The following is a 144179-nucleotide window of genomic DNA, read 5'->3' on the forward strand; positions in this document are numbered from 1 at the left end:
ATACTTTTTAATTATCTTATTTTTTATTAATGTAAGACTTAATTTTTTTTCTCAATAAAATGAATTAAAAATTACGCTCTTATAAATATATTTTTAATAACTATTATTTATTAACCATTAATATTTTTATTAGATAATCAAATAGAGACAATTAGTTTATTATCATTAAATAATTATTACTAATAGTAAAATTTATTTTAGTGTAAATATATTCTTAGTGATTATTATTTATTAGTCATTAATATTTTTATTATATAATAAAATATAGTTAATTAATTTATTATTATTAAATAGTTATCGTTAATAGTAAATTTTGATATAATAATTTTAATATTAAAAGAGAAGACAATATAATACTTTTATTTCTTGGAATAGGGTAACCTAATTTGCTCAAAAATTTAATGGACAAAAATATACCATTATATAAAAAATATTTTTAAAAACTATTAAAATAAATTTTAAAAAATGAGAACAATAGGGACTAGGGAGATGCCATTTTAACTTACGTTAGTTACGTTCGACGCATATGTTGCCATGTATATCCCAACCTACATTTTTTCTGTCTGAAGTCTGAGCCAACGTCGTTGGTGAGTAACTATTATAGAGGCTTTGCTGGGGAGTGATAACTAGGTCAAGGATGAGGCGTAGGGGTGTTCATGGATCGGTTTTTTCAAAAAATCGATCCAAACCGAACCGAACCGTTTTATAAAAGTGGATCGGTTAACCGATCCATTTTTTATAAAGTGGATCGGTTTGGTTTTTTTAAAATATGGATCGGTTTTTTTGAAATTGGATCGGTTCGGTGCGGTGCAGTTATCCACTTTTTTACTCATATATGGATCAGTTTTTTTAGAAAACCAAACCGAACCGAACCGATCCACTTTGTAAAAATGGATCGGATAACTGAACCGGTTTTATAAAGTGGTTCGGTTCGGATTTTTTTTCAAAATAGATCGGATTTTTCAATATGGATCGGATCGGTTATGGATCGGTTCGGATCAATTTGAATTTTTTGCACACACTACAAAAAAATCAAGTTTTAGCGACCACCAAAATCGGTCGCTATTTAGGTAAATTCAGTCGCTATTTCATTCAGCGACCGAAATAGCGACCGAAAAAATCCGTCGCTAAAACCCTAGTCGCTATTTCAAATAGCGACCGAAATTTTTTCCGTCGCAATTTAGCGACCGAAAAATCAGTCGCTAGCCAATAAAAATCCGTCGCTAACATTTTTGTCTCCTAACTTTTGGAGACCAATTTTGCGACCGAATTTTTTGGTAGCAATTTCCGTCGCTAGTTTTTGTATTTATTTAATAAAAAACATTTTATAAATCAGTCGCTAAATCGGTCGCTAAAAAACTGAAATAGCTACGGATAAAATCGGTCGCTATTTCAGTCGCTAAAAAACTGAAATAGGTACGGATAAAATCGGTCGCTATTTCGGTCGCTAAAAAACTAAAATAGGTACGGATAAAATCGGTCACTATTTCGGTCGCTAAAAATTTGAAATAGCTACCAATTATTTTGGTCACTATTTCGGTCGCTAATAACTTGAATTAGCTACAAATAATTTCAGTCGCTATTTCGGTCGCTAAAATATACCAGTATTTTTTAATTTTTTTTATTATAAATTTATACCTGTTAACGAATATGAAATTAATAATATATTTATTACACAATTTATAATAATAAACTAGAACATACTAAAAGACAAAATCTTATCAAAGAAAATTTATATTATAGTGAAAACTAAATAAAATATAAGTATGTCAATATAGTATGCTAAAAACACAATAATATCATAAAACGTTTAAACTTGAACAAAGTAATAGTCAAATACAATAAAATATCCTGAAACAAGTAAAATAAAGAAGCTTAATTAAGGGTCTTCTGCTATGTCATCAAGAGCATCATCAACAGAATGGTCAGGATCCTGAAATTCAAGTATGAAAAGTGAATATAAAAGATCCAATGAAGAATATAAAAGCACATTTCAAATATACATTAAAATTTAAAATAATTAACTGAATAAAATAGGAACTGAATATGCATAGGAACTGAATAAAATAAAAAAAAATAATCATTTTTTCTTAAGATCATAAATTTTTCCACAATTGAAGATCCAATTAGCTGAAAAGAATAAGAACAATTAATGTTTTGTATCTTTCTAATCTAATCACATGGTGTGTTAGTGGGGATGGGGGCACTGAACCTGATAATCATGGCAGGTCAGCGAAGCACAACATATTGTTTAGATATTTTAACATTTGTTTTCATGAAATTAATGGGAATAGACATTGACTTTAATTAGAATTTAAAGATGATAATGTAATGCTAGCTGCTCTAAAACCACAGAACTAGCTATTTGATTTTGTTTTTGCATGGAAACTGTTTGAATATGGAATGGTGACTAAATATTGTTATTTGTTACCGTGATGTAAATTTTGACAGAGAAAATCAACAAATCAAATCAATAAATCATGTAGCTTTGCAAGCAATGCTGTAAAAGAGATACCAAAACATGAACCACCTTAAAAATAAATAATATATTTAGTAAAAAAACTCTAAAAAATATTTCTAAATTGATTCTTATTATGAGTAAAATAGGAGAGAAAATTTTACATATGTTATTACTAATACCTAACTATTTTTTTAATCATTACTTTAGCTCTAAATTTCTTATCCTATACATCTTTTTATTTAAAAAATAAACAGTTATTTAATATTCACTAGTGTAACACAAGTATTTCATATTAAAAAAAAATTATTCAATATTATTATTTGATATGAAGTTTTAAACATATTTATGTTTGAATCTGATAAATTATAAACAGTAAAATTCCTTCTCAAAATATGACATGTAACTCAACTTCGTAATTAAGACTTGGAGTGGATGTTACTACTTTAGTTGGAATCGTTGTGACGTGATTCAAGTGGTTGTCTCTCTCTAAATACCTATGGGATTCCCTTTCTCTAAATATATGAATCTTCTCACACCCCTTAACTCAATTAAACCCTCCAAAACACACATTTTTCCTTATCCAGCGGGCTGGTGCTCCCATGTTGTTCCAACCAAATCACCAATACTATAAACAACAACATTAAAACCTACAAATTAAAGTACAACGCATGAAACCTCAAAACATGGCATCTCCACGCGACACCTCCAAAACCATAAAGCTGGTGCGTTACAACAGCAGAGGGAACACCACCAAGCCCCTAAACGCACCCTCCAACCTCATCCTCTTCCTCTTCCTAGATTAACACTATCTTATCAACAAAAGAAATTACAAGGCAGATTAACACTACAACTTGAAAACATTAAGTATAACAAGCTTCTCTTCCCTCCAAAGCCCAAAGTATACAAAGTGCATTTCTACAAGTTCAAAGAAGCATTCAAATTTATGTATTAAACTGGGCACAACAGACTGAATCAGCCTTCCAAGATTAAACTGTAAACAAGTTCAATTCAATTACTCATATTTTTGTTTAAAAAAACTTAAAATATGTATTAAAATAGAAAATTAACCTCACAGTTTCTGAATAAGTATTTTCATTAAAAGTAAAAAGGTCAGAATTACAATGGGTGGAACTAAATATCATGCCTCGGGGAATCTCATTATCGCCTGGTTAGCACTATCAGGATCAAGAGGAAGAATTTTGTAAGGGACTAAGATCTCTGTTTTCTCAGCAACTTTATCTTGGGTCTCCAAAATCTATAACAATGGCAATGGCAAATCAATCATGTGTGTAATGTAAAAGCATGTAAAACCTGGCAAGTTGTACAAATGTGCATAAACAATAAAGGTTCACATAGCAGGGGAACCCAATTGGAGGATGACGTCTTAGGAGCCATTGAAAATAACCTCACGATCAACTTCCATAGATTGTGTCATGTTAACAGCCTTCAAAACCTCAAAAAGAACATTAGCTGTTTGATATGCCTAGGTAAATTGTGCCCTGAAAGAAGAGACAAACTATTAGTCACACAATAGCTGGACAACATATCAAAAAGAAAATTATCTGGAGAATCTACCGGTCAGCTTTATCAGCAGCATTTTGTAAAGCTTGGATGTACTTTTTGTAGTAATGCTGATAAAAACTCTGCATCTCACGAGCATCACTTTTCTTTACCCTTCCCTTCAGAGTTGGATCATTTTCCTAACGACCATGGAACAAATTGACCCAAAAAAATCAGAGACATAGCATAAAATAATTTAAATTAACACACAGGACTGTCAAATTTCAATAGACAGCAAAGAACACACAACACAACTGAAGTGTACCACATGCATTTTTCAAATCATCAATGTATAAACTCGGTTTCATCAAAAGACATCACAGTAAGCTATATATGAACCAGATCGAGTGAAAAATGTATACGGCAGAAGCATAAAGAAATGAAGTAAGAGAATGGTTACTCTTTCAAGACGTTGAAGAAGAGCGGTTTTGAATTGGCGAACACCACGACCACTTGAATTGGGATCCAACCTATGCGCTTTCTCAAAGGCGTAAAAACGGCCTACAAGATCAACAAACACTGTCATAAGAAATTCGGATAACAAAAAAGGAAAGAAAGAAATAGAAAGAGAAGAAAGAAACATACAGAGATAAGCAACCCTGGGATGAATCTCGATGAGAGACGAAGGCACGACCTCACTGTCAATGAAAGACTCTCCCAAATTCCCCGCAGTCTGTGTCCGCATGATCCGCCTGAGCTGCGGCGCCTCCGAAGATGGTCCCGCGCCTCCCCTCGACCGATTTAATAAAAAAATTTAGCGACCGATTTTAATTCGGTCGCTAAGTTTGTTTGTATTGTTTAGCTACCGAAATTTAATCGGTCGCTAAAAATTTCAAAAGTTTAGTATTAGCGACCGAATTAAATTCGGTCGCAATTTTTTGATAATTTTTTCAAAATTGGTCGCTAATTCCGTCGCAAACTACGTTCCCATGAAACAAAATTAAACAGCGACTGATTTAGCGACCGATTTTATTGCTACCGATAAAATCCGTCGCTAATTCCGTCGCAAAACAGCGACTGATCAAATTCGGTCGCTAAATTCGTCGCTAAATTATTCAGTCGCTAATTCGGTCGCAACATAGCGACCGAACCGAACCGTTTTATAAAAGTGGATCGGTTAACCGATCCATTTTTTATAAAGTGGATCGGTTTGGTTTTTTTAAAATATGGATCGGTTTTTTTGAAATTGGATCGGTTCGGTGCGGTGCAGTTATCCACTTTTTTACTCATATATGGATCAGTTTTTTTAGAAAACCAAACCGAACCGAACCGATCCACTTTGTAAAAATGGATCGGATAACTGAACCGGTTTTATAAAGTGGTTCGGTTCGGATTTTTTTTCAAAATAGATCGGATTTTTCAATATGGATCGGATCGGTTATGGATCGGTTCGGATCAATTTGAATTTTTTGCACATCCCTAATGAGGCGAGCTATTGAATTTTCATTTAACTTCGACAAAAACAAATGATCCTATCACGTCTGATCGATCAAGCCTAGCTATTCGATCTAAATTCATAGAATAAAAATGAGTGAACCATATGATTTTATTCTATAATATCTGCTATAAACATACAGTAAAAATAGGTCATATGCTACATAATAATAGACACAAATGTTATGACATGAACTCGACAAGCAAATTAATTGGGATGACTTCTACATATTCTTTTTGCATTCATCATAGTAAGGTGATTTTGTCAGAAGGAAGAAAAGTGATTAGTGTTATGTTTTTTTTTTTTTTTTAAGGTTTGTGTTTTTTTAAATGAAGGTTTGTGTTTTTATATTTAAAAAATTATTTAATTTTTGAAAATTAAAGGGAAATCAGAAGCATAAATTTTGTCACTCTTTATACAGAATTTCAAGAACATAAACCGAATGAAAATACTGTAATTTCTTAAAGTGTTAACGAAAATAATTTTAAAAAACTAAAATTTCATCTCAAAGCCGAATAATTATTTAATTTCATAGTTATAGATTTTATCACTAAAAAAGGTCATATGATAACGTTTAAAAATCAAGTTTATCTCTATTAGTGTAACATTTATTAAACAAAATTTAAACCACTAGTATAAACAGTATAATGTTTACTAATAGTATAAAACATTACTAACCAACAATTCTGATAACGTAGAAAATTAATATATTATCACCTTTTTTAAGATAATTAGATTATGATTTTTAGCAAGAAAGGTATGAAATATGATTGAGAATTATTAAAAAATATTTTTAATTTAATCTAATTATACGGTTTACAAATTATTATTATTTTTATTATAATTAAGTGTTATCACAAGTAAATAAGAACATTTCCTGTGTAATATGGAATATTGGAAAGAAAGACATGTGTTCTTGGGGTTACGTGGCCTGTGATGTGTTGATTACAGCTAATATGAATCCAGAAGGCCTGGGGTCACATTCTCCGGAAAACGATGGTTACAATTTGACTCTGATAACGTTAAAAGTAAATGCCAAGTTAAATATGAAGCGCACAACGTACAAACAAACTTCAATTGTGATGAAAAGTAAAGATTTGATTTTCTTGGGTAATATTAATTAATTCACGCTACGTTGTATAATTTGCAATGCAAGATAGAAAGAGAGAAATAGAGAAACACGTAAGAAAATTTATTAGATGATATGAAGAAGGGACACGTAGCAGAAGAGATAAGAGAGGCCGGCGCCAAATTCAATTGACTTAACCTTTTTCTTACCCTGCTTCTCCTTAATTGCTATTTATAGTACGTACGTCCCAGAGTCTCATACAAATTAATCATAACCACATTTCTCTCCCTTTCTTTATTTTCTCACGTATCCACGCTAACTAGCATGGGGAGATCACCTTGTTGTGACAAAAATGGCCTCAAGAAAGGACCCTGGACACCAGAGGAAGACCATAAACTCATCGATTACATTCAGAAACATGGCTACGGCAATTGGAGAATACTCCCAAAGAATGCTGGTATGACGTCATAAATTTAATCATCTTCATTTTAGCACAAAAAATTAACATCAATGGTAGTGAGAGTTGAGGTAGCTAGCATGCACACAAAGTTAAATCTTGGAATAATAACTTTTGTTGTTGCTTGTATTTGAACTAAAATGAATGGCTAGCTTTTGCTTCCTTTTTGATTGAGTAGGGTTGCAAAGGTGTGGAAAGAGTTGCAGACTTCGTTGGACAAACTATCTCCGACCAGACATAAAGCGAGGTCGGTTCAGTTTTGAAGAGGAGGAGGCTATAATACAGCTACATAGCATTCTTGGGAACAAGTAAGCCTCTTTGTTGCTTTTGGTCAAAACTTCATGAGTCAAATATTATTATTGTTTATGAAAGTGGGTTTTGAAGCTTAATAGTTAATTGATATTATTAATGGATTGTGTAGGTGGTCAGCTATTGCTTCTCGCTTGCCCGGAAGAACAGACAATGAAATCAAGAATTACTGGAATACACACATTAGAAAAAGGCTTCTAAGGATGGGAGTTGATCCTGTGACACATAGGCCAAGGCTTGATCTATTGGACCTCTCTTCCATCCTAAGTTCATCCTTCTATGGTTCAAGTTCCACACAAATGAACATGCAAAGACTATTTGGCACACACACACTGGTGAACCCCCAGCTTCTAAAGTTGGCCTCGTCACTCTTTTCCTCTCACCAAGGTGAACACCTCAACATGTGTGCACAAAACGGTGAAGAGAATCAGCTTTGTGATCCACAAACTCAGAACCAAATCCCACACTTGGTACAGAATCAGGACTTGACTCAAGAAGCATGTGAAACAGCTTGCAGCACGATGAATATTCCCCCTTGTGTTTCGTTGCCTTTCACTCAATCACAGTTGGCTGAACTTGAATCCAATATGAACCCATACCATTCAATTTTCCATGACTCTGGCTTTCAACAACAGTCTCAGATAAGTGATTGGCATTGCAATGGAATTGATTTAAGTAGTGTGACAAAGACAGAGAGTTATGTTCCTCAATTACCAAGCTACAATTACCCCGCCTCTGATTATAATGCAAATCTTATGGACCCTCCAATGTCATTCCCTTCGGTTCTCTCAACGCCTTCGTCGAGTCCCACACCGTTGAACTCGAACTCGACTTATGCGAATGGGTGCAGTGGCACTGAGGACGAGACAGAAAGCTATGTCAGCAGCAATTTGTTGAGATTTGAAATCCCAGATATGTTAGGTGTGAATGAGTTCATATAATTATTAATTAATGTATTCACATCATCAAACAATCGTATTGAACAAAATTGGATCAACCAAATGCATCGACTGTGTTGATACTTGTAACATTTTCTAAATTTTTATTAGTATTGGTAGTTGACTTTCTTCATCGAGGCTTTCCATGTGTTAGGAAGCAAGTAAAAAGGGCTTATCCCTTTTGTAATTATTTATTGTTTAAAGTTTCTATTATTGCTATGTTACTGTGGGTGTCTGTTTTCTTCCTAATATTAACAATCTATTATAACATATATTAATCGGATTACATAAACAAAGCCCTCATCCAAAACAATTACGTACGTAAGTCACTTCAACACAAGCAATGAGTCTTATGCTCGACAAAAGATCAACATATATATAAAGTTGAAATGCCAAATCGATTTATTATTTAATTATGTAAATAATGCATTTTCCTAATAATTAAACAAAAATACATAGAGAGCGCAATTTTAATAAACTATCGATTAATTAAAAATAATCTCAAATATAGTTTTTTAAAACAATTTTATAAAAATAAAAGATGTAAGCATTCATAACTATCCATGACTGAGTGACAGGAGGATAAACAATTTTCATACTACATGTTTTTAATTAATATTACATTATATACACACAATTAGAAGTTTTAAAAATACACGTTGTTATGTCGGCTGAATGCTTCTCAAGATCACTTTTTTTTTCTTTTTTTTATAGTTATTTTATTTGTATAGTTGGATTTGGAGTATCTTGAATTAGAAAGATTTGGCAAATTAAAATAGAAAAGATGAGAAGAGAAAATTTAGGAGTGTACGTAGTAGGGGACACAGAGAGGAAGTGTGCATTTTAGAAACAATGACGATTGAGGAGAGAGGCAAGAGTTGTGGTTTGAGATATTCCGACAGTGAGTCCAAAATGCCGGCGAGGTGGCCGGAGATAAACGCCGGAGCACGTGAAATGGACACGTGTCGACGACACCTGTTGTCTTTTAACGCAGTGACAACGAATAAAGTACTATAAAATATGATTTTGAATGGCGGGTTTTGACCAAAACACTAGGGTACGTACGTGGCCGTGCGCCAGCGGCGTCACTGCTATTTGTAGGGCCCACCACACAAGCAACGATTGCTTTTTCATTGAAAATCATGGCATGCATCTTGTGCTGTTTTTATTTTTATTTTTATTTTTTTCTGGAAGGTTAGATTGTATGGGATAATATTAATTGCGTCAGCAGTGGGGACACGTGGGCTCAATAATACAGGGAGGAACAATTTCGGTTAACCTGTTGGCTAGGCTAACGGGACAGTCTTATTCACTTCAAGGTAAATATATTTTAGAATTATATAAAAATTCTTGTTAAGTTGGTTAACGCAATTAATTAGATATTAATATGTTAGATTGGTTGACACAAATAATTACATATTTGGTTCGATGTGAGTTCAATACTCCATAAGACTGTTAAGTTTTTGTACCATCCTGGATACAGGGCTGAGATAATGATAATATCGCGGTTACTGTAAAGAGTAATGATGGCCACCTTGGAATGAGGAACCTTGTCCACCTCAGCACCTCGGTATAAGGTACCTTGCCCACCTCGGCATAAGGGGATCATCAGACACGTTGGTATGTGAATAACTTAACCACAATTAACTTACCACGGATAACGACACAGCAGTTACATGAGGTAACCATACAGCACAGGTAATAAGAGAGAGATGAATGAAGGTAGAACACAGACTAACTTGATCGTCAGAGTCCTTTTTGCAGATACATCCGAGGAACGCGAAGACAGAAGATCAGATGTTATAAGGAAGACGACTTACGTGAAGAGACGAGTTGAGATCGGTAAGAACATTTGGCGACTTACGTGAAGAGACGAGTTGAGATCGGTAAGAACATTGGGCCTTGAGTGGTCCTCGGCTTTCATATCTAATGTCATACTCAGACAATTTAATTGACCAAGCTGTCATTCGACTAGCTAGATCAAGCTTCCTGAGTATTTGCTTGATGGGATAGTCAGTCTTGACCACAATTGGGTGACTCTGGAAATAAGGACAAAGTCGGCGAGCCGAGGTCACCAATGCCAACGCCAGCTTCTCAATTGTTTGATATCTTTTCTCGGTATCCTGCAAAACACGACTGATGAAATAAATGGGAATTTGTTTTTTACCATCCTCTTGTACAAGCGCTGCGCTAAGAGCATTATCAGCTACAGTAAGGTATAATAAAAGTTGAGCTTGGTTGCGTGGCTTAGACAAGATGGGTGGAGCAGACAAGAACTCCTTGAAATCGGCAAAGGCTCGTTCACATCGGTCGTCCCACTGGAAATCTTTTGGCTTTTTGAGTAGAGAGAAAATAGGTTTGGCTTTCTCTGCCATTTTGGGAATAAACCGAGATAACGAGGCAAGTCGACCTGCCAACCTTTGCACCTCCTTGTGATTTTGTGGACTGCGCATATTAATCAGAGTTTGACATTTATTGGATTCGCCTCGATTCCCCTGCAAGTTATCATAAATCCCAAGAATTTTCCACCTTGGACGCCGAAAACACACTTCTCGGAATTTAATCTCATATTGTGGCGCCAGACTTGTTGAAAAATCTCCGCTATGTCTTGAACATGATCAGCAGGTGACTTGGTTTTAATTACCATATCATCAACATAGACCTCAAGGTTACATCCAATTTGCTTGGCGAACACCTTGTCCATTAATCATTGGTAAGTTGCTCCTGCATTCTTGAGTCCAAAAGGCATAACTCGATAACACTAATTGGCACGCTCAGTGATAAACGCTGTATGGTCCTCATCTGGGGGATACATTAGAATTTGGTTGTAACCTGAATATGCATCAAGAAAGCTGAGCATGTCATATCCTGAGGCTCCATCAACTAACCTGTCAATGCTGGGGAGTGGGTATGAATCTTTGGGGCAAGCTTTATTCAAATCTGTATAATCAACGCACATATGCCATTTGCCATTAGATTTCTTAACCATAACAACATTGGCCAACCAAGTAGTATACTTAATTTGGAATAATCCCCCTTCTTTTGAACTTCCACTCAATGAAACCCACCCAAAAGGTGGTTCTCCTAATTTCACTTGATAAAAATGCATAAATTTAGCTAAACTTATCTCTATTCCCAACACCGAACACAACACCTGAAAAGCACGAAGAAACCCCCAACTATTTAGATGTAATTGACTCGGTGTTATGTTGACCTTCTTTAAAAATTCGCACTCAAATGTTGTAAAAGGCATCAGCACCCCTAAGTCCTTGAATACACAGTTATACATATACACGCTAGGCGTCACCATTGACCCCTCAAAGAACACACGTTCTTTGGCTAAACAAGCCTCTATTAAGACATGCCCTAACATGGGAGGCACACAAAATCTCAAATTACATTCTAACATCCCTACCCCTGTCGCATCCTCAAATTTGCTACAGTATTGACCAACATCACCTCTAACCCATTCATACCAGTTACTAGTATCTTTGGGTGAGAGTCTTTACGGTTGTTTCCTCCCCGTTTTCGAACCGTGATTTCTTCCGCCTCAGTCACCTTATCTTTACCTTTAGCACTCCTCACACTACTTTTACCCATTGCAAAACACAACACACAAAAAAGAAGACTCAAAGCAAAAGATCTTGGTAAATACCTGGAATGGCGTAAACACCCACAAACATTGTAACTTCACACCTCACTTCAATAAGGGGCGTAAACTCGAGGCAACAAGTAATGTTTCAATAGAGCCTCTTTCTTTAAATAATTATTATTACGACGCTTGGGCACCCAAAACTCTCCTTTATTTTCTATACCGCTTCTCGAGGGAGCTGTCGTTTCATATGCGTCATGGCCATTAATGACACGCTCTCATATCTACTGTAATATGTCCTTGAAACGACACCCCTTTATTATTAGTTTACAGCTGTTAGAACTCAAACGTTTCGCGCCTCCTTATTATTAATTTACAGCTGTAAAACTCAAACGTTTCACTTACTTTTACTTCTGCAACCTTAGGTTTACTGTTAATCTCTTGCACTCTTACATCGTTTAGAGCTTGGGGGGCTTGTGTACCATCCTGGATACAGGGCCGAGATAATGATAATATCGCGGTCACTATAAAGAGTAATGATGGCCACCTCGGCATGAGGAACCTTGTCCACCTCAGCACCTCGGTATAAGGTACCTTCCCCACCTCGACTTAAGGGGATCATCAGACACGTTGGTATGTGAATAACTTAACCGCAATTAACTTATCACGGATGACGACACAGCAGTTACATGAGGTAACCGTACATCACAGGTAATAAGAGAGAGATGAATGAAGGTAGAACACAGACTAACTTGATCGTCGGAGTCCTTTTTGCAGGTACATCCGAGGAACGCGTAGACAGAAGATCAGACGTTATAAGGAAGATGACTTACGTGAAGAGACGAGTTGAGATCGGTAAGAACATTTTGCGACTTACGTGAAGAGACGAGTTGAGATCGGTAATAACAGTTTTTATGCACCCAAACAAATATTAATACACATATTTTATGCAATTAAATAATTTAAATTAATTTTAGTTATAAATTTATACCAAAATATATAGAGAATTTAATAAAGGTATATTCTCATTATACAATTGAAATTTTACATTTAACTTCTATAAATAAAAAAAAAAGAATAAATTATATTTACATTTTTTGTATTTTTTTGAGATTGCACTCGATATCTCTCTCTCATTTGACCTTTTTTATTTAATCTATTTTGAAGAAACTCTATTAAGTGATAGATAATATGTTTTTATGATTATTCGTCAATTTAAATTAATAAAATGAAGTATCAAATGATTTTCAAAATTTTTTAAAAATTTACAAATTTGATCTATGCATTAAGAACTGTAAATTTAACAATTAGATCGTTAAGATTTGATATAAAACACGAGTTATTGAATGAAGTATGTCTACCTCCTAATATATATATATATATATATATATATATATATATATATATATATATATATATATATATATATATATATAGATAGATATCTTAACATTCAAATTACAAGCAACTTTCCCCACATAGTGAGGGATTGTCGCTTCTCATGATCTCTATTGCAAGCTGTTAACTTTACCCAAACACGTTTCTATGATATTTTAGATAACTATACTTGGATTAAGAATGACATTCAAAACTTTAACTCACATGTGTTTTGTGTCGTTATTTGGTGGGCATGGAGATCTTGTAATGGCAAAGTTTTAGCTAGCAACCATCCCGTCCTTTTTAACGAACAACAACAAATATAGATAGAATTAATCATCCATACATTACTAGTGTAAAGTTTTTTACACTGACAACCAATCATATCTTTTAAATTATTTTATTTTATTTTATTTTATTAAATAAGCAAATAACATGACACTATTAAAATATATGATCGGTTGTCAATGTAAAAATACTTTATACTAACAGTGTATATGTGATTAACTCATATAAATAATGGTTGGAAACATCTTTCTTTGTTTTTATACAACTACATCAAACAATCACCCCCAATAAATTCAATACACCGAGTTCATTGGCATCCTGGTTATGACAATGTCATGGTATATACTAAATGTAGTTGGAAGTGGCTTAGGAAACCTTGGGAGAACTGATTTTAGAGGCCTCATGAGGGATGAAGATGTTGCCTAGAGTTTTGAATTCATAGGCTACTTGGGCACTTCTACTAGGGCCTCGTCATTGGCCTGGGATTTAGGACACACATAAATGTACGTTGACTCTATGCAAGCAATCCACATTATCAAACAAGAAGTTCCGATCCTCTTACTCATATCTATGTCATTATTTGTTTGAATGTCTAATAAAGTAATAATTGTTGAATCGTGATTGGAACTTTCAAATCACCCATAATTACGAGATGGTAACCATTGCTAGATATCCTTGCTAAGATAGGTTCCTCCATGATGAAGCTATATATAATGATAATGGAAAATGTACCATCTACAATGTCCTTGGCTCTCCATGCAGACATTATAGGAACTAGTTTTATTCGTTTGTCTTTTTTTTTTCCCCTGCTTCTTTTTTTTACCATTCATTTAGCAAAAGAAAATGTACACGCAGTTATTTTCAATGAAATAATAATACTTAGATTTAAGTTTCTATAATACATAACAAGGTCTGTCGACAATAATTAGCATGTTTTCATCTAAAATTAAAAAATAATAAATTTTTTAGGTTATTTTTCATTTTATAAGAAAAATATGTAATTCTTTAAAACAGGTTATAACCTGTGATGATCAATAAGGTCAACTTTCATTTAGCTAGGGACGGATCTATTTATTGGAGTGTGGAGACAATTGCCTTCACTAACGTTTTGAATTTATTTATAATAATATATGATATAATTATAAATTATTTTTATAATTTGAAATACTGTAAAAAAATTGTAATGAGAATATTGGCTTCACAAATTCATTTGGTCTTATTCTTTTCTCTTTTTTAATTACACATCAAATACTTCTTTTATTTATATTTTATATTATTAATAAAGGAGATTTTTGTATTGGTAATTATGTTTCATTCTCTCATTTTATTGAACCATTATTTACCCTTAATAGTAATACAAATATGGTATTTAAGTCTTTTCTCTTCTCCACTTTTTTTGGTATATTTATTATTTTCTTCTTGTATTTTTAAAATAAATATATATAGGGAAAAATAAAGTATTTTTTCTAGTTGTTTTATAATTGTAGCTCACGTACTATTCCTATGTTAAGTTAAAAAATTTATCTTAATTTTTCACTACAAACTATATTTTTTTATTTATCTTTATATATAAACTTGAATTTTTTTAATCGCATATCCAAATACCGCTTTCTTTTATCGCTAATTTTCAATAATAATTTAAATTATCAATAATAAAAATAATTTTACATTACAATTCAAATTATTCAATATAAATTCAAAATTTGATTCATATGTATTTAAATATAATTATTTATTATGTATTTTAATAATACTATGATTTTTGTATTAATTTTATTATATGAAATAAAATATGTATTATATAATAGAAAAACTAATATATATAACCCCACTATTTAAAATCTCTCTATCGGCCACTGCTTTCATTGTGAGATAAAGGTTATACTTTCCCGTTCTAGAATGACCCTTAAATGATCTATTCAAAAGCACGTTTAAGCATTTGTTTATCTGTTTAGCATGTGCTGCATGCATACATTTCTTCAATAGTTATCATTATCATAGATGACAAACAGCATTTCTAAAGCAAACAAGAAGTAGTGGCAACATGTTTATGGTCGGTCTGCGTGTTCTACCAGATCGCTTCATCTCTAAATTTGCAACATTTTTTCATGTCCTTTTGTGTATATATATGCAACTTGGAACACGTCTCTCTGTGATACACCCACAATTGGCTGCGCACGTTTCTAAATTCTAACTTCTTACCACATTCACTCAAAATATCCGAACCCCAAAAAGTGTGCAATATTAATATACGACAAACTTAACTTTTTTTTGTTCGTGTACTTTCCATTTTTTTTATCTCACTGATTACAATTATTAAAACAATAAACAAATAATATTAATATTATAACTTTATTATATATAATTTTTCCTTGGTCAAATTCTCTTTTTTATTTATTTTTTCTTTATCATGGAAATTGTCACTATAAAAAATGTTATACGTAATGACATATAAAAAGTGTCATTATAGGTACAATATATGTAAGTATATGTTTATTTGACATATAGTTACACACAACTTTAGTGTTAATTTTGAATGAGATTTAACAACATATTTTGTGTGTCATTATAATTTATACTTACATTTTTTAATAATATATCAAACATATATTATAATTATTATGTGGGTAAAAGTAAATTTTAATGACATATATAGTGTCATTATAGGGTGTGTGTCACTGTATGACAATTTTGTTATAGTATATTGTAAAAAAAGTATTACTAAAATGATAACAAATTAATAACAGTAAGTTTTAAGTTTTTGGTCATCGTCTTTTAGACACAAAGTAGTTACCAATTTTATATTTGAATCTAATTCTACTTGGATTACTCATGCTGGTATAATAAGTTTCAAGTTTGACTATAATAAAATAAAAAATTAATTTAATAAAAAATGAATCGGTACAATTGATACACTCTCGTTTTGACAATAGGCATAAATTAATTTTTTTTTCTAGGCAAAAGTTCATAATATTAATAAAAATAAGTACTATACAAAGGATACTTCAACCCATACAAAACTAAAACATAATAGAGTACATTGATAATATATCACCAATTCACTAAACACAAACAACTAAAACAAACTATATCCTTGTATGAAAATTTAAGCTAGTTACAAAGAAATTCACTAAAACTCCAAAAGCTAATAACTAACATTTGATTTCAATAATGGTGACACACGAAAACTAGATGTAGCAGACCTATAGCACATGGACGTGGAGATAATGGCAATTAAAAAGACACTAGCCAAATACTTATGATGCCAAAACAAGGAACGAGAGTTTGCAAATTATAACCAAAACAACAGGCACCCTTTCACGAAACAACAAACACAATAGGTAGCAAACTCAACTTAAAAAAAATTAAGACATGCACATGTTTGTGTTGACCAAGAAAAGAATTGATAATAAAAGTTATGATCTTTAGCCTTCAACCATTTTTAGGAGCGTAGTTTTATCAATTCAAGCATATCTGTTGTAGAGTAAATGTTGTCGGAAAAAACAATTGCATTCCTTGCTAGCCATAAGCTCTAGAGGACAATCAACCATATCACAGACCACTTATATCTCATGCATGTTTGGATTACAATTGGGCAACCCCAAAAATTGTGCAAAATGAGCAGTGTATATATTTGGCAAAACAGAAGAAAAATCACACCATTCCAAACAAAGCATCCATACATTGTAAGCAAAAGAACACTCAAACATAATATGTGAAGCAGTTTCCAACTGATGTGTACACCACACCAAACAGCAGAATTTAGGATAACATTCCTTTTAGCAAGATTTACTTTTGAAGGTATTCTATCAAACATCACCCTCCAAGCAAAACAAGGGACCTTAGAGGGAACTAGTCTGCACCAAATTAAACCTATGCAAAAAATTTCTAACCATCAAAGATAAAAATTTTAATATAATAAAAATTTTATTTATTAAATATTTCCTACTATTTTTTAATCATCAAAGATAACTTTTTTCTTAATGAAATTACAAATATCTTTTATGAGAGACAATCTTATTTAAACTGAGTACAATTAAAATAACAAAAAAGAAATCTTCTAAATTAATATTGTTGCATACTGAAAATTCGAAATGAAATAATCGATTTAGCTAAAAGCAACCCGCCAATTAATTGTTAAATGACATTTTTTTTACATTGTTTTTGGTATATAATGATGTTTATTAACATTGTGATCAGTATATTCGTATTTAACTATATTGATAATTAAATATTCTCTTAAAAAACTATATTTATAAATTTGTGAGATTCTAAACAATTTTGATTTGCATGTATCTACATCAATATATAAAAGAGATATCTCTCTTCCTTTTCACTTTTATTAAGCTTTTTATAACTTTCTATTATATTTCATTATTTTTCTACTAGTGTATTTCTTAGAGATTAAACAGGAGTGCACCAAAAAAAGAGAGAAAAACAGGAAGAAAAAAAAGTGTATACTGAAAAGGTAATTATCCATTACATACTTTTTTTAACAGCCTAGTATGAGTAAAATAAATTCCTCCTGAACGTATTTTTGCCTAAAACTTAAGACATTAAATACACTTTAAATATCTATAATATTCCTCGACTGTTTAATACTAGTAGTAGGTTCAATAAATGCGAAGCTGCTTTTTTTTTTTTTTTTTTTTAGATCAATTAAACTTCTCAATCATTAACTGGCCGAGAACATGCAACAACATGAATCATGAACGTACGGTTTCTCACAGTTTCAGTGATCCTTGCGGTAGCCAAGTTAGGTGCGACATATGTGTTTGGTCAAACATACATGTTCAACCACCTATAACCATATATGGTTGGCATTAAATCCCCATATATGATTCGAAGATTCCCCAATTACCCAATTTTGGGTTACCGATTCAGCAGGTCACCAATCCCCTTCTCTTGTGCATGTAAGCTGTTCGTCATTTTTGCGTCGACAAAGTTTATGTACGTCCTATTCATCATTGAAACTTGAAAGATGAGATTTGTATTTTTCAACTTGTCCTAAAAGCAAAGGACATTATTCATTTCCGCATATTAGAAAAATTATTCTACATTAATACCCGAGACATGGATGGTTCATTAATTTTTTTTATTTTATTTTTGAAATTAAAAACAATAAAAATTTATCTAAATTATAAATATAGTACAATTTTAGATGTAAGAATACGGCATTGCTTGTGTTGACTAGCAGCCGACCACATCAGAAATGATGAATCAGAGAGACAATAACGTTTGTGTAATTCTACGATCCTCTCGCTCGCTCGCTTTCTTTCTCGACCGTCCAAAGAAAAACCTGCTTCACAGCTTTTTAAGGTAAAAAAAGTGGGTTTGTGTCTTTATTTCAGTTTCTCTCTTTATTACTTCCTTCTCTTATAATAATATCTGCCCATGTTTTCTTTATCTGTTCCTTTTTCTTTTTTTAAGTTAACCAAAGATATTTTTTTTATCACGAGTTAATAATAAAGACTAATTATTTAAAATATTGAAATTTATTTAAGAGACTAATTTAGTAATTATGTGATATATATCTTGATTCTTTGTCTGTTCTTTTGTCTTCTTTGTGATCAAGTGGTACGTGGAGAAAAGTGTGCAATGCGTAGAGAAAATTTTGGATTGGTCGGAAACTTTCTCTTGCGGCATTAGGGCCTTAATTATTGTGTGCGTCTCTCTCTATATATTTATTTATTGCAACTCTGAAACGAATAAAGGTTGCTATCCAGCTTTCACATACAAAAAAAAGTGAATTACCTTTGTCCTTTGTTTTTTGTCGCTAATGTAGAAGCAAAAGTTTTGCTTGGTGTTATGGGGTTGGGTAAGGCAACTACCCAATGTTTTAAGAACTTCAAATTATTAATGTATACTACTATCATCATAGCTTGATCAGAGTTTGATAACAGTCCATTAGAACTTTAACATATGTGTAAAATCCAAAACCTAAGCTTTTGGAGTCAATACACCTTTTTACGGATTTGAATTTGTGTCTCAATTATTATTATTATTTTTTTTTTTCTATTTTCGAGTGCGTTTGTGGAAAGTCAGAAATGGGGTAATTCATCCGCGGGAAAGCTTGATTCTTTGCTTTTCAATTATTTCGAATGTCGTCTTATAATTTTTTTTCAAACAATGACATTGCAGGTATTACTTTTCATTAAAATAAAATAGTTTATTTTACTAAAATCGTTGACAGACTCTCACTATATATGCACTAACAAGAAAGTTTCAACAATATATATACTTTTGAGCTCTAACTTAATTTGCAATGAGATCCAAAGTCCAAAATAAAAGGCTTATTGCGGCTAAGATATTCGGTATTAATTCTCGCAATTTATATGATTTAACAAGTGTGTTTGATGTCTTCAATTGACATAATACAATGCCCCACTACACATCATCGAGAAAAATTCAACAATATTTACTTTTAAATTCTAACTCAATTTGCATAGATCCAAAGTCCGAAATGAAAGACTTCTAGCGGTTTATATAAGATTTAACCCACCCCCTAAGTTGAAACCAACTCAAAATAGATCAAACACCTAACTAGAATTGTCAAAGGTTTCCACGAATACAAAGTGCACCTAATACGCACTAAAACGTGCTCTCTGTGGATAAGATGACATCATTAGTACAAAAGTCAGATTATACAAAGAAAGAAGGGTACATGTATAATTAAGTGAACGAGTGTTGTTTAGTGGGAAACTGTTGAATTACTTCAGACAAATCTGCAAGCTAGTATGGGCACATTGGAGCTCCTCCGTGGTCAATGAATCCCACTATAGTAATTGGAAGTTTAATGAGATCTATGTCACATGGGTGTATAAATCGCCACTCAACAAAAACTCGCCAAACAACTAAATAAGATGCATAGGTGGTGTATATAAATATATAGAGATCCATTCATGTCTATTTTTAAGATATGACGATGATTGAAAGTGCCCTATATTCAAATATCAAAGTTTTACTCTAATTTTCAATCCACCACAAACGAGTGACTGTTCCAGAAAAAAACACAAACTTTCGGCGGGGTTAGATCATGAAATTGAAATTGGTTTCAGGAACGACTCTTGTCGTAATCCTGCAGTGATGAGAAAAGCCACGTTATTAAGTTCGATCAGTCCAATAATTAGTTTAATGATGTGATTGACCGATAAACTTGTTTTGATTAGTTAAAGATTGCGTGGAACTAAAATTGTAGTTTTAGCCAAAGTGCACCTGTTACCTACACTCTGTAGCACCAATCCTTTCCTTATCATATATCATATATCATATATTAGGATATGCACCAAACAAAAATGATGTACAACGAGCAGAAGTCAAAATTATTATTTGGACAACGAACTCGGTCACTACTAGGGATGTTACCCAAGATTTATTATTTATTTCTTTTTTCTTTTTTTACTATGACAGAAATATTTATATAGTTTATTGAAAATTAGTTTTATTCAAAACTTTCATTACATTAAAATTATCTCTTTTAATATTATTTATTTTATTAAATTTAAGATTTTGAAGTTTGATAATCAATCGCAATAGCAACATACATCAGTACAATCTCATCAATTTAACTGTAACTATGGGTTAAATTTACGTTCCTTGTAGTCCAAGAATTTGTCGTAAGCAATTAAACATTAAAAACGCATATTTAATTACATATTTATTAAACTATGCCCATTTTATGTTGACAAAGTTATGGGTTCATTCCAACTCTAATTTAAAGATAAGCAATATGGTAAAGGGTAAACTTTTTATGAAGTGAAAACACAAGGATTTGTATAGCGAAATTACTTAACTACTTCATCTGTTTCTGAAAAATGTTACTTTAATAGTTTTAATTTATTATAAATTATTTGTCACTTTAAAATATATTAATTACAATTTTCATTTTATCTTCTTTTTCTTTAAATAATTATACTCATAGGATAATTTATATAATAATTTGTACAAGTATCATTTGTATACATCAAATAATTATTAAAATTTTAATTTATCTTTTCATTTATTTTTATTTTTGGGTCCACACACAATCCGATTTTCCAAGTATAAATTATTAGATTCAGGCCTTAATAAGCCCACCCAACTAGCGAGTTGATATGGGCCTTAGGGGTTTGGGGAGTTTGACTAGGTTCCTTAACACTTTAAATACAGTGGGGCCTGAGCTTGGGGCCTTGGGCTTATTTCTACAGCTCCTTCTTAAACTTATATGAGATTTTTTTTTTCATTCTCTCTTTTCTCATACTCTCCCTACAATTTTTAATATATATATATATATATATATATATATATATATATATATAAAGACAAACAAAAAGGAACACATTCTATTATGTAAGACATAAATGATATTAGTTAACAAAAAAGAAACAAGTTGAGAGAAGTTATTCGTCTAAACTCGAAGAGATTAATTGCATCTAACACTATGTTTTGTCAACACAAATTAACTTCTTTAAAGATAGCAATTTAGTTTAAAGTACAATATTGAGTCATCTTTATAACCAAGTAATATGAATAAAAAATATTATCATTATATATATATATATATATATATATATATATATATATATATATATAAGTTTTATTTACTTTTAACCTCTCTGGATCATCAAAATCCTTTTTGTCTAAAAAAAATAAACTAATATTTTTTTTTCTTAAATTTTTATCTCACAAATGTTAATTTTAAAACTATTTAAGGAGGTCCTTAACACTAGAGGTAAAATTCTTCTAAAAGAGATCTACTAACTCTTATTTAATCAAGTAAAATTTTGGATTAAACGATATATTATTGTATTTTGACTAATTACAAAAATGAATAATGGTATTTTGTTTGAAAATTTTCATCATATCATTGGTTTCGTGTCCAGTAATCACGGGAGTGTCATTTCATATATACCATTTTGTAAATGTCTATCATCAATTTAAGTGTGTATTTGAATTCAATTATTTTTAGAGACAACTTTAATAATCAACTATATATATATTGTTAGTTTATTTTAATACAATAATTAATTAAATTAATAATAATTTAAAAGAATTAAATTATCATTTCTTTATAAATTATTATTTATAATAATTTTTTTTACCTCTATAATAATTATATTGAAAATAACTTTTAATTAATTAATGATATAAATATGTTTCCACTAATAATAAAAGAATTAAATTCAAAATTTTAATCATAAAATGTAAATTGTTACTTTTTTTTTTATGTACAAAAAAAATCCTTTTCATTGTAATAAAAATAATTTTAAGATTATGATCTTAAAGGATATTACTGTCAATTCAAACAACTTTTTTTCGAAAGTATCGGTCCTTTTACAATATTTTTTTTGTTGTTACAATATTTTTTTTTTAAAGAATCTATTGATCCTCGTTCAGTATATTTTTACTTGTGAAGTAAATATTAACTATTATTTTCCTCAAAATTGAATATTATTTATATTCTTAAGACATTAAATATACACACATGAAACAGTAACACGTTTGGTTTACCGTTACGAATTCCAATATCGTTTTTTTGGATTAGGAAGGAAACTCAACACATTGCGTACACAATTTTATACCAAATCAAATTAAAATGGGAAACGAAATAGTAGAATCAATCAATAAATATCTCAAATAGCTCTTCAATTTTTGGGTCGTCATCGATTAGGGTTCGTGCTTGTTATTGCCGCCTCAGTGATAACAATCGCGCCAACTCTTGAACGATCCAATTCATCTTCACCTTCTCCTCGCTCACTTTCAGATCCTTCCAATTACGCTTTCTCACTTTGACTGCCGCCACCAAACTAGCATGTTCTTCAGTGCTTTCCTTACAGGTTCCAATTTTGTTGCATTTTCTTGCTACACACTGCGCATATTCCATAATTAGTAACGGATCACGCGTTTCCTTCGTTAAGGAGGAATTTTTTATTGCTTTCTGGAACCATGGAGACTTGGGGTCTTTGATGGGAATATATGCCTTTGGAATTTTATTTTTCTCTTTTTCGTTTTGTCATTTTCAGAGTATGAATCGTTGAATTTTCTATGCTTGTTTATTTATTTTATTTTTAATTTTGGGGTACACAGAAAAGAAAGGGGGTACACAGAAAAGAAAGGAGTATAGAACAGATGGGGTAGTGGGGGATTCAATTTCCAAGCAATTTGCAATGTAGGATGGATTTGGCTTTGTTGAATGCTTTGAGTGATGGAATTTTCTCAATGAATTTTTATACATGTTTGCCTTTTTAATTATCTTACGGAGGTTATGATCTATTGTCTCCACTTAGAGTTCTCCCCACTCTCCATTCTCAACTTAAAGCTTTCCATTTCGTAGCTTCAAGGATGCTACACTTGCTGGTTTTCATTCCTTCACTTGTTATTGACTTCTGCTTTTGATTCTTTCCATTATCCCCTTTAAGTGCTAGTTTTAACTACTTAACTTCCCTGGCTCACTTAGTGCTTACAGTAACGTACAGAATAAAAAATAAAGCTTCTTAACTTCCTGCCCCTTCAGTTAATTTGTGTGTCTCTTTTAGGCCCATAAACTATAATTGTTTTTGGGCTTGTGTGCATGGCACTGATGATGGTGATTCCAGCATGACTTGCTAGTTGCTACAAATGAAAGGCAATAGACACAACAATTTTATTACCTTCTATGGGATATATATAAGCAAATCAAGTTCCCTGTAATGCTTAGTATCCACTTTAGGATAGTCAATGTAGGACTGTTTATATTTATTCATTTATTTATTATTTAAAGCTTTAAGTATATTGATATCCTTCAAGAAGAATGTAGTAATACATAAATGTATATATACTGGCTGATCAAAAACCCATTGATTTCTCTTATGATTTCATAATTTGTTTCCTTTTTTTTTTTTTCCTATCACAGCATTACTCTTTGTATATCTACGTCTACAAATTGCCTTAGATTTATCACTTGTAAATTTTCAGAAAAAGGAAAATATTATAATTGTAAAATTTGAATTGGCCACCAATTCAGCAAGGAGACCAGTTTGCTGGGTAACTGATTTGAGTTTCAGGCAGATAATTGGCCCAAAATAATATGAATTTGAAACTGAAGCTTAAACCACTCCACAAAGTGAGTAGTGGAGGGCACTTATTTTCTGTATCGAATTTTGAATGATTTCATGGTTATGAAGGAATTGACATATAGCATACTAGTATAAAGTTAAATGTTAAATGCATGTCAACTTATACATCTTTTGTCTATCGAAGAATATAAAAGAAACTGTTTGCTTATCTGTGTTCTAATTGACATAACATTTGGTTTGCAGATATTTGATGCTTGGACGCGTAGGGAAAGCTGCTCAATCTATTCTTAGAACTCACAGAAGCAAATATTTTGAAGCAAGTACAAATGAGGCTTTTACCTCAGTGGGACCGAATATCAAGCAATGCAGGATGTACTTGCAATATAAGTTTCCTAGTGCAGGACGTAATTCATTCTTGTGGCACTGGACAAGAGGAAACTTTCACAAAGGCTGTTCTTTTAGGAACTTCTCTGTAATTTCAGTACGTAATGTTGCAGCATATAATTCTCGAATAGCTTTGAAGTTTCTGTATAAAAAATACTCTTCCAGTGATCATAAGAGATTTACCTCCATAAATATGATTGCTCAAGCAATGAGCCTGGCTTTGGCTCGTTCGTATTTGCTGGTTCCTGGTTTTTTGACATTTGCATGTGGAAAGCTAGCATTGGCTCAACAAAATGGGGCAGAGACAGAATTTTACCCATCACAGAATGCTTTGTATATGCATGCACAAGATGGGTACGGTTACATGTTTGCATTTGTATTCATTGTAGTAGAAGGCTTTGTCTTGTTAGCAAGAGCTATCTACCTGGCCATATTATTCTCTCCAAGCATGCTGATGGCACCACTTGTAGATTATTTTGGACCAGAATTCAGAAAAATGTGGTTACGGGTTGTTCATCGCACACTAGAAAAAGCAGGTCCAGCGTTCATAAAATGGGGTCAGTGGGCTGCTACCCGGCCTGATCTGTTTCCTCAAGATCTATGTACCAAGCTTTCTGAACTTCATACCAAAGCACCTCAGCATAGTTTTAGCTACACAAAGAAAACTATAGAGAGAGCATTTGGTCGAAAGATTTCTGAAATTTTTGAGAATTTTGAAGAACTGCCTGTTGCATCTGGAAGTATTGCCCAAGTGCATCGTGCTTCTTTAAAATATCGTTACCCTGGTCAGCAAGCAAAGCCCCTGGTGGTTGCAGTAAAGGTTAGGCATCCTGGTGTGGGAGAATCTATCAGAAGGGATTTTGCTATTATCAATTTGGTGGCAAAATCATCAAAGTTCATCCATGCACTTAATTGGTTAAGGTTGGATGAAAGTGTTCAGCAGTTTGCAGTTTTTATGATGTCTCAAGTTGACCTTGCTAGGGAAGCTGCTCATTTGAGCCGCTTCATTTACAATTTCCGTCAATGGAGGGACGTCTCTTTTCCTAAACCTGTCTATCCACTTGTGCATCCTGCAGTTTTGGTGGAAACTTATGAAAATGGTGAAAGTGTCTCACATTATGTTGATGAGCTTCAAGGACATGAAAGGATTAAAAGTGCTCTTGCTCATATTGGTACTAATGCACTTTTGAAGATGCTTCTGGTAACATATCTTTCATTTACAATTTCTTATTATGGTGTTTATATATCTTGTGTTTGATGCTAGACTCATTTTAAGGCTTATTTTTAGCATTGGTTTGTTATGTGTCATGAAAGAATCAGGATTGATTACTGATATTTCCTGAAATGTGAGTATGTGTGAGAGATTAGGAGACCAAAGACTTAGTGGGTGCAGCAAATATTCATTTTCATTTTTTTTTTGCTTTAACCAAGTGTGTTTATCAAACTGAAATATTTTTGTAATGTTAACCAAAGTTTAGGTTGAGTTTAACTGTGGTTAATGAGCCTAAAATCGTAGCTAAATTGATCAAAATTAACATTTTTCACTGTAACTCAGACATCAGGGATTTAGTATATGTTTGGATGCCAGTTTAAAATTACATTCAACAGAAAATTGTGTTCCAATGCAAAAAGAAAGCACTTATGGGTGTAGTTTAGTTTTTTTTTTTTTTATCAACCCCAGTTGAGTTTAACTCAACTATTCTCAAACACACCCTAAAGTGATACAAATAGTTTTGAGAGGATAACCTGAGAAAATGTTAAGTTATGAGGAATAAAGTGTAATTTAACCTTAATATGTTTACATCCTAAATTTTAGTATGAATGCGAAGAAGCCTTGGCTCTTTCAGTAGTTTTGAAGTTTTACTTTACCTTCTAAAACATGAGATGTCTTTTTTCAGGTGGACAACTTCATTCATGCAGACATGCATCCCGGAAATATCCTAGTACGGAGCAAGCCTCAGAGACGGCTCTTCAAATCAAAGCCGCATGTAATTTTCCTTGACGTAGGCATGACTGCTGAACTCTCTGGTAGTGATAGGGTAAATTTAGTCGAATTTTTCAAAGCTGTTGCCCGCCGAGATGGTCGGAGGGCTGCAGAGTGCACACTCAAGTTATCAAAGCAACAGAACTGTCCAAATCCAGAGGCATTTATTGAGGTAATTGTTTTAACTTGCAACTTTCTTTTTTGGTAAGAACTATTTGATTATTGATTTCTGTTGAGCATTACACTAGGATACAAAAATAATTTGTCATGTTGAAGACACACTCACACACTTTCAATTTATTTGTTTTGTTGAATTCAGAAGACTGGTTTGTTTTGCGGTATCTATTCATGGTTGATTGACATATGCAACAACATTTCATTTTATGACAATTTTGCGGTGCAGACTTTTGATAGACTGCTTGATTTACCATAGATATATGTATTTTGTTTTTCTTATTTAAGTTCATTCACAGAAATTCTTGGTCATGATTCTGTGCCATTTTTGACATTTGGTTTGCTCTTTGTTTTCTAACAGGAATTGGAAGATTCATTCACTTTTTGGGGCACTCCAGAAGGTGACCTGGTCCATCCTGCCGAGTGCATGGAGCAATTGCTCGAGAAAGTTAGGCGTCATAAAGTTAACATTGATGGCAATGTTTGTACTGTCTTGGTGACCACCTTGGTTCTTGAGGTGTGGTATACCACTGTAGAAGTTTTTGGAAAACACCGATGAGAACTGAAAGCATAACAGTTTTTTAGACGCAAGTTTAGGAGTATTTTTTGAGTTTCTCTACCGAAAAAAAAATCTTTATTTTTAATAGAGAAACTTTTAAAGGCACTTCTAGTTTTTATTCAATCAGACTCTAAATTATATTTAGAACATTTCCTTTTCTAATAGCTGATGTGATTTGCATGATATTTTAATATGGTTAAATATGTGATTTTGTAGGGTTGGCAGCGCAAGCTTGATCCTGGGTATGATGTGATGAATACGCTGCAGACATTGCTGCTTAGAGCTGACTGGGCAAAGTCTCTTTCGTACACAATTGATGGGCTCATGGCCCCTTGAAGAGGAGGTTTCTTTGTTTGTTTAGACTCTTAAAATTTTTTTGACCAAAACCTGAAACAGGATACGTACTAACGGGCACTCTCAAATTTGCCCATTATTTTTTCATTGTCTTTTTGGGAAGCTTATTCCATGTATTTTTGTTGAATTCCAGCAGTTATTACTGTGTGCCTGAGCATCACAGTTTACGAGAAAAGCTTAATAAAGCGGTCAAATTTTGTTCCCATTATACTGTTGTACTCGCAGAAGCTTGATAATATTTTGGAACACTCTTGATAATATATGGTTTACTGACACATACCAAGGTAGTCGCAATTAATAACCCTTGTGACGACACTTGCTGGTAGGATAAAGTATATAAAAAATGTGAGGATCTTCAAAGGGCTTAGAGCATTTCCATCTCAGCAAAAAAAAAAATTAATAACTTTTACACACTATACATGGCTCAGATTATTTCCTACTTCACTTAATACTTTACTTTTTTGAAGTTAAGTAATTCATTCCAATCCGGTAGCTTTAAAAATCTTATTACGGAAAATGATAAACCTTGCGAATTTAATCGCCCAAAAGATATTATAGTGATTTCTGTCAAATTCTTTAATTTTATTTACTTTTTAACTCAAGTTTATCCAATAAAAAATAGAAAAGTCAAATTTGTGAATTCTTACAAAATAATTTCAATAGCAATACTGTTTTGCTAAACAAGTGTCATAAAAAAAATCCCTACATTTCATACATTTTTTTTTTACATAAACGTTTGTTTTATATTATTTGAATTTTTTTTTAAATGGTGCATATTTAAGCACCTTGTACTTAAAAGGTGTTAAATAAGCATCAACTCTGGTGTTTAACAAGAAAAGGTTGATAACCTCCCGTTCGGACACCTCAAATTCTTATTTAGCTTTTCTTGTTAAGCACTAGTATTTAAGATTTTTCCATTGGGGAATTGTTGTCCCACTTATATGTATTTATATGAAATAAAGATATAATGTAATGATATGGGATTATTTGTGGGATTCATTCATTCAATAAAAGTTTGAGTTACTGATTGGAGAGATGAATTGTTTAAATTATAAAAAGTATTTGAGCAATAAGTAATTGTGAGACCATTTAAGAACATTGATAAAAAGAAAATAGCATTGATAAAAAAAAAAGTGAAAAAAATGGAGTGCTGGAGTACTGATGGCCTTATAATTCTAAGGGGCAGAGTGTTGATCTTGTATTTTCGTAAAGAATAAAAAATTTAAAAATGTCTATATATCGTAATTGCTAAACACTCATTTTACTCTTTAAATTTGGATTGTTATTAGTTTCTGAAACTAAAAAATCGCCAGAGAAATTCCTGAAAATGTAAATTCACGGTTAAAACTAAAATAATGTGTGACTAAAATATATATATATATATATATATATATATATATATATATATATATATATATATATATATATATATATATATATATACACATTCAGAGATTAAAATAACAGTACATAATTAAATTTTAAAACTTATTTGACAATTAATTTCAAAGGTTAATATAAGTAACGCTTTTCAAATCTAAAGATAAAAGTCAATGCTTACTCAAGGTAATTAACTAAATCTCAAGAAATCTTATTCAATTATATTTTAAACAAGAACTTTTATTTTCTTTCCTCTTATTTATTTTATTTTATTTTCAATTGCTTTAAAAATGCTTTCTTGGAAAAAAGATTTGCTTTCACTTGTTCTGTACTTACAAAATGAGACGCAAATGATCGAAAATTTGACGGCAACTTATCTTTCTCTGGTTTACTAACATTATAAATATAATGATAATAAATTATAATTACATCACTAATTTTTCTGTTCTTTGTTTCTACACGAGAAACTGTGATATTGATTTTTAAACTTGTCTTAACCGTTTCATTCTTGCCCACTAAACCCAGCCCGTATGTAAGCCTCCCAATATCAGTGCTAAATGATTGATCATAGAAAAATCTTAATTATGAATGGAATCAGTTTCGTTAGAAATGTAAATATACCCTAATCATCAGCATCCAATATCAAACTCATTTACAGAGGAAGTGAAAGTGTGTCCATTGTCCAGTAGCACACTGATGCAATCAATTCTGGGGGCAATCAAATGGACAGCTTTACAGTGAGTTATGAGCTTTAAGAGATTATGTTCATGATTCAACTTCAATACAACATTCGAGTGTTAACAATTGATAAAGATCGCACGTACTTGACCGTTTCAAAACATGATATCAGTTGTGACGAATGGGTGAAAAATATGTCGACAGCCTAGTGTGGTACTTCCAAAATTTGAGCTAGGACCAACAAATTGAACCTTTTCAGATTCTTCTCGCTTATGCTGATTTACCCATCTGGGAACCTGATTTTGGAACCGGTTTCAAATGCTTTACCCTACTTTGATATGATCATATGTGTTAATCACGCTTTATGGATGATGGAAAACATCATCTACAGTTTAGATGATAGAGCAAACGAATATCACCGAGCTTAGCACTTCCAAATGCTAATGAACATGGAAGAGGGATGAACCATGCAAAGTAACCCGCTTTGGCAACCAAGGTTAGCACACTCTGGGCCTCAGCCTGACAGATAAGGCTGCGGATTGTTAGATTTATAATTATATAATTGGTGTCATTCCAGCTGTAGTCCCAAAAACAAAACTGTAGCTCAAAACAATCTACCAGGGTTGAAGAATCAAACTTTAAGCATTTTCAAACTCACAATACTCATCGATCTACCCGCGTGATTATTGAGCATACTGGAGAACTACATTTATTTCAATTGATATCAACCTATTCCCTTGCATTTAAAATTAATGGAAAGAAATTAAATTTTCATTTTTCTCACTCTAAATAAACAACTCAAGAAATATACACAAACCATAAAATTTATTTCAAATTCAGGGCATAAACATCACAGCATGAAAAAAAGAAGGACAAAGACGGAAATCAATCAATTTAATAAGTACCTTACTAGATATTAATGTGTCTGAGCATTATTATATACAAGAATGAAGATGTGGAAGTGAGGTTGAGACATGAGATCTCTAGAGCCTCAGAGGCATGTAAGTATATTTTAAGCTGGTGCGATCATGTTTTGCTTGTAAGGTGACGTACTTCTTTAATTGCTGTATTCATGCTATGAAGCGCCATTTTCTTTACCTGTTTTTATGTATGCCAAAAAAAGAGGAAGGCTAGTCAATTCTGTGCAACTAAAAGGAGAAGGCAGGAACTGGTAAATAATTCAATACAAGTTCTACCTCCAGCACGTCTGCTTTCGCTTTATGGTTTTCAGGCAATAGTCGAACCTCATCAATCAACTGGATACCCTCGGTAACATTTTCAGGGGACACAAATTCCAATACCGCATGAACACAAGACTGGATCAAGGAACAAATGCTTGTCGTTCAATCATACAATTCAGAGTATATAACAGGGCTATACAAAGACTAAAATTGAGATAATGAAATCCTTCATGAGCAATTATACGGAAAGTAAGACCATTAATATTATTATTGTGTAATCATCCTTTTGCTTTCCTTCTACATTTCATATAAAATGCAAGTGTTGATGGCTAAAAACATCCATACATTCTTGAGAAATCATTTGCTAAAAGGTATAGCTTAACATACATTGAAATTACTTGAAAATTTTCAAATTATAAAAATGTCCAAAAGCATGGATATCCAGTTCAATAACAAATAAAATGCAATAACGTTTCTGTTTTTCAAGCTAGCCAGAGAAAAAATTTATGCTAATGCACAAAACCTTAGAATTTCTGATCTGATATGCACATCCGGCAGGAATGATGACAGCTTGTCCAACGTGTTGCTGAAAACTCCATGGTTCAATCTCTGCAATAGTGACAGGCATGTGTCAAACGAAGTTATCTAGGACTGTAATGGATGATCAAACAGATACAAGCATATTTACTTACTAAATTCCTCCTTTAGTCTCATTTTGTGAGTACTGTCAAGGAAGATGCTCTGATCTAGAATTGGATGAACCATCTGCTGCAGACAAGAGAAAATGAATAATCATCAACTCAATCAAAATCCTTCCTCGGAATTGTCTTATTTTGTACTTACTTTCTTGTAATAGTCATTGGTATAAGAAAATTCATCATAGTGCCTTTGAAGGTACTCTATGAGTTTTGGTACATCTTGTCTACGAAAGACATCCCACTGGGCACCAGATTGCTCAGTAAACTTATTTTTATTTCTTTGTGATCTTTCAAAGGGATATCTAGGATTGTCGTGATTAGACAATGCAGTAGTTTGAACTGTCCCATGGAGAAGTAAGGCAGGTCCAGAATCAGAATCAGAAACATCACATTCTCCATTCTGGGAAATATTGCTGTTTTTGCTCTGACTAGAAACGTTTTTTGCTTCAGTTGAGATGCAAGATGTTCTATTGACTCTCCTGAAAAAGTTTGATCCTTCATCAACCATACTCTGCAAGTCTTTTTGCTCCATTTTTTCAGCATCCAATAATGTCATTCCATTCACTTTCTGTTCCTGTATCTCCACAGTAGCAATAGTCTCCATTTGACAGAGAGTTTTGTGCTTTTTCAGTAACTTTCTTATTTTTGTAAGCTGTTCTGTAGAGAGGGGGACATCCGTGGCATGTGTCATAATATTAACCTGGAATTACAAATCAGACACAGAAAACAGCATGGATATCAAACAAAATATTCCTTTTACAAACTAAGTGCAAGCAACTGCTATTTGAGAGTGAGAAGGAATCAGTTGCAACTTTTAATTTCTATGAAAGCTAGAACAGGTCCTAATAAATTGATTATGAATGACTAAGGATTTGACCAAGTTTTATTTCTGGTATGGTATCTATTTTTCAGCATGATTGAGTACTGGTATTCAGCGTAGAAATGAACATCAAGGCTGTTATAGTCCAAAATGTAATTGTAGGATTTCGAAATTACATGAACATAGGATGCACTACTACTTTTATTGAGAAAACATTTCATATTTTCACTTCCAGACCAAAAACAAGCATATATACAGGGGACAGGATTTTCATTGCAAATAGTATAAAATTTGCAAGGGAAAAACAATCTTTATGAAAAGCAAACATGCTGAGAGGATGCTTCAAAAGATGAGATCCACTTTAAGTTGTCATCAAAGGATATATACACATACATTTTTTACAAAAGGAAAAATAAAAAAGAAGCTTAGTTCATAATATTTGAAATCACTTGAACATTATATTGTTCAAAACCAGTAATTAATGACTGAAAAGTGCAGGATAATATCACTCAAGATATATTTAAGAATAAATGAAGCATAACATAACAAGGAAGGACACCTACCACATCATACGAGTCATAGCAGAGTTTTGTAACAGAATCAGTTTCTTTGTCAGCAGAGTCATAAGATATATAGACATATGGGCCAATATCATGTTTTGCACTCCCATGTGGCAAATTTGCCACTAAATTCAGAGGACCAGACAACGGGTGCATGTATTCTTGAACTGGTAGGGCATCAATTACCTCAGCAAAATGAGCTGGAAACTGCTCTTTGAATATTTGGGAAGACAGCCACCCATTTAGTTTCAGCATCTCATGCCAGGTGTTTCTCTGAGGACGACGTTTCACAGACCCAGTAAAAAACTGCCTAATGTTAATATCCACCTGCCAATAATAGTGCACTTTTAACAATGGCAGCAAAATCATTACTATGAACAAGGTTTACAGGCTACACATATACAATAACTATACACTAAATTTCAGACCATAATTAAAAATGCATTAAATTGAATAAATAATATTTTAAGGTAGTTTAACACTTTCTGGTCAAATAACGACATCAATTTAAAAGAATTGTGACACATAAAATATGCAATTAGATGGTATACTGACCTCCCACCAGTCCAAACAAGATGCAAGTAAATCTTTATTATTCTCATATCTTGTAATGCTCTGCTCAAGATAAGTACAGAACATTATTACTGGATCCCAATTGAGGTTTGATGTATTTTGGAGCACATCTTGGACAACTATAGGATGGCCTTTTCCCCAGTGTTTCTGAAAGTGCTCAAAGTTATCACCACTAATGTCCAACACCGTGGGACAAAACAAGTAATTATCATTGGAATCTTCTCTTAGAGCTGCTTCATGTAACTGTTTGTATCTGTTAGTGCTGTGATCAGTGTCAAAACACAATGAGCAGCTAGAACTTTTATCTGAAGTTTCAGGGAAGTCATAGCTGCAAACAATTTCTTCCGCCTTTACTTCCATCTCTTTGATCCAACTAGAGGTGAAAACAGATCTCAAATCAAGGTGACAATTACCACAACCACCAAGCTCTGTAGGAGGGCATGATAAACTATCAATGTCATTACAATTTGTCCACTCAGGCAATATTGAAGTATCAGTTAAATTGCCACTAGATATGGCTTTGTCACCCAAAGTATGGCTCTCACTAGCATCACAAGCTTTCATTTTATCAGGTTGCTTGAACATAGATGAGTTAATTTCTCCAGAAGTTTTTCCTTTACTTAACTCCTGACAACAACTTAAGCATAGCTTATATGAACAACCAGGACAGCTTCTATGGAGATCCAAAATGGGTGTTTTGCAGTGATTGCTGGGACAAATGTAACATTAGTTAACAAGCAGCGCCAGAAAATCATGTCACTTTTCTCAATAGCACCTGGAGAAGAGAACTTACCAACAACTATTCTCATTGCAGCCAAATTCAACCTGCTTGATTTGAATATCAGAAATATTTTTCCCTGCCACACACAAAGGAATCTAAAACAAATGTGTTCCAATAAAAGAAAATTGCTTCAGAAAACATTAATGTTTGAAGAACAAAAATAACTACCTTTAATTTTTGCTTCTGTTTCTAGCTCAATATTCTGATCTTCACTTATTTGCTTTAGTACTGGAAGAAGCATGCAGATCAAATAATGAAAATGCAGTATTCTATCAACTCTGCTTTTTCCAGTCAAATATTCCTGAAAAACAACAGGCCATAAATTGAAGCATCAGTATATGCTACAAATGAAACAGTTCAAGCAGAAGAGCGTCCATGTTTGATGTCAGACCTTACTTTCACTGTCTTTACATTGACTTGCTGAGCAGACCTTACAAGTGCAAGTTCCGCGACAAACTGGACATGCCTTCTTAACTTCATTTTGAGTGTCACAATACCTAAATTTGTTCCGAAAAATATTGACAAATGTCTCATGATATGAATAAAATGTGATTCTCAATTCAAAAGGAACAACAGGCAACAGAAATTATATTGGTAAACATCTTAGCACTAATCATTATTGATCCATCTGCTATTATTATTTCTAAAAACTAGTAAAAATAGATAATATGCTTGAAATGTGGAAATCATTTTTTCTTTTTAAAATTTTAATTATTCTTATTAAACACTGTTGATAACAATAAACATTTCACACATCTCTATTAACCACATCAAAAGGGGCATCCTTACTAGCGTGTTTGGACACATGTCTAATACACACAGATAATCGCACCAATTTTCTTGAAATGTAGAGGAAGCTGTATTTGTCACTTCTGGGCTATGCGCATATAACATTCAAGATTGACACGGAAACAAACACCCTATTCATCTAAGCAGAAGGTGTGGCTTATGAGAAGAGGTGTTCAATTAACCAAACCATGCCTTTTAAATTCAAGCTTCTGCATTGCCCCAAAAAATTAACCCCAGGAACAGCCTTAAAGAATCAAAATCAATATTTCTTCAATCGTGAACAAATACTCTATAATGCACATAAAAAAACACCTCACAGATAACATCAAACTATGAAACAAGAGCAAACAGACACAGATAACATCACAAAGGTTTATCATTCTCATGCTCAAAATTGGGAAAGCGAACTGAATTCAACAATAACAAACCGCTCTTTAATGCAGTTCATGCAGAAAAACTCCCTCTGACAGCTCGAACACTGGATGAGGTTACCAGACTCACTTCTCTGACACCAATGGCACTTCTTCCTCTTACCCTGACCCTTGGTCAAATTTGACCCGTACGGCACAATCTAAACAAAAGCAGAGTTAAAGAATTAAAACCTCACAAATACAAAAAGATATGTCACAATCTAATGCTGTGCTGAACTCACCTGCAACTTCCCCACAGGGACCCTATCAACATTCTTGGACCTAAAGTAACGAGGAGTAACAGTTCTGCAATCAACACCCACTTTAACATCACAATGAGAACCCACATTGTTGTAATCACGATTCGGCGAAGCCGGAGAGATTTCCATTACACCATTGGGCAATTCCCTCCTCAGCTCTCCTTCACCGTAGCACAATTCCTCTTCCTCTTCCTTTTTCTTCTTCTTAACCTTCTTCTTCTTCTTCTTCTTGCTCTTGCTTTTGTTCTTCTTCTCAGCTTCTCTCTTGAGAACCATCCTCAAAAGCTCCAACTGCACATCGCCTTGCTTCAACTCCTTCTTCTTCCTGGCGGCGGAGGAAGCGGCAACGACCAACGCGTCGGAACCCTCGGAAAGCTTGCGCTTCTTCTTCACGATTCTCGAGGTTCTCCGTACCCTAGATTCGGCATTGTCGAGAGCGTTAGGCTCCTCGCTCGGTTTTCTCTTCCGGTGAAGCTTCAGGGACTCGGGAACCTTCTCCTTGAACTGGCGATGGCGACCTTGGAGGTAGTGAATCTCGCAGAGCTTCAGACTGTCCTTCACTCGCCGCCGGCACCGCCATTGGCGCCCGTCGGTGCGGCCGCAGCGGAGATGGTCCGGCAGAGGCTCCTCCGCTTCCTCCTCCTTGGGTCTCTTCGCCATTGAATTTTGATTTTCCGAGAGAATTGGGATTTTTTTTTTAACCTAGGCGCGCAGAGAACCCGTGTTTTGTTCTCTGCAGCGAGCGAGCGCAGAGGAGAAGGGGGAAAAAAAAGGGTTTTTCTGTTTTCCAGGCCCAAAGAGTGTTATTTATTGGGAAGAAAAAAACAGTGAGAATGAATGGCATTGGCATTGGCAATGGCATATTCCCGTAATTATTGGCAACTGCAGAGTCCTGTTTGGTCTCTTAATCTTCAACGTTGGGATCATTGATTGTATCAGCGGAGATCGAGACTAATCGAAATCTTCTGATCTTATCATAGATATCCAAAGTATTTCTGTCAAATGCTGCAGGGTATTCAAAAAAAAAATAATTATTATCTCATTTTTATCTTATTTTTTCTTCTTGGTTTTTTTGTAACCAGTTTTTGCTTCCAAATTATGTAACTGATCTTTGGGGTATTGGAATTGGGATTTTTTTGGGCATATTTGCATGTTTTTGAGTTACTTGGGCTGAAATCAACCGCATTTGTATTAATGATAGTGTCATGATGTGTTGCATTTGGCTTTTGATCAAGCAATTTGGATGTATGTTGTGTGCATGAATTCATGACTGAGCAATGCTGTCACCAATGTCATTTGTTTGGCTTGTAGCAGCCTTTGATGTTTGCCTTTGTTCTGTAGTGTCTTTCATATGCTAATCCTGTCCAATCTCCTCCAGGGTATTTAGTTTTTTACTACATAAGATCAGTTTAGAAGTATGCTTTATTGTTTTACGTTAATTTGTGTTATACTTGTCAGTTGAAAATCACTTCTTTAAAAAAGAGACAGAAAAAAATCAGCAACAATTTTCCATTCAACCTTTTCCTTTTAATATTTTAGTTTTGAGTGACAAGAATTTAGAAATCATAAATATTCCAGCAATCCATCAACTAGAACCTTTATTTTTTCCAAAATTAACCTATGGTCTTGTGATATAGTTATCTTACTATAGAGCACAAAAATCAACTTATAAAAGATTATTATAACTTAACACGTGAATTAAGTGATAAAAGATTGTTTCAATTTAATAAGAAATTAAAAGATTGTTTCAATTTAACAAGAAGTTATTATAATGATAATATAAAGTTATAATCTAAAACTTTTGTTTATATCATTCTAACTTTTTACTATTAAGATTATTTCTATTCGATTCAAGCCATATTTTATCGGTTGAAATAATCTTATTTGATTTAAGCATGCTTGTTTCAATATACGTAATTCACACCAAAAAAAAAATCAGAAAAACGATTAGGCTTTACATTTTTTTCCTCATGCAGTAGATTAGCTTACTTTGTTGTAGTTTAGTGGTGTAATTAGAGCACTAAGAAAGAGTACTTCTTTTGGGCTGCAAATTAATTAACTGTTAGTTTGATAAAGGTATAAAGCCCAGTTATCTTGTATCTACATTGAATTAAAGTATTGGTCACACAGTTGAATGCAGATAGAGTACTATCACGCTGCTGCACATATCTGATGTAAAGAGAATCTTTCACGATGGAATATTGACACATACCAATTTGAGTTGTTTGTTTGTCAATTGTTGTTAAGCTTTTGATTCCATATAAATCAAAGAGTATGAACAACATGCAAACTAATAATATTTGCATTGCAGTTGTATTCCAAAAAAGTTTAATTGCTTCAAATATTTATTAGGCTATACAATTTATACTATATGAAAACTTCTTAAAAAGTTTTTGGAAAAGCAACGAAAGTCATGTTGCATTGTTGCCTCAATATGGAATATGACATAAATACTTCTGCAATTGCCACTGCATTAAATTTAAAGGCGGTAACTTTTTTTTTATTAAAAATAATAACCTCCTTTGAGTACAGCTACCATATCAGAAAGCTTTTTCAAGTACCCGAGTTCTTTTCAGTAAGTCTTAACCATGGCTAGGTCAGAGGTTAGAAAATAGTGTGGGACTACCATGGCACTTGGTCACAGGTTGGATCATGCAAAGGACTTGCAACAATGTTGAGAGTTGCCCAAACAAAAACTATGGAACCTTTGGCACTAATATCACATTAAATATTAAATACTTGGGTCCATGCCAATTGAAATATAAGTTTGTTGTTATTATTAACTTTGATGTTGAATAAGAGAACTTTAGGCTATGTTTTTATTGTAAGCTCGACACACTTGGAGTTGGGTCAAATAAGTATTTTGAATAGAATTTGATTCCTAAACAATGTTTTATTTTTATTAGGAGGTACAAAAATCACATTACTTATTTATATAAAATTTAAGTAGTTTGTATAAAATTTTAGTAAGATCAACTTGTTCAATTCATTTTTTTTCAAAAAAGATTGAAAGTGTTATTAACTAATTAGTCTATTTGAACCCATACTATTTTAACCTATCAACAAACATGCTCGTAGTATAAGATAGCCTATGTGACTTACAATTTTTCTTTAGTATGGTAAAAATATGTAGAATTTCAAATTTATGTTTCATTTTTGTATGAAAACGATGAATGTTTAGGACTCGTCATTTTAAGTTAGAAAATTATTTTCTTTAATGTTTTTTACTTTTTATATTTTTTTCTTATTTTTAAACTTTTGGCATATCAACCTATTAGTCCACTGAGTTCATCTATAAACGGAACACACTAGTTCATTTTTCCATCCCTATTTCTAAGTTTATTTTCTTATAGCTATATTGTTCAAAAAATGCAAAATTTATATAATTTATTTTTACACTTACAAAGGAATTAGGTGTCTCTGTGTGTTACGGTCAAGTGAACAATTAATACAGAAAAGTAGATGAACTTGTTGGTGAACCTCATTGACATTAAACAAGCATACAAAAATTCAAGAGAGAAATTTAAAAAAAAAATTGGTTTTACATTTCATGATCTTGAGACTCTCAACTGCAATTCACTGAAAAAGTGCACTTTTGGCAACAAATTGGATGACCCGTTAACCATTTATTTTTGTCTGCACTGCTGGATGGCATAATGTTTTTGATAAATCATGGGATACCATCAACTTTGGATTTCTCATCTCTTTTCTTCAGAGTTCATCCTATATTATGTGTGCTGGGAAACAAAAGAACAGAAATTGTTCCTCTATTCTGATCATAAGAAATCTACAATCCAATTCAAGAGACAGTGTCAATAAATTGTCATCGACATGACATGATGATTCATTCCTGAATTTTTGCAATTACAATACCTGAGAATAATGGAAAATGTTAATCATGCACTCTATTTTTGAGCTGTAAGAAAGGTGACAATAAGGCCTTAGTTCCTGAAATAAAAATGGCTAAAATTTTGTGAAAATAGGAAAAAGAAATAGATAAATGGATGCCAAATTTGATATGTGCCCGATAACTAAAAATCCTAAAAATCAAGAAAAGGATGAAAGTAATATAAAGAAGCACAACCTGTCTTGCTTATTTGGATGCTTTTCACTTCTCTCAATCCCATATTGCCAGAAAAACATGATTGAGTGCAGCATTGATGACACTAACACCATGAAACATCTTCCTGAGAGACACAAGTGAGAGAGAATCTTCATCAACGCTGCACTCAATGATGTTTCTCTAATATGGGGAGTTTCCAAAACTATAGGAGATCCATTTCAAGTATTACAAATTCCTTTGTCATTGCATTTGTATCTATATATATTATGATATGAATATCGTTGGTAATTAAAACTTTCATAGAGAATGTTCAATGTAGTACACCAACCATTCGTTCGTACTTCCATTTGATTACTAATTGACTAGTAGTTAACCATTAATTGCTCTTTTATCTATCATTATCTGCTAAATATTTGCCAATTTAGCCATCATTGGAAATTATTGTACTGGTCAATTGTACTACAATGAAATCTTGTACTGCATGACATTATTTAGTATATCTTCTATTAATTCTATTTTGGTTAATAGTTATATATTATTTTTCAATTCTCATTCCCCACATCTTGTTGCAAGTCTGCGTATTAATGAGTTCAAGGTAATAGAGCATTGCACGTTTAAAAATTAAAAAACAAGAGACCCTTGACTATCATTTTCTTGATATGTATGAATAGAAAAATCAAAGGATTATAATTGTGGTTTTTTTTTTAATATTAACAATAATTTGTAGTTCTTTATGGCATTTTTTGACAATTCCAAATTTATCGCGAAGTATGGCTGGTTGATCAATGATCAGTGTAGAAATTTCGTATGCATGTGAAAAATGTCATCCAGCAACCTAGAAAGGAGATAACGAGCCTTTCATAATGAAATACAATTATGCAGACAAAAAAAAAACTGAAATATATTTCCACTATAGATTGTTTATGGTCTTTTCTAAATTTCAAAGATTAAGATTTTTAAAAAAAATAATTTTAGAGTCTAAAACAATAAATGATTATACTTTAATTTATGTATATCATAAATTATATTAATATAATTTTATTTTTTAATATATTTTATGAACTTATTTTTACAAAAATATCAATTAAATAACAATATTATTAATATATATGTATAAAAGGAATATTAACAGTGTTGAATGCTATATTAATTAGTATTTTTCAAGTCTAATTTACTAATATATATATATATATATATATATATATATATATATATATATATTAGTATCATTTTCTATATATTATATTAATATACATTTAATTTTTTTTAAACATAATTTGTAAATTATTTTTTATAAAATATAAATTAAATAATAAATTGTGTCATCCTAATAAGAAAACAATTATTTATTAATATATTTGTATAAGGCATTAAATGCTACATTAATGAAATATTTATACAAATATTTCAAAGAAGTAGATTTTTTTTTATAACGTATAATACAATTTTTTGTAAATTAATTAATGTTTTGAAAATTTTATTTACAAAAATATTATAAGTATGTTATTAACTTCAAAGGTATAAATAGAAAAATAGAAAATGACTTTATAATTTTCAATTTCATAAAATTTAGAGAGATAAATAAGACAAAATAATTATAGAAGTTCAAGATTAAACATTTACTTCTGATCATCCCACAAGTTTGGGATCCTTTCCCGAGTTAGAGATTGAAGTCTAAGTAGTTGAAAGAAGATTATGTGAGTTTGAGTTTCAGATCATAAAGATTGAAGCTAAGAAAGTTGATAAATATCAAATATATATATATATATATATATATATATATATGTGTGTGTGTGTGTGTGTGAGGAGGGTTCAAACGACACCGATGTAATTTTTACTAAGTGTTACACTACTCAATAATTTTATATTAAATGTGAATTTTAAAAATTCAATCGTTAGATTGAAAGTTCATATCTCTTAGATCATTTATATCAAATTTTATATTAATCTAAGATGATTTGATACTTCATTCTCATAAAACAAAATTGACGTAATATATACATTTCAAAATATACTAAAATATGAACACTTTGATTACCTTCAAGTTGTTCAATTTTAACAAAATTTGACATATATGATCTAAGAGATATGAACTTTCAATCTAACAGTTGGATTTACAAAATTCACAATTAATATAAAGTTATTGAGCGGTGTAACACTTAGTAAAAGTTACACCGGTGTCGTTTGAACCTTCCTCTATATATATTATTTAATTTAGTCAAATATTAATATATATTATACTTCTAAATCTTGTTTTTAATCACAAAATACTTAGTCAAGACATAATTTCAATATTTAATTTAGTTGTTTAAATATTAGGTATTCGATTCTCACATTTCTCTTTTCTCTCCATGTCCTAAGCTGGGTTGTGGTTAATGGAAACCTCTCATATTTGTGTAATTTGCACCTAATTTTTTTACCTTCCTAGTTTGCAAATAACTATTTTGTCAAAATGAAACAACAAAGCTACATGCATATGTTGGCTTACAAGTTCCACATGTTTGTGTGAGATGTAACAGTCGGGACACACTAGAATCAGAGGAATTAAAAGATTTGTACAAGTGTGAGATTATACGGTAGATAATAATTTTAAAAAAATTAATTTGTACTATCTATGCCAAAAAAAATTATTTATTTTTAGGTACTCATCACTTAAGAACTTCACAGTGTGTTTCTCTCTGAGAAATTTATGAATGAGTAACCTTCTAGGAAGTTTTCCAAAAAAGTGTGAGTGAAGATAAAACACATTGAAAAGTTTTGTGTTGATTTATGGGGTCATTCATTTATTCTAAAGGTGGATGAATATCCCAAAAAGAGCTACCCACAAAGGGTTCTAATCAGTGAAGGGTTTTGACCAATAAAGAGTTGTGGAGTGTCACTATGTGAAGTACCATGGAATGAAACCACTGAGATGTTAAATTTGATGAATGTTTCAAATGGTATCAAGGAAGTCCTCTCTCTCTCTCTCTCTCTCTCTGAGTACGATGTGGTTCAAAAACGAACCTGGCAAAAGCTAGTAGGCTCGTAACAATTGTGACACAGTATAATGAAAGAGATTCAAAGATTTGTACAAGTGCGAGATTGTACATTTGAAAATGACTTAAAGAAATTAATTTGTATTATCTATATCAATAAGATGTATCTACTTTTCAGTAATTTATCACTTAAGAACCCTATAATTAAGCATATTTAGCTTGGAGTAATATAAGGATGAATGATCTTTTGAAAAGTTTTTCAAAAAGTATTTAAATGAGAACAAAAGACGCTAAAAAATCTTATGTTAATTTGTGAGATTAATTATTAATCCTAAAGGTGGATAGATATCGAGAAAGAGTTATTCAAAAAAGTTTTGACCAATAAAAAGTTGTGTGAAGTATGATGAACATACGAGAGTTTTGTCTCTTTACTTGCTCTTAGCCTAGGGTGTTTACTTTTTTTTTTTCCACACGTCTGTTAAAGCTTATTAAAGAAATATTTTATATTGAGTATTTGGATCAAATACAAACCAATCCTAAACATTGTTTTATGTTACCGTTAGCTTTTTCACGTATATGTTTAATTGAACAATGTTTTCTTATAAGTAATTATAAGTTTATTCTCTATAAATAAATAATGTTTATTTGGGCCAACAAACATGGGCTTTGAAAATAATAAGTTGTGCTCTCACATGATTTTGGGCGTATAGGCATGTGTTTTGGACTAATATCTATATCTATATTAACAATAAAAGATTTTTTTTTATTTGGAGTTCACTTTTGATTTTCCTATTTTATTTTTAATAAATATATATAACCTCTAATAATTATATAAATTTATTATTTTTTTAACGGAGACATTTAGTGCTTTTTTTTTTCTCACTGGTTTGTCCTAAGGAGGATACACTCTGTCTCTTCCATACACAAAAAGAAGAAAAAAGAAAGAAAAAAATTTTTGACAAAGGAGAAAACAGGAATCATACTAAATCATTTGATAATTGAATGAAATTGGAGACACTCTTCGTTCATATAAGATTCATTGTATTCAGGGACTCCCGTAGTGATCAATATCTTCACTCAATTGCGAAATTTATTTTATTATTTTTTCCATATTATATTGTCATTTGTGTGTCATTGTGTTTAATTTTTGTTCACATTATTTTTATTAATGTGAAGTAAAAGATATATTATCTTATTTTCGCTATTCAAAACTTCTAAATAGTAACTACTAGTTTTAAGAAAATATTTTGGGAGTTCATTTTTTTTTTTCTAGCTTTCCTACGTGTATATTTGAAAGTACAACTAAGAAAGAAAGCAACTCTCGTTAAGACAATATCGAAAGTGTATATTTAATTTGAAGTGGGATAGTAACACGTTCTTTCACACACATATATATTACATTTTTTTAATAAATAAACTATAGCATCATGTGTCATTTCGTAAACCTAGGAATCCGTGTCATTTTCCTATTATATCGCATGAATAAGAAATTAACATTGTTATTCTTAATTTAATAAAAATGACCGTATTATATTATTTTATAAAATTAAGATATCAAATTAAAATTTTTAATAATAAAGAGATCAAATTAAATAAATTAAATTAAATGAGAGACAAAAAAGTAATTTAACTTAGTTAAGATTGATATATCAAAATTAAATGCATATTTCAATGTAATACTTTTTATATAAAAAATTTATCATATCATATATAAAATATGAAGATTAATTTTTATGTGATAACATCATGTCAAGAGGTCAAATTTAAAAGGAGTCAAAGAGAAGTGAGTTAAACTTAAAAGAATAAGACATAAACTTTTATATTGATTTTGAGTTCTTTTTAGTAGTCTATTTTCTCTTTTTTGTAAATATTTTTTTCTTGTAAATATTTTCTTATTTTTAACCTTGAATTTTTTGACCAATTAGTATAAGAAGTTATTTCCTTGTAATTTTTTTTAGGAGTGTAAATATTATTTTAGGGGATGTAATTAGAAAATGAGATATAAACTTATTAGACTTAAATTGACCCGTGAGAGAATCATGGACGTGAGGTTCCTATTAGGGATAACAACGGGGTGGGTTGGGCACGAGTTTCATGATACTCGTCCCTGTCCCCGCCAGTTAAACTCATCATCGTCCCTGTAGCCGTACCCATCGAGTATATGATTTTCATCCTCATCCTCGTCCTCGTCGGGTGTCAGGTATACCCGGATCCATATCTGTACCTGTCAATTTTTTTATTTTTTATTTTTTGTAAAAAAATATATGATATTTTTAAATTATTTTTTTATTATTATAATTATAATTAGATTATTTTTTTATCTCATATTATAATAAATAATCACACATAAAAAAAATTAAAATTCTTTAATATAATTAAATTGAAAGTGGGTATTAAATTAAAAATGGGAACGGGGACTGGTACTGGTATGGGTACGGGGCGGGTAAGTACATACTCATACCCGTACCTGTACCCGATTTAATATATTGGGTTTTACTCGTACCCGTATCCATACCTAGTCAAACCGGGTATTCCCCGTCAAAGTTGGGACGGGTTTGGGTATTACTCGCGGGTACGAGTATATTTGTCATCCCTAGTTCTTATATGTGGACGTCTACTTGGTAGACAAAGTGCTCACATGTTCTATCGAAACTCCAATAAGTCACATGTGTTACACCTAATTGCATTTTTGACATCTTGTTATGTGAAAAACCCATATTCACTCTTCTAAATTTAGGATGTTGACATAAATTATACATACTATGTCTTGTCATGTAGTAAGTTTCTATTGATTTTTCTAGATTTAGGATAATGATATTTTTAAGAGAGAAATTTAAAATTCAAATTATAACTAAAGTTAGTAGTCTTGAATATACAAGTTAACATAACTTAGGTTGAATATACAAGTTAACATAACTTAGGTTACATGTAACCACTGTCAATTTAATTTACAATACAAGCAATCAAACTCTATATATACATGTTCTCTTTCTATGGCGAACACTTTTGATTGATGAATGAAATTGAGTTTCAATTTTTTCTATTAGAAGCTTTAAATCTCTCTTAAGAAAATCTACTTCTTATGAACTTTTATTAAAGAATTATTCCTTGTGACAAGTTTTTTACTTCTTGCTCATCTTCACTCTCAAGTGGGGCATCATCACCTTTTGTATCTCCATCATTTTTTAACTTACTTTCAAGCTTAATTTCATAAATGAAGACTGAGAATTTCAATAGAACTAGTAGGAGAGAAAACAAGCATCTTCTCTATTAATTTAATCACTATGAAATAAAAAAAATATATTTTTCTTATTTAAATTTTTTTAAAAACTATACAATTCTATATTTAATAGGTATTACTTATCTTTTCATATATAATTTCTAATAAATATGAGTAAATAATAGTATGTTAAAAATATTGTGTTATATAATATAACTTGCACATTTAAAATGAATTTAACTCATAAAAACGTAATATACCTATTCTTAAGCAACATAACTTTTTTTAGTATAAGATATAATAATTTTAAATTCTGAGTAGTCAGTACGTAGTCATTTTAATAATTAAGAGTGATATGTGAATGTACTAATTGGTGCACTTTTTTTTTAACCGTGCACTATATTTTTTTAAAGTATATAAGAATTTCTTCTTGTTATCATATACTCTAATCACTTGTTTTTAAATACTATGTTAATCAACACGCGTGAGTGATGCGTGAACGGACGCAATTTTGTGCAATTTATTTGTTTAGGAATAGAACTAGGTAGCCATTTTTTTTATTTTCAATTTAATTTTGAAGAAATTGTTAAATAATGCTTTAGGATACTGGTTAATAAATAAAAAAAATAGAATAATACACTCGTTCATAATTTCTAATGTAACTCCAACACGATCTTCAAAATTAAAAGAACTATATACTCAAGAATTTTGGCAACTAATTAGTGACAGCACAAAAGATGTTGAGACGAATATTGAATATCAACACCATAATTTTGTTTCCATTCAAATCTTATTATTGAATATATATATATATATAAATAAATAAATAAATGAGGAGTAAGTCTATTTAGACTTATTTTGTTCAACAACTCATGTTTTACATACAATTTCAACGATTGAACCATTTAATTTAAAGTTTTTAATGCATAGATCAAATCTACAAATTTTTAAAAATTTGAAAATTATTTGATATTTCGTTTTTATTAATTTGAATCAATATATAAAATAGTTTTATAATTATCCGTCAATTTGAATTAATGAAATGAAATATCAAATAATTTTCAAATTTTTTAAAGATTTACAGATTTGATCTATACATTAATTAAGAACTTTAAATTGAACAGTTGAATCGTTGAAATTTGATGTAGAACATAAGTTATTGAACGGAGTAAGTCTAGATAAACTTACTTCTATAATAAAAGGATCCATTCTCACATATATACATATATATACCACCACAATTTTATTTTCATTCAAGTCTTATTTTGTAAATCAAATTTTTAGGACGAACAAAATTCATCTACAAATTATCTGAATTCTAGTAATATTAAAGAAGAAGAAAAAATAAAAGAAACTAACGGCCCGTTTCAAAATTGAATAACAGAGGAACAGTACTTTTTTGAAATTGAATAATATGATATTGGTTTGTCTTTACTGCGATGTTTAAACTTATAAAATTGTTTTAGGCACCGTCCACTCATGGTATAGCCACACACGTCCTTTTAGTTGAAGGCAACTTGCCATAGAAAGAAATTAAATAAGCAACTTTCCATTAAAAAAGAAGAAGAAGAAGCAACTTTTCATTCAAAAATATCTGATATATCGATCTTTCTTCATCAATCGTCAATGGTTAAAGTGGATAATGCCTTTATTTATATACAGCTATAAGATATCCTTCAAATAAAGGGATACCTCTAAAACAAAAAGAAGCTAGACATGGTACACTCAATTTTTGGAGATAAAAAGTATTTTCAGATATTTTTAAAAAAATTCGATATCTTTTCAGAAGTTTCTCTGGTAATTTTTTATTTTCTTTTAAGATTGTTGTGTAAATTGTTTGGAATAACGAAAGCTATTATATTTTATGGATATATATAAGAATATCTTTTATATGTATCGAAAAGAATTATCCTTTTAAAATCTAAAAATTACAATTCTTGTCCTTGCTGCTTTCAATTTCTCCTTCTTTAAGAATGTTGACCATTATTATTTTAAATGTCCAAATTTGCCCTCGAATCCTAAGAATGGGATTTTTTTTTTTGAAAACAAAATTAAACATTAAACAAATTAAAAAATAATTGATTGAATTGTGAACGAATATTTTGCTCAATGAAAAATAAGTTCTCAATTATCATATTAATTATAAGCATTTTGTATAGAAAATATCCCATTTATAATTTATTTAAGTTGATAACTCAATGTCAATATATACTTAGCTTTTGTAATATTATTATATTTTTACTAATTTTCTTACTCTTATTTTTACACATTAATGATTAGAGTGTGTAGTGGATACATTAAGTGTTCAAAAGTTCAAGTGTGCAAAATTTATTATATTTAATAATATTTTTACTGATTGTCTTACTCTTATTAATAATATAATTAAATATAATGAGCTTTACACATTAATTTACACAATTTCAACACAAATCATAATTATGTGTCTATAAAATATTATATTTAATCATATTATTAGTGAATTTAAGCATTACCAAATGTATCATAATACACAGTAGTTAATTTATTTTTGGCAAACCAAAAAAATATAATTACTGCAGTCCACAAGAATTTATAAAAAAAATTTAACAAATATTTTTTGTAATAAAGATATACAATCCTTTTCCATTGGATCGATTCTAATAAAAATAAAATGATATTTCTAGTCACAATTTGATATTCAAACTAAAAATTAAACTTTAATTAATAATCTTTGATTAAACAAAAAAATGTGAAATAATATATACTTCTTAATATGAGGTAGCCTATCAAGTTCACACTTGAACATACTAATTTTTCTAGTGAGATATTCTAACTCTCGTGCTGGTTGAACACAATGAAAGAAATAGTGACACACGCAAAACCTTTAACATTCAAGTTAATTAGTAGAGATTTGGTAGAGATATCAAAATAAAAAGATAATGGAGCTTATTATAACAAGGAAATAATTGTATAGTGGGGGACTCCTACGTATTTATTGGTGATGATGTCTGACTTTGGATTAATGGCTATTACCAATCATAGTGGATTGTTGCTAATTTATCAGTAATCACATCTTGATGAGAGATGTGAAAAGTTAGACATTTGCTAAAACAAATTTGGTAACAAATGGTGCAAAACGTATACAACGAGAATGTCTTTTTATTTATAGTGAAAATGTTGAATTTCGATTTTTAAATTAAAATAAATAATTTTATTATAAGATTATAAATAAATTATTATATACATGATATATTGTCAACATTATAATTCTCTCGATTATTATTGACATTATTATGATTATTATAATTTTTTTTATTATTGTTATTATAATTATTATCATCGTTATTATTATATAGTTGTTGTTGTTATTATCACTAGTAACGATGATGATTTGATGAAAATATGATTGTAATAATGATGATAAAATTGATAATAATAAAAATAATTATACATAATTTTATTTATAATATTTTAATCTAAGTCTTTTATTTTAATTTAAGAGTTGATATGAAAATAACATTTTCATTATATATATAACAAGTTGAAGGATGACAATTAAATAAGGATCTATTGTTAAGTTTGTTAAAATAAATATGTAAGTAAAATTGTTATATATGATCTTATTTAAATAAGTTTTTCTAGAAACACCTTCTAAAAGTAAGAAAAATAAATAAATTTTTTTTTCACAAATTAAAATTAACTTATACATAAATTAATAAAACTAATTACTATAAATTAATTTTTACATAAACTAATTTTAATTTATAAAAAAAACTTATTTCATTTATCTTTATTATTTTTCTCTTGTACCGATAAATTTGCTATAACAACCGTCTATATATTACTAGTGTAGAGAAATCACAAGCGTGAGTTTAAAATGAGGATTTAGATTCCAACTGGAAGCATGACATGAAGGTGATGGTACAACCTTATGTTAAAACTGCTGGTGTTGCAAATCCTAGGTGCACTTGGTAACCAGGTAATTAAGAGAACATCCTTGTTTTTAAGTGCAAAGGTCCAAATAATTAATGAACATTATACTTTTATTGTCACGATTCCAGCAAGAAAGGATAAAATATTTACATTAATTAGAATTAACTGTATAATCAAGAATGAAGAAGACTTTTTCAATTAAAAAAAATTACAATGCCAACAATATATAAAAAACGATTTTATGCATCTTTCCATTTCGTCATTAATAGTTCAAGAGTAAAGAGGATTAACAATGCTTATACTAACAATTTATTTTTGAAGGAAAAACTATAAAAACTATAAAATTTATTAAAAACTATAAAAATTATGAATAAGATTCAATGAATAACAATGATTATAAAATTTTGTGAGAATAAATGTTAACTAAAATTTAAAAATATATTTTAATTTTTTGTAACTTAATTAAACTCTTGGTCGCTCAAGTTTTAATTATCATTTTGTGTGAATTTTGTTACCCAACTTTTAAAATTGTAGATTTTGGCATTTAATTTTTAAATTTTTTGTACATTTTATCACATTGTTAATTGATCATTTATCTTCATTAGTGGACAAAAGATTTGAAACATTAATAACTAACATAATATATTAATTGTAAATATCACATATTGACTATTAAAATAAATTGTTGATATAGTATAACAGGTCAAGTTGATAATCAATAAAATATATTAATTGTTAATGTGTTATGATCAAATAACAGATGATAAAATTTGTAAAAATTTTAAAAATTAAGTGTTAAAATGTCCTATATTTAAAGTTGAATGACAAAATTTTTAAAAATCATGAAATTTAAATAAAAAACATTTTTAACCAAGAATAAGTCTCCATCATATAACTTTTACAAATTGTCATTGATCCTTAAGCTATGGGTGGTGTGGACCAATATTTAAAAGCGAAAAGTACTCCTCATAAGCATAAGTCTCGTGCATGCTCATCACATAGATAATGCCCTACCATAATTTTAAGGGCCACCCATCGGTGTTCTCTATTATCTATTCAACTAACCAATTTGTTTTAGACCCCCCTAACCAATCATGCAATTTTATTAACTAATACAAATATTACTAATTACTTTAATTTGCCGGCCAGCTGTTTAATAACTGAAAATAGATAATGTCAATTGTGTCATCAATCCCAACATACATTTGTAGCCACTCATTCCTAGCAACAACGACAAGAAACCATAAATTTCAGTTTCCTTATTCGTTGACATTTTTTATTTAATTTAGTAAAAGTGTTTAAAGCTATTTTTCATTATAAATAAAATTAAATAATAAAATAAAACTACCTTCCCATTTTTTTCTCTAGTAAATAACCTTTCAAAGAGATGCTTCCACGAAATATATTTGCATATTCACATGCTCTCCATCAACTCGTTAAATATCATTAAATTAGTTTTAAAGTTTGACTATGACACCTATTTGGAAACCATTATTTAAATTTATATTCATTTAATCATCGCTTTCGTTTCAAGAATTATTTAAATTTAGTTTATATATTTCTTTTGTACAAATAATTATTCACATGCTTCCAAATTTGAAGGTCTATATATGTCTCTGTCATTTTGGAAAAATCAGGGAAATATTGTCCTTTGGACGGTTAAACTTGAGGATACATTTAGAAAAGTTAATAATAATTGAGTGGATGTAGCTAATAATGCAGTTTGTCATAGGATTTGAGAGGTTCTTCTCCCTTCAGTTGAGTCATATCCTCGTGGATGATGCTTCTGGAATAAGTTGTGGTTGCTTCTGCAATTGTTTAGTGATCTTTATTTTTTGTTGTACCATTTTTTTTTTTGGTCTATGGAGGTCAAATAAAGTCATGCAAATTATTGAGGTTTGATTTAGTTTTGATTCTAAAGAAAAAAATCTAATGTTAAAAAAATTAAATTACTTTAAATTAAAAAACAAGTTTTTAAATGTTAAATAGTACAATATTTTTTTTAATATTAGTATATGTATGAATTTTAAATTCTTTTGACGTATGAAAATAATTCAATTACTAAACTTTTATTTTCGTTAAAATCAAATATACTCACAACAAAATTGGCGTTAAAGAATTTTTAAAAAGTAAAAAAAAATTACTACATAATATTGTACGTATACAAATTGATTTTACTTGCTTCAAGGTGACACCTAGATTAAACCAAGAGGTTATAAATATCCTCTAATCAAACAAAAAACAATATGTTATATGAACTTTAATTTTATTAGCTTTAAAACTCTTATGATGATACTATTCATGTTAAGTATTATCGATTTGAGACAATTGTTTTAGAAATGTATTGTAGTCTAACCTACTCAACCATATTAAGTTTGATCTAAGACTTGTATAGGTAGACCAAAGAGCAACATATAATCGTATACATCGACCTAAGACTGATTTTTGTAGTAGTGTAGATACGTTTAAATCAATCTAATCATGCATAGAGTGACCTACTTATGCTTAATGCCATGAGTTTCGAAACAATCTATGTATCCACGTAAGATTTGAAACTTCTCTTCACTATAAAGCCAATCTTACATATCATGATAGATATACTTTTCTTTACTTTACATACTATTACTTTGTTAGATATCATTCAGGCAATCATGTCTCTAGTTAGTCAAGATTGGATCATTATTCTCTAACACTCTCGGGGAGAAACACTTGCGCCAACTAGTTGGCAAGCAAAGGCTCTGCAGGAGAGCAAGTTCTAACAGTCCTCATAGATATTCCACAAGATTTGGATCTGCATCTTTTTACTGATGCTATAGGAATAGTGTGTTATTTATTAGGGAAAATTAGTCCCTTTCTTGTATACGTTCTTTAGTTTTCCTATTAATTTTAAAAAATACTATTACTTTGTTTGAATTTTCAGTGACTTACCATTAAATTATTTGTAGGTGAACACCACTATCGAACCTTATTACTCAAGTGTTGCTATGCCAGAGTTAGACTTGTCAGTATGTTTTGTGGTTGTTGTTCGAACACCGTATCTTGGTAAAGATGGAATCAAATATTATAACACTAAGAAATAAAAAGATAAAATTTTCAAATTAATATTCAGATAACTAACAAATATCACATACATTATACAAATATTTATAAATTTAGATAATATAATATGTAAGAAATAAATTAAACTGAAAAAAAATTAATAGAAATGTTATAATGCATTACACAAGCATGAAAAATTAATACTAGGCAAAGTATTATAAAACAATATACAAAAATAAAAGAACTGAACATATATATTTTAACTGAGTACTTATTTTTGTATGGAGAAAAATGAAAGCGTTAAATATTGATATATTACATTGATATTAAGTTACTTTTAATACATTATATATTATGAAACATTAATTTTATTCCATGACTTTACAATTATTTATTTTAATATGGGCAACATAGGGAATTTGAGGGAACAAGTGGGTGATTGGTGAAGGGGGTCCCCTATATATAAGTGGATAGAGCATGCAGTGCAATGCCAGCGGGGAAGGTACGTGTCTGACACCGAATCCACATTCTAACGTGCTCACAAACACCGCCGGAGAATGACGTCACACTCACACTCACACTACCCATCCGATTTAGACGCCGACTCCGTCACCTCCTCCCCCCGCTCCGACACCTTCCACGAGGCGCCGCCGCGCCTCCGCTTCATGTGCAGCTTCGGCGGCAAGATCACCCCCCGCCCCAGCGACAACCAGCTCCGCTACGTCGGCGGCGACACCCGAATCGTGGCCGTCCACCGCTCCATCTCCTTCGCCGCCCTCATTCTCAAACTCTGCAAACTCTCAGGTACAAAACAAAACCACTTCCTTCTTTTCTTTTATTTATTTATATCCTAGTAATAATTTAATTAATTTATCGGGTGCAGGCATGACCAACATAACCGCCAAGTACCAGCTCCCGAACGAGGATCTGGACGCGTTGATCTCCGTAACGACTGACGAAGACGTGGAGAACATGATGGAGGAGTACGACCGCGTCGCACAGAATCAGAACCCGCGATCGGCGCGGCTTCGGCTCTTCCTCTTCGCCGAAGGGGAAGTCTCTCGAGCCAGCAGCATCAGCTCGCTCTTAAACGGCTCAGCAAAACGCGAGAACTGGTTCCTGGACGCGCTAAACGGCGGCGTTTCAGGCCTCGAGCGAGGCCGCTCCGAAGCCTCTTCCATGGTCTCGGAAGTACCCGATTACCTCTTCGGGTTAGACAACTCCGAAGACACACAACCACGACCCAAGGACCGACCCGTTGTTCTCCACGACAACGTTTCCGTTTCGGATCCGGGTTCACCCGCCCCGGTTGCCTCTTCCCCTTATTGTTCCACGTCATCCCAACCCTGCGTGCCTTCTCTCCCGAACCTTCCCCCGGTTAAAACCAAACTCTCCAACCCGGTTCCCCATACTGATTCCAAGGAAATTCCAATTGAACCTGAACCCGAGCCTCATCCCAACCTCAACCTCAACCCCAACCTAAACCCCTACCCGCCTAACCCTATGGTTCACTACCCTCCCGAAGCTCCTTATTCGGGTCATTCAGTACAACCGGTTCCGGTTTTCTACGTTCCTGGTCCGGTTCAACCGGGAACTGTTCCGGTCCCCATGCAGACACCCTACCCCTACTCTCAACAACCATATCATGCAATGGTGCCATCCCATCCTCAGCTTCCATACGGGTACCATCATTTGGTTCCGGGTTCGGGTCAAGTATATGGTGCAGGCATGAGGCACGTCACCCCACTGCAACCGTATAGTCCTTCCGCCGCTGCCGCGGTTCAGGACGCTTTGAAACAGCATGTATATCACGCCGGTTCGGTTCCCATGATGGCGGTGACCGGTGGGGATGAACCGCAGAGAGGTGGAGCGGAGTTTGTGGCGGGTCGGGGCTCCAACTCGCTAAATAGCTGAGCCAGGTTTTGTTTTGGGGATGGTAAATTAATTATTACACGATCATGCAAATTGCCGATGGCTAATTCATATCCATACGTGCCTGCACTACGTTTTTTTCCCCTTATTTGTTGAATGCATTTTAAGTCAAAATTGGTAATTGCATAAAATTGTTTGAGCAAGTAATCTCAGGTTGTATATTAAAATGGAAAATAATAATAAATGATATTTCGTTCTTATGCTTGTTATATATAGTATGCTACCAAAAAAAATATTATTTTTAAATTAAGCAAGGTTGTGCGATTGAGAGGTGGAATAAGTTAATAAGAGGGATTACAATTTGTTTTTTTAAAACTGCTTTCTAAAAATTTATTTATTTTTTATTCTCTTTTTTCCTCCATTATTAATTCAAATATACTCGAGCGTAAATCATCTCTCTTCAATGATGGATATTTCTCCATCTCTTATTTCCACAAGCTACCAAAAGGTGGGAATCTTTTGATCTGATCTCAACATATCTAAAGGAACGAGCTAGCTTTGTATTTTTTCTATTAAAGAAATTAAAGAAACGATCATATTTTATAACTATTATTGGATTATTGGATAAGGAATGTCTCATGTCTTATTATTATTATTATTGCTTCTGTAAACTTCCACCAAGAGTTCAGCATTACAATTTCGTTTTCTGTATACGACAATTTATTTCTTAGGTGTTCATATGTTACCTAGCTACAATGAATGTGCATTATTTTTTATATAATGTTAAAAAGTAATTAAAGCCGAAAACAAAGAGGATATTATATATATATATATATATATATATATATATATATATATATATATATATATATATATATATATATATATATATATATGAAAAGTTAAGCTTATGCTGCGAAGAAAATGGGTAGAGGCATATGGCACCATGATCATCGATTAATGTCGTTGTCAACATCTGCTTTTGATAGTGCCACGAGTGCATTATTTTGGGTTGGGACACATGGCACATAATGTAAGAGCAATATTGTCTAGTATAAACATTTAATCAACCAACCAACAAAAAAAAACCATTTAATTAACCATTCATTTGTAAAGGTATTTTTTTTAGAGTATATATATATATTTTTTGCAATCACACATTAAAGGTTGTTTTATAAAATTATATTTTTTTTATTAGAAAATAATATTTAAAATATTCATAATATTGCACCTAAGTTTTCTCTATTAAAAAATATTAATGAAATCATTTTATCAAATTAAAAAATATAAAAAACATTTACCAATGCATTAGAAGCATAATTTACTAATGTGATCAAGAGATTCTATGTTGATTATTTTAGACATTCAATATCGACTTAGGACTTGACATAAATCCCAATGATATAAAATATCTAAAGTTCACTTTCTATTTTCTAGATCGGCTGGTCAACGCATTAGAAGCATAATGTTACTAATGTGATTAAGAGATTTTATGTTGATTATTTTAGACATTCAATATCGACTTAGGATGTGACATAGATCCCAATGATTTATGATGCCATTATTTATTTTTTCTTCAAAATAGATATTTTAAATTTCTCACATCTAAATGATTTTACAAATTATTGAAATTTTTACTTTTATATATATATATATATATAAACAAATGCAGACTATAAATAGCTAGTAATTAAGCTTGCTTAAAATTTTAATCCTAAACTAATATAATTGTATGAGTGTTGCTATTACATGTCAAATTTACATTAATTATCTTTACAAATAAGATATTTAACTTAAGTCTCTTACTTTTTTCTTCATTTAAATTATCAAAAGTAGTTAACTTTTGTTAATATACTTTTTATGTTGATAACTATTTAACTAATTAACCCAATTATATTTTCTTGTGACAGCCGACAGGTGCAATAGGAAATTAAGTGGAAAGAATCAAGACTTAAGTGAGGAATAAAAAAAAAACTTATTTTAATTTGAAAGTAAAAAAAAAAAAAAAAAATGATCCCAAAAGTTGAAAATTTGTTGGGTGAAAAAAACACTTGCTAGCTGAATTTGGTAGCAAAGGCCAATGACGTAGTTTGTTAGTCAATTGTTGGGTAAAACTTCTCTAGATGGATTGACTTGTTACTTCAGGATAAAGATTGATTTGTTACTTCAAGATAAAGAACTCTCAGATTTGCCCAATAAATTTTTGTAACCGAATGAATTTTGACAAAAAAAAATAATAATAATAAGGCGCTCTGTCCTTGATATAAAAGGGAGAAAAATAACCCCAAACGTGTGGTTTAGCGGTAGGGGTTGATCCACGCTTAAGCAAGGTCAGGGGTTCGAATCCTGCCTTGTGTATGCAGCCACGTTAAATCTTGGGGCTAGCTATCCCACCCTTTGAGGTGCCTCCAACGTAGCGAGGAGATTAGTCACGGCTGTCGGCGGTGGATACTCCAGGGACGAACAAAAAAAAAAAGGAGAAAAATTAGATATTGGGAACTCGCTCACACTTAATCAGTATCTCTCATCTTGGAATCTCTCTCTTACACACAAAGGCATGACCATTATTGGAGGCTCTTAAAGGTTTTCCAAGACTTTGGAAACGAAAGAACGACAATTTCAACATAGGATCTTCAACATTTTTTTTGTACTTTTATGATTTAGCTCTCATGGGAATGAATAGCTAATCTCCTTTTTTTGGAATCGGATATAATCTATTTTACTTCATGTAACTTTTGATTATCATATATATATATATTATGATCTCTTCTATATATTAGTAATCTATTTTTGTTCTTAATGTTTTTATGTGTTACTTATTTTTGTAATATGATTTTGGATTTAGAACTCGTTTTAAGAATTTTTTCTAGACCATGATGTGAAATGAATAACCTAATAATTCAAATTGTTAGGAATAAAACTAGGTCATTGATATAAAAATAATTTTCTTAATGCAAGTTCTTCAAGAATTGATGTTCAGGTTGGAAAAACTTAGAATGTCTTTATTGAAAAATTGATATTAATTGAATCTAATCCTAAATATTATTGTAAAAGGAGGGTTAATGTATGTATCTTATTAAAGGTTACAGAAGAGTATAATAAGTGAAACTCAATTCTAAACTTGTCGCATATGGATCTCTTTAACTACTTACTTTGTTCATCTACTTGCTTCCATTTACATCAATTTACTTTCTTATTGAATGAATCAAAACAATGAATCCTATGAATATTTTGTGCATAGTCATTATTTGCTTAGTTAAACTAATTGAAAATCAAACCAAACCTCTTGAGCCAGTAATTATAAATTATGAATTTTCAATTTATGAAATAAATGCACAACATAATGGCATTCCTGTACCATCTTCAAACTAATCAAAATATATTACAGGGGTTTGTAAAATTAGACCCACCCCATTAGTTGAGACTAAAAGAAGATTATGTACATGAGCATATTAACATATCCTTCCCCAGAAGGAATTGAATTTGAGACAGCATATCGTTCTACGTCCAAACGAGAAGCCATCCCAGAAAGATACAGTAAACAACAATTGTTTCCCAGTGCCTCCAACAACATAATGTTGAGTATGAACCGTCTATGCATGGAGGAATGCTCACAACGTTTCTTCTTAGCAAGAAATTCAATGGGAACTTGAAATGTGTGGCGACATTTGTGTTTGTTTAAGATGAAGATTCATTTCAACTCTTACTCCCAACCTTGAATTCAAGATGGATTGCTGCCATTTGTGTCTGTTACCATGCAACTTTCGTTACTAGACTTGATGCAGACAATAGGAGGAGGATGTAACTCCAAGAGTCCTTTGCTTTTTCCACCAAAGCCACCTATGCATATTTTGTCTCCTCGACCATGCCATATTCCATCTTGAACATTGTTCATCTCAAGGGTTCTAGACTCCTGCATCATATTATGAAGATATGTTTAATGTCGCCATTGACACCAATTATTGTATGCCCCATTTTAGTTATAACCACCATTAATTTTAAAGATATTTTAACATATTTAGAGCATCTCCTAATATTTTTTTTTTTTAGATTCTTAATCTTAAATTAAAGAATCGATTCTTATTCTGGATTACCATCGGAGAAAACAGCTGACAATATAACATGGCTTCCGGTTATATATAAGATCATGTTATTATACAAACAATTTATATATATATTCCCATGATTAAAATAATATTTTGTGAAATTATAAGTGGGACTTATATTTTAAGTTCTTATATGATTCCACCATTGTAGTTGAAAGTTCTTAAAAACAAATCTTAAATTTGACGCATATTAAAATGAGTTTAATAAGCTTCACTTTAAGCCTACGTACTCTAGTTTTTATCATATTTGATAATCAAAATAATTCTTCAAGCTAACTTAATTAGTTTTCTGAAGTTCAAAATAACTTAATTGAGAAGGGAAATTTTCGAAAATGACCTGAGATAATGTACAACAAGGACAGGCGAAATGGTAAAGGAAATCGTCCAAGGAACTATCACTTCCCTGAAATGGCAAAACAACAGTGCATGAGTTGGTCAAAATATAACAAATAATTAAAGCAAATAAATCATTGATTAACACATGTATAATCGTGCATTTCAATCCAGAGTAGGGTACGACTCAATGTCTCAATGTCAACCATATTTACGTGGGTCCAAAAATGCATATAGAAATTGTTTTAATTAATCCAAACAAAACATACTAAAAAGATTATTAGAGACACAGCAACAAAATAGATTAACTCATACTTAGATGCTTTACGATTTTCTATGATAATAATTATAATTTCATTGCAGATATTTAGAGAAATTATAACACAGTAATATCCATTATAACTATTTATTAAACAAACAAAATCACCCATGGTGCAAAAAAGAAAACATTTACACACCTAATTAATCCCTTGAAAAGTCAAAAGCAATCACCACACAACAAAGTATTCATAAAGAATTGCAGAAAATAGTGACCTTAATGTTGAATTTGTGTCTTATACGTGTCCGGAAGAATCCTAAATATGCTCCAATAGAAACAACGAAGGCAACCGCCAGGTATAGAAAGCAGTGACGTCTCGTGACAGCAAAGCCAACCAAGTTAAGAAAGGCACCGATAGCTAAAAGAAAATAAATTGAAGCCTGCAAAATACGAAAAGGAAGTTCAAATTTCAGAGACTTATTACCAAAAATATAACTGTCTATTCTAAACACAAAATAATTTTTTAAACTTCTAACCCAACTTTCTTAATTTTTACCACCACAAATGATCTTTAACTTTTGAATCAATGTTAAGCCTGTCTACATACCTGAATGTGGCAAGAACCTAAACCAGCTCTCTTCATGTTCTTCCCAAATCGGTAGCAAGGACAACTGCAACACCCAAATTAATTATTATTTACCCCCTATGAATCCACGTTAATTCTCCTGATTCCTACTCTTCAAAGTGAAACTGAACCCATGAACATAATCATAACTTTATAGGAAAATAAATTAATGATTAAAAACCTAAGCAAGGAGGAAAAAAAAAGAATAAATTTTCTCCCCCCCATTTCCTTCAAATTAGCTACCTTGTTTTTTTTTTATATATAAATAATATGTTTGAATATATGTTAAAAAAAATTTAATTTTTATTTTTTTAAATAGAGTTTTTTTATGATAAAAAACACTTAAAAATATTTCCAAACTTGTATCTAAATAAACACAATGTGTTATGATTCATCGGAAAACAATTGAATCGAAGAAGAAAAGGAAAGACATAGCAAATCAAACGTTAATGAAGAATGATGATTACCATGTGGATTCAAGAGCAACACGATGATGATCAAAGCAATCAAGTATTTCACCTTCCCACATTCTGAAAACTCCACCAAACTCAGCACCCTCTTCTTCATCCTCTCCATCTCTCAGCTTCCCCCATTTGCCATGCGCAGCATGCAAAGCGACGGTGGAGCAAAGCGCATCAAAGTCCAGCAACCGCTCTTTTTCTTCCTCCTCCTTCATGAGCACCACCACCCTCTCTTGCTTCTCCAAATCCCCCATTGCGTCAAATAAAAGTTGGCACTTTTGGGAGATTTGCTTTGCGGGTTGGTTTTCAAGAAAAGGAGGAAAAGAAAGACAGAGAGACATGAAACACAACGATATTATTTAAAGAACATGATAAGATAACGACGATTCTTTTATTGCTGTTTCACGAATCTCTTTGGTTGGCGGCAAATAATTGTTGTAGGACCCAAAATATGCATCCATTATAAGGGGCGCAGCTGTTGCCACGTGGTAAGTGGAATATAGTAGCTCATTAAATACCAAATTAACGGTGCTGTTGATTCATCTTCTTATTATATTCCTTTATTTTATGTGGGCGGGTATATTTAATAATTAATTAGTCATGTTTTGGTTTGTATGATTTGTTTTAGCAGTCACATACCTAACTAGCAAAAATAGCACGCCATGGTTTCCAATTTGCCATTGCCTTCTCGTTAATTTGCATTGCTTTGGAGAGTTTTGGGCAACGGGACAAAAGCACCGATGAAATTTGACAGTCCAATAGGGCAACGGGACAAGATCACCAATGAAATAGTATTATATATTTGCACTTGTATGTCAACTAGTGACACTTGGAATTGAATATCATCAACTGAAGGTTTTGTTGTTTTGAACTAAAGATTGTAGTGAGAAATGAAGGGGTTGATAAAATTAAATCTTTACGGCACAAAATAATTTGTTTGTAAGATGGATTTAGCGGTATTAATTAATGTGTGGATAAATATATGATTAAAAATACACAAAAAAAATCATGATTTTAGTTATAATAAATTTTTAAATTTATTAATTTCAAAATTTTAAGTTCCATAATAATGTATGACTTGCTTGAGTATAATATTATATATTAATGCATTTGAATTGGACGGTTGACTGTAATCGAAATTTGGTCAGCATTGACTAAAGGCAAAATTTCAAGCGGATCAAGATATATATGAGGTCTCTAAATGATTTTAAATGGAACAAGGTTAACGTATTGTGAGAAATGAACAAGTATCTAATAAGTTTCATACTCCTTTCATCCCATAATTATTATATTTAAAAAAAGTAAAATAAATTATAAAATAAAATTTTATGTTAACTTTTTAATATAATATTAATTACTTTTTTATTTATACTCTTCATAATTATTTTTTTTAAAGTGATTATTATATTGTATCATTGATAATAAAGAAAAAGTTAATGTAAAGATTAATGTTATAATTGTTTTATCTATTTATTAATTGATCTAAATTAAAACGACACATATTATAAAACAGAATAAGTAATATTTTGACACACAGGCCAATAAAGAGTTTATTAGAGTGACATATCGTGTAATAATATTTATAAGCTAAAGTAGAACGATGTTATTGTATTTATAAGAACATGAGATGAAAAATGAATTCTCTTGAGATGAGACCTATTTGTCTTTTTGAGGGCAACAATAATGTATCTTGAATCTTGATGTAGTACTAAGGCAACTTTATTACATAAAAAGGTGGAATCTGCTTGCCAAGAATTCATATTAGGAGTCTTATACCCAAGTCAACGATTGCGATTTAAGTTGACTCAACATTTGAGCTAAGGGATAGTCTATTATAGATAGGTGTCTAAATGACGCAAACTATTTGGATTCGATTCGTGAATTACTTGTTCAATTATTTTTTTTAATTAAATAAATTTAAGCTTAAAATTATGCTTATAATTTAAATTATTTAAGCTGATCACTAAGATTAGCCTAATGGTTAGGTGTGGAGGGGTTTGGGTAGTTAAAAACATGAGGACCTAGGTTCAATTGTCATTGTGACCATCTTTATAATTTTTCCTATCTTTACAGAAAAAAATATCTAAGCTCAAATTAAAAAAAAAAACTCTTCAATAGCTTGTTTATATTTCTTTTATGAAAACATTTAATTTTTTTTTAATATTAAGTACAAATTTCATTCTATTGATCTCATATATTTTTGCATTAAACTCTCTAACACATGTTATCTCAACTTTGAATATTTTATTAACTTCAATTTTCCTGAAATAAAAAAAAACTGTTTCTTCTTAAAAAAATCTTAAACTAATTTTAAAGTTTCTTTCTTGTAATAGTCAATAAATTATAATTTTTATTTACTAAATTATGAAAATATATTAGTATAAAATAATTTAACCTATCACATGATAAATATATTTTTCTATTAGTACATAATTATCTAGTATTAAGATAATTATCAAATGTTATATTGATCAAGTTAAAAAATAATTTAAGAAAAAAATTATAAAAGCAAAAATAGTTAGTTAAGTTAAAAATCAACTAAACAAGGCAAGTTCAAACTTATTTTTTAAAAAAAAAAATAGGTAAATCTCAAATTTTCAATCAGATTTCATTAAATAAATTAGTCAAATTTAGACAATCAATTTTTTTTTTTAATATATAAGTCAAGCTTAATTTTCAAGAATTTGGCTTTGACTCGAACATTTATACTCTTAAGTAAAATACTTCCACATTATCATCCTGATAGATAATTACTCCACATCAACAATACTTATTGCATTAGTATTTAGGAGTCTATTAATGAAGGTGAATGATCAACTAATAATAGGATAAAATATTTAAATTTAAAAAATTGATTGAGAAAATATACTAAAGAGAAAGAGAAAGTTAAGTAATGAAATTTTAAAAATCATTAAAAGTTGAGGGGTAAATAAAGTTGAGGGGTAAATTTTAAATTTTGTTAAAAAAATTATCATATATTATTACATAAAATTTATTTATTGGTGTCTCTGTTAATAAAAATATCACATTAAATTCAGTTAATATTACATAATCGTTTTAATTTATTATTCTTAAATATATTATTGGTAATTTGAGAGATTAAAATAAATTTTTTAAAAATTATAAGGATTAAAGATAATAATTTTAAAATTTAAAAGATTAAAAATAAATTTATCTTAAATTTAAAGAATTAAAAATATATTTAAGTCTTAATTTTATATATTATTATTTTGTTAATGGTTGAAAAATCTACCATGACGTGAACCAAAGGCGAAAACATTCCAATCCAAGGTTGGTACCTGGAGTCTTCTCATATTTTAGTGGGAGCTGTTAAAGTCAATAATATTAGTCACGATAAAATTCATTAATTCAATGCAATCAACTCCGAGGGTAGAAGAATATATTCAGGGGAATCGCTATATACCTATGATAATTAAAAGGTTTTGATATTTTAAATTACATGAACAAATAAATTTAAAAGAAATAAATTTAAAATAATATAAATTTTAGATTAAAAATTTATAGAAGATGAATTAATCAAAAAGATTAATTCAAAAAAAATAATCAAAAGATCATAACAAATTTTATTTATATATAATAGAATTAAAAAATTAAAAAAATATAATAATATTATAAAAGTATTAAAATACGAAAGAAAAATAATAAATAATACAACTAAAAAACTAATTTATACTATAAATTCAAAAAATTAACAAAAAAAATAAAACATATTAATAAAATATTAATATTAAACTATTTAATTATAATACATATTATATTAAGATAAAATTTAAAAAGTATAAAAATAATATAAAGATATAGAAAATTTTATAAAGATAAATTATTAAAAATATTAAATTAAAATAAAAATAAAACAAGTAATTACAATAAAAAAAAATTAGAGGACTATACCTGTACCCCACAATTATAGTGGGTACCTAGAATTTTCCTATACTCAATTAAGAAGGTACAACTTCTACGTAGAAAATTCTCATATTCGTGTTTCAAATTGTCCTTCATTAACAACCACGTGCTTCAATTTTCCTTATTTTCACCTACTTGTGTGTCCGCTTTCACAAGTTACAATTTCCTATTCATCGTCACCACCTAAACTGGTCAAACCTATTCTCTCTAGTTTCTCCATTCATGTCAACGTGGCACCTACTTGGTCAGATTTTAGCAGCATTAGGCGGCGTTGAAGCTTCTTCTTCTTCTTCTTCAATATTTACTCACTTTTCATCTTTGTTATTACTTACCCAAACGCCAATCCACGTAGTTTTCTCTGAAATCTCGAGTACATGGGCATGATCACCACACGCAACAACCATGCAACTATTCTGCTCCTTTTATTCTTTTTCTTCTGTTTTCTCACTTTGTTATCCCATGCAGCCAATTCCATCACGGACAACATAATCAGAGACGATGATGATGGTGCTGACAATTTGGTGTCAGAAGATCTCAACTTCGAAATGGGTTTCTTCGGTTTTCATAACTCTTCAAGGTACGTTGGGATTTGGTACCACAAGGTTCCTATTCCAACATACGTGTGGGTTGCTAATAGAGACAAACCCATCAAAGGAAGAGGAGGTTCAATCAGAATCAAAAGTGACGGCAACTTGGTTGTCCTCGATGGAGAGAACGAGGTTTGGTCAAGTAACCTTAACCTGTCGAACTCGAATCCGGTGAACAACTCACAAGCTGTTCTACGTGACAATGGGAACCTTGTTCTTTCAAACAACGACAAAGATGTGTGGCAGAGCTTTGACCACCCTACTGATACGTATCTGCCAGGAATGGAACTGCCAGCTAGTGATAGAACGAGCATGAAACGTTCCTTCAGGTCATGGAAATCAGCGACGGATCCTTCACCGGGGAACTACACAATGGGGGTTGCTTCTGAGGGATCAACACCACAGATTTTGGTTTTGGAGGGAGAGAAAAGGAGGTGGAGAAGTGGGTATTGGGATCAAAGAGTGTTCACTGGTGTGTCCAATATGACAGGAAGCTCTCTATTTGGTTTTGGACTTAATACATACCCTAATGGAGAGAAGTACTTTGTATATACATGGAATGATGATACGGTGAGGTTTCAGATAAGTTGGGATGGGTTTGAAAGACGGCTGTTGTGGAATGAAGATGAGAAAAATTGGACACAGACACAATATGAGCCTTATAATGAGTGTGAGGAGTATAATTATTGTGGCAGTTTTGCAGTGTGCGATATGGCTAAATCACCTGTTTGTAGTTGCATGCAGAAGTTTAAGCCAAGGAATTGGGATGAGTGGAATAGTAGGAATTGGTCAAGGGGGTGTGAGAGGATGACTCTACTGAAGGCTGAGAGTGAGAGAGGTAATGGATCTGGAACTGAGGTTAGTGTTGGAGAAGATGGTTTCTTGAAGCTAAACAGTATGAAGTTGCCGGATTTCGCACAGTTGGTGGATGATACTGGTGATGAGGATTGCCAGAGGAATTGTCTGCAGAATAGTTCTTGTACCGCGTATTCATATACTCTTGGAATTGGGTGCATGGTTTGGTATGGGGATTTAGTTGATGTTCAATACTCTGAAAACTTTGGAACTGTACTCAACATCCGTCTTGCTGATTCTGATTTAGGTAGGGTAAAGTGTCATTTTTTTCCATTAAGATTTTAATTTTGATTACAAATCCATTATAAGCATACAGGGGAAAAATATCTGTTAATTTGTTGTCTATGAATATGATGATAAAGAAAATCACACTTGATATCTCACACAATTTCTCACAGGCTTCCCTGATTGTCAGGTTATAATTACAGCATATGATTTCTCTGTTTTCAAATACAGGCGATGGGGACAAAAGGACAAAAATTTGGATAATATTAGCCGTTGTGGTGGGGCTGATCTGCATTGGAATCGTTGTATGGCTGGTATGGAGGTTTAAGGCAAAACAAAAAGGTAATATATTTATTTTTCGTTGGTAATGTTTTTATCCCTTTGATGAATGAATGAGAAGGTGTTGCGCACTGTTTCTTATTATTGACATATATATTCTCTCTTCCTTTCTATTTGCCAACAGTTTCATCAGCTTCTGGATACAACAATAGCGACGTGCCAGTCTATGATCAAACGAGGAGTACAGACTTATCAGCAGAATTTTCAGAATCAACTGATTTAGGCTTGGATGGGAGTCAGCTAAGTGGAGCAGAACTTCCATTTTTCAATTTTAGCTACCTTGCACTAGCAACAAACAATTTCTCGGAAGAAAATAAGCTTGGACAAGGGGGATTTGGTCCTGTCTACAAGGTAAAAATTTAGCATTTAAAGTGTTGGTTTACCTTAAGAATAATGTTATTAAGTTGTATGATAATAGGAGAGAAACATAGAAGTATGAGATGTAATGGGTGATGTGAATGAAATAGACATAGAGAAAAAATATTGTTATATAAATTATTGTATGAGTTATTATAGCAATATCACAACTCTTTTTGTAATGCAAGGTTAATAGGTTCGCTTATTTCATTTAACAGGGGAAGCTTCCAGGGGGAGAGCAAATAGCTGTCAAGAGGCTTTCAAGAAAATCTAGCCAAGGTTTAGAGGAGTTCAAGAATGAAATGATGCTGATAGCCAAACTACAACATAGAAATCTTGTTAGACTATTGGGATGTTCCATTCAAGGGGAAGAAATGATACTGGTATATGAGTACTTGCCAAACAAAAGCTTGGACTGCTTTTTATTTGGTATGTCTTCATTGACTATGCATATTCTTTTTCTGCATCTTAAGTATGAAACAGAAGCTATCAGTTCATGTTCATAACAATTGGCTTGTTCTTATAACATCATGGCAGATCCAGTGAAGCGAGAACAACTAGACTGGACAAGACGCTTTGAAATAATTGAGGGCATCGCAAGAGGGCTTCTTTATCTGCACCGGGATTCAAGACTTAGAATAATTCATCGCGATCTAAAAGCAAGTAACATTTTGTTGGATGAAAACATGAATCCAAAAATTTCAGACTTCGGCTTGGCCAGGATATTTGGCGGAAACCAAAATGAAGCCAACACAAACAGAGTGGTTGGTACATAGTAAGTTTGCTTTGATTTTACTTGATTGATAAATCATTCTCTTAATTCTAACCAGAACTAGACTACAAATTAATCCCAATATAATATCTTATATTTGTGATGCAGTGGTTATATGTCCCCAGAATATGCAATGGAAGGTTTATTTTCAGTTAAATCTGATGTCTACAGTTTTGGTGTATTGCTACTTGAGATTGTGAGTGGCCGCAGGAACACTAGCTTTCGCAACACAGATGAATCAAGTCTCATAGGATATGTGAGTAACTGTATTTACATTAGTTGGTGACTAAACTCTAAAATAACTTGTGCATGAATATATACATAGGAGCTTTAGCACTCATGTCATTGCAAGTTTATGGTATTGGTTGAAAAGTGGCCAAATATCTTAGTGAAATTTCGAAGGTGTCTTGAAAAGTTTGCATTTAATGTTTGTGAAATTAACATTATTTAAAAGGACAAGATTTAGATAGAGTTTGATTTTAGTAACATGCATAATAAATATTTTCATTAAATGTCAATGTGTATTAGTGAATTGAGATTTCAGTTCTGATTGAAAAACAACATCAACAATATCATAATCCAAGTTTTATCCTATTTAAAATTCTTGGTTTATTTGAGTGGTTAAAGCTAATGCTTTATGATGAAAAATGGGTGTAGGCCTGGCACCTTTGGAGTGAACAGAGAGTAATGGATCTTGTTGACCCTTCCATTCATGATTCAATTCCTAAGAGTAAAGCTTTGAGATGCATACACATAGGAATGTTATGCGTGCAAGATTCAGCTTCTCGTAGACCAAACATGTCCTCTGTGGTGTTGATGCTGGAAAGTGAAGCCACGGCTCTCCCTTTGCCTAAGCAACCTTTGCTTACTTCCATGAGGAAATATGATGATGGAGAATCTCATAGCGAAGGCCTTGATGTGTCAAATAATTTGACAGTCACAATGGTCACAGGGAGATGAAAGCATTACATTTTTCCCTTTCTGTTCATTTTTTTTAGATTCACTTTCACTCTACAGTACAAAGCATACAGTTTTCTTTTTAATTTTACCCTCCTTTTGAAATGAGCCCCTGAATTTTGAGTGTATATATAATTTATAAGGGGTTTTTAACTTATTTTAAGCAAAAAATGAGGTTAAGCAATCTTATTATGAATGATTAATCTTATTGTAAATGATTGGTGCAATTAGAAAATCGTACCAAAGTATATAAGAGAATTGAGGCTACAATCATTTACAATGAGCTTGTTTAACTTTGTTCTTATTTGGAATAAGTTACACAAATTTCCTTGATTCTTGGTCAATAAAAGAAGTATTCTAGGTTGACGGTATTCATATGTAGAAATCATAGAAAACTAGCGGGAACTATGTACCGTGTAGCATTTGCATTTTGATTTGTTCTTTTCGAGACAAAGTTTTGATATGCTATTATGTATACAGTTGTATATTGTTGACAGATTGTTATTTATATATTTTTGGAGGAGCATCTTCATTTTTAAATATCTCTGTTGAACTCACATATGACTTGTTTTGTACTTATCTCCAAATAGCATTTGGAGGATTTAAAAAAAAAAAAGACTTTTGGAATATAGTATCTCCCACCGTGTTATAAAACTAGTGCAGTTTTCTGTACAGTATTGCATTTGAATTTTCTGTATCATGCGTAGAGTTGTGTACTGTTGAAAATATTATATCTGATATTGAAGGTAAAGCAGCATGTTGAAGATAAAGTTGAATATGGTAAAAGATTCTTATATATTTTTTAAAGAAAGACAAATTTCTTTCAATTTGCCAACCTTTTTGTTTGAATGGGATAAATAACACAACTTGAAGTACTTTTTTCACAAGAAAATTTCTTCCAATTCTCCAAACATTCATATGAGGCATATATAATATTTTTGTTATTTATCCTATTCAAACAAACTGATTGGCAAGTTGAATGAAACTTGTATTCCCTTAAAAAATAAAAGAAAAAAGAATCTTTTATCATATTGTTTCTACACTTGCCTGAAGCCTACACCCATCACTTTTAAAAGATTTTCAAACAATGTTCACTTCTAGGTTTCTAGCCACCTTTACTTTCACGTTTTCTCCCAAAAGCAGCAGGTTAAAGATAAAGTGTATCAATTTAGGTGTAAAAAAAGTAATGTTGTTTTGGTACAATGCACAGATCAGACTAATTCTTATTTTAACAAAGTTATTTTCACATGACTTTTATTATTCTTATACCATTTTCTTTAGAGTTAATAATAGAACAAGGATTATGTTATCTTATTTGTATACCTATTGTTTGCGGTGGGATTCGTTTTAAAGGTTCTTTTTATTTAGACTAGCACACAATGTGTTTCAATTTAGGTACTTCACTGTATAACCACGTTATTGAGAATTAGGAGTAAAGTAGAGGTCTCAGAAGTTACTTGTTTCCAAATGTTCCTCAATTAATATTAACAGGCAACGTTCATGCACGCAAACAATAATATGAACCGAATGAACAAATACATATATTCCCAATACAAATCATGGTTCGTAAATAGTAAACATCACAACATCATCAGAAACGTATGTGAATGAAAGTTAAGTGCTTACAAGAGACATTAAACTAAACTAATCCTAATCTACAAAGGAAAAAGAAGAGTGGTCAAGAAGCAACCATACCCAAACACGATTCCGTACACGAAAGCCATATGCGCAGGCGGAGAGTGCTTCAGACCTCTATTCAAGTATGAGTTTTTCCGACCTCTGTTACGGTCCGTAATCCTTGTATTTATAGAGCAATCAAGAGCGGTTAATTTTGTGCACGTACACTTCTAACTCATAACTGCTATCCACTATGCTTGCTACGTGGTCTTGAGTTATAACTTCTTTTAACCGTCCTCCCACGTTCATATTAACCTCTCGACCTACCTGTCCACACATATGTTAACTTCTCGATTTAGATGTTTGACCACCTTCATGTGACCATTGGTACTACACTTTTACTAGTTTTCGAGCACAACTCTTCTCGATCTCGAATATTTGCCACTGGAAGGTGTCCATCTTCATATCATTTTTCGAGGAATCTACATGATTGTTTCGACTTGTTTGTAATTTTTCGAGTGGGTCCAACAAGTGCCCCCCTAGGAATTCGATCTTGATATATGTATCGATATAAAGAAAGTCGAATTCCTGTACATTTAAAGAGTTGAATCCCTGTATATTTACTTGAAGTACGTTTACTTGAAGCACCTTTTTCGATGATACCCTAGTCTGGCTCGTTTCTGGATTCGCATTGAATGTATATGACCATTGCAGCGATATTAATGGCAGAAACGGCGCGTGCTTCCTGTTTTTTTACTGTTACCGAAATATTTTGGCAGCTGTTACAATCATTTAATTTGAATTTTTCCCTGTGGGCTCATTTACCTTAGGCCCATTAAAACCCTTTTTACCTCGCGTGAAACTCATTTTTACCATTGTTTTTCTTCGCGCCCAAGCTTCTTTTGCTTTCTCTCTGCCTTTTCTCTAGATTTTCTTCTTCGGTGAATCCTGTGCTTTCTTCTCCGGTGAACCCTGCGTTCCTTCTCACAATCTTTACTCTTGTGACTCAATGGCCTCTTCTGCTGCTTCCAGCTCCGCTGCTGTGATCTCTACAACTTCTCCTGCTGCTGCCTCTACCTCTACTCCTGTCTTAGCCACAACCGCTGCGTCCACTATGGCCACTGTCACTCCTACTCAGGGCACTCCTTTGCTCATTACCAATGCTCAGGTCCGCAAGGTTTAGGGGGGCAATGATACCTTCGTTCCTATCCCCGGCATGGAGGAGGCCAGTTTGAAGATATATCAATCTCAGGTACTTCTTCCTTTCTCCCTAGAGAATGGTTCTATCCATGCTTTTCTTGGTCCTTTTGCCGGTCAAAACAGCAAGAAGTTTGGTAATACCCTTCTTCCTGAAGACGCCACCACCATCCCTTTCATTTATTCACCCAAGATAGACCTAAATCTCTTTGCTGATACCACAAAATTTTTTAGAGCTTTTCCCCCTGTTAAAGAAATGCATTTATCCTGGCTAACCCGTATAGAAGCCTCTATGTCTTCTGAATGGAAAGAGATAGGTATTTTTGAGTTTATCCAATTAGCCAAGTTTGACCTTCACCTTTTTGATCCTCAAATGCTCCTTTCTGCCATTTTCTTTTGGAATAGAGAAACTAGGGCTTTCGAGTTCCCTTGTGATTTTGTTTGCCCCACTTTGCTCGACATTGCTGCTATCACAGGGTTACTGCCTCTTGGGGAGAGGTTTCATCCTAATGCTTTTGAGGAAGAAGTCTCGATCAAGGATATTTCGATCACCTGGGATAAAAAAACCTATCTGGCTTTCATTACTGCCCATATGGGACAACCTGGTACACCTGTTTCCTCTTCAGAGCACATTGCTTTTCTAATGTATTGGTTGTCGGCCTGTGTTTTCTGTACTCCTTCCCTCCAAGTCCCAAAATATTACTATGTTCTAGCTCAGGCCCTTCATCTGAAGAAAAAGATATGTTTGAGCAAGTTGCTTCTAGCTTCCCTATACACATGCCTCGACGAAGCTTCTGAGAGTCTTTCTCGAGAGTCGGGGCCTCGAAATCTTTCCGGTCCATTATGGCTGCTCCAACTATGGCTCAACGCCATTCTCGAGAAGAGGCTCTATTTACCTTCAACTCCAATTTCACTCTGTGAACTCGAAGGAGCTCGTTTGACTACCCTTACCCCACGGAAACGTCTGGTAGATAATTTTGAAAAATATATTAGAGCGTTTCTTAGTTTCACTGAGTTCACCGAAGATTTAGCCCCTTTTCTTCGACAAAATTTAATAGGTCCAGTCTGGCTACGTCAAAATAATCAGGTTGGGAGCATCAATCCTTCTTCGACTGACATTTGGTTTGGGTTCTTATCATGGGACGTCATCTTCTCAGGCATGAGGCAAAAAGATGTTAGACTCTACCCTTACCAACCTCAGTTATTCGCTCGACAATTTGGGCTTTGTCAAATGAAGCCTCTTCCTCTTCGTCGCAAGGAAAGCATCGATGCAGATATTTGTGTCGACGAAGGGAATTATGAAGAAGTCCTCAATTTCATCCTTCGACCTGACAAAGAGCTCAAGCTTACACCCTCCACTTTTTCTCCTTCATTTTTGGTTTCACAATGCTACCTTCGATGGTGGTGTTATTATGTTGTAGATAAACTCATCAATTTTGATGGTTTTTTGAAGAAGCTGATTAATTCTCCTCTCTCTTGTTCGCAGGGTCCCAAACAATCAGGTACTTTCAAGAATCAAATTATAATTTATCAATTCGAGCAATTTTTTAAAGTTTGTTATCAACCCGACAATGTGCATCGAACCATCTTTGATGCTTCTGTCTCCTTATCGAAAATGGTACAAAGGAACATCCGCTCGAAAAGGGTAATAAACCCTCGAGGTAAAACCGTTTTCGAAAAATTTTGTCCAAAACATATACCTCCTCTTCCAAATGCTCTTTTTGGTTTAGTTAAGCATTTATCTCACCCTCCATGGGTGAAAACACTCGACCCATTTTACCTCGAGCGCAAGGAGATTCCCGTAAAAAATCGAGTTACCTATGTGCGATGTTCCGTGTATGATTTTCCTCGAGGCAAATGGTGGCCACTATGTTGGGTCAATAACGTTAACCCTCCTCCTGGTAAACAACTTTGGCCAAACCCTTAACTAAACATTCGATTTTGTACTTGTCTCATCTTTTCCCTCGAATTTCGCAGATGTCATTCCTCAACGTGTTCCACAACATGTTGAGCCAACTCCTAACTGGGAAAGTGATGATGATGCCCAAAAACCATCATTGAAGGGTCGGAAAAGAAAGACCGCTTCTGAAAAAGCCACTCTTCATTCTGAGGTACAGTTTTTTACTCACCATCTCTTTGAGCCTTTTCGATTAATTCTCTTCATTCATTTTATCTTTTCCTACTTTTCGTATTTCAGAATATCAAAATTTCTAAGAAACAAAAAGTGGGTTCAAGCAGTACCAAGACAGTAAGAGAGCTCTTTTACCTTAAATTTTCTTATCCCTTTAAATCCTACTCATTTTGTTTCCTTACTTTCAGGTTTCGACCACGAAGAAGCAGGATAAAGGAAAGGGAAAGTTGGTAGTTTCTCTCACTAAAAAAACTCAGAAACCTCCTACTGGGAAGCTTCTTCAAGATGCTATGAAATCAGTACCCAAGGTATTCAGACCAATAATTTGTTTCCGACTGGATTTTTGTTAAATCTTTCTAACACTGTTTACTCATCAGGGTATTGATATCATTGATGTTGATTCTTCTCGAGACATCTCGAGAGATATTCCTCCTGTCACTGAGGCGTCCCAACAGGTTCACTCATGTTCTTTCCTATTTCATCGTCTGGCTCGAGATTTGTTCAATAACACCAAATGTTTATGATCTTCTCTTTTGTTTATAGTTGGTCACGTCTCAGTTGAATGTTACCGAGATGGCTTCGATAATGGCCTCCATCCAAATTCCTCCTCAAATTGAAGAGGATAAGGTTCCCCAGTCGGAACCTTTAGTCAACGCAGAGACCTTGCACGACTCTGTTCAAGGTGATCCCTCTTTCGAGCTACAACCTCCATTGAGTCCGAACAAGGGTATATTTCTTTCAACTTTACAACTTTATCATCATTTTTAATGAAACTTTCTAATGTATTTTCTTTGTACAGGTTCGACTGAATCGCCTCGACCCTTCACAACTTCCCCTTCGACTCAAGGCGGGGTCATTTCTTCTGTCTAAGGTCTTTCGTCAATTCCTTCTCCGGACCTGGACTTGATGAGCTTTTTCGATGAAGAAGATGAAGATATCAATAGTATCTTCAAGGTCTTGGATAATTGGACAAGTGGTCCTTCTGGGTCGGAGAAGGAGAAAGAGAAAACCGTCGAGCACGTCTTTGAGGTTCCTTCATATCAACCTTTGCTTGATTCTTTTCGAACAAAGGCATATGTTGATGATCTTGATCAGGCCTTCCTTATTCCTGAGTTCAAGACAGAGGTTGAACAAATGATGGACGATCTTTTATCCTACTCGAGTCTTCCTCCTGAGGTCCATTCCGAGTTGCAAGAGTTTGTCAAACCTTTTAGCCTCGCATGGGACCTTCGATCTCAATGGTCCACTTCCTTTCAAGAGGTAACCCATGTCGAGGTTGAAAGCGAAGAAGACCGTGCTAAACTCGAAAAGCTCCGAACTGACTTGCTTATGATCAAAGACTCAACGGCGGAAATGGTGTCTTCTCTGCAAAAATTACAACAAGAAGAGAAGGATATAGAAACCACCATCAAGTCTCTCCAACATGAGTTAGAGAAGGCTCGCTCGAAGAAAGATGCTATTAAGGTTCAAAGTCAAGAGATCAAGCAGCGTCAAACGGGTCTCAAAGAGGAAGGCAAGGTTATCTCTTCTCGACTTGCGAAGACCTTAGAGCAGAAAAAACATTTGGAAGCTCAATGTTCCTCTCGAAGAAAGCGTTTGGACGAGGCTTACAAGGCTTTCAATGATTTTAAATCAAAGTTTTGTAATAATTAGATTTCTTCTATTTACCCTTGAACAATCAATATTTTATCCTGTTATGAAAGCACTTTAAATATTTTCCATTTATTACTTTGCTTGCACTCGAATTTACTTCTTTGATCACATATGCATTACTTGAATATATTTGCTCGACTACAAAGGGACCTTCCCAATTATAAGACCATTTACCTAGATATTGAGATTTTTGCTCCATGGGAAGAATTACTTTTAAAACCAAGTCACCCACTCGAAAACTACGTGCTTTGACTCTCTTATTGTATGATTTCTCGACTTTTTCCTTCTGTCGAACAATATTTTGCAACGCAATTAACCTTTCCTCCTCTAAAGAAATCAACTCATCATACATTAGATTCCAATAATCATCAGTAGGTAATTCATTCTGTTTCTGTATATGAATTGATTGTAAGTTAATATCAATAGGAAGGATAGCTTCATGCCCATACACTAACTTATATGGAGTAGTTTTTGTAGCATCTCTCGGAGAATTTCTATAGGCCCATAGTATTTGAACAAGAGTTTCATGCCAACTTCGAGGCCTATTTGATACGTGCTTTTTAATTAGCCCAATCACTACTTTGTTAGCTGCCTTGACTTGACCATTTGCTTGCGCATAATATGGTGTTGAAGTTATCAACTTAATCCCTCTAGATTCTGTATATTGAGCGACTTTTCGACCTGTGAAAACTGTACCTTGATCAGTTGTAATTGTTTGGGGAATCCCAAACCTTGTAATAATGTGATCTTCGATGAAATTAATTATGTCATTTTGCTCAACATTTTTTAAAGGAATAGCTTCAACCCATTTTGTAAAGTAATCTATGGCAACCAAAATATATTTGTGATTTTTTGAAGAAGGTGGGTGTATTTGTCCGATTAAATCCATTGCCCAACCCCGAAATGGCCAAGGTTTGATGATCGAATGCAACTCACTTGCTGGTACCTTTTGTATTGGTCCATGTTTTTGACACTCCTCACACCTTTTTGCGAATTCGATACAATCTTTAATCATAGATGGCCAATATAAGCCTTTCCTTGACAAAACCCATTTCATCTTCTTTCCAGCTTGATGTGCTCCACAAATGCCTTCATGAATTTCTGCCATTGCTATATAACCTTCATGGTCTCCCAGACATTTGAACAAAACTCCGTCGAAGCCTCTTTTGTACAATTCATCGTTTAGTAAGAGATAATTGAGAGCTTGGAGTTTAATCTTCTTTTCGACCTTTATATTAGGATTTCGCAAGTATTCGATCAATTTGCTCCTCCAATCTTGTTGACTTGCTGAACCTATACTTAGAATTTCTCGATGGTCTAACACTTCACTCTCTGTATGAATCAGATATTCGAGACACTCTTTACTGATTTTATATCCAGAGACTATCTGAGCCAACTCATTTGCAATAAGATTTGAGTCCCGAGGAATGTGTTGTAACTCTACTTCACCAAACGTGTCAAGTAACTGCACAGCTCGAGTCTTGAATTCAACTAATTTTTCATTTAAACACTTATACTCTCGAGTTAATTGTTTGATGACCAGTTGTGAATCTCCTCGAATTACCACATTTTTAGCACCCAATTCTTTAAGAATCTCAAGTCCAGTAATGAGTGCTTGGTATTCATTTTCATTATTCGAGTATCCTGTATTTGTTTTGAATGATAACTTAGTCGGGACCCCTCCGGGAGAGATGATTAAAAGACCTATTCCAGCGCCTAACTCGTGTTTCGAGCCATCGAAATATAATTGCCAAGGCTTGGTGGTTAGGTAATTAACTTCTTCAGTTTCATTCGAATGATTTGCAAGAAAATCTGCAATTATTTGTTCTTTAGTTGCTTTTAGCGACTCGAAAGTTAATGAGTATTCAGTTAACGCGAGTGCCCATTTGCTGACTCGAGAATGTAACACAGGTTTACACAACATATATTTTATCACATTACTTCGACAAAGTATTACAACATCACGAGTCCTAATATAGTACTTCAACTTAGTACACGCAACATAAAGACTTAAACATAATTTCTCTAAAGGGGTATATCTAAGTTCTGCTCCTACTAACATTCGACTTAAATAGTAAATGACTCTCTCGATGCCATTTTCATCATCTTGCGCCAGCATACCCGCAATAGTCGAATCATTAGCTGAAATGTACAACTTCAGTTGCTTCCTTTCAGAGATTGGTGCAAGCACTGGAGGATGAGCCAAGTAATCTTTGATATCATCGAACACTTTCTGGTGCTCTTCATCCCATCGAAATTCTTGCTCCTTTTTTAAGCACAAGAGGAGAAAATACTTTAGTTTTACCAGACAAGTTCGATATGAATCTTCGCAGAAAGTTTACTTTACCTAGGAGAGATTGAAGTTCCTTCTTGTTCGATGGAGGTTTAGTCTCCATGATAGCTTTCGTCTTATTTCGATTAACTTCATTTCCTTTCTGGTGTATAACAAACCCCAGAAATTCTCCTGCTGAAACACCAAAAGCACATTTTAGTGGATTCATTTTCAAACCATGTCTTCTCATTCTTTCAAAAGATAATTTTAAATGGCATAGGTGATCCCCTTTTTGTTTCGACCCAACAATTATGTCATCAATATATACTTGTACAAACTTACCAATTAGATCATGGAATATTAAATTCATTGCCCTCTGATAAGTAGCACCAACATTTTTGAGTCCAAATGGCATCATCACCCATTCATAGACGCCTAAGGCACATGGACATCGAAAAGCAGTTTTCGACACATCGTTAGCTGCAATATAAATTTGGTTATACCCAGAATAACCATCAAACAAACTCATAATTTCATTACCTGCAACGGCATCTATCATAGTTTCAGCAACGGGCATAGGGTACTCATCCTTGGGAGTTGCCATGTTGAGATCTCGAAAGTCAATACAAACTCTGAGTTTCCCGTTTTTCTTTATAACCGACACTATATTCGAGATCCAGTCAGGGTATCTCGAAGTTCTGATGAACTTTGCCTTCAGCAATCTCTCAATTTCCCCCTTGATTTTCTCGATTACTTCAGGAGCAAATCTTCGAGGGCTTTGCTTCACGGGTTTCTTTCCTGGGATCATGGGTAGCATATGCTCCACCAATTCTCGATCTAGTCCTAGCATTTCATCATAATCCCATGCAAAGCAATCTTTGTATTCATGCAACATTCGAATTACCTCCTCTTTCAGCTCCCCTTGCAAGAACTTGCTAATATAAGTTACTCGCTTATTCTCGACGGTTCCCAGATTAACCTCTTCGAGAGGATCTTGGGATTCTAACTTATGTTCTTCATTAGCGGCCCTTTCGAACCCCAAGGGTGAATCATCGAAAATACAGTCCAGTTTGAGTTTTAGTTCTTGCTCTTTACCTTCTTTTGTCTTCTCGACCTCTAGGTCTGTTTTTTCTTTTTGCTTTTCATTTTTATCTAAGACTCCTTGGTCCCTTTGATTTTCTGTTTTTTGTTTTTCTTCATTCTTCTTTTCGATTTCGAAGTCTTTTCCCTTCTTCTTTTGTTTTTCTTTCCTTATTGACTCGAAATCTGTCTCCTCTTTCTTTTTTTGTTTTTCTTCGGCCAAAATGGCCGTGCTAACCTCATTGTCAAACTGATCTTTCTCGGCCAAGTTGGCCGTTTGATCGGCCACGTAGGCCGCTATTCGAGCTAAGAAGCTCGAGTAAGGATCTTCTTCCTTCATTCATCCAGTGGAGCCGAATCCTTTTCGGCTCGAATCACAAATCCCTTTTTCACATCCCAGCAAAAGGTTTTCTTGATTCCTTCCTCTTCGTCCATCACACCAGAATTGTAAGCCTCGAAAGGCTTGGTCTTCGCAAAGGCCGTTAGTTGCTGGTCAGCAAAATACATCTCAACCTCGTACGTTTTCTGATCGGCCTCGAGGACCTCTAACCCTTCATCATCGTTCCAGAAGAAAATCTTCTGATGCACTGTCCAAGGAACGGCCCCTACTCGATGGATCCACTCTCGACCTAACAGAACATTGAAGTTTGCCTTAGAGGGCGTCACTATAAACATAGTAGTCCTCTTCACACTCCCAATCTGCACATCGAGCAGAATCATACCTTCAGGGTTTGAAGACTTGCCTGCATAATCAGAAATCATTATATTGTGAGGTTTCAGATCAGTCAAAGATTTCCCAAACCTCTTCAACATGGTTTTAGGCAGGATGTTCACAGCTGCGCCCCCATCGACCAAGACCTTATTCACTTCTTGCCCTTCGATCATCAAGGTCAGCAAGAGGGGCTTAAGGTGCCCTTTCATTTCCTCCGTGGGAGAATCGAACACAGTAGAATTGAACTTGGAGACAACCCTCGAGATCTGATTCACCCATATAACCTTGGACTCATAATTAGGGTCCTCAAAATAATCCTCTCGATGGATATCCTCTTGTTCATTCACAGCCTCCATGGCCCCAGCATACTCAGTTGGCAAAATGGACACTATTCCACAAATATCCTCTAGAGAATCCTCAAATTCGCTCTCGAAGCAGTCTGTGATCATATCTTCATCATCCTCTAAGAACTTCTGAGAGGATTCCCCTTTTTGGGGTACAGGAATCGAAAAACGATTTCCCTTAATACCTTCAAAAGTAGCTTTTCTCATCCTTTGCTGTCTCCTCCACTGAGTTTTAGTCAGGTTGTTGGAAGGTTGTCGAAAACTGCGTCCATACCCTCCGGTACTTGTTTCCAAATGTTCCTCAATTAATATTAACAGGCAACGCTCATGCACGCAAACAATAATATGAATCGAATGAACAATGCATATATTCCCAATACAAATCATGGTTCGTAAATAGTAAACATCACAACATCATCAGAAACGTATGTGAATGAAAGTTAAGTGCTTACAAGAGACATTAAACTAAACTAATCCTAATCTACAAAGGAAAAAGAAGAGTGGTCAAGAAGCAACCATACCCAAATACGATTCTGTACACGAAAGCCATATGCGTAGGCGGAGAGTGCTTCAGAGCTCTATTCAAGTATGAGTTTTTCCGACCTCTGTTACGGTCCGTAATCCTTGTATTTATAGAGCAATCAAGAGCGGTTAATTTTGTGCACGTACACTTCTAACTCATAACTGCTATCCACTATGCTTGCTACGTGGTCTTGAGTTATAACTTCCTTTAACCGTCCTCCCACGTTCATATTAACCTCTCGACCTACCTGTCCACACATATGTTAACTTCTCGATTTAGACGTTTGACCACCTTCATGTGACCATTGGTACTACACTTTTACTAGTTTTCGAGCACAACTCTTCTCGATCTCGAATATTTGCCACTGGAAGGTGTCCATCTTCATATCATTTTTCGAGGAATCTACATAATTGTTTCGACTTGTTTGTAATTTTTCGAGTGGGTCCAACACCTATATATTGCACTTTTGTTTCAGCTGAAAAAAAAACCAAAAAATAAAATATATTGAAACGTTACTTTATTAATAATAATGGTACATAAATATTTTATTAACCAATAAAAGAAAGTTAAGAACACACTACCTCTATGTTTTAGTTAACAGGCAGAGTCGAAACTTAGTTCCAAGATCGTCCAAACTTTTCCACAAATTTTACAATTTAATTAAAATACATTAATTATTTACAACAAGGTTATTGAATTTTTTTTAAGATACTAGTATTTTTTAATTAACTAAAAGTATATATTAATAAATAATTATTATAACGATAATATTCATTTTTTATCTTCATATTTTAAAACTATTTAATTCCTTAACTAATATATTTATTCAGAAAGATGGAGAGTAGCAGTGTGGAGTTGTGTTGCAGTTGTTGCAGTGGGAGTCAGTGTGATGGAGCAAACGAAGAAGCTAATAAAAGGCGTTTTGAAGAACAGCAATAACCCAGAGTTGGCATGGCATCTGGTGAAGCGTCTTCTATCTTCTCCTTCCTCCTCCTCTTTCACTCACACTCACCAACTTGTTACTATCACAACACGCATCCTCGCCGGCGCCAACATGCACCGCCAACTCCACCACCTCCACCACCTCCTCCTCTCCTCTCACCCCAACCACATGGCCCACTCTTCCATCACTTCCATGGTCCGGGTCCTCGCCCAATTGGGCCACGTCGACCAGGCCCTCTCCCACTTCAAATCCCTCCGAGCCCAATTCCCCTCCACACCTCCCTCCCTCCCCTTCTACAACCTCCTCCTCCGCTCCACCCTCCGCCTCAACCGCCCCGACCTCGTCACCTGCCTCTACACCGACATGCTCGCCGCACGTGTCGCCCCTCAAACCTACACCTTCAACCTCCTCATCCGCTCCCTCTGCGACTCCCGCGCCTTCGACCACGCCCTCCAACTGTTCGACAAAATGCCCCAAAAGGGATGCCTCCCCAACGAGTTCACTCTCGGGATTCTCGTTCGCGGCCTGTGCCGCGCCGGCCTCGCCAAACAGGCCTTCAACCTCCTTCACAATAACACTTTCTCCCACATTGCTAACAGGGTCGTGTACAACACTCTTGTTTCTTCGTTTTGTAGAGAGGACATGAACGACGAGGCTGAGAAGCTTGTTGAGAGGATGACCCAGCAAGGTCTGTTGCCTGATGTGGTTACCTTCAACTCCAGAATCTCGGCGCTTTGTCGAGCCGGGAAGATTCTAGAGGCTTCGAGGATTTTCAGAGATATGCAGATGGATGAGGCATTGGGCCTTCCTAGGCCCAATGTTGTGACTTTTAATTTGATGCTTAAGGGCTTCTGCAAGCACGGGATGATGGAGGATGCTAAGGGTTTGGTCGAGACCATGAAGAAAGTTGGCAAGTTTGTCTCTTTGGAAAGTTATAACATTTGGTTATTGGGGTTGCTTAGGAATGGAGAGTTGTTGGAGGCTCGGTTAGTTCTTGATGAAATGGCGGCCAAAGGTGTTGAACCGAATGCTTACACTTATAACATTATGATGGATGGGCTATGCAGGAACCATATGCTGTCGGATGCAAGAGGGTTGATGGATCTCATGATGAGCAACGGGGTTTATCCGGATACGGTTACCTATAGTACTCTCTTGCATGGTTATTGCAGCAAAGGGAGGGTTTTTGAAGCTAAAAGTGTTCTTCGTGAAATGATAAGGAATGGTTGTCAGCCTAATACTTATACTTGCAACACATTGCTGCATAGCCTGTGGAAAGAGGGGAGGACGCTGGAGGCAGAGGAAATGCTGCAGAAGATGAACGAGAAATGCTATCAGCCGGATACTGTCACCTGCAATATTGTGGTCAATGGTCTCTGTAGAAATGGAGAATTGGACAAAGCAGTTGAAATTGTAAGTGAGATGTGGACTAATGGAACAACATCCCTTGATAAAGGGAACTCGTTTGCCACTTTAATTAAGTCAATTGGTAATGTATCAAACTGCTTGCCTGATGGGATCACATATACAACTTTAATTAATGGTCTTTGCAAAGTTGGGAGGATAGAGGAGGCCAAAAAAAAGTTTATTGAGATGACAACGAAAAACTTGCACCCTGATTCTGTTACCTATGATACGTTCATACGGAGTTTCTGTAAACAAGGGAAGATATCATCAGCCTTCCGTGTCTTAAAGGATATGGAGAGAAATGGTTGCAGCAAGACTCTTCAAACTTATAATGCATTGATCCTGGGTTTAGGAAATAAGAAGCAAATATTTGAGATGTATGGATTGATGGATGAGATGAGAGAAAAAGGGATAAGTCCAGATATTTGCACATACAATAATATAATCAGTTGCCTCTGTGAAGGAGGGAAGGCAAAGGATGCGATTTCTCTTTTACACGAAATGTTGGATAAGGGCATATCTCCCAATATATCTTCCTTCAAAATATTGATTAAAGCCTTCTGCAAGTCTGGCGATTTTAAAGTAGCTTGTGAACTATTTGAGGTAGCTTTGAGTATATGTGGACACAAAGAAGCCTTGTACAGTTTTATGTTCAATGAATTGCTTACCGGAGGACAACTCTCGGAAGCAAAGGAGCTATTTGAAGCTTCGTTAGATAGATATCTCGCATTGAAGAATTTCATGTATAAAGATTTGTTTGAAAGACTTTGCCAGGATGAAAGGTTAGCAGATGCTAATAGCCTTCTTCATAAATTGATTGATAAGGGATATGGCTTCGATCATGCATCATTCATGCCGGTGATTGACGGCTTAAGTAAAAGAGGAAACAAGCAACAAGCGGACGAACTAGCAAAGACAATGATGGAATTGGCATTAGAAGATAGAACTGACGATAGGACTTACCAAAGCAGAAAGAGAATCATTCATGGAAAACTACATAAGGATGGAGGAAGTGACTGGCAGGACATAGTTAACAGGTATGGCCATATGGGTTATGAGATGAAAATAATCAATTACGCATTTTCTGGAATTCTGTTCATCTTTGGAAAACCAAGATTTTTAATTTGATGGTTTGGGTTTTCCGGGGTTAAATTATTTATTCAATTATTTTCTTGTTGTCTGTTTTGAACAATGACGACTCAAATTACTGAAGTTTGTAAGAGAAAATTGTTTTCGGATGATTGGAACAATACCATGTTGTAGATTCTGTGGGCTCACTTGTAAACCTTACTAGTTAGGCAGTTTCCAACTCAACCTGGTTGACAAACTCACACAAAGACATTTTATATTTTCATCATCATCGTCTTTGAAAGAGTTGATTTATCATGTGACAACTGACATTTAAAGTTGTCACCTGTTATTATTTTGTCATCTCAAATATATTAGTTCTATCAAACTATATGCGAACCGGAATCTTACTATTTTCGTCAAGACTTTGATTGTCACGAGTTCTATAATGTCTGTGGATTTTTAATGAGCGCTATCCAAAATTTACTTATGCTTCATATTCTTCCATCTTCACTAATGATCTATTACCTACTACTTGACAGGGATGGTGGCAGTGGAATTGCACTGAAAACTCTTAAGCGTGTGCAGAAAGGCTGGGGTCAAGGAAGTATAACTAGTTTGCAGTCTCAGCAGAATGATTTTCTTGATTACTATGAGTAGCAGATCTGAGAGCGTAAAGGTTTGAGGTTTGAAATATTAAAGACCTCTTTGTAAGTAAAGCAGGTCAAAGGGTAAGGAAATGTTGAAGACCGAAGGTTGGATTAAATTCAAGGTTTGTGACTCTTTGTTCTCATATGCTAAGGGAAGAAAGATCTTTATCTCTGATGCAGAATGTTAAGATTCTTAGTGAATTGAAAAGGGTTGGATGTAGCTGATACGCTTTTTTGAAGGTGAATCCTCTAGGTAAAATTAATAGAATAACTGTAATACTATAACAGTATCTCCTCGAGTAATTATAATGTACAGGGATTTTTTATTTAGCATCGTATTTAACATTCAAAATGTAATTTATATCCATAGTATGTGCATACTATAATTCAATTATGGATATGTTACACGTATAAGGTTCACCAATGAACCCAAGTTTATAATACATCCTTTAGGCTTAATAGGTTTTCATCTCTGGTATTTTCTTGTCCATTTTAGTTCCTACTTTTTGAATTTGTTTTAGTTTCTGAATTTACCAATTACTTAAATTTTATCTGAACAGTGATTTCCCATTTAAATTATCTACTAAACAGCGCATTGGTTTGTTTGAAAACACTGATAGTACACAGTTTTGTTCATTCCCTTCTCTTTATATCGGTATATCCTGTTCTCCTTCCCTATCTTAGTATGATTACCATACAACATTTTTTAATTGAAATTTATAAATATATTAAGGCTAAACCCAATGATTTTGCACACACACACACTATATAGTTTTTTATTCTAATTTTTTTTATTCTAGTCCTTGTAAAATATATTTTTTGAAATAGTCTTTGTAAAATTTTCCTTTTTTATTTTGTCCTTATAATATGCTCATTTTATTTTTGTTCTAGTAATATGTGAATAATTTATTTTTAATTTTCACTATTTTTTCTTAAAGAAATTAACTCAAAATGAACAAGATATTATAGGAATTAAAATGAAAAAATAGATATATTAATAGAACTAAAATAAAATTATAAGGACTATAATGAAAAAGTAAAATTTCAAGGAATCATAAACCCAATCCCAATGTAGCAACAAATTTCTAACGGTACAACAAAAGTAAATATATAACATCCAAAAGATAAAAGATAAGACCTAGTCAAAGACGTTTTAAAACCAATTCACGCGTTAAAAAGTTTCCAGGCAACTGAACAGAAATCAAATACACGAAGTATGGAAAGTGAAGGAACAGTGTAAATACCGGAGAAAACCATGTTCCCTAACTAATCAACTCCCTTTCATCGTCTTCTAATCTTAATTTTTGGGTAACGTATAGCAACTTTATTTTGTTGCAGAATACTTAAAATGTCATCTGAAAATATTAGGAATGAAGCAAAGAATCTTAAACTTAATGAAAGAGATCTATCATGGACAATAGCTTTATTCATATTAGTTTCCTACTAACATAACATGAAGTTGGTGCCATAGACAACAACATTATTATTCCCTAACACAACTACTACCTAGCTAGCAAACTCCACAATTACTAATTCCTAACTAAACATATTGGTTGGAACAAGCTTGAACCATTGGCTTTGGGGATTGTCCAAACACAAAGAATCCTCATCTCCTATGCAGATGCATTTGTTGGTCACTATCTGGGAAGTATTGGAATCCCTCTCCAAGCACAAAAGCCCCCCTTTCTTGTCCAAGGTAGCTAAGTGAAGACCAGTCATTGAAACAGTTTTCCAAGAACTTTGTGGAGACAGACAATCTTCTGAAAGAGTTGGAGGAAGCCCTTCACCAGCTGCCTTTAGACACAACGCAGAGTCCATCAACCTAATTGGAGATCCATTTCCTTCGAAATTCCATAGCCTATTAGTCTTACAATTACCCATCACAAGCGTATTAGTATTATTCACATGAACACAGTAACCAGTCAATGGATGGAACATTATATGGGACTTTGAGGCCTTTGAATTTGGATCTGCATAAGAAGTAAATCAAGTACATTTTAGACATACAATGCAAAACATACATGTAACATATATTATTATGTTTACAAATATACCAATAAGTCTGATTAGATATAAGTTTAGAAACGTTTTTTCAAAAAGTAGCCTGTATTTAAACAAGCTTTTTGTATGATGAATATACCTTGAACCATCCTTTGTAGAAGCTGGAATTTTTGGGAGAAATGTGGGTCTCTATAACTTTTCCAATCGTCGTTCATGACACCATAATGTTCCCCAGGTCCAACTCTGCCTTGTCTATAGTAATAGCTTCCTTGGAAAGCCCACAAGCTCCATTCCAAGTCCACGGAGGCAAAATAAGCCGCAACGCATGCAAGGTATTTGTTATCAGCAGAATCTGCACCGGTCATGTCGTAGCCAAATTCACTCACAAGCAAAGGTGCTGGATTGTCACCACTCAGAAGAAAGCTTGATTGGCTGTGCAACGTTTGAAGGACAGAGTGGCACACCCAATTCACTGGCTGCAGATTCCACTTTTTTGAGTCTCCTGAGAAGGAATATATATGCGACTCATACACGATTTTGTTAGTGAAGTTTAAGCCAAGAGCCTTGTTCTTCAAGAAGCTAAGGTCGTTGTCAAAGCTTATCCCTGAAATAACAACTAGAAAATCGGGGCTGATTTCGTGAATTGTCTTCGCTCCTTGCGTCACGTACTTGTACCAATCCGGCAAGTTTTGACGTGAACCCCTAAGCTCGTTTCGCAAGTCCATCGCAAATACCTACGTAACACATGCAAAAATATAAAGCATTAAATCACTTAAAGGTAATTTCTTTTTTATACCCAAATAAATGAATCACTTCTATTTTCTCTATCTCTCTTCTTCTTGTCACATATGTTATCAATTACTTATTTCTTTTTTTTATTTCTCTCGAGCTCTTGGGTATTAAAAAAAATTCCATAAAAAAACCTTGACTTTAAGATATATCACATTGAATAAATTAAATATTTTTGCATTACTTACATTGCGTTTACCCTTGAAGTGGTGGGCTATAAAAGCCAAGCCTTGAATCCATTCATCAGTGTTGAAATGTCTGTCACCGAAGAATCCATTCTGATCTTCCTTGGAACAGCACCACTTTGGCAAACTAACGTGGTTATCAATGAGCACCATGACGCCGTGTGCTCCTAGAGCATCAACCACAGCCTCATAGGCTTCAAGATGGGTCATGTTCAAGATGGTAGGGTTGTGTTTGTCGATTGCTGTCACCATCTCAGGAATGTCAAGAGTGGAGAAGGTGTGACGCACGGTTTGGTTAGCATGGCGAGTGAACATGTACGTGGCATAAGACAAACGAACACAGTTGAACCCCGCTTTGGCCACGTTAGCGGCGATATCATTCAAGGGCATTTTGTTAAGGCCCTCAGCAAGCATTGGCTTGGCATGAGCCACCCAATGAGCGCAGTGAAGCTTCACGCGTTTTCCTGTTGCATCGTCGATGATCCATCTCTTCTGAACTGAGAGAGGCATGGAGTAGCAACATGATGTGAATATGGCCAAAAGGCACCACAAGAGAAAGGAGGTTTTACTCATCTTTCTCTTTTTTGACTAAGAAAAGTAGAAAACACTTGGTTACAACCTAGCTCTATGTCTGTTTATATAATAGTTCTAACTTTTTAAAACTTTAAATGTTTGGTCCAAGTTAGTTTTGATTTAGTTCAGCTTAACACTTTAACTAACTTAAAACAAATAGAGAATATTCTCTTTACTTGATCCCTTACTTTTTCCTTTTTTTATTTGTATAATAAATATTGATTGGTTGATTTTTTTTGTTTTAGTTTGACTATATACAAAATTTCATTTAATTTTTTTTTCTACTACTAGTATTTCGGAAAACTGTTTTTTAATCTGTATTTTTATTATAAAAAGTAATTTTTTTAATTCGTAAACTGTTTAAGATATTTTAAACTAAGCTGATAATTTCTACCTTTTCAATTTAAATTGTATTATAATAGTTTTTTGTTTTAAAAAAATATTAATAATAAAAAATAAATTTTAATATAAATTATGTTAAAAGAAAAATACTCATCTTCTATATGTCTATCATCCCTAATAAAAATTAGTTATTATTTTTATTGTGAAAACTTCATATCATATCAATATTATAGTTATAAAAACAAATATTTTTTTTTTATAAATTTAGTTATAATAAAATTTCATTTTATATTTAAAATATTTATTTATTATAAATTACTATGGATATAAATAAACATAATTATCTAATTTATCATGACTTCACCATAAACTCTTTTCTTATGTTGTGTTGTGTACACACATTACACACCTGTTGCGAAAAGTTTCATCTTACTTTCAAATTGCAACAACCCTTGCTTCATTCTTATCTTATCCGAATTTTCCTCACTCTCCAAACAGAATGCGTTTTTTTTTTTTAATCTCCATAACTTTGGATCTCTCTGACTTTATAACAAAACACCTCATGTTCTCCTTCTCCATAACATTGAATATTTCTAGATCTTTATCTCCCTCAAACTTTTCTTAAACCCTCGTCTGAAATTTATAAGGTAGATACAAGGTTTAAGAAGAATATGTTACAATCATATGATTACATCATAGATGGAAACATTGTGGGTTATAATCATTTTGTTAAATTTGAGTCTCAATATCAATCAACCTTCTTTCAAGTTTTATTATGCTGTAAGCATTTTTTTGGGACTAAGCTCTTACGGAGATTCATGGTTTCTTAAACTTTTGAAGCTTTTTATTTATTTATTATTATTATTATTATATAATTTAATGTATTCAGAATTAAGTTCAATAATTAATTGGGAGAGATGGGTCTCATCCTCGAAGGATTTTCCGATTTTGTCTTCTGAATCATATGATTTTTCCTAACTAGGAGTCTGAAACATCATTGACTTTTAGTTTCTTGATCTAAATAAATAATCTTTCATTGTCTGCACATGTAGGAAATGAAATTGCGAGTGATTTGGAAATTGATAAATTAGGTAAAATTATATTACTTTTCTATTTTATTTTTTGCAACTTATTTTTCCATTTAATTTGCGGCTGGATATTAAGTATTTTAATCATCAGGATATTGAAAACGATAGAATTACCACTTATAATTGAAAGTGTTGAATCTATATTCAAGTATGGGTTCTAATTTTTGTCCCGAGGTATCTTTCACATCTTCACTCGAGATATGTATCATTTTAATTTTGCTCTCCATAATGCGCAGATCCGGGGAAAAGCTACTAAACAGTGAAATAAAGTTTTAGCTGGATCATTCCATATCGGAGATTAACTTAATTGAATATTGAGTAAATTATTTAAATACAGTAAAAGATATTGACATAATTTTATATTCCTGAGTCCTGACTTATGTTATCACTAAATTTTTTTAAAAATATTTGTGGTTGTGTTGGAGGTACTCCAAAAATCCGCGGGTACGAGACAAGCTATTAAAGACAACGCGAGAATTACTCTAATCAAACAGAGACTGAGTTACACTTTACAAAATCCATGAATAACGGGGTTCTCAAAAATGAGGATTTCGAGAGAATTCTTATTGATATACTCAAGGGTCGAAAAAAATGATAAGAGGTTACTAGTAGTTAGAGTTGGTTCAGAAAGGTTACTTACATAGTTACATGTGCATATTAACTGCTCTCAAAAGAGAATATGCAAAGATCGACTAAAAGCTGTTGAAAAGTTATTTAAGTGACATAGTGGGAAGCGGTTGTCCATACCATGTCAAACCTATAGAGAATTAACCGTTCTCATAGAAATTCTATAAATAGATGAAGCAAACTCATTTCAAAAGGTCAAAAACATTATACTTGCAAAATCTCACAATGTTCTGCCCGCGCATATGGCTCCTTTGTACGAGACTACCAAGTAATGTAATTTAGTCAATCATCAATAGTCCTTACATATTGTAATTATAACTTTGTGAATAATAAAGGACATGTACTGTCCAGGTCGTAGTCCAACCTGATCCCCTTATCGGCGACAGGGCGATCACAACCCTCTACTCGGTATTTGACCGACTGAAAGCTCAGCTTGGACCTAGTCGGTTAGAACCTGACTCGGCTTACTAGCTCGATCCCACTCGCCCATAAGGGGGATACTCGGCATTTGACTGATTGAAAGCTCAGCCTGGACCTAGTCGGTTAGAACCCGACTCAACTTACTAGCTCGATCCCACTCGCCCATAAGAGGGATACTCGGCATTTGACCGACTGAAAGCTCAGCCTGGACCTAGTCAGTTAGAACCCGACTCGGCTTGCTAGCTCAATCCCACTCGTCTATAAGGGGGGTACTTGGCATTTACCCGACTGAACCCTCAGTATGGACCTAGTCGGTCAGAACCTGACTTGACTTGTCCTCACTCGCTTCGCGCCCTCGTGATAAGAGCGGTTAAGGGAATCCCTTCATTCTCGGGGCCCAACAGGCCCATGAACAAGGTACCATAAAACCCAAAACCCTAGAGTTGAGAAGACATATTACACTTTTGAATGCTCTGACTTTGAGGCTTGACCTAGAAAAAAACCCTAGTGCACCCTTTGACTGGAACAGGACATGATTTCTGTAATTCATGTAAGTGTTGTTCATTCAATTCATCTTAATATCTATATGCATGGAACTTGTTTGGTGATCATCATCAATAAGCATGTGAAGATCTCTACATTTTAATTTATGTTCAAATTATTGATTGGTAACTAGAAAATTTATCATTTATACTGAAATATTGCTAGTTTAGATAAAAAAGAACCTATAAACAAAAATTACCACAAACATGTTAACTTTGATTTTATATAAAGTCGTATCTTATTTTAAAGGAAACTTTTATCATAAATAAAATAAAATAAAAATTTCACTAACAATTACGCATATTAGAAATTTGTTTCGAGAATCAATACAAACTAATTCTGAAATAAATATCTTCTTACAATAATCCAAACCAATAGATAAAGTTTTTATTTATTTATTGTGGGGCTTAGAATTAAAAAAGTTGTTTGAATAAAAAAAAAAAAAACCTCTCACGTTTCCGGCATAAGAAAAATGTATAACTTAATTAAACACTCAATTGTATATTATCATGATTTCAATTATGATGGTATTATCAACACTAATTATTTGATATCGGAAGCTCATCGTTATCAAACTTTTGCATACCTTAACAAGCATAAAAAAAAATTTGTTCAAAAAACATTTAAATTCAAACAACAAAATAACCATAAACACACACAAATTAAAAGATAAAGGTTTTGAGAAGAACCGATGGTTAAGAAGTGAAAAAGCAAAAGTTTCAAGAAGAATAAGATTGAGAAGCAATTAACTAAAAGTTTAGAGAAGTGGAGATTGGATAAGGCTACACGAGTCTCGAGAAGAATTTAACAAAAAAAATTTAATTTTTATCTTATAAAAATATTTTTAGAAATGTTTATCCAATTAAACCTTAAATTACTGAAAGTTTTGACAAGAACAAATATTATACTTTTGATTTATATTTCTATGTTATGATTTAAAAAAATATATGATTGTTGTTTCAAAGAGTAAAATTCTTTTACATCAGATAAATTTTACCCAAGTCATAATCCAATTTTACTATTATCAACCATTATGCTATAACTCAGCAGTTACATATAATTATGCGTAACTTTTGAAAAGGAAAAATGAAAAGACAATCAAATAAGACATTAATTCTTCACCTAAAAAAAATTAAGCAAAATGAATCATTGGAAGAATTAATCAAATGATGAAAAAATTTATTTAAATATATTTTTCTTAATTTTTAATCTCACTTTTAAAATAAAAGTAAATTAAGGTAATTTTCTTATACATAAAGTATTTATTATTTTATCACTTCAAATTATCATTTAAAAATTGAGTTATGTTTCTAATATAAGATTGTTGACACCAAGCCCAAATTTACAGAAAGTCCTTAAATATAGACAATTTCAAATGCAATATGAAAAATATACTAATAAAAACTATTCAAAAGGTGTATTATGTGTTTGTTTATCTTGAACCGGAGATTTATACTTGTTTAATGACCATTATGAGCCTCAAAATTTGTAGACTTTTGTGGAGATTTATGAATTTTGTATTTTAATGCTCAATCATTCTAATTAATTGTTGAATTTTGTGTCAAATATAAATTTTGAATTGACTAATTGTTGACCTATTTTGCAAGTTGGGGGTACTCGAAATATATAGCATTACTCATTAACAAATTATTGAAAACGTATATTAGATCAGAGTAATTTCTCATAGAAATGTCAAAAGGGAACACTTAATCAGAATATTTTCTCGACAAAATATTGAGAGAGAATAATGATTCATCGACCTTGAACGTAAAAACTAAATTAAAACACTCTCTCGATAAAATGAGAAGAAGGTATACTTTTAATATGAGAGTAAATTAAGAGTGAAACTTTATTTTGAAAAAATGAGTAAAGCGTTATTGAAAAGGAAAAAGAAAAAAAAGAAGAGCAATAAAATCCACAGGGAAATGAGTGTCTGGGTGGCTGAGTCAACTAGCTGTTCTTTACTGTCTCCTGTGAAACCAAAAGTAGAATAAATTGTTTGGACCTTTTCCAAGTACTTATTATATCTAACAAAATTAAACCCTCTCACTCTCCAAACATGAGAGGAGGAGCTTCCTCTAACCTCTTCACTTTCTTTCTCTTCTGCCTCACTTCACTCGCTCTCTCCTCAGACACCTTAACACCATCCCAATCCCTCCCAACCAACCAAACCCTCCTCTCCCCAAACGCGATTTTCGAGCTTGGCTTCTTCTCCTACACCAACACCACCTGGTACCTAGGCATATGGTACAAAACCACCCACAACACAGACAAAACAATCGTCTGGGTCGCAAACCGCGACACCCCACTCCGCAACAACATCGGATTCCTCAAAATAGCCAACAAAGGAAACCTCGTCATCGTAAACCAATCCCAGAAACCCGTGTGGTCCACAAATGAAACCGGCGCCAGCGACCCAATTCTCCAGCTTTTGGATTCGGGGAACCTGATCCTCAAAGAAGCAAACCAAAAGGACCCCACGAAACCCCTCTGGCAGAGCTTCGACCACCCCACAGACACGTTGCTACCGGGCATGAAACTAGGTTGGAACCTCGACACGGGCGTGGAGAAACACATGAGCTCGTGGAGGGTGACAAACGAGGACCCTTCAAGCGGCGATTTTTCCTTCAAGCTGGATTACCAGGGCCTGCCGGAAATCTTCCTCTGGAACAAAAACCAGAGAATCTACCGAAGCGGGCCCTGGAACGGCGAGAGATTCAGCGGGGTACCCGAGATGCAACCCGTAACGGACTCCATCAAGTTCACGTTTTTCGAGGACCAGCACCAGGTCTACTACACATTCTCCATCGGAAACCAGTCGCTATTTTCGAGACTCTCCGTTACCTCCGACGGGGAGCTTCAGCGGCTGACGTGGATAGAGAGCCGCCAGGCGTGGAACAAATTCTGGTACGCTCGGAAGGACCAATGCGACAGCTACCGAGAGTGTGGGCCCTACGGGATCTGCGACACCAACGCCTCGCCGGTCTGCCAGTGCGTGCGGGGGTTCCGGCCGCGCAACCAGCCCGCGTGGAATCTGCGGGATGGCTCCGACGGCTGCGTGCGGGACACGGCGCTCGCGTGCGGGGGCGACGGCTTCCTGCGGCTGAAGAACGTGAAGCTGCCGGAGACTACGACGGCGGTGGTGAACCGGAGCATGGGTTTGGCGGCGTGTGGGGAATTGTGCGGAGGGAACTGCTCGTGCACTGGTTATGCGAATGTTGATATCAGGAATGGAGGGAGTGGTTGCGTCATGTGGGTTGGGCAGCTATTGGACATCAGGAGATACCCTGCCGGTGGCCAGGATCTCTATGTCAGATTGGCGGCTAAGGATCTTGGTATGTCTCTTCTTTCGCAAATTATTACACTTTTTTTTATTCTAATCTTATAAATTATTTTTCTAATACATTCTCTCAAATTACCAATCATACAATAGTTTCTGAAAATAGAAAGGATCATGGGATATTCATATTGATAAAGTGTTTAAACCCTAAAGTATGCACCATAAAGACTAGAGAGGATATTCAAACGATCACCTGGCTATGAATTATGAAGACCGAAATAGAACTCGTTTGACGCGCACACCTTACCTTTATTGTTGTGTTCAAATTAGTCCATGGGCCTGTAGTTGTTTAGCAGTACTTATCTGTCATGTTCACAAGGGGAAGTGTTCGGTTAGTAAGAGTAGAATAATGATAATGATAACTTTTGCAAAGAAAGTAACTTTCCAATGAAGTCACCTGAGGTGGGTGAAATATTAAAATGGAATATAAGATTTGAGTTGCAGTAATTGTGAAGTGTTGTTGTAAAAGACTTGTGGTCAAAGGAAAATTTAAATGAAATATTTTATGAGAACATGACAGCATGTGATACACGTTGGCTGATTTTGACTTTTGTCTTGGAAAATATTCGTACAAAGAAAAATATTTTAAGGTTAAATTGGAAATGAAATTGTAAGTTGTAACCTGCTGTACAAAAGTAAACTGTTTTTGCCCATATAGATAATTAATTAAACGAAAAATAATAATCAGAGAGCGAGAACTGTATGTCATTATGAAAAAAAGTGATAGTTAGAGAACATTGAAAGTGGACAAAGTAACAGGTTTTGGTTTTTGGAATTTAATGAGTTGGAAAGTTGAGATTGTGGATTACCTGGTGGTGGATTTAGGGTGTTGTCCTGCAAGTGCAATGGGAACTGAGTGAGACGTTGCAATGAGAATGTGAATGCAATGCGGTGGCAACAAAAACCCATGAGAGTCTTGCGTTGTCCGTAGCCTGTAGCTGCTCCACGTGCTCTTCAATGTTTCCGGTCCCATTCTTTTTAAATTTTATGATATTAAATATTTTGATGTATCATTTTAACGTCTGCTGTGGGAACAAATATTATCAGTTTTAGAAGAAATATTAATTTTATTAGTTGGTAACTTCCCCTTCCTATTGTGAATATTGAAGCATTCCCAAAATTGCAAATGTTTAGCAAGTGTGCATTATAGTAAATTCATTTTTACATAATTTATGGTTTACTTTATAAAATTTTCCGAACAAAATAGAGTAATTTCATAAATGAGTTTATTTCATTTGTTTGTAGTGTTTTCTTATATGCATCTTAAAATGTAGTGTATGTTTATAACTTATTACCTTTAATAATTTAATAAAAATCCTTATTTAACTCCTCTTTTAACACTAAAATATTTATTTTAATTTTTAATAAATTTAAAATATTTGATCTTTAGATAAAAAAAATATTATAAACATTAACAAAAAATAGAATTATAATTAAATAAGATATGTTTATCCCTATATATAAATTAAAATAAAATTTTATAAAATATTATAAACATGTTATTATAAATTTTTCAACCAAATTAATAGTTGATTTCTATCAAACACTTCTAATTTAATAACTTAGTTTAGTAATTTTTACTTAAATTTGATTCTTCAACTTTAATTAACTTTCCAACTTTCGGTTATGAACATAACCAAAATTTACTAAATTCTGATGCACAAAGCTAAATATAAATAGAATTACACAGTCTGTAAATTTAACTCACCATGATTGTTTATTTTTTTCTCTTCAAAATCATTGTTGTCGTTGTTGCTAGTTAGATAATACCATTATTGTTGTTGTTAGTTTACTGTATGGTGAGATTAAGGTTATGATTATGATTGTTGATTGGGATGATATCACTGTTTAAAAATTGCTTTCACTTACAAAAAAGTAATTTCTAATTAACTAATATTGCATCAAAATTACACTGAAATTTAGTTTATTAATTACTACTAGTTTCCAAACTAACACGGATGAACTAACCTTTCTTCTCACAAACCAACACGGATGAACTACCTTCCAAACTTAAAAGAAAAAGGTTGATGACGAAAGCCAAACTTGGCATATATTGATGGTTGTTTGTTGATGAGAAAAATAAGTGCTTAACTGCATGACTAAGTGTGCCGCCCTAGCCTTGATTTGTTGCGTGAGTAAACGAAATTAAGTGCTTAATTAGAGGACTCAGCTAAAGTTTTGTGGGCCCACTCCAACTCCAAGTGTTTTCGTTCTCGTAATTTGTGTCCAGGACGGTGACGTGGACCCACCCTGTGATTTTGTTTTTGGTCCAATGGATCCGCTAAATTTAAAAGTTTGGCTTTGCATGGGTCGGACGTGGCCCAACCTTTTTGACTTGTAAGTTTTTATTGGCTCACACTTGTTGCTCCTGCTTTCTTCTAGTGCTCTTTGCACTTTACTCTCTTTTATATTTATATGTTTACTAAAAGATGATTTTGCATTTTTTTATGAAATCATTGTCCCATTCACAGTTATCGAAACTAAATTAAATAGTGATGCTCTATTTGGTCGCAATAGTTCCACTATATGTTTTAATAGTGACTACTCGAATTAAGCGCATGATCACCATTTTGCTCAAGTCAAATCTTATCTTATCAAGCATGAAATCCTATTGAAATTTGACAAAAGGAGGGGTTATTTAAGAGGGAATCAGAAAATATTAATGGCTGAGGAAAAATGTTTGAATCATCTTCCGAAGGGACCACGAAATTTTTAAGGATAGAGTTTTGGTGAATAAAATGGAGCCCACCACCTTCGGTGGTGGCAGCCAAAAGGAAAATTTGTATCTATTTTGGTGGGAGTAGGTGTCTTCAAAATGTTGCACATTTTCCTCAAACGGGAGAGTCCAAATTCTACTATTACTACTATGAAAAAACAAAATCTTAGTCCACCTTTTTTTCCCTTCTTAGCCTTTTTGTGACTATTTTTTAATCTATGATTAAAATATAACAGTTGGTTTGATTTTACAAGGACAACAAAGGAAAAAGCAGAATCATTTTGAAAATAATTGGTTTCCTTCTCTAGCTTCTTTAACAAATATCATATTGTTAATCGACACACATCCCTTTTGTTGCATAAATTCCATGCAAGCAGCATGAATGTGTTCCCTTGCACTTAAAACTAATGATAGCAGTTTTTTCCTTTTTAACGAGCTTATTTGTTTGTTTAAAATTGGTTACTGGAAGCTTGACATGCCTTTATGTCTGCACTATTCTACTTCAAATGTAAAGTGGATATATCTTAACTAAAAAACTATTTCTCAGGTGACTTGGGGGTTGAAGGTGGTTCTCACAAGACAAGCGATACAGTTAAGAAAGTAGGCATCATAGTTGGTGTTGCAGCTTTTATACTATTGGCATGTTGCATCTATATCTTGTGGAAGAAGAGGAAATTGCAATGTATATTGAAAGGGAAGACAGAACATAGAGGTAATGCACAATTAGTGTCCCGCGTATGAATGCACATAGTATGTATGTGCAACCAACAACCATGCAATATGAATTATGATGAAATGTTTTACTTGTTCCAAAACCAGGTTTTTCGGAAAGAAGTCAGGATTTGTTAATGAATGAGAGAGTGTTTTCAAGTACCAGAGAACAGTCTCGTGAAAATAACCTGGACGACCTAGAGTTGCCATTTTTTGATTTTAACACCATAACAATGGCTACAAACAACTTCTCTGAAGAAAATAAACTTGGACAAGGAGGCTTTGGTATTGTTTATAAAGTAAGTTGTTTTTATAGCTTCTGCTGCCACCTAAAACTCACTTATCATTAACACAACTGGAATAATTGTGGTTATACTTATACCAGGGCAGGTTGATGGAAGGACAAGACATTGCTGTGAAGAGATTATCAAAAACTTCTGGGCAAGGTATTGAAGAATTTAAGAATGAGGTCAAGTTAATTGTGAAGCTTCAACATCGAAATCTTGTCCGGCTGCTTGGTTGCAGCATTCAGGTGGATGAAAAGATGTTGGTGTATGAGTACATGGAAAATAGAAGCCTCGATGCCATTTTGTTTGGTGAGTTATTTCAACATTCTGATTCTTAAGCTTTGTTTCTGTTTTCTTTTCACGTGTTTGGTATTGACAATAACCATGATGCAGACAAAGCAAAAAGATCCTCACTGGACTGGCATAGGCGCTTCAACATTATATGTGGAATAGCTAGAGGGCTTCTTTATTTGCACCAAGATTCCAGATTTAGGATCATCCACAGGGATCTCAAGGCAAGCAACATTCTACTTGACAAAGAGATGAATCCAAAGATATCAGACTTTGGTATGGCTAGAATTTTTGGCACAGATCAGACAGAAGCAAATACTGTGAGAGTTGTTGGAACATAGTGAGTCCACTAACATGTCACCATGAGAAACTATTACATGGTCCTAGAATATCACATGTCTATAGTCTCAATTAATCATCATGTGACATAACAAAATTTTCAAATTACAAAAAACAATTAATAAGACTTATTGCATGTCACAAAAACTTGATTACATGTCACGTGGAGATCGATGATAACTACGACATGTAATGATTCTTTTACCAAACACTATTACTCTCCAAAATAAGACCCAACGTAGGGATATCTACAATCTATAAATATGTTTTCTTATATGCAGTGGTTATATGTCGCCTGAATATGCCATGGATGGGATCTTCTCAATAAAATCTGACGTTTTTAGCTTCGGGGTGCTTGTGCTGGAGATCATAAGTGGAAAGAAGAATAGAGGATTCTATTACGCAAACAAAGAATTGAATCTTCTAGGGCATGTATGTGGAATCATTATTTTTTACTCTTTCATTAGTATGCTACTTGGTTAAATATAATGTCCTGTTTGCTAGCAAATAACTTGATTGTGCTTTGTTTCTTGTAGGCGTGGAGGGTGTGGAAAGAAGGAAATGCGTTGGAACTGATTGATTCGTCTATTGACAATTCATATTCACCATCTGAAGTTCATAGGTGCATACAGGTGGGGCTGTTGTGCGTGCAAGAGCGTGCAGAAGATAGGCCAACCATGTCTTCAGTGGTCTTGATGCTGAGTAGTGATACTGCATCAATGCCAGAACCCAAAAACCCAGGGTTTTGTCTAGGAAGGAATCCTTTGGAAACTGATTCTTCTTCAAGTAAACAAGATGAATCATGCACTGTGAACCATGTCACTGTCACAATGCTAGATGCCAGGTAGTGAAACAAGTATGATCTCATCTAGCTACAAAATCAGTATATTCACAAAAATTCTTTGAGATATAGTATGATCTCTTTTTTTTGGGTGTAATATAGTAGAGATGCCTTCGTTAAAGTGTACTATACAGTTTAAGATATTTTTTTGTTAGACATTCGGATCCGGTTTCATTATGTACTTACAGGGCTTATTTATTTTATTTATTCTAAGAGTACTTTAACTATCTTGCATTTACAAATAAACATTCTAAACTTTTAATTCTATCCTAATTGGTCGAAAAATTTTATCTTGTCAGTAAATAGATTTATGAATTTTAATTTTGTTATAATTGTTCATTAAACTTTACTCTTTTCAAAACAACTTAAATTCAATTACATCTTTATTAATTTATAATTTATCTCTAATGTGACATTGAAATTAAACTATTAAGATGGAGAAAAGCTCAATTTATTTATTTATTTTAAATTTAGAACTTACATTGGGATTAAACTTTGAATTTAAATTCAAGGTAGTATATAGTACGATAGCTTTTTGACAGCCTACAGCTACAGTTTAGCTTTAGATTAATTCCTAAAGTCTAAAAAAGACGAAACAAAAATGAAAGAAGTAACATCAATGCCTACTCTTATTAACAAGATTTATAGTTCATGTTTATACAAAAATCTGCTTAGATTAGAGCAGTGTAGCTATTCAACAAGAAGTTAAACGCAGGGAACCTCGATCCCGCATTACCCTTGATTTTTACATCATTATTCCAAATTGTATAATACATGAATTATCATATACAATATTTTGGCAGTATTTATTGTTCGATTTATGACACTAACTCCATACAATAGCATACAGGTTTTCCACATATTCCAAGAACCTTTGCCTTCAGCGAGCATCAATCATAGTGATACTTACATCATTAACTGAATAAAGTCCTTCACTGGTTGATGGATTTGAACTCTCATAATTAGTTTTCTTGAAAATAAAAGCCGGTTGTTTTGGAGCAGGAAGAGTTGAGTCATTACCCAACATGAAAACAACTGCTGACATAGATGGTCTGTCAACGGCATAATCTTGCACACATAAAAGCCCAATTTGGATGCATCTTTGAACTTCTTGGTCACAGCATGAGTCTCCTAAGAATTCATCAACAATCTCCATGGTTTTGCCTTCTCTCCATAGATCCCATATCTACATTAATTCCAAGTTACCAAGTTAATTGGACTATTAAAAGGTATCTTTAAAATGGACCATTGTTCTCAAAAATACTAACATGTCCAACTAAATTTGTGGCTGTAATGTCTTCGTATTGACCACTATTCTTTCTGCCTGTGATGATCTCTAGAAGTAAAACTCCGAAGCTGTATACATCAGACTTTATCGAAAATTGTCCTTCCATGGCATATTCTGGTGACATATAGCCACTACAAAAGCAAAACAAAAATGATATCATTAAAATCTTAATTTTAGTAATCATGTGAAATTAGGAGATAGGTAAATTCTAGGAATGAACTATTTGCTAATATACCGTCTAAATAGCTTTAAAATTGGTGTAGGAATCTAAGTAACATATAATGCAATGAACCTAATTAATGTTGTGCGTGTTATTGAGTACTTACTATGTTCCAACAACACGATTTGTGTTTGCTTCAACTTGGTCTCCACCAAATATTCTTGCCATCCCAAAATCTGCAATTTTGGGATTCAATGAAGAGTCCAGCAAGACATTGCTGGCTTTTAGGTCTCTATGAATGATTCTCAATCGTGAATCTTGATGAAGGTACAAGATCCCTCTAGCAATCCCACAGATGATATCAAATCGTTTACTCCAGTCTAGTTGAGACCTTTTAGCTTCATCTGGACCAAAAATTCAAGGTATCAAGAGTGAAGCATGCTGGATCAGTTCTGTTACTTGATGCATGAAGATGTCACTAAAAATTGTTAGGCATTGACAAAACTACGTCCAATGTGAGAACTCGAGCACAAAACAGCAAAGGTGGAAACAAGACGTACCAAAAATTAAAGAGTCCAAACTTTTGTTAGGCAAATACTCATAGATTAACATCTTCTCCTGTCCTTGAATGCAGCAACCTAAGATCCTCACAAGATTTCTGTGTTGGAGCTTTGAGATCAAAACAACCTCATTTTTAAACTCTTCTATGCCTTGTCCAGAGTACTTTGACAGTCTCTTCACTGCTATTTCCAATCCATTACTCAACAGACCCTAAAGTCATCATCCAAAGTTAAAATAGTTTGCCTTGGCCATTATTACAATACACATTACTTGGAAAATTATGTAATTAATTAAAGTGATGTGTAACTTTTAGAGGTGACATTGGCACCACCGGGCATTAAAAAAGTGCAAATTGTTGTTGAATTTGTGAGTTGTTAAGAAGAATGGATACCTTATAAACAGAACCAAAACCTCCTTGGCCAAGCTTGTTAGCATCAGAGAAATTGTCTGTTGCAGCAGCTATGGAGTTAAGATCAAAGAATGGTAAATCTGAATTTTTTGTAGATTCAAATTCTTGTAGATCGGTAGAGTCCTCAAAGCTAAGACGGAAGGAGTACTTGCGGTCCCTTCTTATCCCTATCATCAAACAAGGAAACAAACACATTAAAACAAGTTGTTAGAATTTAGAACCCCTAGTTTGATAAAAAGTAATTTAACTTGCCTTGTTTCCTGGCTTTTATAAACCAATACACGAAAATAATCCCCAAAAACAATATGAAGAAAGTAGCAATGGATAAAACTGCCACCATTCCCTTCTTGCCTAGAGAACCATACGGATGTTTTTCATATTTAGCTGCAAAATGCAAATGCAAAGATATTATAAGTAGAAGAAATAATGATAAACAAATCAAGCAAATACTAAAATTAATACTTGAAGACCAAAAAAAAGTGAGTTTCTTTTTGTATATAACAAATATCAATAAAAATTACAATTACGAGAAGGTTGAGAATAATTTTTTGGTGAAAAGAAAGAAAAAATGTATTTGCCTAAGCTTTAAACACATTCTTCTCTTTCTTGTGGAAAATTGTATCTTAAACTTGTACCTAAACTGGTACATCTATATATAAGATAAAGTAGCCGGTGAGCCTTGCCTTAATCTTATTCTAAGTGAAAAGGTGAAAGTCTAAAAAAGAATACTTAGTGTTAAAAAGAATATTTGTTGTGTAATGTAATAAAGAATACTTGATGTTGGAGTTTAAGAAAGTTTGGTGTAAACAATACTTGTAACTTGTTGTAAAAATTTGAGCATACTCTCAAGTTAGAGATAAAACAATATAAAACACTTCATATGAGTTTTTTTAATCTTTATTCATATATTTCTTTTATATTTATATTTATACTTATACTAGTATTTTAGTTTATTAAATGTGTAGGATAATTTTAATTTTGGAGCATAAAAGTTTATATACCGTATGGGGGCCGACCTGGCCGAATACCCGACCACTAGAATACTTGGGCCGAACACCCGACCCCTCGAACACTTGGGCCGAACACCCGACCCCTCGAACACTTGGGCCGAATACCCTCAAACACTTGGCCGAATACCCTAACATACCGATCACCCGAGAATCGAACGGAGTACGTCGGTATGCTCGGCCAAAACCATGTGCCGGCTCCAAGATGATTTCAAAGAGCTTAATTAACGTAATGCATTGGATTAGCCCCCTAATTTCCTAACAATCGACAACGACTCACCCGATTCCTAACCCCGAAAGCAACCCCGTCATGACCAACCAAGAGCGCTACCCGTACGGGATGCCTCAGACCCAACCGGAACCTGTGATACAGCAAGTCCAGCCGAACACCAGTCAAACTCAACCGAACTTTCAAGACGACTTGCGAGCACTTCGCGAGGAAATGGCGGCCATCCAAAGGAAAAGAGAAGCCGACGCCCGAGAGCTGGCCGAGCTACGCCAGCAAAATGCCGAGCTCCGGCATCTGAACCAAACATACGTGCCGTCCACTCCTACGCTCGTGGAAGAGTCCGCCTATCACGCCCCAACAGACCAGGTCACCCGAACCCCAGTCACTTCTTTGATAGCCAACAAGGCCGACACCACCGTTCACTCCCTAAGGCATCCTTTTTCCAGAAGAATAATGGAGGCAACACTGCTGGACCATTGGAAGAGCATGCCGATCGAGAAGTACGACGGATCATCCGACCCAGAAGAGCACTTGAATGTTTTCTTGACTCAAGCAACTCTCTCCACTCAAGACGACTCGGCTTTGTGCAGAATATTCCCTACGTCTCTGAAAGGAAGGGCCCTGGTTTGGTTCACAAGGTTACCGAGCTCTTCCATTGACTCGTTCAACGAACTGTCGTCTCAATTCACTCTCCAGTTCGCAACGAGCAAGCCGTACAGGACGACCTCACTAGCCTTAGCAGGGGTTCATCAGGAGAAAAAAGAGAGTCTGAGGACTTTCATGGACCGGTTTAATAAAATCGCTATGGAAATCGGCGACCTCAACCCTGCCGTGGCAATGGACCGGCTGAGCACTGCACTCAGGCCCGGACCCTTCGTAAACAGTTTGTGCAAAAAACCGTCGGTGGATATGAATGACCTCCGACGCCGAGCAGAAAAATACATGCAAATGGAGGAGTTGGCGGAGACCCGGAATCAGGCCAGAGCCGAGGAGGGTTATAGCCGAAAGGAGCCCGGACGAGAACCAGTGAGGAAGACCAACGCCGAGCCCCTAAATACCCGCCCCCCAAGAGGACCCCGCTATACAGCGTATACTCCCCTCAATGCAAGCAGGGCCAAAGTAATGGAGCAGGCTCTTGCGTCAGAAATCCTGGCGATGCCGAAAAGAGCGAACACGCCCCCTAGAGCCGACAAGGCAAAGAATTGCCGATTCCACCGAAATCGGGGGCACTCCACCGAAGAGTGTTCGGCATTGAAGGACAAGATCGAGGACCTCATCAAACAGGGTCACCTCAAAAGCTTTACCACCTCCCAAGACCACCAGTCAAGGGAAAGAGAGCATTTTCGTGAAACTCGTCCACCGAGGGACCGACGTCGCCGATCCCGTTCGGCTGAACGCCGAGACCGATCACAGCGTCCCAGGGAGGACAACGACCGAACACGGAAGGTGATCAATACAATAGCCGGGGGCGTTGCCGGAGGCGACTCCTCCTCTTCAGCACGAAAGCGACACCTCCGAGCTATCCGATCAGTGAATAATGTGAACCAGCCAAGAATGCCAAAGATGCCACCCATCACTTTTACTGACCGAGATTTTCGTGGCGCCGACCCTGTACAAGACGATCCCATGGTAATTTCGGTCGAAATGCATAACTACATCGTGAAGAAGACGTTGGTCGATCAGGGGAGCTCGACCGACATCTTATATTGGAACACGTTCATGCAACTAGGAATTCCAGAAGAAAGCCTAGAACCATATCACGAACCGTTAGTAGGGTTTTCTGGTGAAAGAGTAATGACGAGGGGGTGCATCGACTTGTACACTCGCTTCGGTTTCGACCAAAAGTCTTCCCGAGAAATCAAAATCCGTTACATCGTTGTGCATGCGAACACATCCTACAATGTCCTGCTCGGCCGACCCTCCATCAACGCACTCCGAGCCATCGTCTCGACCCCTCATCTGTGCATGAAGTTCCCGTCGAGAGATGGACAGGTAATAAGCGTTCATGCCGACCAGAAGACAGCAAGAGAATGCTATCTCTCTAGCCTAAAGGTCCGTCCCGTATCCGACCCCCCGTCAACGTTGTCAGGCGTAGATGTAATAAGACAGATGACAGAAGGCTTAGATCTCGACCCACGCCTGGGTGAGAAGGATCGAATCGAGCTAGCCGAAGACCTCGTTCCTTTCCAACTCGGGCAAACACCCGAACAGGTCACACACATAGGATCTCAGCTGAACGAAAACGATTCGAACCAGGTGAAGCGAGCGGTTCAAGACAACAGAGACTTGTTTGCATGGAAAGCGTCGGATATGCCGAGGATAGACCCTAGATTCCTATGTCACCGACTAGCAGTATGTAGAGACGCTCGACCAGTCGCACAGAAGAAAAGAAAAATGGGCGACGAAAAGAGAAAGGCAGCCGATGCCGAGGTGAAAAAATTGTTGCAAGAAAAGTTCATCAGAGAGGTCACTTACACGACTTGGCTAGCCAACGTAGTGTTAGTCAAAAAAGCCAATGGGAAATGGAGAATGTGCACCGACTATACCGACCTCAATAAGGCCTGCCCCAAGGATGCCTACCCACTCCCTTGTATCGATCGACTAGTCGACGGAGCGTCCGGACATTCAATCTTCAGCTTCTTGGATGCTTATTCTGGTTACAACCAAATAAGGATGCACTCGGCCGACGAGGAGAAGACGGCGTTCATAACCGAGAGCGCCAACTTTTGTTATAAAGTGATGCCATTTGGGTTGAAGAACGCTGGAGCGACCTACCAGAGGTTAATGGACAAGGTGTTTCAGGGTCAAATCGGCCGAAACATCGAAATATATGTGGATGATATGGTAGTCAAGTCCAACTCTCTGTCCGGACACTTAGCCGACTTAGCCGAAATCTTCGGTGAACTCCGCAAGCACAACATGAGACTCAACCCCGAAAACTGCACCTTCGGGGTCAAAGGAGGCAAATTCCTAGGTTTCATGCTATCCGCGAGAGGCATAGAAGCGAACCGAGACAAATGCCAGGCCGTGTTAGACATGCGAAGCCCGAGCAACCTCAAGGAACTGCAGCGCCTCTCGGGAAGGTTGGTCGCCCTATCCCGATTCCTCCCATGGCTAGGCGACAAGATCAGTCCGATGACAAAGCTCTTGCGAAAGGCTTCGGCCTTCTCATGGGATGAACAATGCGAAGCCGCCTTCGCAACGTTGAAGACAACCCTGGCGACCCCGCCGACCCTCACGAAGCCTGATCCTCTAAGTCCGCTACTTGTGTACTTGGCCGTGTCCGAGGAGGCGATCAGTTCGGTTCTGGTGCAAGAAAAGGAAGGCACCCAGGCTCCTATATATTTTATCAGTCGACAACTACAGGATTCTGAAACCCGATACCAATTGATAGAAAAGGTGGCACCCAGTTTAGTACATGCTTCCCGACGCCTACGTCATTACTTCCAAAGCCACCGAGTTATCGTGCATACCGACTGTCCAATCGCTAAGGTACTAAGCAAACCCGAACTCGCCGGAAGGATGATGGCCTGGTCAATGGAACTCTCGCAATTTGATATTACCTTTAAGCCGAGGGGACCGATCAAGGCCTTATGCTTGGCCGACTTCATAAACGAACTTCACCCTCACGACCAATTTGAACAACAGTGGTGGACCCTCCATGTAGACGGATCCTCAAACAACCAAGGGAGCGGGGCAAGGGTAATCTTAGAAGGACCGAGAGGGATAACTTTAGAGCAATCTTTGCGCTTCCGGTTCAAAGCTTCAAATAACCAAGCCGAGTACGAAGCTCTATTGGTCGGATTGAGGTTGGCTGAGGACATGGGTGCATCAAGAATCAAGTGTCGCACCGATTCCAAGGTAGTGGCCGAGCAGGTGGGCAGAAATTTCCAAGTAAAGGACCACAACATGATGAGATACTATCATGCCTATCAAAAATTGAAGGCGAATTTCCAGGAGGTGTTGGTCGAACACATCCCCCGGGAAGACAATACCCGGGCCGACTAGTTGGCTAGGTTGGCCGCAACCAAGAAGCCGGACCACTTGAGAACGATCATTCAACAAGAGATCGACCACCCCAGCATTGAAGCCGAGATGTTAGCAAATGTTGACGCTGAGCTAGCCGATCGTGACGATCCCCCTGATTGGCGGGATGAACTGAAGGCATACCTCACCAGCAAAATCGCACCCACCGAACCGACCGAGGCCAAGCGATTAAGAACCCAAGCCAGTAGATACGTTGTCATCGCCGGCCAGCTGTACAAACGCGGTTTCTCTACCCCACTACTCAAGTGCCTAAATCCCGCCGAGGCTGACTATGTGACGCGAGAAGTACATGAGGGTATATGCGGACTGCATTCGGGGGCGAGGACGACCGTCTCTAAACTTCTACGTGCCGGGTACTATTGGCCGACTATGAACACTGACTGTGCAGCATTCGTAAAGAGATGCCAGCCATGCCAGAGACATGGCAACTTTATTCATCAACCGGCCGAGCAGCTACATTGCATTCCTCCAGCCTGGCCGTTCGCCACGTGGGGGGCCGACATACTCGGACCATTCCCACTTGCCAAGGGACAATGCAAGTTCCTCATCGTCGCCGTCGACCTATTCACCAAATGGATCGAAGCCGAGCCCTTGGCATGCATTTGGGCTCATCAAGTCCAGAAATTTCTATGGAGGAACATCATTACCCGGTTCGGTGTCCCGCACACTCTGGTGACCGACAACGGCCTTCAATTTACCAACCGAAAACTAAATGAATTCCTGAACGGCTTGGGCGTACAACATAAGGTCACGTCGGTCGAACACCCGCAGACGAATGGTCAGGCCGAGTCGGCCAATAAAGTCATCTTGGTAGAGTTGAAGAAACGCCTTGGAGAAGCAAAAGGGGCATGGGCCGAGCAGTTACCCGAAGTGCTATGGGCCTACCGATGCACCCCTCAGTCGACTACGCAAGAAACTCCTTTTCGCCTAGTCTATGGATCCGATGCAATGATCCCAGTGGAAATCGGGGAACCTTCGTTCTGCCGAGCCCACTACGACGACTCAAACAACGAAGCCGAGCTCCGGGCAAACCTGGATAGCGTGGAAGAAATTCGAGACCAAGCACAAGTTGTGGTCGAGGCCACCAAACAACGTTACAAAAGAAGATTCGACAGCAGGGTAAAGCCTAGAGAATTTCGCGCAGGCGATCTCATTTGGAGAGCCACAGGCGAGGCAAGGAAAGATCCGAGACATGGGAAACTCGCCCCAAACTGGGACGATCCCTTCCGAATCTGACACAACCTGAACAACGGAGCGTACAAGCTGGAGCACCTATCGGGAGAACCAATTCCGAGAACTTGGAATTCTTCTCATTTGAAAATGTATTACAGCTGATGTAACAGTGCACTCTTTTCCTTAGCCGACTCTTTTTTCCCTAAGGAGGGTTTTGGGTCGGCAAGGTTTTTAACGAGGCACTTCATTAATAAAAGTTCCAAAATCTTATTATATCGTTTGCAATTTTATTGTATGCCCAGGTCGAGCACTACGCATGGAAGCAGTGACACCAACCAACGTTCGGTCGACGATGAAGAACACACTCGCGCCACAGGTTTCCCTCCCGAGTACCCTCCTCGGCCAAGGATGTGCCTGGGCCGAGCACTATGTCGACGGCGACGACACCGACCAACGTTCGGTCGACGACGGAAAACACACTCGTGCCCCAGGCCGAGTACTACGCACAACGCGTACTAAAACCCGAGCAATCCTCGGTCAAGTTTGAAATGTGCACTCGCGCCCCAGGTTTCCCTCCCGAGTACCCTCCTCGGCCAAGGATGTGCCTGGGCCGGGCACTATGTCGACGGCGACGACACCGACCAACTTTCGGTCGACGACGAAAAACACACTCGTGCCCCAGGCCGAGTACTACGCACGACGTGTACTAAAACCCGAGCAATCCTCGGTCAAGTTTGAAATGTGCACTCGCGCCCCAGGTTTCCCTCCCGAGTACACTCCTCGGCTAAGGATGTGCCTGGGCCGATCACTATGTCGACGGCGACGACACCGACCAATGTTCGGTCGACGACGAAGAACACACTTGCGCCCCAGGCCGAGCACTACACAGAACGCGTATTAAAACCTGAGTAATCCTCTTATAAACACAAGCCGAAGCTTCGTGACCTAACGTTCACGAAAACCGAACAAACTAGTATAAACAAACAACGTGCATCGAACACTGTCACAAATCACAAAATCCGACCTCTCGGCCACACATACAACTCGGTTTATGTTAATATCATTGAACACGTAAACACGGAAAGTTGAAAAGCAAATTCAATTAAGTATTGCCGACCAAAGCGGCTACTTACAAAAAATTAAACATCTACCGGCGCCGATGGCCAAGTTACAAAAAGGCATTAACGGCCCGGTTACAAAAAGCAAGCAAACCTACTCTACCAGAATCGGTTCCTACACCGCGGTCGAGACTTCCGGATTACCATCACCTACCACGTCTATAATTGGATCATCTTCCTCCGAAGGCGGAGGTACCGGCCCCTGCGTGGAGATGCCTCGGCGAGGAGCCTCGCCATCAGGGCTGGCTCCCTTTGGGAACTCGGCATAACTGATGTACTTACCCCCGTAAAAATCTCGACTGACGTCAAAGTTAAAGTCAACCGGGATCTCGCAGAAGTACTGGGCTTGCCGGACTGCTTGCTGGAACCCCGCATCATGTTGTTCGAGGATCTTTTCGGTGGCCTCGGCTTTGAGTTTGGAATGCGCCTCGGTCAACCGAGCAATCTCAGCCGCCGCAGCCGCGACCTCAACTTTCATCCTCTGCACCGACAGCTTCAAGTCATCGGCCTCCCTCCTATAGCCATCGGCTGATTTCTTTAGTTCGTCGGCCGACTCTGTAGCTTTAGCATTCGCAGCCAAGGCCTCCTTCACTATTGCCTCGGCCTCCTTTAACCGGGTCTGAAGTCGCTCAGTCGAGACTGCCAACCTTATCATCACGTGCTTGGCCACCAGCGAAGTCCGCACGTCGAGCTCGCAGAAGAGCTTGTACTTGGCCTCCATAGACATACCTTCCAAATACTGGAGCCCCCCTCCGGTAGCGAGATCCGGGCTAACCAAGTTCTCGGACTGGACGGCCGGGGCCAAAAAATTTGACCCTGCAACAACGGCCGGGATAGCAAACCCCCCACATCTGGACTGTTCCAGCGTTATTTGTTTTTGGCGTTTCAAAGAGGTGCCCGGCTGATCGGTTTCCACGTTCTGGTCGGTCTGACGTGGCCGAGATGTCCCTGTCCTCTTTCTCTGGTCGGCCAACGAAATTATTACAGGCGAGGGCTTATCCCTTGTAATCCTCAATGCCGACTTCGCCGGTGGCACCTTTCCACTAGCCTTGGCATCTTTGGCTCGCTTGGCGAGCATGGCGGTCACGTCGAGATCCCCTCCGGCCATCAATCCTGCAACGAAAGAAGTTTTAACATCAATTCAAAACACTGCTACACTACCGAAGCCTAAAACACATACCTAGCAAGGCCATCTCGAAGTGAGACGTTTCGAATACGTCCAAGAGGCCTCGGACAGGTAAGCCCTTCGGCAAATTATTAAGAAGCTCCACAATTTCTTTATCCTCGGCGGGGAGCTTGGAAAAAGGTATCGCCTCAAAGCGCGTCGGCCGCCTCGTCCAATAGAAGGGGAATAGCGGATTGTCCTCCCGGTCAAAGAAGCAATGTCTCAAGTCCGAACCCCAACGAACCCACTCTTAAATCCCTTATAAGAGGAGGTGAATGCTCGGAGAAATCCACGCTTCGGCACTCGAGCTAACGACACCCATTTTACCGGCTTGCTCAGCCTGCAAATGTAATAATAGAGGAAGGCGAGAGGTCGAGGTGTTAAACCGAGGCATAAGCATAGATTACGGAACGCTTGCATGGCCGCCCAAGCGTTAGGGTGTAACTGCATGGCCGCCCCTGCCTCTCCGACGACGATCAGGATGTCACACAGTTCTTACCGTCTTCGTCTTTCACATCCTCGACGCTGCGGGGGTTGTATACCGTATGGGGGCCGACCTGGCCGAATACCCGACCACTAGAATACTCGGGCCGAACACCCGACCCCTCGAACACTTGGGCCGAACACCCGACCCCTCGAACACTTGGGCCAAATACCCTCAAACACTTGGCCGAATACCCTAACATACCGATCACCCGAGAATCGAACGGAGTACGTCGGTATGCTCGGCCAAAACCATGTGCCGGCTCCAAGATGATTTCAAAGAGCTTAATTAACGTAATGCATTGGATTAGCCCCCTAATTTCCCGGGGCCCAATCCCTAATCACGGCCCAATAAGAAGTCCTATAAATAGAGTCCCAACGAGGTACGTAACCAACTTTCAACTACCACATTTATTACGCCGAGCACTTACTTGAGCGTTGGAGTGTCTTTGCAGGCACACCCTCCCTCACATCGGACTACCTGGATAGGAACGAGAAGACCGAGACCTAGGATTAGACCCGCTACAACAAGGATAGGTGAAGTGTGTATCCTAACACAGGAACAGTTTAAATTAAGGTAAAGTTAGACTCAATCACCAACTTCTTTAAAGATTTACAGTGAAATTATAGACCATTTATCCCTTTTCCAAGTAAAGTTCTTATAGAAGAATATAAAACATAAAGAAAATTGCACTCCATCCAAGTTTCTACCTAATAAAAACAAATAAACTACTTAACCAACTTAGTCACTCTTGTAGTATTATATATATTTTTTATTATTTTATAACTAAAATGTATATATAATAAATATATTCTTTTGAAATATAAATCATAATTAAAAATTATAAAAATAAATAAATATTTTTAAAGATTAAATTGTATTTAATATTTTTGACAAATAATTTGTATTATGATATAATTTTTAAAATATTAAAGTGAAATTTAGAAATAAAAATTGAAACAGATTAAAAAGTTGAGAAAACAATTTTTCTCTTAAATGTTATAGATGTGTGAGTTGACTTGTACATGAACAATTATTCAAATACTTTTTTGTATACAGTAATAACAGTGAAGATAGAAGAAGCTCAGACCCTAAATGTAGCTGGAAGTGGATATGGTTAAATTTTTGGAATTAAATAAGGAGAGTAGAGTACCTAATTCAAGCGCATCCACACGAACGTACAATGTTTGTCCGACTTGCGTGTATGTCCTGGTGTCCTCCATGTCACCGTGCCAAGTAAGACACCCACTCTCCGAGCTCTCATTCGCACTCGTGTAAGCCGCACACGTGCAATCCCTCAAGCACCTCTCCCTGCACTCACGCATCCCCATCATCGGAGCCACGCGCGCCTTCGAAGTGTCGGGCACCTTCACACGTGCCACCCCCACGAAGCCCTCCCCGCTCCCGCACGTGGACACGTTCCTCTTCCGCACGCACCCACCCGACCCGTCCCTCAGGTACCACTCCCTCTCGGACCTGGGCTCGAACCCCGGGAAACACTCGCACACGAACTTCTCCGCCTGGTACGGGTCGCAGTTCGAGTTCGACCCGCACCGTCTGAAGCTGTCGCACTCCTCCTTCGGCCCGTTCCATATCTCAAACCACCTCCGCTCCTCACCCTGCCACGTCGTCCTCCTCACGTGACCTGTGTCTTCCAGCACCATTCTAGAGAAAACCATCGGGTCTTTAACTCCGTACATTATCCAAACCTCGTCCTCGTCGTTCACGAAGCTTATATTGAAAATGAAATTCGGAGTCATCTCGGGTACCCCGCTCCATCTCTCACCCGTCCATGACCCCACCCGCCATAACGGCACCTTGTCTTTGTAAAGAAACAGTTGTGGAAACCCGGTCGGGTCGATTTTATATGTCATCTTCCCGGTTCCCGGGTCATCCGCGGATTTCCAGGATATTAAAAACCGGTTCAGACCGGTTTTGCGGTCCACCCCGAGTTTCATGAAAGGAAGCATGGTGTTGCTGGGGTAATCGAAACTCTGCCATAGGACGATGCTGTTGTTGTCGTTTTGGATCAAAACTAAATTTCCAGTGTCCAAAAGCTTGGCTGAAACTGCAACGTTGCTGGATGCGATTGAAGCGTTGGAGGACCAAAGGGTGTTGGTTTTGGTGTTGGTGGTGTTGTGGTGGAGTACGAGGTTTCCGTGGGTGTTGATGGAGAGAACACCGGAAGTGTCGATGAGAGGAGTGTCTCTGTTGGCGACCCACACCACCGTTTGCTCGGAGATTTTGTTGTACCAGATTCCAACGTATCGGTTTGTGGAGTTTGGCGGGCTGAAGAAACCGAGTGCAAAGTTTCCTCGGTCGCTGGAGAGCAAAACGTCGCCGTCTTTGATGGGGTGGTTTGCGGTGATGGTGTGGAGTAGTGAGTGGCAAGAAGGGTAGAGGAACGTGAGAAGAAAAAACGGAGTGAGAAGCTCTTTATGAAAGGAAAACAACTTCATGGTGTTGCAGTTGCAGATGCAGTTCAATGTCGGTGTTTAATTGTGAATGGTGTTTGGGAAAACCTTATAAGAATTATTTGGACGTGGAATTTCTGTTACTTGTTATTTATGAGGGTGCAGATATTTTTTCTGTGATAGATAGATAGCTATGGGGGAAAAGTTGAACGTACGTCCGGCTGGTCATGCACGTAATAAGTATCATAAAAATTAACAATTATATCAACTAGTTTCTGATATTTTTGATTGAAAGACAAGAATAATCTATTTTTCTAATTTTATTTTATAAGTTATAAGTTGTTTAGGTCATAAGTCTACTATCATCGTTAGTGTCACCGTTAAAAGGTGTCTCGGTAGATTAAGGAGATAGAGTAGTTTATACCTGGATTAAAGAGAGAAAGTGTTTATAAACTACCCTTAATCTCGACTCTTAAACGATGTAAAATTTTTAAACATATCGGAACATAAGTAATTATCATAATAAACATAATTGCATAAAATTATATATCTAATTAATATATATTAATCATGCGTAAAATAATATTAATTAATATTAGATATTTCAAAGAATGTGATATTATTATTAGTTAATTACTATTAAATATTATAATAATATTATTATTTATTAATCACAACTCAATAATTGTATATAATTATTTTTTATTTTGAATCAATAATAAGATAAAATTAACTACACTTACATATGAAATTAATGACTTATGATATCTTTAACTACGTGTAAGATAAAGTTGACTTTATAATATTACACATCTTGATAAATAATACCCTCGTAATATACTATACTACTAATTCTATATCAATAATTATGTAATTATTTTTAAGTATTTATGTAATATAATTAAGCATATTTGTGTATATAATTAACCACATTTATTAGATGGAGGCTGGGCGTAGGCTGAAAGTAAAAATCTAGTGGTACGTTAATCGAACTCTAGCTAGATATGCATGAGTTGTTCTGGTAGTGGGGTCCTCCATGTAAAGGAGTGTGATTGAGACACACAACTAAACTTTGAATTATTGGTAGCTTGACATTAAAATCTTGCCTATTTTATGTGGCTCAGACAGGTAGACAGATTAACCAGTTCAATTTTAAGAAGCAGGTCTAAATTTAATGTTCGTGAATAATTCTGCCAAAATCAGTAGTTTCACTTTAATGCATGTCAACGCTAGTGAAATATATCAACCTTAAAAATGTTATATGTCACGAGGTCTTTTTATTTTACGAATATATCACGAGGTTTACACGAAATCGAGTACAAATTTCTTATTAGCTATAAATTAAATAAATTGGATAAAAATCAAGATAAGTGGTTGGTATTTTTTTTATTTTTATTTTTATCTCACGCATACTATCTCTATTAATATATCGATTATAGTGATTCACACATGCACCTAATAACTTTAAACATTTCATTAACACCACCAATAATTTCTTTTCTAGATCTTTATTTGTATAACATCATTTTACTATTATACTTATATTAATTTTTCTTTATTAACATTCGTTAGCCCAATTAGTATTATATAGTTGATTTTTAAATTTTAAGATTTTGAGTAAAAAAAAAAAAAAAACCTCTCAATTTGATAAAAAAAAATTGTGGGAGATAATTTTAATGTAGTAAAAGTTTCAATGAAAATTAATTGGTAGGTATCCTTGACCCTACAATGACACAATATTTATCAATAAAAAAATTACTTTTATTTATATTATAAATATAATATATATTAATATATTATTAAAAAAATATAAATATAGATTATAATGACACATAATATATGTCATTAAATTTCATTCAAAATTAATAATAAAATTGTATATAATTATATCTCAAATAAATTTAATTATACTTACATATATTATATTTATATAATAACACTTTTGTAATTAACATTTCTCATAATACATCTAAGAGAAAGAAGAGAAAAAAAAAAAGGATATACCATAAATTATAAGGATAATTTGTCGTGATACACATCATGGTTTTTTTTTTCTCCAGAATAAGAATAATGAACTTTGAGTGAGTCCTAATTTTTTTCTTCCCTCGTTTTCTTGTATATCAAAGTAGGAAAAACTTTTTGATAAATATGTGTTCCTTCTTTTTCTCCCCAAATGAAGGCTTCAGATTGGATGTCCACTAATTATTTTCCTTTTCGTGCAAAACTTGTACGTACTGCACTCAGCCGATTTTCTATCTGTATAAGGAAAATGTTGCATAGATTCATTCTATTTAAAACCTATTAAGAGAAAGAAAATAACTCTATTTATTAGCACCTACTAAGAGGCAGAAAAGTATAAGTGTAACATGTGATATAATACATTTAAAAAAATAGAAAAGAAAAATAATATGTTTAACGGTGTATTTGAAATATCCAAATTCAATATGGGTGTGTGGTTTAGTTGATAATATAACCTGAATTTTGTGAAGAGTACCTAAGTTCAACTCAACTCCTATAAAATATATTCGTTGAGGACAGCGAAAAACTTTAATTGTGGCTAATCAAAGATTAGTAACATACATAGCTAGCCCATAGAATCGAAGCTTATAAAGATATGCTGAGATTCTACCGGAGAGCCAAATTAAGGACCTAATTACAATGATTAATAAAAAAATATATATGTTTGCATTATAAATGTGCTCATATATCATTATTGGTTTATGTTTAATGCAAATAATTAACTAACTAATAGCAATCAAATGTGAGACAGATGGTTAATTTTCTCTTCAGAAGATGCAACCTCATCTGTAAGAAAATATAAGAATAAACCATCAATTTAATCTTTAAAATACTCTCCTAAATAATCTTTAAGTTAATGAAATTATATAATTAATCCTTACAGTATTGAATATCATAATCAATTTAGTCCCTTATTTAATATATTGTACTAGAATTGATGGTCTAAGCTGAAGAATTTTTCAATAGTTGAGGGACTATATAACATAATTTTTAATACTTTAAAGCCTATCTATATGATTTTAATAATTTAAGAACTGTTTATAAATAAATAATATAAAGGGAACAATTTATTTTCTCCAAAATTTTCCTCCAAAAACTCTTTCCCAAAAAATAAAAATTCTTCCAAAATTTTCCTCCAAAACTCAAACAATTATTAAAAATAATTATTGAATATCCATTTTTAAACGACTATTTTAAATATTTGGAGAACTGCTTTTACAAATAATCTTTATACTTGTGTGTGTTGAATATTAAAATTATTTTCATTATTTGGTGTCAAAAAAAATTATTTTCATTAAAATTAACGAAAAAAATGAAAAAAGAATACTTGGACAAAAAATCTAATCACTAATAGATTTAAAATTTAAATAAAAATACTAATTATTAAAAAATTTAAACAATATAATATTTGGAGAGAAAACTCATTTTAAGTTTTTAACGTCTCCAAAACTTGGTGTGAAAAAAGCTTCTTCAAAATTCCTATAACACTAATTTACTAATAATAATTCTACTTGATTAACGTTTCATTACTAATTAGATTTACAAATTTATTGATAGTAATTTATATCAAATCACTACTAGATTTAAAATTCAAATAAAAAAATTATAAAAAAAATTAAACAATAAAAAAATGGACAGAAAACTCATTTTTAACGTTTCCAAAATTTCTATAACACTAATTTATTAATAATAATGCTACTTGGTTAACGTTTTATTTCTAATTATTAATAATACTAATTTATCAATTACTAATATTACTTGATTTAAAATTAAAAAAAATTATTAATAAAAACAGATCAAGAATTTTTTTTACAAAATTAATGATAAAATAAGATATAATATTAATAAATTAATTTTTTTATTAATAATATAAAGAAGACAATTTCTTTCTTTAAAAACGCTTCTCTGAAAACTCAAATAATTCTCATCCCATTCACATTTTACTAAAAATATTTTTTTTTATTTCTAGTTTTGATATAATTTAGAGTTTAGACAAATAGCCTGCTTTCAAAAATTTGGTCAACATATCATGTCATATTTGGGTTAACTATATCATGTCATATTTGGTTAACTAGCAAACTGATTTGGGTCAACCGCGTTGTCATCTCTACAAAAATTTGATTTTATTAAGATTTGGTAATGAACTAACAATGTCGTCCGAATACTTGTCCAGTCATATTATTATGCACCTTTATTAAAAAAATGTAGAAAACCAAGTGCGTGTTGGGACTCTCTGAGTAATATGTAATCATTAAAAAAACAAAAAAAAAATTATGACAGCAATAATCATTCAAAATTTAAATAGTACTTTTTGCGGTATATTAATTTTAGGGTTTAGGAGACCGTACCGTTACCGAAGAATTTAAATAATTCTCACCGAAGTTGACTTTTTTTTTTTTTTCTTTCTTAAATACATTTTGTAGTCTTGGAAAATTAGTGAATTTTTATTCTCATTTCCGTAAAAGAAATTATCCTTCTAAAATTTATGTTTTGTTTTTATTCTTATGTATTGTACCGGAGAGACCGTATCGGTCACGTGGGCCAACACGTGCCATTTCGTCAGACACCCATGCATAGCCACGTACAAGCATCACCATCAACGTCGGCTCGGCATGAGGCCGAGAACCGACATCAGTCTGGTTAATGCAAATATGGACCATCATCATTCATCGAGTCGGCTCGGTCAGGTACCGTTCCGACATAGAACATACCGGAAGTATACAGGCTGCCGTATACGGACTAGACGGTTCGGTCATTTGCCGTTCCGACTAGTATTGATTAGCCGGCTCGGCCTCTTGCCGAAGGGTTAAGCAAGTCATAACAAGTAATCACAATCAAGAAAGGTAAGTACATGATTAAAGCCTAAACGACCAATTAGTACCGTATTACCTAATTTGGTAAATATCTAAGAGGGCCCATCACGCTCAGGCCCATGTCAGATGCTATAAATAGGTCACACGTAACAAGGTATGTCACTGTTCATTCATTACCCTAGAAAATCGTGCCCACACTGACTTAAGCATCGGAGTATCTTTTGCAGGTACCTCCCCCTCCGAAGAATCCACCTGAAGCTCTCGTTCGGTCCTCATATTCCCCTGAAGATTACGAGTGTACCCTCAGGCAGGTACATTTTACGAGTGTACCCTCAGGCAGGTACATTTTGGCGCCCACCGTGGGGCCGAACCGATAGCTCTCGAGAAAGATGTATCCAGCACTGTTTCGACGTCATGGTGAAGACAAGGAAGACTAACGCTGAACACCAGTCCGAGGAGGAGCATCAGTCCGGGGCCGAAACGGTAGAGGAGACAAACTTGACCGATGTGGTACGACAAATGAAAGAGGAAATGATTGCCATGAAACAGCAGCGAGAGAGAGATGCCGCCGAAATGGCTGCATTGAGAGAAGAGAATGCTGCCCTGAAAAACCAATACCGAGATCCCACATGGAAACCATCCGAGACGACCCATACTCAGGGGTCGTTTCATTCACACGGACACCACACCCCTGCCAACCACACCTCTATTGCCACCCCAGCCGCTCATGCTTCAGTTAGTAGGCCGATACTGTCGATGCCGGCCGGAGCACATCGGCATCCCTTTACATCAAATATCATGCAGACCGCGCTTCTTGATCATTGGAAGTCGTTGCCTCTCGACAAGTACGATGGGACCACTGATCCCGATGAACACGTAGATGTGTTCTTGACTCAAGTCACTTTAAGCACAACCGATGATGCCGCCCTATGTCGAATTTTCCCAACATCGCTAAAAGGACGAGCTCTGAGTTGGTTCACTCGGCTTCCGGCCAACTCAATTGATTCGTTTAGTACATTGGCCTCCCAATTCACAATTCAGTTTGCTACCAGTAGGCCTCACCAACTGACCTCGTTGGCTCTGGTAAGCATTCGTCAGGAGAAAAAGGAATCCCTTCGGACATTCATGAGCCGATTCAACAAGGCGGCATTGGAAATCCGAGACCTAAACCCGGCCGTCGCCCTGCATCATCTGACTACCGCCTTGAAGCCAGGTCCCTTCGCCAACAGTATTTGCAAGAAGCCACCATCCGACATGGATGACCTTCGGCGACGAGCCGATAAGTATATGCAAATGGAGGAGCTAGCTGAGTTCCGCAACCAAGCTAGAGCAGAAGTAGCGGCAAAGCCTGAAAGGCCAGTCGAGAATAATTTCCGAGGTCGCCCGAAAGAATTGGTACCTCGGGAGAGACCCCCTCGTGGCCCAAGGTATTCCCAGTACACACCACTTAACACTAACAGAGCGGCCATACTCGAGCAAGCGCTGGCCTCGGACGTGTTGGCCGTTCCAAAACGAGCTTCGACCCCCCCCAGGGCCGACACAACAAAATCTTGCCGCTACCACCGCAATCGGGGGCATTCGACAGAAGAATGCGCGGCTTTAAAAGATAAGATCGAAGACCTAATCAAACAAGGCCAGCTACAGGGTTTCATCGACCGACCGCACACAACTCGGCACGCCGACCGGTCAAGACGGCATGACCCTGAGCAAAGGAGAATGGAACCACGTCAGTATAGAGAACGGAGCCGGTCCAGAGAAAGACGAGATGTCGAACCCTCGTCACAGCCTCGGTGAGTCATCAATATCATAGCAGGTGGATTTGCTGGTGGTGGCTCATCTTCCTCATCGCAACGGAGGCATCTACGGGCCGTTCGGCATGTTCACGCCGTTGAAACAGTCCGTCGGCAATTACCTACTATCACCTTTACCGAAGCCGATTTCAAAGGCATTGATCCGGAGCAAGACGACCCAATGGTAATCAGTGTAGAAATCCATAACTGCATTGTGCGTAAAACGTTGGTAGATCAGGGAAGCTCGGCAGATATCTTGTACTGGAACACGTTCAAACAGTTGGGTATTCCAGAATCCGAATTGGTCCCCTACAACGAGCCACTGGTGGGGTTCTCTGGTGAGCGAGTGAAGACGAAGGGGTATATCAAGCTGTCCACACGGTTCGGATTTGATGAAGTTGATCACCGCGATATCCCAGTCAAGTACGTAGTGGTGCATGCCAACACATCTTATAATATTCTGCTAGGACGACCGTCCTTGAATCGGCTCGGAGCCATTGTCTCCACTCCTCATCTGGCCATGAAGTTCCCGGCTGAGTCCGGACGAATCGTCACCATACACGCTGACCAGAAAACGGCGCGCGAATGTTATTTTAGTAGCTTAAGGTTGCCGAGAATGGAGGAGCCAACCGAACCGAGAAGGGTGCACTCGGTTTCGCAGCAGTCGGCCATCAACCTCGATCCACGAATCGATCAGGAGGAGAGGGTAGAGCCCATTGAAGATAAACAACCCTTCCAAGTAGGAACGACAAAATCCCAAGTTACTTACTTGGGAACCTATTTAACCGAAGGGGAGCGCCTAGCCATTCAGCGTGTGGTCCTCGAGAATAGAGACTTGTTCGCTTGGCACCCATCTGATATGCCTGGCATTGACCCCAATTTCCTGTGCCACAAGCTCTCCGTTAGCAAAGAGGCTAGGCCGATTGCTCAACGGCGCCGGAAAACGGGGGAAGAAAGAAAAACCGCCATCGAAGCAGAGGTGACCAAGTTGCTAGACGCTCAGTTTATCCGAGAGGTGCACTACACGACTTGGCTGGCTAACGTGGTCATGGTTAGAAAGTCAAATGGGAAATGGCGTATGTGCACCGATTATACCAATTTAAATAAAGCTTGCCCAAAAGACGCCTACCCACTCCCGAACATCGATCGGCTCGTCGATGGGGCATCCGGCCACAAATTCTTGTCTTTTCTGGATGCTTACTCGGGATACAACCAGATCCGGATGCACCCCCAAGACGAAGAAAAAACTGCATTCATCACCGAAACAGCCAATTACTGTTACCCGGGTGATGCCGTTCGGATTAAAAAATGCCGGGGCCACATATCAACGTTTGATGAATAAAATCTTCCACAACCAGATCGGCCGAAGCATGGAAGTATATGTTGATGATATGGTGGTAAAATCAAGTGATGTATCGGCACATACGCATGACTTGGCCGAAGTGTTCCAGGCGCTTCGGCAACATCAGATGAGACTCAACCCCGAGAAATGTGTGTTTGGAGTTTCGGGCGGCAAGTTCTTGGGATTCATGCTATCCAACCGAGGCATTGAGGCGAATCCGGATAAATGCCAAGCCATCTTGGACATGAAAAGCCCGACAACGTTGAAAGAGGTTCAAAAGTTAGCCGGACGGCTCACTTCGTTGTCTCGCTTCCTTCCCTGTTTAGCCGAGATTGCCGGGCCGATCCTACTCTTGCTGAAGAAAACGGAACGATTCAAATGGACCCAAGGGTGTGAAGAAGCTTTTCAGCAGTTTAAAAACCGGCTCGGCATGCCCCCAGTATTATGTAAACCGGTCGTCGATGCAGATATGATTATCTATTTGTCGGTTTCGGACAGCTCCATCAGTGCCGTTATGATGCAAGAAAACCAAGGTCAACAGCTCATCTATTTTATTAGTCGGACGTTGCAGGACGCCGAGCGACGTTATCAATTGCTCGAGAAGGTTGCCCTAGGACTCGTCTACGCCGCCCGACGGTTGAGACAGTACTTCCAAAGCCATAAGGTTGTCGTCCGAACCGACTGTCCGATCGCAAAGGTCCTTCGGAAGCCAGAAATTGCCGGCCGAATGATGGCGTGGTCGGTTGAGTTATCTGAATTTGACATATCCTTCGAGCCAAGGGGCCCTATTAAATCACAACACTTGGTAGATTTCGTCAATGAGCTCACTCCTCCAGGATCTTTCGAAGACCAACCTTGGATCCTTCATGTGGATGGATCATCTAACGCCCAAGGTAGTGGTGCGGGCATAATCCTCGCTAATCCTTCGGGCATCACAATTGAGCAATCCCTTCGGTTCGGCTTCCGCGCGTCCAATAACCAGGCCGAGTATGAAGCTTTAATAGCCGGACTTAGACTAGCAACAGAGATGAATGTTAAGAAGGTCATATGCTGGACCGACTCGAAAGTAGTTGCCGAACAAGTCAACGACAACTTTCAAGTCAAAGATGCTAATTTGTTGCAGTATTATCACCTCTTCCGAAAACTCAAAGATGATTTCACCGAGGTTCAAATTCGGCATATTCCAAGAAGTAACAACGAACGAGCCGATCAGTTAGCTCGGCTCGCCAGCACCAGAAAGCCAGGACAGCTAAGAACAACAATTCACCTCGAAGTCCCCTCTCCAAGTGTGGCCGTCGAGTGCATGGCTGCCGAGGTCGAAGTTCCAAGCTGGCTGACTCCTATTCGGAACTTCATCCTCCAGGGAGAATTGCCAACTGATTCGGTGGAAGCCAGAAAATTGCGAACCCAAGCAGCTCGGTACTCCATCATAGCCGGCGAACTCTACAGGCGCGGATTCTCCACCCCGTTGCTTAAGTGTATTGACAATCTCCAGGCCGACTATGTGATGAGGGAAATTCACGAAGGCATCTGCGGATCCCATTCCGGAGGCCGAACTCTTGCGGCAAAGGTATCACGAGCCGGATATTATTGGCCGACTCTAAAAGGAGATTGTGCTGAGTTTGTTAAGAGGTGCATACAGTGTCAACGGCATGGGAATCTAATCCATGCCTCGGCCGCCGAACTACACAGTATCAGCTCTCCATGGCCGTTTGCGTTATGGGGAATTGACGTACTTGGCCCATTCCCCATGGCGAGGGGACAAGTTAAGTTCCTTCTCGTGGCAGTAGATTACTTCACAAAATGGATTGAGGCTGAACCACTTGCTTGCATCTCTGCTGCTAACGTCCAAAAGTTTGTATGGAAGAACATCATCACCCGTTTCGGCATCCCATATGCCATCATTTCAGATAACGGTCTCCAATTCACGGACAACAGGTTCAACTCATTCCTCGAAAACCTTGGCATTCGGCACAGGTTCACATCGGTTGAGCACCCTCAGTCGAATGGCCAGGCCGAAGCGGCCAACAAGGTTATCCTTACCGAACTGAAAAGAAGACTCGGCTCAGCAAAAGGAGTATGGGCTGATGAATTACCAGAAGTCCTCTGGGCATACCGGTGCACACCACAGTCCACCACTAAAGAAACCCCCTTTCGCCTAACATATGGTGCCGACGCAATGATACCGGTTGAAGTAGGGGAGCCATCATTCAGACGACAACATTTTCAAGAGGACTCCAATGACACATCTCTTCGGGCTGAACTAGATGTTCTTGAGGAAGTACGGGACAATTCGCAGGTAGTAGCCGAAGCATGCAAGCAACGCATGAGTCGGCGCTTCAATTCTAACCTCAAACCAAGAACATTTCACGACGGAGATCTTGTATGGAGGGCAACCGGCTCGGCAAGGCGCAACCCGTCTGAGGGCAAACTGGCAGCCAATTGGGACGGCCCGTTTCGAGTGCGCCACGCTCTTCATAACGGGGCATACAAGTTGGAGGAGTTATCCGGCAAAGTCCTCCCACGAACATGGAACTCTACGCACTTGAAGACTTACTATAGCTAGTTGTCTATTTCACAAACTTGTAAACGTTGTAAGGGTGCACTCTTTTCCTTGAACCGGTCTTTTTCCCTCTTAAAAAATAGTGAAAAGAGGTTTTGGCCGGCAAAGTTTTTAACGAGGCATCCATTTATCAATAACAACACGATTCAATCACTCATGCTTTAATTAATTATTCAAGTCTTCCCTCCCGAGATATCTCTCGGCCAAGGATGTGGCTTTAATTAAATTATTCAAGTCTTCCCTCCCGAGATATCTCTCGGCCAAGGATGTGGCTTTAATTAAATTATTCAAGTCTTCCCTCCCGAGATATCTCTCGGCCAAGGATGTGGCTTTAATTAATTATTCAAGTCTTCCCTCCCGAGATATCTCTCGGCCAAGGATGTGGCTTTAATTAAATTATTCAAGTCTTCCCTCCCGAGATATCTCTCGGCCAAGGATGTGGCTTTAATTAAATTATTCAAGTCTTCCCTCCCGAGATATCTCTCGGCCAAGGATGTGGCTTTAATTAATTATTCAAGTCTTCCCTCCCGAGATGTCTCTCGGCCAAGGATGTGACTTTAATTATTCAAGTCTTCCCTCCCGAGATATCTCTCGGCCAAGGATGTGGCTTTAATTAAATTATTCAAGTCTTCCTTCCCGAGATATCTCTCGACCAAGGAGACGGCTCACGCAAATTAAGTTGTTAATCACCACAAGAGTTCACGCCAGTTATAACATAAAGAACGGAGAAATTTCATTAAAAGAGAAGGGTACATTATCAATAGGCGCTATCGGCCCCATAATACAAAAAAAAAAACATTTAAGACACTACTTCTGCCTCCCCCTGAACTGGACCATCCTCAGGCGCAGCCTCCTCGTTCAGAGTCTCCTCTTCGTTCGGCCCAGCTGGCCGAGCCGGAGCCTCCTCGTCGGCTTCCTGATCAGGTGGAATGGAGGTCATATCCACCAACTTCCCTTGGAAAAAATCTTTTGTCATGTCCAGGTGGAAGTCAGGAGGAAAGTCGCCGAAGTAGCAAGCCTGCCGAGCAGCTTGAGCAAAACCGGCCTGATGCTGACTGAGAACCTTGGCGCGCGCCTTTTCCTGATAAGCACCAAAGGCAGCCTTTTCAGCATCCAGCTCCTTGCTCAGAGCTGTCACCTTATCAGTCTCGCCCTTCAGAGCAAGTTCGAGACGCTGTACCTTTAAGGCCAAGTCATCAGCGGTTCTTCCTCGGCGATCCATCTCGGCCTGGTACTTGCTACTAGCCGTCTGGGCGTCGGTCAAAGCAGCCAGTGTCTCTTGAAGAGACTTCTCCTGCTCAGCTAGCTGTTTGCGCAACTCGTCAGCCTCACCGTTCGGCTGCATGACAATACTCTGTGCCATGGCCACAGCGCGCACTTGGAACTCACAAAAGAAGCTCCATTTCTGCGCCGAACTCATTCGGCTCAGCAGCCCCTGGCCTACCTCGGAGGTCAGGTCTTGACTCGGGAAATCCTGAGCGTTAACATTGCCAGCCAAGAAACTTGGTGCCGACAAGCTTTCGGGAACAGGGGGGCTGGCCACTCGGCGCTGTTTTGCCCGGCGACTCTCCTCCTCGGCCCTAGAGTCAGACCTTCTTTTTTCAGGTTGGGGCCGGGTGGTCTTCTTCGGCCGAGACGTGGGTCCGACCCCGCTACCTTGACCAGCTGGTTGATTCACGCGCGCGGCGGGCGCAGGCCTATTCGCGGTATTCGATGCAAGTTGGTTCCGAAGCAAGTTGCGGATATCCAAATCATCATGAGCCGCCATTATACCTGCACATCATTAGTCAAAATCAATGATAACACTTGAATTCAAACAAGTAGGAAAAATACCATACCGATTAATTCTTCGACCACATCGGCCGAATCAAACAATCGGACAAGAGGACGGCATGGTAAGGGCCGAGGCAACTTGTTTAAAAAATCAAGACTTCCTCTCTCCTCTGGGGACATGCGTGACTTGGAAACCGTGTCATACTTGCGCGGCTTCCGGGTCCAGTAGAAGGGAAATAGTGGATTTCCCTCAGCGTCAAAGAAATACTTATTCCCTGGTTCCGGCCGAATCATCACCTTCATAAATCCCACTTTAAATTTTTTGTAGGAGGTGGTGAAAGGTTGTAGTAGACAATCACTGTGGCGAATCAAAGACAGCCACTTGGCCTTCCTCGTCGGCCGAGAAGTATAGAAATGCAAAAATAGATGTGGAGTAGGAGAAAGACCGAGACCCAGACACAAATGCCTGAACCCTTGCATAGCGGCCCAGGTGTTCGGGTGAAGTTGACTCGGCGCCACATTCAAAAGCCGAAGTATACCCATGAAGTAATTGTCAAATGGGAGAGATATCTTCAAATCCCGGAACATATAATCATACACATAGAAAAAGGGGTATTTAGAAGTCCCCTGACTCAAATAAACAAAATCCGGATTGGACACCCCGTCGCCTCGGCATGGTTGAAAGAAGATGGCAGAAGGCTCCTCATCTTCAGGAAAGTCCAAAAACTTCACGGCCGATACAAAATCCACCAGAGATTTTTTACTTGTATACCGAGAGTATACACTACCAACTTCACCGTGCACCCATGAATATCCTGGAGTTGATATCGGAGGGAACACTCTTGATGATTCTCCACCCCGACTAGGTTGCTCATCGGAACCTACAGCTGATGCCGAATCACTCCCACTTTGAGAATGACCGGACCCAGAAGCCGACTCCACGGAATTGTCCCCATTAGATGCCGAAGCCGATGGTGCATCCCGGTTCGGTCCTCATATTCCCCTGAAGATTACGAGTGTACCCTCAGGCAGGTACATTTTACGAGTGTACCCTCAGGCAGGTACATGTATATTTAAATTTGTGAGACTTTCTATCTTGTATAATAACACTTATAAATAATTAATAAATAAATTTTGACCAATATCAAAGAACTTAATATAAAAAGAAAACATTCACAAAACATATTACTTATTAGAAGAAATCACATCCTTCTAAACTTGAAAACAAATAACATACAAAATTTAACAACTAATTCTATGGATAATAAGAAACTATTATAATCCTGAAAAAATATATAATTCATAAACACACAAAAGAACTTTAAGAAGTAAAAGATCCTAATTTAAGAATTTCAATGTCATATTTTATTAGTGTTCCATTATAGTATTTCACAAAGCTCATGTCTCGTCACCAACATCATCATCATGATGATCCTCACCTCAAAACACACATAGAAACATTACAACAATAACTAAAGAGAACAAGAAACGCCTCATTCTGACTACCGGTGTGAGATATAAATGAATATTAGTTACACATAGCAAACATATCATAAGCATGTGTACATGTAATTAACAATGGTATTAAGAATATAAATGGAGCAATATAACTTCAATTAAACGCAATTCAATTTGTCAACATAAGCAAGCACATTTTTTGCTTATACACTCAATGAAGTGGATATGAACTCATCTAGATCTATATGCATATGATGTCAAGAGTCTCATAACTCGTGACCTAAAAGCTAATACTTATGGTCTGAAGGTGATTACTCATGGCCTAAAGGCAATTAATCGTGGCTTGAAGGCCATTAGTCATGGCTCAAAGGCTAATACTCATGGCCTAAAGGCGATTACTCATGGTCTGAGCGAATAAACATGCCCCAAAGGCTATTTACTCATGGTCCAAAATACTTGTATCTTAAAGGCGAATTTTCATGACCTAAAGGTGAATATTCATGACCCAAAGGCGAATACTCATACTCACGATGCATATTTTACATACAACACTATGCAAAACTTTATCTTATAGACTCAATTCATGCTTATATTATTCACTTAACACATCATTTTCATGTCAATCTTATGCATACACATCATCATCTCGCCAATCTCATTCATACATATCATCATCATCGTGTCATTCTCATATCACACATTATCATCTCATATCACATATAGAGTTCTCATATTACGGATAAACATTTCATATCACAAGTGTGAGACCCTTTCTTTTTCTTTCTACCCCCCTGACACCCTCACTCACTCTCATACCCTTTCTATCTCAAAACTCTCTACTCCGTTCCTGATTCTTGGTGGTGATCTCTTTAGGTTAGGTGCTAAGTAGTTGGATTGTAGCTGGTGGGTGCGGATCTCTTCTTCCTCCTTTTCCCCTTTCGCTCAAGCTCTTTTTCACTCTTTTCCTCCATTCAAGTTCCCGGAAGCTCGGATTCTTCACCGAGGTAAGGGAAGTTAGTTTTGTGGTTGATTTTGGTTGAGAATGAGTTGTTGTAAACTCATTAGCTGTTGAAGTTGGTTGACGTTTGATGATTTTTGTTGAATTGCTGAAATTGGGAGTTTTGGGGGATTTTTTGTGGGTTTGACAAATTTTGGGTCTTTTGATTGTTTTATGGTTGCATGTGAAAAAGGTTGGTGTTTTTGAACTGTTGGTTGGAAATGTGGCATCTTGAATGGTTTGCATGTGTTGAAATGGTGGATTTTTGCAGGATTTGGTTAAGTTTTTCGAAAATGGAGTGTTGTTGCTGAGCCTCGCGCTGAGCGCAGTTCTTCGTGCCGGGCGCGTGGCCACCAGGGGACCCCATTTAGCCAAGCTCGCCGGGCGCAATGATGAAATCGCTGGGCACGCTTGGGAATGTGGGTCTCTGGCTGGCCCGCACTGGGCGTGACTTGGACCACGTTGGGCGCGATACCAGTTGAAACATGTTTTGGGGTTTTTGGTTCTGCGCTGAGCGCGACCCTTGTCGCGCTGGGCGTGAGACTCCTTGGGAGTCTCTGCCTTGTGGGCGCTGGGCGCAATTTGAATTGCGCTGGGCGCGAGACCAAGGGGAGGTCTTTGCCTTCCCTGCCCTGGGCGCTGGGTTAGGTACGCCGGGCACGTGAGACTCCTTGGAGTCTCTGCCTGGCCTGCGCTGGGCGCAATTGGTATTGCGCCAGGCGCGAGAGAGCCTTGGGCTCTCTGCTGAGTCCCGCCGGGTGCGGGCATGCTTGCACTAGGCGTGCTAGCCCCCTGGTGCTCTCTAGTTGCACTGCGCTGGGCGCAACCACGAGTGCGCTGGGCGCGGAGATAAGATTTTTCTATATGTTGGTTAATGTTGTTTTATGCTTAGTTGAGTTGAAATGGATGAATATAATGTGATGACTAGTAGATGATGTTGGTTGATTGATATTGAGTTGTATCAGGTGTATATTGTTGTAAATTGATATGTTGAGTAGTAAAGTTGTATTGTGTTGCAAGTTGATATGTTGAGTTGTGTTGCAAGTTGGTATGTTGAGTTGTAAAGTTGTGTTGCGTTGCAAGTTGGTATGTTGAGTTGTAAAGTTGTGTTGTGTTGCAAGTTGATATGTTGAGTTGTAAAGTTGGGTTGTATTGCAAGTTGATATGTTGAGTTGTAAAAGTTGTGTTGTGTTGAATGTTGATATGAGTTGTTGTAGGCCATAAGGGCTAAGTTGTTGTAGGCCATAAAGGCTGAGTTGTTGTAGGCCATAAGGGCTGAGTTGTTGTAGGCCATAAAGGCTGAGTTGTTGTAGGCCATAAGGGCTGAGTTGTTGTAGGCCATAAGGGCTGAGTTGTTGTAGGAGATCTCCGAGGTGATATGCGTGACGACGCATTAATTTGCTAATGGCTGATTTGTTGTATAACCGATGAGATTTAGACTGATGCTTTGTTGATAGTTGAAGTTGTTTCTATTTTTTTTCTTACTAGACGTTGATCTTTTTATGCTAGCTTACCCTTTGTTGTTTCCATGTGGTTGGACTGCTATGATCGTACTATGTACGGGAGCAGAGCAGGGATAGGTGTGTGGTTTGTGGTGAGCCTACAGCAAGCAAGCGGAGATGACCTTATTGGCTGTTATGTTGTTTCAGCTACTTGGTGTAGCGGTTAATGTTGTATTTTGTTTTGGTTTGGTTGTTTTTGGCACACTCTAAATCGAGTCGGATTGGGACTTTGTATATATTTATATTCTAGATCCTATATTTATATACTTGTTCTTTCTGCCTGGTGTTTCCGGTGTACAGTGATATGTGTAGGACCTGCCGGGTCGTTACAACAAGCATCACATAGAAGCATCTTATATCCTATACAAGAACAAAGTCTCAAGCACAATGTCTTACAAACACAATTTCATACTCACAACTCATCACATATTCATGTCATTCAAACCACATAATTATCATAGAAATTTCATACACACTTGGCTTAATGGCTCACAAGTACAAACATCTCAATTCAATATAACAATTCATAGAACAATAGTTTACACATAATTTTAGCCCTTAACACTTCTCATATACCTATTATAATTACACTTAAAACTCTCACATAGCAAATCATAATACAAAGTTTGATCTTAGATCCCTTGAGTTTAGAGTTTTAATGTTAAGAAACAAAATATTTTTATAAAAAAATGTATTCAAAAATGTCTTCAAAAATACTTATCAAATAAAGTGTAAGATGCAAATCGTCTATAAGATGATATAAGTCAAAAAAAGTATACAATGTCTCAAATGCATTAAATGTATTATTTATTAAGACTAAGGAAAAAATTTGTATTGAATACTTCATTTTTAATAAATCGAACCAGAAAGTCATCTTAAAACTCACAAATTTGTTAAAGAGAAGAACCATGTTTTCCATTAGAACCAAAATCCCTAAAATCATGGAGAAAAGCAAATAAAGTCACTACTACAGTTGTTCTACACTAACATTGTTTTTGCAAGCTTCGTTTAGTATGGAAAGTTGATAAGTAGCCTCCTTGATCGAATAAAAGATTTCATTTGATGAAATGCATTTAATGCTCGTATTAAATGAGTTAAACAGTTATCTCTCATCATAATGAAAGACGATGAAAACTAATGAAACAAACTTGTGAGCTGAACTCAAAGTGTTGCAATGGTCCTCTTCTCCAAGCTACTATATAAGAAGATCAAAAGCTCAAGAAATAATAGAGGACACATATATAGATATGATTGCGTATAAAGTTCGTTCTTTCTTGTAAATGCTTATGCTCAATATTCGTTGTATAATGTCTAAGTAAGACAAACACAACATTTGTGTAACCTTCATAATCATTGTTATAAGGTTGAACCTGTAGAGACTTGTCTGAAAAAGAATACTTGCTTTGAGTCTGAATAGGTTTGATTGTAAAATAATACTTGGTTGTTAAGCTTGGAAAGACTTGTTGTTAAAAAAATACTTGGATAGTTACTTAAAAAGACAAGTCAAAGAATACTTAAGGTGACTTGTTGAAAGAATACTTGTATCTTTGTTTAAAGATAGTGAAACTCAATTTGGTTGGATTGAGAACTAGACATAACTTGACCTTTGCTTACTAATTTCATTATAACTTGAGTTCTAGACCTTTTTTTGGAGTGATTCTAACACCATTGAAAAGATACAATCCAAGATTATAACTCTTATGAAGACATCAAAAGTGAATTTAGTCATTTTAGATGTTTGCACAGGCATGCAAGTGGGTACACGCACGTGCCAGTTGCTTCACGGACCCTTTCAGATTTGATTGCACAATCTTGCAACATGATGCATGGACATGCCATTTGCTTCCTAGGAGACAAATTCAATGTAATGAACTGTGAAAATTGCACAACTAACACCCAAAACACAATTTTATATCATCAATCAACCAAATGCATACATCACTTTCACAATTCATCATCAATTTTATCAATTATTGTCATGCTTTATAAATTATGGGTTTCTATAAGCACTTATAGATTAAAAAATAATCCAACTCAACACAATTCATGTCATATATAATACAAAGAACATCCACAAAACTCATATAAAGCATACGAAGTAGAGATTTTCATCATAAAAATCAAAATTATGAATTCTCCCAAGAACAGGCAATGATGTTGGGGCCAACCTCGCTACCTAATAGATAGCCTACACCTAAGAGAAAGAACTCTCACTCCATTTTACCTCGATAAATACTTAATGAGGCATAAGGATCTTTGAGGTGTGTTACTTATGCTTTTGCATTCTCCTCTTGTAATTCTTGAGTTGAGAGAAAAATAAGAGCTTAAGATGGAAAATGTAAGAATGAACTAACACCTTGAGCTCCTCACAAAATAACTCCTAACCTAACTCAACTCCTCAAGTTAAAAGATTTAACCCCGATCACACTTCCTTTCCCTCACATTTAATTAAAACAATTATAGATAACCCTCAAAAAATTCTCATATGATATATTTAATACGTCTTTCACAAAATTCTTCTTAAAAACATTTTAATCATTTTCAAAAAAAATTATTTATTATATAAAACACTTTTAGTTATTTTAAAGATCTCTATATTATTTTGTAAAATACCTTTCAATTAATTAAAACATGTCTTATTATTAAAAAAAAAAAAAAAAACTTAGGATGTTACAAAATTAATCTCATCTTCATATTCCCATCACTTTGGATACGGTGTGCTATACCCACGAGTAGGTGCAACTCTATACAAGACTGACATCGAAACAACTCAAACAAGTGGTCCCAGAATTGCGTACATGACCTCATCCACATGAAAAACCTCATTTTTTTTTTTAATATTATAGCTCATTGATCTCTAATCAGTTACCTGTTGTTTTGTAAGAAAGGACATTGCACAAAATGGTTTTGATTTTTTATTAAAATATTACTAGTTTTAAGGAAATAAAATAGAAATGTCACGTAATATTTCAGACCAATTTCGTGAATTGCCCTTTGGCCTGTTGCATAAAACAGCATAACTATTTAAAGCTTAAAGAACACATGCAAAGCAGAACAAACAAAAATGACACTAAAGAGAGGACTTTCAGAAAAGTGGAGCAAAAAAAAAAGCAACATTTGTTTTGCCCAACCACACATTGTGAGTATAAAATTGGACCACTATCATGGCCATATGTTTAGAATTTATAAGGCCTGAGGCAAAATTTATATTTAAAATTTATTTTAATATAACTTTTTTTATTAATTTAAAAACTATTTATTAAAATCTCATTTTAATATTATTTCTGATATTTCACCATAATTTCATTCAATATATTATTGTACATGGATAATCTTAAATGAGAATTTGATGGTTTTAATTTCTTTAAAATTGTCAATAATATTTTAGAAGTAATTTGTATTTGAAAAAAAAACAATATAGTGTAATACTTTTAGTAGAGTGTGAACTTTTTTTGTAAGTAATTTTTGCTATATTTTTAAAAATAAATCAAGATTGTATTATTTGTTAAATTTTTAGTTCATCTTCATCAAAAGTTTTCAATTTTAGACTTCAAATGAAAATTAAATGTGAATTTATATTTTGAAATTATTTGATTTGTCTCTTAATTAAAGATGTAAATTAATCTAATATGTACATACAAAATGATCAAAATGAAAAGAATTTTTAATAAAATGGGTTATCATATCATTAAAATTGTCATTTTTTTTATAAGCAGCAACAGAAGCCATTAATATATATATATATATATATATATATATATATATATATATATCGTAATTTCATTAATTAAATTTAAAATCTACTAATTTAAAGGTTTTTTTTATAGAAAAGAGAGAGATAAACCCTAAAATAGATACAAAATAATTTTTGTAACTTTATAAAATAAATAATGAAATTACCCTTTAATAATTTATCATAACACTTTTTATTCACATCTTAATATAATATAACCTTAATAATAATAATAATAATAATCATGGATTCAGAAATTTTAAGTAGTGGGGATAATATTTAAACATCAATTTATAATATTAAATATATAATTTCATATTTTTATAAATATAAATACACATCAGATTATTTTCTATGAGATTGTATAATTTAAAAATATTAAATGAATTTTTTTTATTTTAAAACTTTCAAAAATATTTCTTTATATTAGTAATTAAATGATTATTTAACCATTTATATCTTATATATCAAAATTTTATCTTTTCTTTTCTTTTCAAAAATAATATAACATGAACTTGTGTCAGTCATCACTCATTAATTCCTTTACTAACTTAACGTAATTATAACTGTTAGTTAAATTTTTTGTCTCATAATAAATGTTGACATAGTTAATTTTATATAGATTAAGATATTTTGTGTTTAATTTCTTTTATTATAAACAATATAATACAATTCATTTTCTAAAAAAAATATTACAAAAAATATAAATTAAAAATAGATAACTAATATTATATTAAAAAATTAACATGATATTTATTTTAAGACTTATTTTTATGAAATAAAAAATATTATATATTATAAAATAAATACTTCAAAAATATAATATATTGACTGTAACTTCCTTTTATAAATTAAAAATACAGAAAAGATTAAAAACACTTAATTTTTTATATGATAAGTGTGAGAATAATAATAATAATAATAAATATTTGTGCCACTTAATTTATTATTATTATTATTATTATTATTATTATTATAATATAACTAAATATCAAAAAGTTAGTGGAGTATTTGTGCCACTGTGCACAACGTAAATCCATCCTTGATAATAATAATATATGATACAACACTTTATAACTGAATTTATTATCTAATAATTTAAATTAATAAAAATAATTTATTAAAATATATAAAATATAAAATTTATATATTTGGGAGCCTAACGCCATGACCTTATTCGCCTTGTCTCCACAGCTCTGACCGCTATTGCTCATAAATCTATAACATTATTGAAAGGGATACGTGTTCACATTTTTTGGATTTTTATTATCTCTTAAATAATTTATTAAAATATATTTTTTCTTTTTAACTAATTTGTATAACTATCTCATTATTTTAAAGTTAATAGTACATATATTATTTTAGTTTTTACATTGTTTTATGATGGGATATCGATATGAAGTGTTTGACATTCAGTGGTTATGAGTAAAGAATATGTTGAATAATATTGATATAATAACTAGAAACTACTACTAGGGTTGAGTATTAGAAATTTGGAACCTAGAAGGCGAAAGTAGTTGCATATATATATCTATCTATGACGGGGCATGTTATATACCAGTAAAAACGGCTCCAACGGCTTTGCACATGTCGCTTCCCATGCACCACGTTTCTGTCCTCTTTGACAAACAAAACCTCATCACAACCCCACATCCATTTTTCTTTTCCTCTCTATATAGCTACAAAGTAGAAACATAAAAAAAGGTTAAGTCTTTTCCAAATTTTGTCTCTGAGGCTCACATTGCAGACTTATTCTTATCCATTCAAAGTAACAATGCACATACCCCTCTTTCTGTCCACTCCTTCTTATCATTGAGATTCAATGTCATCATCGCCTTCGACACAGTTGTTGCATGATGACTTCACTGATCCAACATCATTTTTCTTTCTGAATAAGATAGAATGTTGTTTTCGCTCATAAATGCTACCATAGTAACCTCTAATTTATTAAAACACTGTATTCTTAATATTATATCCTTAAATCATAAAACTAATTAAAATAGTATATTCACCTTCAATCATAGTATATTATACGATATATATTTTAAGATAAGTTATATCAACATCAAAACTATACCATGACAATTAAAACATTATTTATTATGTCAACAAGTTGTATCATTAACACATAACTTTTAAAAAAAATTAATTTTTTAAAGAATATATAAAATTAAATCAGGTTGAGATGATCTAAAATATAACTCTAATTTGTCCTTAAAATATACCAGGTCTAATTTTTTAAACCAAATTAATCAAAAGTCCTTTGGAGTTCAGCCTGGTTGATATGTAGAACATGACGAGTCATGAGCACTCTTATGGGTCTAATTTTTTTTAAAATAATTAATGTTATTAATATTTTCTTTCATGATGAAAACATATTTTTAAAATAAAATTAATAATTGTTGAATGTAATATAAAATATTTTTTACAATTTATATTTCTCACAAAAATTATATATATATATATATATATAAACAAATATTTAATCAAATTTAAAAATAATTAAGAAATATATTAAAAATCATAATAATATAAAAAAAATGTAAATTATCAATACCCATGCGAAATAAGATTATTGCACATTTCGTGGGACTAAATGTATTGGCAGAGCCATGTAATTTTGGCAAAAGATGAGAATCTTCCTTGGTACTTGGAAGCTGATTCATACTCAATAATCCCTATATTTTAGTTTATATCCATTTCTATGTTGGACATGTCCTTTTCAATACTTAACACACTATTGGCTTCATTAGCGGCATTTTTTTGTTGCTTGGTACCTGATACACACAATCATACAATAGTGGAAACATATATACTTTGTTTACTACACTTGTTCGGATCACGCCCTGTTTGTCCTGTTTACACCAGTTGCCCTGCAAATAAGGCATCTATAATTCTTTTCCTATTATATTATATATATTGCTATGCTCGATCTTAACAATTAGTTTATTATTAACACATAATTTTAAAGGATGTTTTATAATAATATTTATACTAACATGACCGAGTTAGTATACTCTAAATCCTAAATTCTAAACTCGGTTAAGGATACAAAATATTGAGATAATATTCAAATGATATACTCAATGACAGTGATATGGGCACACTATACTGGTTAAAATAAAGTCACTTCTTATGAAGGTTCAATGAAAAAAGATAAGTTGAGTTGCAACATTCATAACATAAAAATCATAACAAATATCCAATTCATAAATAAGATAGTGTATACTATAAATATTAAGAGATATAAAAAATATAAAATAGTAATTTAAGCATCAAAACTCTTTTTACAAGTATTTTTCTAGATAAAAAAAAGAGGAGGAAATACTATCTCCTATGAGAACAATATTTATTTATTTTTTATAAAAAATTTACCCACACTCAATATCTTATATAAGACACCATCAAGAAACAATTTCGTGCAAGCCCACTTTTTTAATAAATATAAAATATTATTAATTAATGTAACTAAATATATTATTTTACAGTAAAATCTTAAATAAGATTTCAATACCAAAAAGGGTTGAGTATAGTAATTAGTAACAAACTAGTCTCACAAATTACAGTGTCATGTATAGTAATTAGTAACAAACTAGTCTCACAAATTACAGTGTCATAAATCAAAGTTCAATTCTTTTATTGTTAAAAACATGATTAGTATAACCGTATTTCAAACAAAATTGTCTCGAGGAAAAAGAAAAATTAACTTTCAATATGAAGATGGACTTTAGTCAAATAAATAAACCCAACACAAACATTATTATATATATTTAAAATAAAGCATAATTATTTCAATTCGTTTTTACCCTCTCCGCACCCAATAATTAATGTTCCTATGATCTCCATTACCAGTTTTCATATTTTGCTGATGTGGTTGCAACTTTTTAATTACGAATCTCTCCATCATCACCCTCGTATTTGCCTTGTAAGTTGTAACCATTGCCACTAGTGAGTTATAACTATCATTTTCAGCACCACAACACCATTCCTTATCTAGTTATCTATATATATAAACCACTACAACCATCCAACCCCACTATTGGAGCATGCACCTCACGAATCAAATATGCATTTGGGTTATTAACTTTTTATATGATCATGCATCAAATAGAATAGAAAACAGTATTAATTAGCTTTTCATCCTCCCGTTATGCATGCCTCACCCTATTTTATATATTATCCTCTTTATGTCATCCAATGCATGGGAAGATGCCCGTATAAAGTGGATTAGCTACAGATACGTGCTATAATTCTTTTACAAAAATTAAAAACTACAATTTAAGTTTTTTTTTTTATTAATAGGAAAGCTAAAAAATAAAAATAAAAAAAGAGAGAGACAAAACAAATAACTGATTATCTTTAAAAAAAAAAAAAAAAAAAAAAAAAAAAAAAAAAAGGCTCTCGCGGATTTAACAAATAAAAGTAAATCAGAAGGACACAATAACAAAATAGTAAATTAATATACATTTCTCTTTCATATTTGATACATTTTAGTATACATGCATAATCTTACAATTCAAAATAATATATATATATATATATATATACTTAATTTATAATGATATCATTATTATTTTGCAACATTTTCTTAATATAATGATATTAAAACTTTATAAAGATAACATTAAATGAAAAAGAAGCAGATTTAATGTATTAAAAATTAACATATTCATTTTATATTAATTCATAGAATATTTAAAATAATTGTAGAGAAAGAATTTAGATTTTTCTTTTTTTTTTTGAAAAAGAATGGTGATCTATATATATCCACACATATTTGAGGCAGATGTATTTGTAAAGCCGTACACGAAAAATTTAAAGATCACCTCATTTGAAAGGTACCTTGAAGCCAAATTAAAGTCCTCCCCTTGTTATCCCGTCCCCTTGGCTTCTTGGCACAACACCGTTTGCATGTGTTAGAGCTACAAAAACCAAACCAACTAGTAGAATACCCCAAAAGCACTCCCTTAATTAGCTTGATTAGAATTTAGAGGTGACAAAACCCCCCAATATCGGTCATAATAAGTTATTCAAATGTTAAAGCATAAATAAAAATATCAGATTCAATTCAAGCTTCCAAAGGTGAATGTTATTGAAACATTTTGATAAAGACAATTTACTTTGTTGAAGGTTAAAGGAAGATCTCAACAACTTTAAAATGGTTAAGTCATTTTAACAGCTTTATAGTTAATTCATAAGTGATTAGTTACATGCCCTCTTCTCATCACAACTTTTATAGTAGAAATGACGTCCAAGTAACAACTATCTCCAAAGAGATGGTGTGAAACCCATGTCCTTATCCTTGTAAAGAGCATAAAATAAATAAATAAATAAATATATATATATATATATATATATATATATATATATATATAACTAAAATAAAGGAAATTATACTAGTGAAAAAAAAGTGAAACAATGCCAAAGATATGAAATCAATTGTAATAAAGGGACCAATTTAATAGAAGAAGTGATGACATTAATTTCATCACTTTTAAAATCAATTGCACTATGACCAATTCTAAAAGTACATACAAAATAACTATTGCATTAACCAGTTTTGTATATGAGACTTATATATTAAATCAATTACAAATAAAAAATTGGTATCTATTAAATTGATTGTACAAAATATTGAATTTTTTTTGGTAATCATGATATTAATACAAAATAATCATTATCAAAAATAGTAACTAATTTTCATTGAGGATTATAAACACACACAAAATATGTAATATTGTAACTTTCCCTTCACTCTCTACCATCATTTTGTAAAATTATGCATCGCACCAAGCCGAACCCCGACGCCTTTGTGCCCATTCCCAAATCATGCAATTCTACAACCATGTACCCTTTCCAACAAACACAAACATAGTCACAACCACCTTCAAGTTCCCCATTTTAGTAGTGAAGCAACACCTCTTTGAGCATTATGCCATGTGCCCTAATGCCACCTTGCACCACATCAATTGTAAGAGTTTGGGACTATGTGAGAAAGGTGGCAAATTGTCTGGTAAGATTTTTTATATGGCTTGCTATTGTTGACATGGTCAACAACTCCGACAACAAGTTGCCTCAGGGCAAGGTGACCCGTGAAGTTGTTGACAAGGTGCACATCGTCATTGTCTGGGGAAGGACTTGGTGGAGCCATGCCATCTTGATGAACAAGCACAAGATCCAAGAAGTCCTCAAGGTTGCTTCTTGATCGTAGAAAAGAACACGAATAATGTTTGAGCAATACTAAATAAATGCATAAGCAATCAATTAAACGTGCTCAAGATGCAGGTTCAAGCTTAGGCTCCTCCTCCTCCTATAGGTTTGAAGGTGGGGAAGTGGGTTGGTGACTAGCTATAGGATTTGTGGTGGGGTGGGTGGTGTCAATGATTGTTGAAGGGATATACAAAATTGGTTGCCCCACCAATTTTGTATCCTACTTTTAAAATCGGTCCAAAATTGATTTTAAAAGTTCTCCCCTATAACATTAGCAAGTATAAAATTGGTTGTATAATCGATCTTGCAGGTCAAAAATAATAAGTTTTAAAAGTCAATTTTTCACTAGTGTGAAGAACATTATCATAAGAAACAAAAGGAAAATAAAAAATTATTTTTAAACTTGGACAAATTGTTGACTCAGTAGAGGTCTAACCTGATTGTTAGCTCGAATTGATTTTACATCTAAGTATCGATCGAAATGACTAATTTGAGTTGAATTTTAAAACACTACAAAGAAAACTATAAAGAAAAAAAAAAGAGAGAGAGAGCAAATAATAAAAAGGATCATACAAGCAAGAAAAATTAAGTTAAAGAAAACTAATTTCCCTTGTACAAATAACACAATAATATGAAATTTAAATATCTCAATAATTATGGACAAGTTTATGGTAAAAATTGGTAATCATGGTAAGACATTTAAAACAAACCCAATACATGAAACATATGTTCCCCAAAATACCTATATAACAACACCAAACTATAATTTTTTGAAGGAAAAAAAAAAAACAAAGGGTGGAAACAAAAGTTATTGCATGTGACCTCATTAATCCTCCACCAAACAAAAACATTATAGTCACCTTAGCATCTCAATTTATCAAGATTAAGCACAGTTCTTTTAAGATGAGTCACTTAAGGCCTAATAAATGACCCTTTTACTTCAAGAGGCAACATTAAAATCAAAACCGAGAATGAAAAACAAGAGGCATCACCTAACCTTAGCTTAAGGGATACTTTCACCATTAGCAAGAAAGGCCTGGAAGAACTCACTCTTAGAAAAATATCTCATCATTATTGAAGGAAAAAACTCCTTTTATTAACCTATGATATCATTTTAAAGGTTGTATGACAAGGCATTCTAGATCATTCTTAGATTGTAGATAACAAAGATGATTTTCAATCATTAGATAATTTGTCAACTTTCATGTCTAACTCTATCTAAAGCTAGGAACCCACTCAAATAAAGTAGTCATCCACTTTGACTCATATAAAGGCTAGGATGTCAAAGTGGGTTGAACTTAGGGTTAACTCACTTATCTTGTCAAAAAAAGTGTTAAGTTAGGTAATTTAACTCTTCAATCCATATAACCCAATATGCATAACTCATTAATCCAATGAGTCAAAAGACAAGTTGGATTGAGTTAACCAATAATTTTTTTATGTTCTTGTTAAAATTTAATTTAATGTTAATTGGACATAAAATTTTATGAAGTATTTTAGATTCATATTATTTTATTGTTTTATTCTACATTTGTTTGACCCTTGATGATAATTTCTGTAATAAAAAAAATGTTAAGATAAACACTCTTGTGATTATGACAAAGAGTGGAGATAGGTCAAAGGCCACCAACCTAACTTGCATCAAACTTAACTTAACTCATTTATTTATTTTAAAAAAATGCTTGATCGTTTAAAAAAGTCTATTTAAATAAAAAGGTCAAGTCTTAAACTTTTAGGAATGGTTAAGTCTAATAGGTTGATCTATTTAATACATATAATTAATATTATCTATTGTATTAATACATAATTTTTTTATTATTTAAAATAATAGTATAAAATTATATGATTACTAATAGGCATACTTAAGCTTATAGGCTTATTTAGATTAGTAGTCATTTTGGTCTTTTTATTGGCCTTATCACAAAAAAAAAAAAACTTTCAAATTAGGTTAATCCTTTATGCAGATCAAACAAACATTCAAATAAGGTATATAACAAGTAAATAACTTAGACTTAGACTTTATTTTTTTTTAATGAGTGTCAAGCTCAATCCTATTAAAGTTTTATGTTTACCTTATTTTATTTTATTTTTATTTATTTGGTAAGTTAACTTATGAATCATCTATTGTTTTATATTTATTTATTTGTTTTAAAAAAAAGTGGCTCAACTCAACTCAAATACAATCACTACAAGCTGAATTGAATTGAAATTTTTAATCTAATCTTAAAATAGATTCAACCCAATTCAACTCATTTTTTAATTCTTAAAGAATAAATTAGTTTGTATCCTAATAAAGGTTAAAGGAACTTAAGAGCTATATATTACACATTTTGTGGTGGTTTATTTGCAATAGTTAGAAACCCACAAAATTATTAAATAAAAAATCAATTTTCAAAAACTAAAATTAATTATTTATATTTTTTTATTTCTCCCAAACCAAATGTCAAAAAAATTATTATAATTCTCACTTATTATTATTCGCTTTATTTCTCTATTTGTTTTTATTACTATTTATCGTATTTCCTTTTTATTCATATCCTACCATACATCTCATTCCATGAGATATTGATTAAGACAATAATCGCGTTGGGCCACTACTAAACAGTGTTGCCAATCAATTAGGCATCAAACGTGGAAACCACCTCATAACACCTTTCATCTTTCAAAATATTTATTTGAAAAATAGCATTATATTTTGTCACAAAAAATTGCTAAAAATAAAATTGTGGATGTGTATCCACATTCCACATACGTAAAATACGAAGCAAAGAAAGAGAAGGATGAAAAGAAAAGGAGAAAGAAATGGAAAGAGAGAGGAGAGAAACGTGTCGCACAGAGCGTGATTGGCTCACAAATTTGGGAGTTTTCAATTGTTGACTACTGCCCTTACTCAATCACCGGTGGGCCCCACAGCCACGTCGAATTGAGTTACACATATCGCCATTTCACTTTCAATGCAACTCTTCTAACTTTTTCCCCCAAATTAACGTTGCTTATTGTCCTTATCTTCTGTCTTCATTAGATTAGATTATTGCCCCTTCGTGTAATTTTCATTTTCAGAATTTGGATTTTGGACACGTTCCATTCGTTTAAATAAAATTTCTACCATTTTTTCATTTTCAACATGAAAGATTCCTTCTTTGTTTTATTTGTAATAAGGATTCAAAACAAATACTATATTTATTAGAGTTTTTCTAATGACAAGTGATTTTAAGTTCAAATGTTATTCTCATTGTAATTTTTATAAATAAAAATATAATATAAAATAATATATACAAAAAAATTTATAATTTTATTGTTGTCTTTATAATTTTTACTGATAAAAAATTAATATAAAATTTAATTAAAAATAAATTAATCATGAAAAGATAAAAATTATCGGTTGCAGTTATGAAAAAACAAAGCAAACACTATATATTCGGTATCTTAATTAAGGAGTCAAACAGAAAAGATTTTATTATTTTAATAAAATATTTATTAATTTCTTAAACAATGTCTTGAGTGTTTTTATTGGAAAAAAGTTACTGTATTATAAATCACTTTTTTTTTTAAGTTTTCTTTAGTGGTATTTCATGTTTTTAGTAAGACTAAAAATAAATTAAAAAAATCATTAGTAAGAATAGTTTAACGGTTATATTTGTTAATTAAGGATGAATATTTAATCTCGATTTCAGTCTTAAAAATGAAGCCATGAATAAAGATATTATTTTATGCTTAAAATCGTTCCATTTAATAAAAAAAAGGTAATATTTTTTTATTATGCCAATAAAATTACTAAAATCGTGAATGAGTCTGTTATAATTGATACGTTTTTATTAAAAGTATAATCATAGAAGGGGAAAAAAACGATTATATTAAGTACTGAATTTCTTGTGATAAATGTTAAAATATACATATTTACTTTAATATATGAATATTGATAAAAAAAATATTTTTTAAAATCTAGTTTTCATTTGAACATTTTTCAATTCTTTATAAGTATACTGTATAGAAAGTGATTTATACCAAAGTAAAAAATATATATTGGTAGTAATTTTATTCAACTAATCGAATACTATATATCAAGATATCTTTTAATAAAAAAAATTAAAACTGTAGTTTTCTATTTTATATAAAAATGAATAACATTATATGTTAAATTATCGAGTACATCTAATCAAACACATGAAAACATATAGTATTTAAAATAAGATATGCACTACTATTTTTTACTTTATCAATCATTAGGAACTAATGTTAATGTGATTTT

General features: G+C 34.7%; 13 protein-coding genes and 1 long non-coding RNA gene across 24 annotated transcripts; 7 read left to right on the plus strand and 7 right to left on the minus strand.

Moving 5' to 3' along the window:
* Window positions 1-1718: 1718 nt before the first annotated feature.
* Window positions 1719-4763, minus strand: LOC145954442 (callose synthase 3-like). 2 transcript variants are annotated; one of them, XR_014431645.1, is made up of 5 exons: window positions 4607-4763; window positions 4422-4522; window positions 4037-4161; window positions 3867-3960; window positions 1719-3716 (listed from the first exon to the last, which is right to left on the minus strand). XR_014431645.1 is itself a non-coding variant. In XM_083068630.1 (4 exons), exons 1-4 carry the CDS (start codon window positions 4704-4706, stop codon window positions 3945-3947), a joined length of 342 nt encoding a protein of 113 aa, XP_082924756.1. In that variant the 5' UTR covers window positions 4707-4763; the 3' UTR covers window positions 1719-3944. The 2 variants fall into 2 exon arrangements, 1 of the variants encoding a protein (XP_082924756.1); XM_083068630.1 differs by having other exon boundaries at window positions 1719-3960.
* A 2010-nt stretch (window positions 4764-6773) lies between these two features.
* LOC109812029 (transcription factor MYB102) lies at window positions 6774-8453 on the plus strand. Its single transcript, XM_020375888.3, has 3 exons — window positions 6774-6982; window positions 7161-7290; window positions 7404-8453. The coding sequence occupies exons 1-3, from the start codon at window positions 6850-6852 to the stop codon at window positions 8230-8232; spliced, it is 1092 nt and encodes a 363-aa protein (XP_020231477.1). The 5' UTR covers window positions 6774-6849; the 3' UTR covers window positions 8233-8453.
* A 14569-nt stretch (window positions 8454-23022) lies between these two features.
* Window positions 23023-28182, plus strand: LOC109812033 (uncharacterized). Of its 3 annotated transcripts, none has more exons than XM_020375892.3 (5): window positions 23023-23301; window positions 24763-26104; window positions 26802-27059; window positions 27423-27578; window positions 27837-28182. In XM_020375892.3, exons 2-5 carry the CDS (start codon window positions 24770-24772, stop codon window positions 27954-27956), a joined length of 1869 nt encoding a protein of 622 aa, XP_020231481.2. In that variant the 5' UTR covers window positions 23023-23301; window positions 24763-24769; the 3' UTR covers window positions 27957-28182. The 3 variants fall into 3 exon arrangements, with proteins under 3 accessions (XP_020231481.2, XP_082924757.1, XP_082924758.1); XM_083068631.1 differs by lacking the exon at window positions 23023-23301 and adding an exon at window positions 23683-23726; XM_083068632.1 differs by lacking the exon at window positions 23023-23301 and adding an exon at window positions 23713-23821.
* Window positions 28183-29952: 1770 nt separating this feature from the next.
* Window positions 29953-36899, minus strand: LOC109812025 (lysine-specific demethylase JMJ28). Of its 5 annotated transcripts, XR_014431646.1 has the most exons (14): window positions 36087-36899; window positions 35863-36005; window positions 35037-35142; window positions 34814-34946; window positions 34658-34721; window positions 33847-34573; window positions 33295-33618; window positions 32057-32611; window positions 31906-31981; window positions 31737-31822; window positions 31229-31348; window positions 30938-31130; window positions 30651-30768; window positions 29953-30564 (listed from the first exon to the last, which is right to left on the minus strand). XR_014431646.1 is itself a non-coding variant. In XM_020375880.3 (12 exons), exons 1-12 carry the CDS (start codon window positions 36762-36764, stop codon window positions 31059-31061), a joined length of 3084 nt encoding a protein of 1027 aa, XP_020231469.2. In that variant the 5' UTR covers window positions 36765-36899; the 3' UTR covers window positions 30841-31058. The 5 variants fall into 5 exon arrangements, 2 of the variants coding, with proteins under 2 accessions (XP_020231469.2, XP_020231470.2); XR_002240893.3 differs by lacking the exon at window positions 30651-30768 and having other exon boundaries at window positions 29953-30551; XR_002240892.3 differs by lacking the exon at window positions 30651-30768.
* A 2664-nt stretch (window positions 36900-39563) lies between these two features.
* On the minus strand, window positions 39564-40645 carry LOC109812043 (uncharacterized). Its single transcript, XR_014431647.1, has 2 exons — window positions 39978-40645; window positions 39564-39891 (listed from the first exon to the last, which is right to left on the minus strand). It is a non-coding gene; the product is annotated as an uncharacterized LOC109812043 (long non-coding RNA).
* Window positions 40646-53782: 13137 nt separating this feature from the next.
* LOC109812030 (uncharacterized) lies at window positions 53783-55443 on the plus strand. Its single transcript, XM_020375889.3, has 2 exons — window positions 53783-54117; window positions 54197-55443. Exons 1-2 carry the CDS (start codon window positions 53871-53873, stop codon window positions 55225-55227), a joined length of 1278 nt encoding a protein of 425 aa, XP_020231478.2. The 5' UTR covers window positions 53783-53870; the 3' UTR covers window positions 55228-55443.
* A 3037-nt stretch (window positions 55444-58480) lies between these two features.
* LOC109812041 (uncharacterized) lies at window positions 58481-61336 on the minus strand. The gene is made up of 5 exons (XM_020375903.3): window positions 60976-61336; window positions 60491-60554; window positions 60159-60323; window positions 59629-59694; window positions 58481-59098 (listed from the first exon to the last, which is right to left on the minus strand). Exons 1-5 carry the CDS (start codon window positions 61308-61310, stop codon window positions 58907-58909), a joined length of 822 nt encoding a protein of 273 aa, XP_020231492.2. The 5' UTR covers window positions 61311-61336; the 3' UTR covers window positions 58481-58906.
* Window positions 61337-65018: 3682 nt separating this feature from the next.
* On the plus strand, window positions 65019-69527 carry LOC109812038 (G-type lectin S-receptor-like serine/threonine-protein kinase B120). Its single transcript, XM_020375898.3, has 7 exons — window positions 65019-66582; window positions 66792-66902; window positions 67024-67250; window positions 67475-67685; window positions 67794-68031; window positions 68137-68284; window positions 68686-69527. Exons 1-7 carry the CDS (start codon window positions 65268-65270, stop codon window positions 68986-68988), a joined length of 2553 nt encoding a protein of 850 aa, XP_020231487.1. The 5' UTR covers window positions 65019-65267; the 3' UTR covers window positions 68989-69527.
* An 11728-nt stretch (window positions 69528-81255) lies between these two features.
* Window positions 81256-85051, plus strand: LOC109812008 (Pentatricopeptide repeat (PPR) superfamily protein). Its single transcript, XM_020375863.3, has 2 exons — window positions 81256-83901; window positions 84475-85051. The coding sequence occupies exons 1-2, from the start codon at window positions 81404-81406 to the stop codon at window positions 84590-84592; spliced, it is 2616 nt and encodes an 871-aa protein (XP_020231452.2). The 5' UTR covers window positions 81256-81403; the 3' UTR covers window positions 84593-85051.
* A 937-nt stretch (window positions 85052-85988) lies between these two features.
* On the minus strand, window positions 85989-88131 carry LOC109812046 (glycosyl hydrolase 5 family protein). The gene is made up of 3 exons (XM_020375911.3): window positions 87561-88131; window positions 86723-87317; window positions 85989-86552 (listed from the first exon to the last, which is right to left on the minus strand). Exons 1-3 carry the CDS (start codon window positions 88128-88130, stop codon window positions 86119-86121), a joined length of 1599 nt encoding a protein of 532 aa, XP_020231500.2. The 5' UTR covers window position 88131; the 3' UTR covers window positions 85989-86118.
* A 5027-nt stretch (window positions 88132-93158) lies between these two features.
* Window positions 93159-101528, plus strand: LOC109787756 (receptor-like serine/threonine-protein kinase SD1-7). 2 transcript variants are annotated; one of them, XM_020346321.3, is made up of 7 exons: window positions 93159-94485; window positions 97754-97918; window positions 98026-98216; window positions 98303-98513; window positions 98598-98835; window positions 99116-99266; window positions 99371-101528. In XM_020346321.3, the coding sequence occupies exons 1-7, from the start codon at window positions 93210-93212 to the stop codon at window positions 99680-99682; spliced, it is 2544 nt and encodes an 847-aa protein (XP_020201910.2). In that variant the 5' UTR covers window positions 93159-93209; the 3' UTR covers window positions 99683-101528. The 2 variants fall into 2 exon arrangements, with proteins under 2 accessions (XP_020201910.2, XP_082924759.1); XM_083068633.1 differs by lacking the exons at window positions 93159-94485; window positions 97754-97918 and having other exon boundaries at window positions 98078-98216; window positions 98308-98513.
* On the minus strand, window positions 100278-113865 carry LOC109787757 (G-type lectin S-receptor-like serine/threonine-protein kinase At1g11410). 3 transcript variants are annotated; one of them, XM_083068634.1, is made up of 8 exons: window positions 112470-112609; window positions 111747-111796; window positions 102346-102477; window positions 102076-102260; window positions 101684-101894; window positions 101290-101527; window positions 100944-101094; window positions 100278-100861 (listed from the first exon to the last, which is right to left on the minus strand). In XM_083068634.1, exons 3-8 carry the CDS (start codon window positions 102431-102433, stop codon window positions 100556-100558), a joined length of 1179 nt encoding a protein of 392 aa, XP_082924760.1. In that variant the 5' UTR covers window positions 102434-102477; window positions 111747-111796; window positions 112470-112609; the 3' UTR covers window positions 100278-100555. The 3 variants fall into 3 exon arrangements, with proteins under 3 accessions (XP_082924760.1, XP_020201911.2, XP_020201912.1); XM_020346322.3 differs by lacking the exon at window positions 111747-111796 and having other exon boundaries at window positions 112470-113865; XM_020346323.3 differs by lacking the exons at window positions 111747-111796; window positions 112470-112609 and adding an exon at window positions 103095-104233.
* Window positions 109526-111740, minus strand: LOC145954444 (uncharacterized). Its single transcript, XM_083068636.1, has 2 exons — window positions 110848-111740; window positions 109526-110780 (listed from the first exon to the last, which is right to left on the minus strand). The coding sequence occupies exons 1-2, from the start codon at window positions 110858-110860 to the stop codon at window positions 109783-109785; spliced, it is 1011 nt and encodes a 336-aa protein (XP_082924762.1). The 5' UTR covers window positions 110861-111740; the 3' UTR covers window positions 109526-109782.
* A 6668-nt stretch (window positions 113866-120533) lies between the features above and the next one.
* On the plus strand, window positions 120534-121694 carry LOC145955123 (uncharacterized). Its single transcript, XM_083069829.1, has one exon. The coding sequence runs from the start codon at window positions 120534-120536 to the stop codon at window positions 121692-121694; it is 1161 nt and encodes a 386-aa protein (XP_082925955.1).
* Window positions 121695-144179: the final 22485 nt, after the last annotated feature.

This window comes from Cajanus cajan, chromosome 2, assembly GCF_000230855.2.
Source record: "Cajanus cajan strain Asha chromosome 2, NIPB_CcT2T_4, whole genome shotgun sequence".
Lineage (NCBI taxonomy): Eukaryota > Viridiplantae > Streptophyta > Magnoliopsida > Fabales > Fabaceae > Cajanus > Cajanus cajan.

What these genes read in the sequence shown, in the direction of transcription:
- LOC145954442 (XM_083068630.1), bottom strand. Translation starts at nt 4,706, where the DNA reads ATGCGGACACAGACTGCGGGGAATTTGGGAGAGTCTTTCATTGACAGT. An exon ending in TCCCAGGGTTGCTTATCTCT is followed by an intron (nt 4,523 to 4,606) that starts GTATGTTTCTTT and finishes TTGATCTTGTAG; the next exon opens with GCCGTTTTTACGCCTTTGAG. An exon ending in TTCTTCAACGTCTTGAAAGA is followed by an intron (nt 4,162 to 4,421) that starts GTAACCATTCTC and finishes CATGGTCGTTAG; the next exon opens with GAAAATGATCCAACTCTGAA.
- LOC109812029 (XM_020375888.3), top strand. Translation starts at nt 6,850, where the DNA reads ATGGGGAGATCACCTTGTTGTGACAAAAATGGCCTCAAGAAAGGACCC. An exon ending in AATACTCCCAAAGAATGCTG is followed by an intron (nt 6,983 to 7,160) that starts GTATGACGTCAT and finishes TTGATTGAGTAG; the next exon opens with GGTTGCAAAGGTGTGGAAAG. An exon ending in CATAGCATTCTTGGGAACAA is followed by an intron (nt 7,291 to 7,403) that starts GTAAGCCTCTTT and finishes TGGATTGTGTAG; the next exon opens with GTGGTCAGCTATTGCTTCTC.
- LOC109812033 (XM_083068631.1), top strand. Translation starts at nt 23,698, where the DNA reads ATGTTTGCCTTTTTAATTATCTTACGGAG. An exon ending in TTTTTAATTATCTTACGGAG is followed by an intron (nt 23,727 to 24,762) that starts GTTATGATCTAT and finishes TTTGGTTTGCAG; the next exon opens with ATATTTGATGCTTGGACGCG. An exon ending in ATCCAGAGGCATTTATTGAG is followed by an intron (nt 27,060 to 27,422) that starts GTAATTGTTTTA and finishes GTTTTCTAACAG; the next exon opens with GAATTGGAAGATTCATTCAC.
- LOC109812025 (XM_020375880.3), bottom strand. Translation starts at nt 36,764, where the DNA reads ATGGCGAAGAGACCCAAGGAGGAGGAAGCGGAGGAGCCTCTGCCGGAC. An exon ending in ATGAACTGCATTAAAGAGCG is followed by an intron (nt 35,143 to 35,862) that starts GTTTGTTATTGT and finishes GAACAAATTTAG; the next exon opens with GTATTGTGACACTCAAAATG. An exon ending in GTAAAGACAGTGAAAGTAAG is followed by an intron (nt 34,947 to 35,036) that starts GTCTGACATCAA and finishes GTTGTTTTTCAG; the next exon opens with GAATATTTGACTGGAAAAAG.
- LOC109812030 (XM_020375889.3), top strand. Translation starts at nt 53,871, where the DNA reads ATGACGTCACACTCACACTCACACTACCCATCCGATTTAGACGCCGAC. An exon ending in CAAACTCTGCAAACTCTCAG is followed by an intron (nt 54,118 to 54,196) that starts GTACAAAACAAA and finishes TATCGGGTGCAG; the next exon opens with GCATGACCAACATAACCGCC.
- LOC109812041 (XM_020375903.3), bottom strand. Translation starts at nt 61,310, where the DNA reads ATGTCTCTCTGTCTTTCTTTTCCTCCTTTTCTTGAAAACCAACCCGCA. An exon ending in TAGGTTCTTGCCACATTCAG is followed by an intron (nt 60,324 to 60,490) that starts GTATGTAGACAG and finishes CGTATTTTGCAG; the next exon opens with GCTTCAATTTATTTTCTTTT. An exon ending in CTTGTTGTACATTATCTCAG is followed by an intron (nt 59,099 to 59,628) that starts GTCATTTTCGAA and finishes AATATGATGCAG; the next exon opens with GAGTCTAGAACCCTTGAGAT.
- LOC109812038 (XM_020375898.3), top strand. Translation starts at nt 65,268, where the DNA reads ATGGGCATGATCACCACACGCAACAACCATGCAACTATTCTGCTCCTT. An exon ending in AACAGAGTGGTTGGTACATA is followed by an intron (nt 68,032 to 68,136) that starts GTAAGTTTGCTT and finishes TTTGTGATGCAG; the next exon opens with TGGTTATATGTCCCCAGAAT. An exon ending in AATCAAGTCTCATAGGATAT is followed by an intron (nt 68,285 to 68,685) that starts GTGAGTAACTGT and finishes AAATGGGTGTAG; the next exon opens with GCCTGGCACCTTTGGAGTGA.
- LOC109812008 (XM_020375863.3), top strand. Translation starts at nt 81,404, where the DNA reads ATGGAGCAAACGAAGAAGCTAATAAAAGGCGTTTTGAAGAACAGCAAT. An exon ending in TGGCAGGACATAGTTAACAG is followed by an intron (nt 83,902 to 84,474) that starts GTATGGCCATAT and finishes ACTACTTGACAG; the next exon opens with GGATGGTGGCAGTGGAATTG.
- LOC109812046 (XM_020375911.3), bottom strand. Translation starts at nt 88,130, where the DNA reads ATGAGTAAAACCTCCTTTCTCTTGTGGTGCCTTTTGGCCATATTCACA. An exon ending in ACTTCAAGGGTAAACGCAAT is followed by an intron (nt 87,318 to 87,560) that starts GTAAGTAATGCA and finishes TGTGTTACGTAG; the next exon opens with GTATTTGCGATGGACTTGCG. An exon ending in TCTACAAAGGATGGTTCAAG is followed by an intron (nt 86,553 to 86,722) that starts GTATATTCATCA and finishes CTTCTTATGCAG; the next exon opens with ATCCAAATTCAAAGGCCTCA.
- LOC109787756 (XM_020346321.3), top strand. Translation starts at nt 93,210, where the DNA reads ATGAGAGGAGGAGCTTCCTCTAACCTCTTCACTTTCTTTCTCTTCTGC. An exon ending in GTGAGAGTTGTTGGAACATA is followed by an intron (nt 98,836 to 99,115) that starts GTGAGTCCACTA and finishes TCTTATATGCAG; the next exon opens with TGGTTATATGTCGCCTGAAT. An exon ending in AATTGAATCTTCTAGGGCAT is followed by an intron (nt 99,267 to 99,370) that starts GTATGTGGAATC and finishes TGTTTCTTGTAG; the next exon opens with GCGTGGAGGGTGTGGAAAGA.
- LOC109787757 (XM_020346322.3), bottom strand. Translation starts at nt 113,775, where the DNA reads ATGAAGTTGTTTTCCTTTCATAAAGAGCTTCTCACTCCGTTTTTTCTT. An exon ending in TATAAAAGCCAGGAAACAAG is followed by an intron (nt 102,261 to 102,345) that starts GCAAGTTAAATT and finishes GTTTGATGATAG; the next exon opens with GGATAAGAAGGGACCGCAAG. An exon ending in GTTTTGGTTCTGTTTATAAG is followed by an intron (nt 101,895 to 102,075) that starts GTATCCATTCTT and finishes TGATGACTTTAG; the next exon opens with GGTCTGTTGAGTAATGGATT.
- LOC145955123 (XM_083069829.1), top strand. Translation starts at nt 120,534, where the DNA reads ATGGTAATCAGTGTAGAAATCCATAACTGCATTGTGCGTAAAACGTTG.